General features: G+C 40.5%; 3 protein-coding genes and 1 long non-coding RNA gene across 16 annotated transcripts; 1 reads left to right on the top strand and 3 right to left on the bottom strand.

Moving 5' to 3' along the window:
- Nucleotides 1-1,294: 1,294 nt before the first annotated feature.
- egln2 (egl-9 family hypoxia-inducible factor 2) lies at nucleotides 1,295-21,276 on the bottom strand. Of its 2 annotated transcripts, none has more exons than XM_008425726.3 (6): nucleotides 20,955-21,276; nucleotides 17,660-19,060; nucleotides 5,477-5,596; nucleotides 5,221-5,357; nucleotides 3,486-3,553; nucleotides 1,295-3,406 (listed from the first exon to the last, which is right to left on the bottom strand). In XM_008425726.3, exons 2-6 carry the CDS (start codon nucleotides 18,857-18,859, stop codon nucleotides 3,354-3,356), a joined length of 1,578 nt encoding a protein of 525 aa, XP_008423948.1. In that variant the 5' UTR covers nucleotides 18,860-19,060; nucleotides 20,955-21,276; the 3' UTR covers nucleotides 1,295-3,353. The 2 variants fall into 2 exon arrangements, with proteins under 2 accessions (XP_008423948.1, XP_017163863.1); XM_017308374.2 differs by having other exon boundaries at nucleotides 20,960-21,276.
- A 1,604-nt stretch (nucleotides 21,277-22,880) lies between these two features.
- On the bottom strand, nucleotides 22,881-27,929 carry LOC103474619 (uncharacterized). The gene is made up of 2 exons (XR_535207.3): nucleotides 26,906-27,929; nucleotides 22,881-25,670 (listed from the first exon to the last, which is right to left on the bottom strand). It is a non-coding gene; the product is annotated as an uncharacterized LOC103474619 (long non-coding RNA).
- Nucleotides 27,930-32,060: 4,131 nt separating this feature from the next.
- Nucleotides 32,061-36,901, top strand: tmem160 (transmembrane protein 160). Its single transcript, XM_008425727.3, has 4 exons — nucleotides 32,061-32,423; nucleotides 32,535-32,559; nucleotides 34,174-34,266; nucleotides 35,690-36,901. Exons 1-4 carry the CDS (start codon nucleotides 32,187-32,189, stop codon nucleotides 36,013-36,015), a joined length of 681 nt encoding a protein of 226 aa, XP_008423949.1. The 5' UTR covers nucleotides 32,061-32,186; the 3' UTR covers nucleotides 36,016-36,901.
- A 5,088-nt stretch (nucleotides 36,902-41,989) lies between these two features.
- npas1 (neuronal PAS domain protein 1) lies at nucleotides 41,990-135,407 on the bottom strand. Of its 12 annotated transcripts, none has more exons than XM_008425737.3 (14): nucleotides 69,816-70,021; nucleotides 69,327-69,489; nucleotides 69,088-69,220; nucleotides 68,459-68,565; nucleotides 68,267-68,365; nucleotides 66,685-66,752; nucleotides 63,905-63,994; nucleotides 52,902-53,076; nucleotides 52,641-52,756; nucleotides 50,546-50,742; nucleotides 50,183-50,289; nucleotides 49,895-50,042; nucleotides 47,413-47,525; nucleotides 41,990-46,579 (listed from the first exon to the last, which is right to left on the bottom strand). In XM_008425737.3, exons 4-14 carry the CDS (start codon nucleotides 68,484-68,486, stop codon nucleotides 45,510-45,512), a joined length of 2,211 nt encoding a protein of 736 aa, XP_008423959.1. In that variant the 5' UTR covers nucleotides 68,487-68,565; nucleotides 69,088-69,220; nucleotides 69,327-69,489; nucleotides 69,816-70,021; the 3' UTR covers nucleotides 41,990-45,509. The 12 variants fall into 12 exon arrangements, with proteins under 12 accessions (XP_008423959.1, XP_081470519.1, XP_008423952.1 ...); XM_081614393.1 differs by having other exon boundaries at nucleotides 68,505-68,565; nucleotides 69,816-70,019; XM_008425730.3 differs by lacking the exons at nucleotides 68,267-68,365; nucleotides 68,459-68,565; nucleotides 69,088-69,220; nucleotides 69,327-69,489; nucleotides 69,816-70,021 and adding exons at nucleotides 83,037-83,272; nucleotides 87,205-87,374; nucleotides 133,184-133,279; nucleotides 134,969-135,407.
- Nucleotides 135,408-144,179: the final 8,772 nt, after the last annotated feature.

Genomic DNA, 144,179 nt, shown 5'->3' with positions numbered 1-144,179 from the left:
AATATCCCAACTTCAGAATATGAGCTTTAACCTAACAGAGCTCTGTGGTTCCTCCTGAGTCAGGGTGAGGAGGCGCCATGTTAGGAAGAGAAGTGGAAGCTGCAGGATCTTCAGAACAAACAGGTCATGTTGGAATATACCTCTGTCTGGACAGAGGATCAATAGAACAAGTTTAAAAGATAATTGAATGGTTATATGCCAGACATGGAAAGTTAGGATCACTCCATGCAATGATGTTCAGAGTTTAGGTCTCATGGCAACTCAAGGTGTCAACATTGCAGCCAGTGAACTGAAGGAAATACAGCTTTATTTTGTAGCAATTCAAGAGCTACCAGCTTTTATTGCTTTGCAAAAAATTATCAGCACAGAAACTCCACAGCACATAGAAGTAATATGTATATATATATTTCTTTGAATTTAAAACTACTTTCACCCCTGTATGTATGTATGTATATATATATATATATATATATATATATATATATATATATATATATATATATATATATATATATATATATACACATACATACACACACACACATATACTGGCATTTGCTGCCACCCCTGAAAATATCCCTGCCACCCTCTTGCCACCCCATAAATATTTTTTTTCGATCCGCCCCTGCGCGCAAATGTAAAGTAGCATTTGAGTCAACTGCTGTTGTGTTCTTGACATTTTTGAGCTGAATTGAGAAGGTAGAAAGAGTTTGTCCATAATCTCAGACTTCAGAGAGCAACCTTGTTTATTTGCTGACTGAAAATGAACAAATAAAAAAAAAACAATCTAACTTCCCCTCACCCCGCCTCTTAGTACAGAACGAAAACACAAAAAAAATGCAGAACCAGGATTTATGAAAATAAGTCCACATCAAAAAGTAAGTACTATTCCATCTTTGTAAGGCCCATTTTTGAGGTGTATCTTAATGCTTGTTGCATTATGGCTAAAAATGTATTCTTCGTAAAACTTATTTTATGTACTAAAACCCTAAAATACATAGTCAATTGTTGGTTAGTTTATAAATAATTCTAAAAGATTATTTTGCAAACTAAAAATGGTCATATTTCCAGATAAATTTCACTAGTATTCCAACTCTATAGATAAAATATCTGTATACCATACAGGTGTCATAGCAACCTGCATTGGTAGCTATGACACAATATTAGATGATTAAGTATTTAATCTAAAATAAATTAGCTTATTTATTGTCACATTAAACTTTTAAGCTTGTCCGATTTCCCTCTTCTAGCAAATCAACAGCAGTTTAAGTAGAAAAAACAAAACAAAACACGCTTTACTTCAAAACAAGGCAAAACATTTATTTGAACTCACTGTTGAAGTTTGTATTGCATTCGAATACCATATCATCCACAGCATTAAAAGGCATTAACCTAAATCTTTACACTATTTCTATCATTCACACATGGCATTTATTTAAACAATAAAGTGCTTTTCTTTTTTTTTTTTCAAATAACCTTCTGTTCAACCAATCAAGCAAAAAACAAACAAAAAAAACCCACTTGAGACAATACCTCTTCGGGGCCAGTGGAAATCGTCACACACACATACACTCAGAAATACTCAGTCCCACATGTGAGCGGGCAAATATTTCACCCACAGTGTTTAGTTGTAAAAAAAAAATATATATCTGTGCTTTAAACTCCAATTGTCTTAAGTTTAGAGACCATCAGATTTTCAGTCATAAGAGTAAAGTCACGTTGTCCTTTTTCTCTGGGGGGAATTTCTCGGGCAGATTTGTTCCACTCTGGTCCATCTTGGTATGAACACATAGAAAGGCAACATAAACACACTCAGCCGACTTGTTCAAATTCCCCCCTCCCCCCCCATCTCATTTACCGTTAGCAGAACAGCCTCTTGTCTCAGGTGTGAGCTGTGCAGAGATCAACACGCTAATCAACAACAAATCCTCCAAGTTATATTATTCACTCTGGATTCCTGGGCGTTACGTCCAGCTGCATTTATGAGTCTGGATGGAAAAATTAATTCTGAGCTACGAAAAGCAAAACGTCCTGGAAAAGTTTGTCTACTTGATGTGTTCTGCAGGTGCATCTCAGTTAATTAGGAAACACATTGAAAGGTTTTCTTCTTTCAGTAATTCAATTCAAGAAGCGATATTCATTTTATACAGATTCCTTGCACACGTTGGTACATTTTTACCGTGTCTCAGTTCATTTAGATGATTGTGGCGAAAGAAAACTTGCAATTCAGGTTCTCAGAAAATTGAAATATAACATCACTTGTCAAAGCATATTTCTGGAAAGTTGAGTGGAAGGTAAAACTTTGGTAGAATCAAGTGCACAAAAGAAACTGCTGACTTGACAGTAGTTTTTCAGCAAACAGCCATCGACACTCACAATAAAAAAACAGTAAAGTCACTTTTTATTTAAGGCGACTTTAAATAAAAAGTGACTTTAGCAGTGACTTAGTGACTTTTTACTTAAAGTCACTGCTAAAGGAGTTGGCTGTTCATACTGTGCCGTTTCAAACCATATAAAGTTGAATGGAAGCAATTTTGCACAAGCATCAGGAAGAACTGCAGACTTGAGAGAACTGTGAAGCTAAGGCCCTTTAGAAGTCCGTATGCACTATTTAAACCATATTAATGGAAAGTTGAGTGGAAGGAAAATGTTTCACAAGCCACAGGGACAACTGCAGCCTGGAGAGGACTATGAAATAAATACATTAAGAAATCTGCAAAATGGGGTTCAAGTTCTGAATCTAATTATTTTAACTGATTGAGATGCACTTGTGGAGAATAAAACTGCTGTCCTCATGCACCAATCTGAAATGTTGAGTCTGACGTCAATATTCAGCCTTAATTTCTTGTTACACACACACGCACGCACGCACACACACACACTCTGCCGAGAGGCAAGAGGCCACCGTCGCACACAACTGAGATAAAGGAACTTAGGACTTAGATTTCAATGCTCTTTCATCGATATGTCAAAAAATCACAACATCTCTGATAACTGAAGAAGCAGAACTGCAACGAAAAAACAACAGAGTCAGTCATTTTGTTTTGTAGTGGGGGCGCCTTTCGAGATGTCCAAGTCTTTCTTTCTTTGTTTTTTTTTTTGTCGTCCAGTCTCATATCTTCTGAACCCACCATTGGCGTACGAGCCGGTCCTCTGTGTTCCTGTTGTTTCTGCCAGGTGTTTGATCAGCAGCCCGATCCTCACCCTGCGGCTCGCCGTGTGACTCAAGCAGCTGGACGCCTGCTGAAAGTTTTACCGAGCCTCCCTTTGTGATCGTAGTGTCCGTTAGCGGTAGAGGAAGGCACGTAATACTTTGAGAGCGGTCTCTGGACACTTGGGAGAGTTTTTTTTTTTTATGACCTGCTGTTTTGAGTGACAGGCACTTGAATGCCCTTCTGTCCTGTTGCTGTGAATAAATAATAAAAAAGTGAAATATTAGTAAATAGCAACATTATATTTTACCAAACTGATATGAGGAAGCTTACCCAGTTTGTACTTCTCTTTAGCCTCTGACCTCTCTTTGGCATCAAAGTACCAGACTGTGATAGCATACCTGGTTACGAAATAAATTTATGTGTAAATAAATGCTAAAACACATTGAGTTCACATTAAAACGTCATATTGGTTTATTTATCCTAATTCATTGTTGTATATTTTGAGACATTTATATTAAAAATCATAGTTTGTTTTAAGAGGGTTGTGTGGAGTAGTGTTCTGGAGTTAGTATCTAACCTGCAATAATAGACAGCAATCACAGCATCGTTTATTTGTAAAATCAAACCAACATTTTAATAAAAGAGCTAAAACAACCACGACCCATTTAATGCAAATTATTACCATCCAAGAGCATTGAAAATTTTACTGGTAGAAAACTTTACATAAGTCAAATTAAGACCTAATTAATACTTAATTTCCCTTTGACCTTTCATTTGACATTTAGAATTGGAGTTGTTAAAATATTGGGCAGTGAAGTGCTACATAACTTTATAGAAAGTCAAAATGACATCTAGTATTGTAGATTTACTTTTATTTAAATGCATGCAAAATGTATTTCCAGGAACTACTTTCTTCAACGTGATTAGGTTTCATTCAACGAGAGAGAGCAAAAGTTTCAGCAGACATCATCAGATCTGCTTTATCCTTTTCATCTGTTAATCTCTGCCAATTATGAAAGTGTTAGCTGCTTTTTGTAAACCTCAGAGTTAAGGTACAGATCTATTCATTATCTAGAATATAAGTACATGGGGAGACTGATGTTTTGCTATTCATGCTAATCGCCAACAAAAGACGGAACAAACAGTTTGAAATCCCAACATTGTAATCATTTTCTTTTCGTTTCAAATATTAGTGAAATTCTGTTTTGAAATTCCAGATTCGATGTGTTTGATAAACAATCTGGTCCAACTCAGAAATACGATGTGAAGAAACAGTTCACGTTCAGCACATTTCCCTTTACATGAACTTTATCTCAAAACCGTCTTCTACAAGAAAAATCCACTAAAACAACAATAAAACGTAATAAAACAAAAAAAAAACAACAACATTGTGAACATTGCTAAAAACAAGTTCAATTATCACAAAGACAACAAACTCAAACCACTTTGGAGCGACCGTCCTGGCAAAAGGACGTCTCAGGCAGCACAAGGTTAATTTCTACGGTTTCTCATCTCTCCTGTGGGGCTTTGTTGTTTATTCCTGTCTCTCATGTGTGCGCCTCTTCAGCACGAGTCCTGCCATCGAACCTTCCTCTCCTCTCCCTCCCACCGACCTTCTCAGGAAACATATACTTCCTGCCTCTGGCCCCACCTCGCTGCCCCCCCCCCCCCACCCCCCAGCCGAACCGGCTGGAGAGGAGGTTTCACGTGATCTCCAAGGACAAAACTAATTTATGCAACGATGTAAATAAACCCCCTGTTGACACTGGCGTGTTTATGCGCAGAGCGGGTCTATCGCATGTCAGTATCGGCGCAAAGTAAACGGTTGCTAACTCTAATCTCACAACGCAATTATGAGGTTTATTTTACAGCCGTCACGTTTTGACAAATTGAAACGACAACAATTGAAGGGTGATTGGCAAAACCCAGGAGCTCAGAGGGTCAACGACAGAAAACTGAGCTAAAGATTCTGTTTTAGATTTAATTAAATTAGAATTTACACAGCAGGATCAATGTGAAAAAAATAAATTCACTTTTTTTTCCCCGCATATTTGCTGTCACTAACCGAGTGGCGTAAGATGGCTTGACTTCATGTGGGTTTCTGCGGTCAGACCAGAAGATGAGCAGCCGGTCGAACAAAGGCTCGATATTAGCCACCACGTTTTTGCCCTCGGGGTAGATCTGCAACAAACCGCCGTGTGTCTACAAAGACAAATGTGCACAGATTAGTCACATGTCTGCAGGGGACATGTGCAAGTCAAGAATATAAGATTTCAAGTAAGTGAGAAAAATGTTAGAAAAAAAGATAATAATCAAAGCACCTTAACGTCCCAGTTCTTGTTTAGATAGTAGATGCATGTGAGGCAGCGTCCATCGCCGTTCGGGTTATCAACATGGCGGACATATCCAGCCCCATTCCCTGGATAACAAGCAACCATGGCCTAAGACAAAAAGAAAAAAAACAACAAAAAATAATTAAATCTTATGCATTTCGGTACAATAACAACAGCTTCATCATCACATACAAACATGCCAAGAGTTTTAGCAGAATATGCAAAAGACAAAGCCCTTATTAATCAACGCTGGACATGACAGGTTGACCACAAAAATCTAAAATCCTTCCTGTTCCTGATCATTGAACCCACATGTGCAACATGTTTAAACTAACAGCACCACTCTTCGGTGTGGGAGTTGCTATTGTCATTGTCTGTAAGATTGTGAGGACTGAGAAAACACGAGACCTGAGTGGCCGTTCAAACTATTTTCCTTGACATGCCAATACATTTCTGCAGTCCTGTGAGAGAGTGAGTGAGAGCAAAACGTTCAGCAGGTAACAGGAAGGGAGAACATGTTTTATGTGTTTGAGCTTCCAACCTTTGTCACTATGGATAGTGGATTTGGGAATGTTTATATTATTTTTATTTTATTTTTTTAATCTCAGCATTAGATAAAAGATGTACGTCCCCTGAAATGATGCTTTTGAAAGTCTAGTTGTGCTAATCACCTGGAGATGCTAAAGCCAATTGAAAACGAGAACTCAACACTTATGTGGCCTCGGACTGAAAATACTAAAACCCTATTTTCCACAGACAAGAATGCAAGTTTAGAATGCATATTGTGACGTCTCAGCTTCTAACATTAAAAGATTAATGTGTGAAAATGTGCTGCAATCTGTGTCAGCAAGACAAGCTTCATAAATGGTTATTGGCCACAAAACTGAACGAAAAAAATCTCTACTTTTAGTTAAAAAAAAAAACCTACTCAACTGTGAATATTTTACCACCTCAACAACAATCATAATCTCCCTTTTTGTACATGTAATTGTGTTTTTGTTCAATATCAGTTTCCTCACAAGCAAAGAAATACTTTATTTCTTGCATTTTACTGCAAGAACTGAAACTCAAAACACATCATAAGGTCTAGTTCTATATGTGTTGAGTTAATTGTGTCACACTTTTTTTTTCTAAGTATAAAAAAAAATAACTCGCTCACACAATGAATATTAACTCTGTTTTCATTTGATTTTCATTCCTAAAGGAGCGCTCAATTTCTCGTGTGAATACTTGAACTCAAACCTGAGTCAAATACTGAAGGACAGGCGGCGTAGACGAATAGGTATCACCAATTAACTTCACTTGAACAAAACGATGCAGCTTCCTGACATAAAGGCGACACCTGACACATCAGTCAACGATGAGAGGACGTCGCCCGCAATGTAGTCGCTCTTAAAAGCAACCGTTTCAAGTCTTCAAAAGTTTGGGCGTTCGTTTTCGGCCTGCTCCCGACGTTCCTCTTGCCGGTTGAAGCAGTGAAAACCTGCAGAGGTTAATGAGCTCTGGCTGCGGGCGTGAGCTGCTAATGAGGGCCGACAATGGGCGGCTAAGTAGAGCACAACCCAAACTCGCTTGGCTGTGAATGAGAGGAAGGCGACACACACACACGCTCACTGAAAACGCCTCAGAAGCCATCGCCTTTATCTGAGCGGTGGAAAAACAAACGGGGACAAGTGCAACTGTCTTACCTAACGGCTAAATCAATACCGCAGCGGTGCAGAACCGGCTGGTCAAGACTGATGGCGAATCGGTCAAGCTGAGGTGATGCACCGACTCCACGCTTTCCTTGGGAACATAATATTTCAGTCTCACTCTAGTTGTTCCAAGAACCTAGAGGCTTCTTTCAGTCCGAGGAAACAGCTTGCACAGTATTTACCGAGGGCCTGAAACACGAGCATGTTCCATTAGATCACACAGCCGTGGCGCGCACGCACCGCCGTCACTTGACTTCCACTACATTTACAGACTCGAGTCTCGTGGTGACTCTTGTCTGGAATGCGCATCGACCCCAAACAAGCTTTTCACGCAAGTCTCAGTTCCTCTCCGGGTCCCCAGAGAAAGCGGTGCGCTCCGGCCCCCCGACGGCCTCCCAACGCCGGGACGTCAAGAGGGGGGGAAATACCAGCGTGAAGCCATTGTTTGAGAGAATGCATTCTGTATCTGCAGATCGTTTCTGAGCTGGGAAAGCAGCTGAATGAACCCTGACATATTTCTCATCTTGCAAAATGCCACTCGTGAAAGATATGTAAACTGTCTCAGAAATTCAGGATAGTTTTTACGAGAGCACCGGTGGCAAACAGGTGTTTCTTTCATGTTTCTCTGATGGGCAAAAATTTGTATTTGCTCATCTGTAGCGACCTATAATAAGGAGAGATGGACGGATCAGAATTTTTCAGCTGATTCTTTACAATCACTGCATATTCATGCGAGGAGCTGATTATTGCCACCCAGAGTATGAATTCATGGCACCTGAAATACACATGAACATCTCTGTAAATTGAAGACGTTCTCTGATGAGGCTTGTCTTCTTAAACGCAGGTTGTGAAAATAACCTTTAAGCAGGTATTAAATATATGATTAATTTGCCCCTCATTTCTTTGTTAGGAAATTAGCTGCAAACAGAAAATTGTCATAATTAACAGCGACACAGGCTTGAATACATAATATGCTTAACTTTGTAAAATTAAAAAACAACTTCTCAATAAATTTGAATATATTTTAAATCTGCCTGTATCAGCCTACCAAATTCAATTCAATTAAAATTCAGAAATACTTCTTTGATCCCAAAAGAGACATTCAATAATAATACCAAAATTAAATATTGCATCCAAGGAGTACTTTGCACTTATTGTGCTATGACTATTTCAATTCAATGCATTGTCTAGTCTAAATCTACTTATCTGCAACAGGAAACCTCACGTCGTTCTTGTGCGTACATCACATTTCACTAAAATGTAAATCGTTCTAACTTTTTGTCTCTTTTCAGCCTCCTACCTCTCTTCAGGAACTCTAACTCATGTAATTTCGCTGCCTATTTGGACTTGCAGTGTCAGTTAGTTGCCGCATTTGTCAACTTTCAGTTTATTATTGTTTTTAAGCAGTTTACTTAAAAAAATAATCTAAATGACCTACGTTACATCAGCGAGGAATCCAAGAACTTTGAATTCAAAGATGGAGGGGCCGCACTTATGTTGCTTTTGTAAATTATGTCAATTACAGCCGCCTTAGAGTGACCCTTTGGGACTTTTGGCTAATGATAATGACATTATGGAGAGATGTTTAGAAATGGCTGTTCCTGTTTTTGCTGGCAGCTTACATAACAGTCACTGGAAAATGTCTTTAAATGCATTTTCTCTACAGATTGTGTATATTTCAGCACTTGTAATCAAACCGTTGGTGCTTATAGATTAAAAATGCAGACAACATCGGGAGTTGTCTTTTAAAAAAAAAAAATTATTACAGCAATTACTGAAGAAATCTGTCAGCACACCCTCATACCGGCGTTGCAACAGAAAGACAAGTAGTGGCAAGAAAATTAAGGGGTTTGACTTTAGACAGTGCTGCCACTTTCAAGTTCAGATGTCACTTTTTCCCCACGATCCAACGTACAAAACTGATACGGAGCCGCTATCAAGTGGGGAAACGTGCCCTTCTGTGCAAACATGAACCCGTTCAGTTTGTGTGCTCCACAGAGATAATTAAAATCTACCGAAGACGTGCTGAGAAACCAGTTGGTGTCCAGAATTGGAGGATTTCTTTTTCTGTAGCTTGACAGACTTAACTGAGTTGTGACCGACTTGGTTTTTAAACTACGTGTTGGAGATCGTAACTGAGTGAAGGAGACAGTGGGCTGTTTAAAAACTAAGTCAGGGGAAGCAAAGAGACGTAAGAAGCCATTTCAAATAAGAAAACCTTATTTTCTTGTACAGGCTGTGAAAGAGCGAGAGAGAGCAAGACTTTTTCATCAGATACCAGGAAGCTTGTGGTTTGTCCTTTCAGCTCTCAATCTCTGACTGTTAAAGGGAGGAATAAATCATCTGTTGTAATAGTTATGAATTTTCTTTTCAACACTCTCTAACCTGCTATGAAACATGATAGATTTGGAAATGCTTGATCTTTTTCTAAAATCTCAGCGTTATGGTGCATTTAGTAAGTGTTTCATTACTGCCAGCTGCACTAGTCACTGATAAAAGATGCTAAAAAAACAGAGCCAAGTTAGCAGCAATGTGGTCTTTGTTTTTAAAATAGTAAATGGTTTCATGCCTAATATAAATAATTAGTGACCAGGAAGGCAAGAAAGAATTTGGAGCTTCTTCCTTTATCTTCTGATGATATGTGCTTCAAATATCAGCCAGAAAATTCTGATACAAATACTCAGAGTGTGTTTTGTTCTGTGATAGATATGTTGGCACAATTGAGATTCTCTCAGTTTATTATAATATTTTTTGTCCAACCATTTACTGAGAATGACCACAATCTACGTTTTGTTTAGCAAACAACAAACAATGTGGTGTATTTTTCTAGAACATGTACATTTAAGTCAATCTATTTCTGCCAACAAGTATTTAATTGCAAATGGAACAGCTGGAGTTCCCTTCAACAATAAATACACCACAGACAACTCAGCCAAAACCTTTCAGTGAATCTAAAACACACTGTAAACAATAAAAAAAAGGAAGCTTTATGCATTTCTTTTTTTATCTTGTCTTTTCTGTCAAATAACCATTCACAGAGCCTGAAATAGTGCATCCTGTCTGCCCTTTGCTGCTGCTGCTGCTGCTTCCTTCCTGACTTATGTCTGCTGAGAGCTGTGCCCACGTCAAGTTTGAGCATAAATTACCACCTGTCTTGGCAGGTACAACCTTTTAACGCCAACACCAGAGCTCCCGTCCGTTGGCACGACAGGAAAAGGAAAAACAAAAAAAAAACAACAACAATACTAAACGTAGTGTCGGCAAAGCAGGCAGAACCTGCTGTGCTGGAAGAGAGTGGCCAGTGGTGAGTGCTTATCCAGATAAGACGAATGACGGCAGAGAGAGCCGAGAGGGGCTTGATAAGGCTGAACAAATACAGGCCTGAGCTACGATTGCGTGAGAGAGGTTGAGCACAGATTGGGATAACTTGGAAGCTTAAAACATTTCAGGGTGACTGCAGGTAACCGTGCGTTTGGCGTTTTTAACCTGCACCACGCTGCGTCCGACGCTCCACAAATGCTACTGTGGAAAGGTTGCGACACGTCGGCGCATTAGGCGCTGAATGCGCTGCACCGCATGGCGACTCGTTATCTTTACAGTCACCTCCGTTGCCGTACTGTACAGCACCGAGCGTCGCTTCAAATCTCCTTTATCTGACTTTTCAAGTGCATCGTTACCATTTACTGTGCACAGCGCAAATGAAGCACAAGGAAACTTTACCTGAGCTAAAGCTAAATCCTGGCAGAAAAAACAGCTGTGTGTTCTGCCTCTTAGAAGAAGTAACGTCTTTCATCAGCAGAATTGGGCATGAGTCAGTCAGCAGTATGAAGGGATATTTAGTAGGAGACTTATTAAAAAAATAAAATGCATGTTTTCGCACGCTGTTCCAAAACTTCAAAGCCCATTTAAGCAAAATGCCAGAGTGGCCAGATTTTTCTCCAGCTGGAGCAAAAGTAAGCATCTTTTACAATCTAAGGAGCCCTTCCTCTTTTGTTCAAACTAAACTGAATTTGCCTGGAGCTGCAAAACCTTGATGGTTTTGGTATTAACTCAGCATGACAAAGGCTTTCTCCAGGGAAAACTCATAAATGATGCCTTAAGTGTGTTTAATTACTTAATTGAGATGAAAAGAAAGTAAGATATGAATAAAACAGCTTGCCTATCAGATTCTGTTTTAAATTGTCCTTTCAATTATAATCAACAAGACATCGACTCCTCTAAAACAAGGGTCTTGGCTCACGGGGTTCCATAATTGTTGAGCTATGCTAATTTAGGAAAGTCAGAAAATATTGCAGTGGGATCACAGTATGTCACAGGATCTTTGCTGTGAAATGTGCTGTGAAAGCAGCGAGACAAAATATGAAGGCAGAGGGATTTGTCACTGAGAACTGGAGAAGCACCAGTCCGGCCTTAGCTGGGCTGTTACCGATTTCTGGTTTACTTATTAGCGTTTTCTACCAACGCGTTTCGGAGCCTCCGCCAGCTCCCAAAGACGTTTTCAAACCGTGTTTTCACATGTAAAAAAAAAGCTCCACCGCGCAAATGTGGTTTGACTTCGGCACCACTGAATAGCCGGTTTTTCTGCGCGAACCGTAACATCCCTCGTCCGGTCCGGTCGACAGCTGGAGAAAAAGGCCAGTCAACTGAACAAAGAGACAATAAACAAGCATGGCAGCGAAGAATGTGCAGTGCCTGACATTAGTCTCTCTGTTACGTGCAGTAAGAGCAAACAGTGTACTGGTGTTCTCAGAAATTCTCAGTTGAAAAGTCTGAGGATTGTTAAATTAGGCCCCGTTTACACGACAACAGTTTCTGGTGAAAACAGAAAAGTTTTGTTGTGTTTGTAGTGTACATTTACATGAAACCACTGAATGTTTTCTCTGACAACGGCACAGTTTGAGAACGGGTTCCAGAAGGCAATGTTTCTGAAACGTACAGGTGTCCGTTGTCTTGTAAACAGAATAAATGGATCTTTTCTGTCAGGGAATCCCCAGCTCATGCGTAGTATGACGCCAAACATAGCTGCTTCCTATAATCCACAGAAGAAGAAACTACTGACAATGCTGGTGTTACTACAATTTGTGTTTCCCCATCAGATCTGGTTCCCCCAGCGACTCTTCACCACTCCGCTCCGCCAAGGTTCAGCGCTCTCATCTAGAGAACTACGGAAACGGTGAAAGCTCAAACAACGCGTTTCAGCGATGTTGAACTTTTTTCCAACTGCTCCCTTCACAGTCACACAGTTTCCCCCCAGTATCTGGAGAACGGCACGCGAAAGCACGCGAATCAACGTGCTTTCAACTTTTTTTTTTTTTAAACACATGCGCACTTAGTTTCAAAGAACCTGGCACCAACTAGTGGCGTGGCGAGGGCATTACACCTTCTCGATGCGTACACTTACTGTGTAAACAAAGATTGTAATTAGAACGTCTTCATGAAATTTGAAAAACTAGTGAACTAATGTACCTGTGATGCGACACAAATGAAACATATGCCCTAAAACGTGAAATCTGGAGTCATAACCTGCTCCAAAAATACAGAATTAAAATCCTCAGAGTCACTGCTCAAGTTTAATCAGTTCAAATTCCCCTCCCCAGGTTTACATCAGCTGAGCTAACACCTGCCAGCTTCGTCTCTGAGGGCGTCAGGCCTCAGCCGAAACACATCGCCAGTCACAAGTTGTCACTTACGCCTGCCATCACATTTCGACTTTGTCTGCATATTTATCATGAGATAAACAGGAAACGGATTTCAATCAACATCGATACCGCTCTGTGGTTATCTTAGCACAAAGAGGTGTGAAAATGCACCGTGCCCGTGAGTCAGTGTCACTATGGCCGCAGCAGCGCTCATTACGTGTGAGTCGCATTAAGATGGAGCAGGATAGAAGAGACTGTGGTGTTCGAGAGGGCAGAACTGGAGTTGGATCATAGCAGATGGTTATGAAAAAATATGGATTATATTGCTTTTTTTTTTTTTAGTTAACAGTTCAACTAAGGCCGACACAATAAGCAATAAATATATTAATCCTATGATAAATTAAATGAGCCTGATCATTTTAATTTGAAGGGCAATTTTTTTTATTGTAATCCGTATTATTTATGCTTCCGGTTGTGTGTGGTTTTACTCCCGTTTTATCTACTGGTTGTTGTCACGTCTTATTTTGGATATTTGAAATACCTACCAGTTTCACTGCTAAGTGCTTTTTACAAAAAAAAAGTTCATTGGTATTATAGAGGGCCGACTTGCATTATTATTCCACCATGATCAATATATTTCTTGAAAACAGCTTCAAAACAACAATCATATAGTTCATCACAATACTTACTTTACTGCCCAGTAGAATTTGTCATTGTGACAGTCCTGACTTCAACCCAGCAGAGAGGACTGTATAAAAAGCTAATATATGCATAACATATAAGGTACCATGCAATCAACCTCCCACTGTTAGAACATCGCAGCTCAGGACGAGCAACTGATGTAAAACCTTTTACCCACTGGCATTATAAACTGAATTTTGCAGCCCTGCATCAAACTAAATTTGATTTTTTTTTCTTTATAATTGGTTTGATCTGACTCTAGATTTCGTTATTAAACTCTAGAAATATAAACTAAAGCACTGCTGGCACGACCACGTTTTACATCTGTCCAGTCCAGAAAAGCACTCTAAATATACAAAGCCTATCGCCATCCGCACATCCAGAGGAACTGTGATTGACATACTAGCCATGATTACAGCATTTTTCTCAAAGCTGTGTCCTTCTACTCTACAAATAATCGGTCTACCCAGCCAAGCTCCAGCTAGCTTGCCGCTGTGTGGTTGCAGCACCACATCTAGCTGCCGCCTGTAGGCGAACCCGCCGAGCGTTAGAGAGGGACCATCTATGTGCGCAGTGCAGTAGCTGACATAATGCCGAAGCTTCCACTGCATCGCCTTCCTCCCTCTCACCCCCCCGCTCTACTTGCTAAACTCTTTTACTCACTATTCCCCCTTTGCCTCTCACTTCCAGTCCATCCCCACCCACTGCTTAGAAAACGACTCGCTGTGCCACGGTTTTCCACTCCATCACAACACAAGAGTCTGAGTTGCCTGGCTGCCTCATCGGTCCTTAGGTTGACCTTACAGTCAGTTACACGTATGTGTTTACATCCCACGGTCCTGAATCAGAAACGCAACTCGCTCCCTGGCAAGGCCGTATTCAGGCCACCGCTAGCCAGTCCATTTTTCCCCCCCCCTCTCCGTCTCTCTTTCATACACAACATACCGCTCCACTCTACTCTGTATGGGCCTGTTACCAAGGCAACGGCAGGCAAATATTTTGTGCGTGAAGCAAGCGGGGTTGATAAGATAGGGGAGGAAGAGAGTGAAGTAAATGGCAGAGTGAAGGAAATGGGAGGTACCAAATAAAAAAAAAAGAAAGAAAGAAGAAGACGGCTAGCTCGATGGAAAAGCTGCCATGACCTTTTACTTAACTGCACTCCAGCCAGATCCTCCTCCTCTCCTTTCCAACAACTTCCTGTCGTGTACATGCCACCGCTGCACCTATCATCTCAGCGTTGTGTTGTGTACTCGTCCGAAGCGCCAAGCTGGAACAGTTTGTACCACACACACCCCGTAACCTTATTAACAGACCAACGTTTTTAATCAAGGGAATCCTTTGTTATTTCTCCCAAACAAGCCAGAAGGAATACATTACGAAGAAAGCAGCTATGTGTATATAAACAACATGACATGACAGTAGAAATTTGTAATCCAAATTAACGAAGCCAGAGGCCGATGAAGCCGTATGAGTCTCCATCGTCTGCATAGTACACACAGTTTTACCAAGTATGTCCATTTCAGTCAGGAAGGAATTTAAGTGCTTAATCTACCAAACAATGAAGAAAGAACTGATATTAAGCCATACCAAAGATCTATAAAGTTACAGCCTCAAAGTCACAAGAACATTTTCGGTCATGCTGTAGCTACAGTTTTTAAGGCGCGACCATCAAGCGTTATCTCCAGCTTTATGGGGCACAGAAATAAAACGGCGCTGAAAGACGAGCTTTCGCTTCAGTCGGCCTTGTCGGATAGATTTAGTGAAAACAAGAAAGAACATTTCAGCCTCTCTCTATTAAATATGCCTGTGTAGCTGCCGACTGCGTGCTGGCTAACAAATCTAATGTCTCAACAAGTCAACCTCCTTATTTCAACCCGTTTCAGAATCAGAAATTATTCCAACCCCATTTTCCCCCTCACTCCTCCCATAAAGGAATATAATACATAAAAAAATGTTCTGTAGTTATTTGATAAAGATTTAATCAAAAGGAAAAAAAATTAAAGATTATTTCAATTTATTTGATTGTATTGAACCAAAAAAATGTAACAAAGAAGTTTTGATGATAAACTTAAATATTGTAAACCGACGGAGTCGTTAGTCTTAATCCTAATTGGTTTATTGAAGCATCTTAAGCAGATGAAAAATCTGTCCCTGGCAAGAAAAAAACTAAAGTAACAAATAAATGTTGCTAAATATAACTGAATTATATATTATTGTAGCAGCAGCAGAAATAAATGCCACTTTTCGGTTTTAAGAAAAGGCAATAAGATCATGTTGTGCTTTAAAGTAATCTTCCTCAAAAGGCTTCCTCACACCCGCCATTTAGCAACTATGACTCAGGTCCGAAAACAGCAAAGTCATCCCACGTCCAAGGAAGTAAAGGCCGCCAACTTGCCCTTGTCTCGTGCTTATGTAAATAGCAGCGTGCATGTACTGAGGGCAAAGTCCGATGGTAAGCATGGGATGAACAAGGTTATAGATCAAATACTGTAGAAGTACAGACAAGCATAAGATAGGAAGGCCAGAAAGAAAACACACTTAGCACTGTAGATAGGTGAAGAAATTACTTTGCTCCATACCCTTTTCACCTCATTATCTTAAACATCTCATTTGTAGCCCTGTTGATTAGGCAAAAGCTGTGGGAATGGGCCTCTGGCTGCACGCATTCAGGTGTCACCTTTTCCTAATTTCTCCCCAGGGAGCAGTAATGTGCCTACTTGCCAGACCGCATGTGCCAGTAGGTCTTCTGGATCCATTTCCTAATGGGACATAACAGTTTACATGGTTCACTGCGAGGAGAATAATCTAAGGCCAAGACTTGACATCAGCAGGTTTTGATCTTTCTGCCAGGCTTTTACGAAAACAATTTTGATTCGCATTGTCTGGAGGTGTTACAATGTGAATCCTGCCGAGACAGCGAGCGCCGCGCAGCTGGGAGCAGGCGAGTCTCTCGCTTGCAGCACGACAGCAGATCCTGGAAAGCAGTCGGCACTAAAAACTGAAGTTACAAGAGAGGCTGATGCACGAGTAGAAAGTCTGACTGAGACATTTCTAAAGGGGGGTTTTCACTCGAGCTTTTTCGTGCAGCTCACATGGAGTAAGAGATCAGATAAGGGGAAGGAAAATAAACAAGAACGTTTTCCTTCTACCATGCAAGCATCACGTTTGTGTGGTCAAAGTGATGGTAGAAAATGCTGTCAGAGATAAAGTGATGGCAGAGGAGATAAGCTTTTTTTTAAAAACTTTCTTCTAGGTAGCTGCGGAATGAAGACAAAAACGGGGACAGTGACTTATCCGTCTCCATGTGCTGGAAAATCACATGGCTCACCCTGACACGCTACCTGTGGAGTAAGTGTGTTCGTTTGTGTGCGTATGCCCACATGCCAGCGCTACAAAGGCGGAGATAACGCGGAGCAGAAAAGGCGTCCAACCAATAAACAACAACGTCAAAAGACGTCACGCAAACACTAGGGGTTATTTTGTTGCCAGTATTTATCCTGAGATGCAGGGGAATAATATTCGCCCTGGGTGCCAGTGGAACTGCTCTCGTCCAGGCCAGACTTTTGAGGGTTTGCTCAACCTCAGCAAGCTGAAACATTTGTGGCCGTGAAAAACATGCCAGTTATGTTATGGAAACTAAAGACGATAGTCTGACCAATAGCAGGAAGAAGATAAATCAGAGCTTGCTCTACATGTAATGCCAAGGCAAAATGAAAGCCTCCATACTTTCAGAATGAAGATTCTATACATATATATTTGAACAAATTTATGAACGTTCAAATTTACTAACACCGCCTGATACTTTCTGTCTGGCTGTGAAGGTGGCTGCTATGCGCCGTTCTGCTCTCAGGAGTGAAGGAAAACTAGAGATGGCAATCCAAAGTAGAGGGAGAGAAAAGGCAAAAGAAAGGTACCTAAAGAAATTAAATGCATTTCTAGTTTGTATGCTGCATCTGAATGACAGTAATGTTGTTAATTAATATAGTTTCTGATGTTTATGGTATGTAATCATCAGTGTTGGGTAACTTCCCCCCACCCAGTTTTCTTTTTCTTCCAAGATTTGTTTTTAGAAAACCTTTTTTATTTTTTATTTTAGAAATCCTGTGATTATTAAACTTGCTCCAGAGTCCACACCCTCCTAAAAACCCGTCTCTCACCTTAGTGCGTCCATTGATGACACAGTTCCCCAGCTGCCCTTTGGCAGCGCTGTACAAGATGGCCTCATCAATGTGAGCCATCAGCGTCCCAATGCTTTGGCACTCTCGCTCCTGCCCCTTCACCCAGGCGATCTGGTCGCCTCGGATGTTCCGGGAGGGAATGTCCGCCTGGCTCACCAGCTGTCCACCCCGGAACTTCCCACTCTGGTTCAGCGCCTCCACCTCCTTTAGGACGCAATCTCCCAGTTGCCTGCCGAGGAAGTTATCCTTCACACAAATACCGTAGTACTTCATGCAGGGGATGATGTACTGCTTGGCGATGCGCTCCGCTGACCAGGCGGTCCCGGCAGGAGGCAGCAGGCCAGGGATGGAGGGCAGGCTTGGTACAGCCGCAGGGTCTGGGGATGCTACGTAATGTCCATTTCGCATGTTGGCATTTTCAGGAGAGCAGTTTGGATGGTTGTGAGAGCTGCTGCTGTTGACGGCGACTCTAAGCGGGGCGACTGTTCGGGCCACTCTGCGCGGTTCGGATGACTTGCTAGCCACAGTTCCATCAGCCAACTTCCGCTGCTTTAAATCCGACTCCCCTGCTCCACAATCCGGGTCTGCTGAGCATCCTAACCCCGGCGTCCCTGTGACATGGCCATTGAGGATTTCTAATCCAACGTCCCAATTCTCTCCATTCCTCCTCTTCTGCTGCTGCTGAGCTTGCCTGACTTTCAGGTCCTCGTTGATTTTCCTCGTTCCTAAAGAGCATATGTCATGAGCAGTTCTGTCCCCGTCCTCCATCATGAGGCCTCTGCTGTTAAAAGTGCAGACGGAGCCACCCGTCTTTGCGCCCATCCCTTCCACTTGAGCCGGGTAACTATGGGGCGTGTGGGCCAAAGCCTCGGCCTGGCTGGCCTCCACGGTGGCCGACGGAGACACCACCCCGCCGTTGTAGAGCGGGACGCCGCTTTTGGACTGCTTTGTGGGGCTGGTGATGCCCGGGGAGTTCGTCTGCGAGGCCATGTCGGCGAGCAGCTCAGCGGCCGTCTGAGTCCCAGTGGGCCCTGCGCAGAAACCGTTCAGACCCATGTCTGGCTGGTAGGAGCTGTAGATCTCTGTCTGCTGGCTTCTTCTCTCCTGCGACTCTGAAAAAACGGTTGGTCCGAGGCGAGAGTTTGTCTTCAAGAGCTCCTTCAGCCCAAAACTCTCCATTTGATCTCGTCGTCCGCTGGGTGCACACGTACCTCACGTCCTCCCTTCATTTTAAAACTGAGCCGCTGCTTCCTCTTTCGGAGAGGCGCGCTGCAAGTATCATGTCCCCAATCCTTCGTCTGCTCTGATTTCAGCGGTCACTCTGCAGCTCTGCGTTTGTTTCGGTGCGCCTTTCAAACATATTCAGGCAGCGTCGGAAACCTGCGGACAGTAAAACGATACGTTTTTAGGTCTATATATAGGCGTAGTGCAGACCATCTGTTATGGAGAGCACTAGTAAAATAAAACTCCATGTTTCTGTGATGCAACATGCATGTTGCTGTGTGGTCTGAACCGTTAAAGGTGCCACAGTTCAAGACATCAACAAGGAATTTATTTCAGATTTGTAAATGTTTACATAGTAACTATTTAGGATCATAATTTTAAGTCAAGTAAGAATTTAATTACATTAACTGATTAAAAACATTCAACTAAAAATGTGTTGTTGTTTTTTTAATTGAGTTGCGCAATCTGATGTTGGGGTCTGTCAGATGACCTTAAATTATTTGATGTACAGAACCACATAAAGTGTAAAATAAGGGATTCTAAATACATACTGAAACAAAGCTTGACAATTATTTACTTGTGTTTCTTATAACTTCAATTTTGTTTCAATTTAAAATTTGTAAAGGCTTATATTAGGCTTTAGTTTAGATTACAAATTCAGTACATCAGTAAGTTAAATAAATACCCATTATATATTAAATTTACACAAAACTGTACATTCATACATTAAACAAATAAACATCCTCATCATTTCAATTACTTAATACTTCTATAAGCATAAATATTTGCTATAATTATAAGCTAACTTAATTAAGTATTATTGTATTTCGTTATTTATCTTTCATGGTTCATAATATGGATTTGTCATCTGTTTGTTGTATTAAAGTAAGAGCAGGGAAATGCTGCTATTGTTATCAATTGTAATGCATCATTTGCAAAATGTAACACAACTACAATTATTTGAGTCGAATTGTCTTATTTAGGTTTTTCAAATATTTGTTAGTAATTTATTTAAACCATAACCTGCATAGGAAGTTTAATAAGCAAATTATTACAGTTGTACGTCAAAATAGATTTTCATGCAAAAGAAATAAAATAACTTTTTAACAATAACAACAATCAGAAATACAACAAAATAACAGAAATGTTTCAAATTTTTAAAGATACTGCAATAAAACTTAAAAACAAATCTTAGGAAAATGTTCTACATTTGTTGGTGTTACGGTAAAAGTAAGTTAGCTTGCTTGTAATATCCCCTTTATTCCTTCGTTCTATAACGTAAAATGTGATATTTTCGCCATTAAAAAGTGCACAAAACAATTTTATGCTTTGAAACAAGGAGGCATTTTTGAATGGAATACAGGAAAGATTTTAGGGGACAGACAACAGCGAGTGCAGAGCAGAGGACGAGAGAAAAATAACTGAGAGAAAAATAACTTGTATGGGGTTAGGAATGGTGGCTGGTGGGTGTGGTCTCAACAGGACCCCAAACATTCTTGATTCGGCTCTGACAGTGAGCCATGGTGGGAAACCTTGAGCCCTTACTGGTGCCACAAAAAGGCCTGTATTCTTGGATATCTTTTGATTTTATCTGAACAGTTTAAAAACAAAATGCCAAGCGTGGTAGTGGTTATACAGGGTACACGGTCGTACCCTGTATAAGTCTTATTTTGTATATTAATCATAAAAAATATGACTAAAGGCAAAAAAAAAAATCATTATTCTACTTTGATTATACAACATCAGAATAAAAACAACTGACACTACTGCTGTTCTCAAAAAGTAAAGAGTTTACGAATAAAATTTAAAACGATTTTCGATGACGCCACCGTAAAAATGATTTATTTCGTCTTTGTCTGGTTTTAATCACCAACTTAACAGCTCCATACATGATTGTAATAAATTTCGCAGAATATTAAATGAATATTTTAAAATTTGGGGGGGGGGGGTTATTAAAGAAGTGTATTTTAAATTTCTAAACAAAGAAGTAATAACGTGGGGAAAAAAAGCATGTGAAATCTCTCGCTGGCAGAGAAAACCGTACACTTACCTTACCTACGGCAGCCATACAGCAATGCAAATCCTCAGCGAGCCTACGTGACAGGCTGAGAGTACGCATGTTATTTCCGGGAGTGTCTCTGCTCGGCTCCGCGGTACGTCCCATACGATTTTTACGTCGGTTATAAATAATGCCCAGGTGGCGACGGCAATCAAACGCCGCTCTGACACATGAAACCGCCACCGGGAGACGGAGGGGGATGCTCCGAGCCGGACGAGCTTCCCTCCGACAGCCACAACCAGCGCTCCCCGTTGTGTCGAGGAGCTCCCCGAGTTTCTGTCTGCCTCCCTCCCCCGTCCTCCTCGTACTCTTCCCCCCTCCTACCACGGCTCTATGTCTACCCCCGCCTGCCATTTGCATGCATACAGACCATGTGACCTGCATCTGCCGCCGATGTTCAGTTGCTCAAGCATTATCCGCTATTGTTGCAGAATGTAAAAAGTAAGTAAAAGTAAAAAAAATAAAATAAAAAAATTAAAGACACATTGCGACAACTTGAAATGAATTATGATGCATTAAGAGCATTTTTTGAAATAAGAGTGTTAAATAATGAACTCATCCGTAGAGTGAAAAAACAGATTAATAGTAGGTTTGATTGGGGAATAAATAAATAAAAGTCCAGATAGAACTGTAAAGTCAGTGGCGGGTGTTACATGATTGGGTTCCCGGGAAAGACCATACATTTACCCCATCTGCCTCTTGCCACCAGTGGTGGGAAGTAACGAAGTACGTGTACTTCGTTACTGTACTTAAGTACAATTTTCGTGTATCTGTACTTTACTTAAGTAGATTTAATAATGGATACTTTCTACTTTTACTCCACTACATTTTACAGTATCTGTACTTTCTACTTCACTACATTTCTACAAAAGTGTCGCGTTACTCGTTACGCGACACCAAATCGCGTTGTGCTTTTTTCCGTTAAAATTTTAAATTCAGGGACTTAAGGTGGCGCCGTAAAATCCAAGCAATAACATGACTTAGTGTCTGTTGTCACCCATCGGCTCCACCTTTACTCGCACACGGAGCTCCAAGACATGCGCAGTGGTTTCCTCTGAGCGTCAGTAATATAATAGCGCTGCATAAATCATACAATACAATCAGCAGCTCTTCGCTTTTCACAGACGGTGGGACTTTGTCCAATTTTTAACGTCACTTGGAAGGAAACCTTAAAGAAAGGTAAGCTCCGTGGACGTGATCCATCAAAGCTAGCTGTATTGACTGAGACGTGTTGCATCTGCGATGAAAAAAAGTTGTCACTCATGCGCTGAATTACTGTGTGGTGTTGACTGACATGTCGCAGATATGGGACAACGCTGTGACCAAAGTGCAATATAGTAATATGACATTCATGGACGATCCGATTCTTCTGGACGGATCTTGACTAAGTCCTATAGTACTGAAGCCTCACTGAGAGCCGCTCTTTGTTCTTGTAATGCTCTGCGTACACTGCAGTAGCTATTTTATTTCATTAAAATATCTTTATATTTAATTGGCGAATAAATAAAACAAGAAGTAGCAACGCAGAGCATGCTCATTGCTCTTTGTTTTCGTCACCCGTCATGGTGGCAGACATTGCAGCAGGAGGGAGGATGAGAACAGTCACGGTGCTCCTCCTGCTTGGTTACTTCTTGCTTATTGGGCCTTGGACAGTGTTCATAGTTGAGCGTTGTTAATTGCTATATTTAATGGTACAGACAATTATTATTTCTGACATTGGCAATATGGGCAACCGCCGAGGGTGTTATTTTTTTAGGGATGGCAGGAGACCTCTGTGTATTGTGGCACAGAGATGAAAGCAAAACAGAATGAAGAAGAGTTTGAATTGATACTGGTTAAATTTATTTCAGCTCTAAGTGTTTAATATCTAGGTGTTTTTATGGGAAAGTGAATCTTTCAGATCAATTTGAGAAGCAGTTTTGATAGGTGGACTTAATTTTATTGTCATGTAGCATGGGGTGCTGGTTTTGATTTGGTCTTGGGTTCAGTGGTCCAGACTACAACTCTGCTACGAGGCTCCTTGGTTCCACGTCCTCCTCTGCCAGTTGGATTTCTTTCTAAATAAATGTGTGGCAAAAAAAGTGAAGTTCATGCTGTTAGGACAGGAGACCAGATGTTTCGATCCCTGAAATTATGATGCATAGAATCACATATCTAAGTCTAAACTATGTTACAGAGTAAACTCAATAAAAACATGCTTTATCTGTGGCTTTGTTCATTAAAATGGCACATTACTGTCGTATTAAAATTAAATACGATTGGTACACTTAATGATATTAGTGATTAGGCAATGCATTAGCAAGTACTTTTACTTTTAATACTTAAGTATTTTTAAAAGCCAGTACTTTTTTACTTTTACTTAAGTAAAATGTTAATCTGGTACTTTGACTTTTACTTAAGTACATTTTTGTCTGTGTATTTGTACTTTTACTTAAGTAAATTTTTTTGAGTACTTTCTCCACCACTGCTTGCCACCTATACATCCAAAGAGATATTTCCCACAAGACCAGGTTAGACGTAAGTAACAGTGTTACTTAGGAGAAACATTTCAGAGGCTATAATTTAATGCCGTTTGCTCTTGGAGACAGCTCGTTTTCATGACTAGCAAAAGCTACCCTGGCTTTTACCTTCCATTCCTACAACTCAACTCAGTTCCAATCTGTCTGGGGTTTCTTCCATTGAAGTGGATTTTTTTCAGTGTATTTTCAATTGGGCCAATCAGGAAACAGGAGAAGTTCTGAAAGATGACGTACATTTTCTGCGCTCTTTTAGAATTGTAGTCTTCCACCGCTGCCATTGCTAAAACTACGGCAGTGTCCAAAACAGCTAAAAAAGAAAAAAACATTTATAACAAGATGAAGGCTTGAGTTTCATTTGGAATGTCCTCCTTCTTTAGCATAATACATAATAGATGTTTACAAATAAATTTAACCAATAAGTGCCATTTTTAACCCGTTATTCAACTTTCACTCCTTTTCTTTTTCTTTTCTTGCATTGGCTGTGAAAATAATAGGCCTAGGTCACAGTCAGATATTTAAAAAATCTGCCCCATTATAGGGGCAAAGGATTATTCAGACTAAATTTTAAACGTCATTCCCATAAGGTAATATGATAACGTGATAGTTAGATATGTAGTTATTTTTCTGATATGAAAACTAAGACATGAAATAAAAAAATATGAAAATAGTTGGGAAAGAATTGTTCGTAAACATCGAAACTGACTTGTGCTTGAAGAAAAATGGGAATAATTATTTTTAAGTAGCTAAAATAGCAAGTTCTGAGTTTCCAATGAAGCTACAATTATTATTTAAACAATTTAAAATGGTGTGCTCTGCAACATAGGTTTCCTGCATTTTAATTTTTGACCCCGTAATAACAATATTGTGATTTTAGACAATAATCTGAAAATAATAATAATAATTTAAAAAAATGTTAGCATAAGTGCCATGAGAATTTGTTTTCATCTAAGCCCATGTTTTTTCAGAGCCTGTTTAGGACACTGAATCCAAACAATCTACTCTGAGAGTTTTTTTGTTGTTGTTTTTATTTAACTATTTTGTTTACTTCGTGTAATTTCTATTTTTGTGAATATCTGTAGATTTAAAGATAGGTTATCTAAATAGTAAATGTAAATTACTTAACCAAACAACTCCACGTTTTGTTGTTTCCCCCACAAAGCTGAACTGTCTCTGACCTCAGGGCTATAAATCTTTGCCATTTTCTTGCTCACTTCTAAATTTGCTTTGCTGGAGGAAATGAGGTAACGTGTTGCTATGCAGCCAGGCCAGGGGTTAAGGCCTGGGATTAATGCCTCGCCGTGGAGGATTAGGGACACAGGGTGATGACACAGAACTAGCAGGCCCACGTCTCACATCTCTCATTTCAGTGTAACCTTAGCATAAAAGCGTATTCAAGGTTCTGTTCTGGATCCCACAATAGGAACACATGCAAGTATGAAAACACATAACTTTAATATGTAAATATCCTACAATACAGAAATGTTTATGACTCTATAATCTTACATATCCCCCCTTATTTCTGTCCTGGTCATTTATTCCTATATGACCCTTAACCCTGATTGGATGTCAGTGAAGTCATTTCCTCACAATTTTTTGACCTGATCAACTAGACTTCAGTTTACTGATTGATGTGAAATCCCCAGGAGGAAATTCAAAGGATGTGCCACATGAATGTTTCAGTTAAAATAGTTATTGACATAAACTTGATTTCAAAAGAAAAAAAAGATGCCTTCGCAGTTTTGCATATGCACTTCTAGTCCCATCATGTCACATGTCTTTGTATATAAAAAGGTGTTTTTAGACCAAAGTTATAACAGAAAGTAAGAAGATTTGTGCTCGGCCAGTTAATTGTTTTGACAGGAAAAAACTCCCAGGTGGTGCCACATTTTTAAGAAAAGTACATTTGTTGAATTTTGTGGCAGAGTTGAGCGTGTGGAGAAATGGCTTATCCTGCTGTCGACTCTTGCTTTGAGCTGCTTGTAGCCACGATGGAGACCTCCAGGCGTATCTGTGAGAAGGACTCTGCTATTGCGCTCAGGTGTTGTTCAAAGCCTGCCAGATTCAACAACGTGTCAGAAGCAGTACTCGAAGAATTTGCTCCACATTGACACACTAACATCAGGCTGCAGATCTGTCAGCTGTAGATCCCGGTCCACTGCATCTCAAAGCAGCTCTACCGGCTTGAGATCTGAAAACCAAATTTAACATTTTTAGTAATACACCATAAAACAGAATAAATTAGAGGTGATTTCTCCTTGCTCCTCCTCCTCTTCAGTTTGAACTAAACCATACTAAAGCTCTCATGTTTGCCATGAAAACAAAGAAATAGAGTTGGCGTCAACATTTTGAAAGAATGGTAATTGGAGTATTTCTCTAATCTTACAAAAAAAAAATTGGCTACAAAGGGGTCTGAGGATAACACTGTGAGTGTTTTGGAGAGGTCATCTCAGAATTTAGATCCACTAAAAAATGTGGGCAGAGCTGAAAAGGTGCAGAGTGCTAAATGTGTGACTGTAAAGTTTTATTGAAAGCTTGCTGACGCTGACATGTGATGCATGTAATGGGTATAAACTTAAAAACAGGGGTGAAAGTAGTTTTAAATTCTTGGGGGTACTATGAGAAAAAAAAAACAAAAAAAAAAACGTACATTGGAGTTTCTGTACTGATGGAATTTTTGCGAAGTGATAAAAGCTGGTTAGCTCTTGCATTGTTACAAAATAAAGCTATATTTCCCTCAGCCCATGGCTGCAATGTTGACACCTTGAGATGCCATGAGACCTAAACTCTGAACATCATGACATGGAGTACATCCCAGTTTTCCATGTCTGGCATATAACCATTAATTTATCTTTTAATCTGGTAATAATGATCCTGTGTCCAGACAGAGGGATAATCAGTAGCCTAGCATCACGACCTGTTTGTTCTGAAGATCCTGCAGCTTCCACTTCTCTTCCTAACATGGCGCCTCCTCACCCTGACTCTCATACTGATAGGAGGAACCACAGAGCTCTGTTAGGTTAAAGCTCATCTTCTGAAGTTGGGATATTTTTCCTCCAACAGGTTCCAGAGGAATCACCTCAAACCAGATGTTGGACAGGATTTTATTTCACTGTCATTTGTGAATGTTAGAGCCTCATTTTCAACAGTGGAGCTATAAAGGTTGGAAAAGGCTATCAAGTCTCATCAACATCAATATTTCCACTAAATAAGAGGCAAAAAACAAAAATTTGTTTGCTAGAGGAAAAGCCTCTCAGACTCTGAGCCCGACAGCACCAAACTATTTTTTTTATTTTAGGCAATTAATTTAATTTCACATAATTATCGCGGAAGAAGCCATTTGTTTGTTAAATACTTAATGAAAAATATATACCGTGAATGAAAAATATATACCGTGTTTGATGTTTGTTGTAAACGTATACTCACAAAGAACGAGATAATTAGTCCAAGTTTGTCGAGCGAGTGAGCGTCGCTCCTTCAACCAGACATTTGACATTCCTTCCAGGGTGGGTGGGGGGCGCCGATTTATGTTTTCGCATCCACCTAAATAACGTGTAGTTGCGCCACTGCCCTTAAGCAAGATATGACAGGAATGTCAGACTCATGATGCTGGCCAAAGGTAACTTTCATTATGGGCAGATAGTAGGTTCATTTTTAAGTCCCGGGTTTTATCAGATCAAAAACAACCCGAGCCTTCGGCTATTACTCTTAGCAAGATGCATTTATCTCAACAGCAGTGAGAGACGGATAATCACTTATTGTTCGGATGTGATTGCGAGGAGGGGAAGCAAGTTTCTTCACCTCTCCTGCCCGACGTGCTGAAACGGCACACGCAGCCTCCACCAGAACCTCGTCTTGATTTCACTCCTGCAGAAAGAGACGGTTACACAACGAATCCAACAAATCTCTCTGCAACCCAAAGCCACATCAGTGTAACGAGTTTGGCAGTAAACGCTTTCGCCTGAAAACGGATCAAAAAAACGCCATCCTCTCCCATCACGCGCGACGTGTAATTCGTAGTAATTGCAGAGCAGCACGCTTTCTTGTTAAAAGTGCAAGTCTTTCCGGCTTCATTAATGCGAGTCAATCATTTATCTGCTGACCGGTCGACGCTTGAATCTTAACACTTGTTTGTTCCAGGGGCTGATAAACTGCGTGCTCTTTGCCAAGGTCAGCGCTCCCCTGTGCAGCTGGCTGGAATCCCCCAGACCGTGTGTCGCGGTTTAGTGCAGCTCTGCACGTACACACATCTCGTCCTGTGTCCCTCTCCCTATCTGTCTCTCCCGCTGCTTCCTCCGTTCTGTTGACGCAACAAGACTCGAGCGCAGATAACAAAGAGTTAACGTGAGGTAGAGGCCTACAGCTGCTTGCTAGCTTTATTATTTTTTCCCGCTTGATTTTTCTCGATAGGTTAGCTCACCTTGTTGTTAATCGAAATTTGGCTAAAACGTCAAATGCCAATCTTTTTTTTTTTTTTTTCCCTAATTAATGTTTACAATATGTCAATTAAATCAACACATCTAGATGACTTGTTGTTTGTTAATCCATGCAACTTTTAGCTTTGTTTGCTATTTATGGCAACTGGCAAAACTGAGAAATCATCCAGATGATGGGAGGTCAAGTCAGAAGGCCCCCCCCCCACTTTAAAAATAGATGGGAGCACTCGGGTGTCATGGACAGTTTGTTTTTATTTAGATAGCGAGGAAGCGAGGAAAACCTGACATCAGAGATACTAATGAGACAGTGTGCTTAGGAAAATGACATTGAGCTGGATGACAACATCCTGAAAACATATGCTGACCATGCATATGCTTTGCATGGGTTTTCCAAGCACTGACTGCGTGGAAAATCTAAATGCGGACGTGTGGGACGCATGAGAAAACATCTTGCCGGATGAATCTAAAGGATTTGTGCCCTTTTCGAGGAACGAGAGTGACAGAATTTGAGATTTTATATTTTTATCAGGTGAATTTGAGATTTTATATTTTTATCCGGTGAATTTGAGATTTTATATTTTTATCCGGTGTGAAATCAAGTGGCAGAGAATCTGTAGCCAGAAGACTGGTCTTACCTTGATTAGGCTTCATTTAAAACGAGCCACTGTGTTTCCATTGATCCGTTCTGGAATCATGCCACTCACGCATGTTGGAGTTGCTCTCTTATGCTGGTTCTGATTTGTTCTTTTTATTTGGTTGGGACGTTGTTGTTTTTTTTTTGACAATTACTCCTTCTGGTTTTTAGACGTGAGTAGCTGGAAGGATTTTTGCTGTTATGTTTTTAATTTCAGACAGCGGTTGTGATGCGTATTTGCAACAACCAGGAGTAATTGGCGATACTCAAATAGTGCCTGACCTATGACCCCCCGCCCCCAATCCCAGAGTTCTTGAAAAGAGGGCTTCATGGATGCAAAGCAGGATCAAAGAGCAGGAGGAAGTTCATCTCTTCCATTGATCAAATCGGTCATCTCCAACATCGCCCTGCCCTGCTTTTTAACCAAATGGCCAGACAGAGATTTAAAAGCAAAAGCAAATAAGGTGGATTAGCCACGTTTGCCAATGACTGATGTTGTCATTCAGGACTTGTTACTATGAAATATTTTCTCTACTGCCTGTATTTTGAGCTGTTAGCATGTCATGACAGCAAACAGCTCTTCAGTCAGAGGCTTCTTCAGAGTTGTTGCGAGACTGCTACTGGAGATCCGTCCTGCCTACAGCATCAACATCCACAACAACTCCTTAAAGATACTTGGGTGATTTGAGGTACAATAACATCCAGTTTCACTTTGAGATAAAAGTATTTTTTGAATTGAATTGAATCAAAGTGATGTTTTAAGCCAGGTTTCTACAAACTGCTGTCCCAGAACCACATACATGTGTCAGGATTGAGCTGGTATAGATTGTAAACCCAACTTGGCATTTTGTCAAGGGTTTGTTCAAATACTTTAGAATACGTGATATTTAACAACACATAACGTTTGACATCAAATCAGAACAAACTTTTTATTTTTCTTTTAGGTCAAACAGGATTCACAAATTGTGTCTATTTGCTAAATGTTGGCCTTTATTGGATAAATGAGGTTATGTTTCTCTTTGAACAGTGTGAGCAAATGTCTAGTTTCAACTATAAGTCCATCAGTTCCAGTGAAAACTGTTACCCTGTGTGAATCTGTTTTTTTTTTTTTTTTTTTCCTAAGTATGGGCGTACACCTACATTAGTTCCCCATTGTGTTGGGAACTGTAGCGTGAGAGTGGACAGTAGGTCAGCTGCAATATTACATCAAACACTTGGCTGTCTTTAAAGACCATACAGCACACACACTGTAAAAAAAAAAATAGAAAAAGCACACAGGAACACAAATACAAACTCCCAGCTGTGCGGCTCACTTTGCTCCTCACCCTGAAACAATCTGATGTGATGATAGGTGGAGTGTTTCTGAGTCCCAGTGGACCCGAGAAGACAAAAGAGGGTCCGGAAGAGGCCGCTCGCTCATCCTCGGCGAGTGCACGTCGGAACACTGATCCTTCCGCAAACACACACACACACACGCACACACACACACACACACGCACACACACACACACACACACACATACACTCGAAGGCACATTTTCACAGAGTGTGGAGACGCGATGTTTATGCGTATCTGTTTCTGTTGTCTTTAGATTTTTTTTTTTTTTTGCATGTGTTTTGTTTTCTGGAATAAACTCTGTCAGATCCCGATATGAAGGCGAAACCGTAATTTCTGAGGAACTTTTTGAGATAAGTGGGGAAAGAGGAAAGTTATTGGAGAAATAGGGGTTACCATACAAAAATAACAGTATTTTATGTGTATTTTTAAAATCTTAAATAAAACAACACTACTCAGTAAAGCTTCTTCACAATCTGAATTAAGTTTAATTTTCTGAACATCTATAATGAGTTATTAAAGATCCTTGAATTTACGGCAGTATAACGTATGACATTAAATAAATACCAGATGTATAAGTGATACAATGGTAAATTTGACTTATTTATAAGTGACGTTTATTGGGTTCAGTTTGTAACTCATTTAACTAACATTAGCTCGAGTAAGCAGGTGTATATATATATATATATATATATATATGGTAATGGCGAACCAACCGGACATTGTGGTGGTGGATAAAGAACAGAGGAAAGCCGTTGTGGTGGATGTAGCAATACCAAGTGACTACAACATCAGGAAAAAGGAGCATGAGAAATTGGAGAAATACCAGGGCCTCAGGGAGGAACTGGAAAAGACCTGGAAGGTGAAGACCACAGTGGTGCCTGTGGTCATCGGGGCCCTCGGGGCAGTCACCCCCAAACTGGAGCAGGGGCTCAAACAGATCCCAGGAACAACATCAGACATCTCAGTCCAGAAATGTGCAGTTCTAGGCACAGCCAAGATACTGCGCAGAACCCTCAAGCTCCCAGGCCTCTGGTAGAGGACCCGAGCTCAGAGGATGAAACAGACCACCCGCGGAGGGTGAGAAGGGAATTTTTTTTTTTTTTATATATATATATAGCACCCATTTTATTTAATATCTGTGGCATGTTTACAGCTAAAAATTAATTTAAAAAAATTATTATAGCTAGAAGTTTTCGCAAGCACATAAAATTGCTAATGTCAGATAACAACCAAGTACTTACAATTTTGATGATTTAATTTTATGTAGAGAGGAAATTGCTATTTATCATCTATCCATATTAATAGTGAATGTATAACAGACTATATTTTGACTGGCCTGTTTTCTCACTTGAGTTTTTTATTAATAGCTTAATGGCAGTACATGTTTCTGCATTTCATAAAGTTATTTTGTTATTAAACAGAGCAATAGTCTTGCATGATTAGTTCACTTGTCACTTGTTTTAAAGGCATGTGGAGGGCCACGATTCCTGTTCACACTACTAATGAAATAAATGGCAAAATATAAATTGGAAAAGGGAAATTTATTTCTTTGAGTTGCCCATTTTGTCTGGCAGCCGTGTTCACTGCAATCTCAGGGAAGAGCTGAGAGGGATGTCATTTGTTGTCATTTGTTTATTAATTAGTTGCAGTTTCATGACCGTTAAATTGGACTTTTATCACAGGCACAAGCAACAGAAATGATTGAACTAATTTTAAGATATGACAATTAACTCAATGAAACATCATGTTTTCCTTGGTGTGATCTGGGCCTCATGCTAACATCCAAGTTACATAAATATGACGCTACATATAAATGGACGTCACAGTGGAGCTGAAAATGTGGAGGTAAATATAAATAGATAGACATTTGACTAGATCAGGGGTTAGGACTATGGAGGCTGACACTAGCTGAGACCCTTGCTAGGTTATGATGTTTTATCCTGTACTCTGGTGCCCTCGTGTGGCTTACTCCTGCAATTGCAATTTGTCCAGACATCGATTTCCCACAATTCTGAGACCAAGAAGATAAGCATCAGCTCAAATTAAGGTAAAATATTAATTTGAAATATGTTTGGTCAAAAACAGTCCTTAAATGCGACCTCCATATGATATATTTAAGTTTTTCTCCAGCATATCACCAGATGGCGCTGTGGTGATTCCTCACCACGCTTACCAGAAGTGGTTCCGGGGTTGAGTGTGACCACGTGACAGTTCAAAGGGCATGCAGAGGTCGTGTTGTGCTTTTCCTTCTTCCTTACATGTTTGTTTGTTTTTAAGCCAGCCGGTTCTGGTGATGTGATGGCTTTCCTGACTCTCTTCGTGAGAAGGCAGCTGCCGCAGGCCGTCAGCTACTTCGCTCGCGTAGTGGAGCTGGGCCGGCCCGGCTGCGGCGGCGGCGGAGCCCCGCTGCGGAGGCTGCATGGCTCGGCGCGGCAGCGGGTGGGGGACAAGGGGCCGTGGGGCAAGAGCCAGCGGGGTCCGGAGCAGCCACTGCAGCAGTACCACCTCACAGACCTCGACAAGGCGGACGCTTTGGTAGGATTTTTAATTCAGAAGGAGAAATGGGAGTTTTCCAAATCTTCTATTTGGATTCTTTTGCTTCTAGCTTCAATGTGTCGATATGTTGTGTTTTCTTATGTTTTGCAGATGCTGAGGAAGTCGCATGAAACAGGTATCTCATTCTTCTACACCCACACGCTGTTGCAGAGGTTGAGTTTTTCCCAGAAGCTGCCTAAAATAAATACATCTAGAAGCTAGAACCTGAAGCATTTTTCAGGTTCTAGCTTTTAACGATGCAGTTTCAGTTAGAAGTTCACTTTCACTTACCGGGTTCACACATACCTCCTTAATTTAGGCCTTTTAACTATCTGATAATCAGTTCTTCTACCACGATTATTTGTATGGAACTTCTTTAGCAAAGTTGCTGAAACATTTTTTTGTTTGTTTTGTCGTCATGAATGAGGTCTGGGTGTAATTCTGGCTAAATATTCTGATATCTGAGCCACGCTTCTTGACAGAATCGTTAGGGTTTGTTCAAACTGATGGGTTTCTGAGCGAAGTCTACCCATTTTTAATACGACTGAGGTTGTATGTATCCAAACCCCATGTTGATGTGTGTGTTGCCCTGTTGGAACACCCTATTGTGTCAAAATGTCTCCCAGCTAGCTCTTTTTGTTTAGGTGAAACGCAGTAATGTGGAGGGACTCGTTACTTCACCCACTTGGGTGAAATGGAAAACTGCCACTGGAGGCCCAATGCACCTCCAGCATGATGCCGCCACCACCATGCTCGATGGTTGAAAGCGTACTCCTACATTTGAAAGCCTCACCTCGTACATCTTGTCATTGCGTCCAACCTGTCTGATCTCTGTGCGCTTTGTGCGTTTCTCCTCTGTCTCAGGACGGCAGTGTTGCTCGGATGTTTAAAACGCAGACACATTTGGGTGTTTAAACGAAACAATTGCGTAAAACGCACAACAAGACCGGTGTTTTGGCCTCACTTAAACTGCCGACTCCAATCCTGTCGAAATGATATGGAAAGTGCTTAATAGCCGTCTCATGGCTCATCATTAAGTTCAGATATTCAGCAGGAATCACACTAGCATCTGATCTCCTGGTTTCTTTGCATCTTTGCCAATTGTCCAGTATTAGCGGGAGTGTATGTGTTCAATTTTAAACGCGTGACAATTATGGAAATTTCACAATAAATTAAAACTTCTGTCTACAAAACCTTGCAGTTTATGTCATATAATTATTCCTAAATGTATAAAGAGTGGTTGAAATGCACCATTAAAACATAAATCAGGTGTCAATGAACAGGACATCATCTGATCTGCTGAATGTATTTAAAACATTCAAACCCATATTTTAACACCATGATTAGTTGAATCATGAAAAATTAATTCATGATTTCTTTTTTGGCTGTATTGTTTACGTCATCTTTTTGTGTTTTTATGCGCATTTATTAATCTTTCAAATATATTTCTGCCTTGCTTTTTTTTTGACTGTTGTCACTTTCCATTTATTTTTCTGGAAGGATCAGGAAGATCTGAGTCTTTTTCTTTATCTGTCTCTTACTTTGGTTGCTGAGCATCTGCAGTTTAGTCAGAAATTCACCTTAACTTGATGTGGAACTGGCTTGGCTGTTGGTGTTCACATGTGTCGGGTTTCTACGCAGTCCGACAAGCTCAGGAAGAGCTGAATGAGTAGCGGGGTGGGGTGGAAGCTTCCAGACTTTATTCTGTTTGTTTTCTGTCGGTCTGTAACGTCTCTTCGTGGTTTCGCAGGGTTCCTGTCGTGGTTCAGGAACGGCTTGCTGGCGACTGGGATTGGAGTCATCGCTTTTGTCCAGAGTGAAGTGGGACGGGAAGCAGGATACGGTACGAGTTTGCTCAAGCTTAAATCGCAGCGTATTGAGGGAGTAGAAAGGAGAATAAAAAAGAAAGAGAAAAGCCTCTTTCCTCCCTGCGGAGGCTGAACTGAACCACCATGGCTGACGGTCCAAACGGTGTGCTGGAAGGTTTAAACTCCCGTAACAGGAGGGAGATCCAGAGAAGAGACTTTGCAACCCTAATTAGAGGAAAATGCAAGGCGAACGTGTTGTGTGGAGGCATTTTGCCCCGACGCTGCCCGCTGTGCCACGAAACGGGAGACATCAAGAGTCTTACTGCAAAGTACTTTTAAAAGACCAACACATTTATCAGAGATTTAAAAATGGCCTGTAAAACTTATGTATAGCCAAAGGTGACATATTTAACCCTCTAAATGACCTAAATTAGGCATAATTTTGACCACCAGAAGGCAGCAAAGTCCTTCTGACATGTTTTATATATGTTAAAATCGCATCACAAGCTCTAGTGGTAGCCTGTACGTCCGCCATCTTGGCTGTGTGGTGCTTTTGTTTGAATTTCATTATCTGTAAGGCCGTAAAATGTTAATGTAAGGTGATAACTGTTTGGAGCAGTGAAGGGAACAAAGGAAGGGAAGGTAGGAAGGACACAAAGGAGGACAGAATGAAACAGCAGAAAGGAATCAAGGAAAGAAAGCAAGACGGGAGAGAAGAAAGGACCTAAAGAAGACGTATGTAGACGACGCGAAGGCTGGAAATGCTTTCATTCAGACCTGCATCACATTGTTGACTTTTCCAGATTGTGTGGAAACATTCATTTTCTATTCCAGGAGAGGTAGTAATTAATTGTATTTATTGTATCTTTGTCTTAAGTTAAAATACGTGGCATAAATGATTTACTTGTCATTACATTCATTTCTATTTAATGTTTTGCACAGTCTCTAAATCAGGCTGATGGGAACTGAAGGTTGCTGTAGTGTTAAATTCTTCAAAACTAGTAGATCTAACTGGGCTGCGGTTTATTAAAAATAAATAATTCCCTTCGAAAATTGTTGTTAATGAGAGAAAAAAAAAAACCTCACAGCTTTTCTCTCTCTGCTGTAAAATCGATGGTGTTCAGATGAAACATTGTGTCAGATATTTGATGCAGCAGCAGCAGCAGGAGTTTTTGGTCTTCACGATCTCAAGGATTTCTGACTGAAATCATCCAGAGTGAAATGGAGTCAAGGCCTCGTGTTTTTTTTTTAGTATTAATCACTGATGTGCGTTTCTGGGATTCAATATTACTCGCAGATCTTTTTTTTATTTTTTATTTTTATTTTAAATCATTCAACTGTTTTTGATTATTCCTCATCATCGGTTTCAACAACAAACAAACAAACAAAACAAAAAAAACCTTTGCAGACACTTCCTGACTGACTCCAGTAACAGCATGCCGATGTGTTTCCGCGCAGCCTTCTTCATCCTGGGAGGCGTCTGCGTGTCGTTTGGCGGCGCGTCCTACGTTGGCAGCCTCTTCGCCCTGCGGAGGCTGATGCTGCTGTCTGTGCCAGCTCTGCTGCTCCAGGGCACCGTGGTGGGCACCGTCGCCCTCTTCTGGCTCTGCGCCGTATCGCTGTACATCGGCCGCCTGGAGGTGGAGATCATCCACGAGGACGAGGAGGGGGACGGCGGGGAGGACGACGGAGAGTGCCGGGAGTGCCGCGAGAGGCGGGAGCAGCGAGGTCACAGAGGCTCCCAGGACAGTGAGGACAGTGGCAGCAAGGGCCAAAACAAATAGCGATCTTCCAGGAATGCTCAGTGTGTGTGTGTGTGTGTGTGTGTGTGTGTGTTTTTTTTTCTTGATGCTCTGATTCAGGATTTCTCTTATTTGTATGTCTGTGAAAAATGCATACATGTTCATGTGCAGACTGTGAGCTTAAAAAATGCAAACCTGTCATCTATTGTTATAAAAAATTATTCAGGTGAAGAAAAACTTTTAACTTTTTTTTAAAAAAACATTTAAAGATGCTGAAAATTGTGTAAAATCTGTTTATTTGCTGAATAAACATGTTTTTTTTTCTAAAAACTCCTTTAGTTCATCTAAAAATGCTCACCTATTTTTTGATTTTATGCTTATGATTTAGTTTTTTTGTGCTACTGTAGTCTGTCAGTCTCCTCTCTGCAGACTGTCTTATCAATCTGATCACTAGACTCCATGCTGACCGTTCACTTCAAGTCTTCAAAATAACAGGGAATGACGGTTGCTTTGTCTCAAAAGTTTTTTTTTTATTAATCTGAGAAAATGACACAGGGCTTAAGTTTTTTTTTAATTATTTTACTGCAACAGCACTTTTGTCAAGCTTTGATTTTTGTCACTATATTTCCTTAAAACTGTTTGGAAACGGGATATTTTTCACAGTTCTCTCTCTGTTTATGTATTTTGTTCTGTATTTTATGTAATTTTTTTAAATCATGTATAGTACCAAACTATATCCAAAAATTACTTTACAGTGAATCTTCTGTTTTCAGGTTATGTCTATAAGTTCAGTTTTAATGGATGCAAGGAGTTGATGCTGGCAATTATATTGAATTTGTTTGTGGAGAACGGGGTTTGCTATCGTTTACTTATGTGCACCACAGTGCATACAATAATAAAACCAGAGGAAATCTGCAGTGACACCCAGCATCGGTGTTGGATGTTTTTTCATGATAATAAATCCTCAGTGGGATATTCACATTTGCTCTTCTTTTGAAACATGGTTGATTTCTTAGGTGATCATAACCACACACTATGGCGGATCTCGCATTTTGTATCAGCTATCTTGTCAAATATAAACCCTGATGTTAGTATGTCCAGCCTGGTCTATTGTAGCATTAGCTAATGCTACATTAGCTAGTGTAGCATTGAGCTGCATTAGCTAATGTAGCATTGAGCTGCATTAGCTAATGTATTCATAATACTATAAAATAATTTGTACAGCTGCTGTGACAAAAAAAGAAAACAAAGATTGGTGTAAAGCTTTATACCAATCAATCCATGCTCTATTCTTTACTCAAAACAGTAAAAATAACTTTTCACAAGTGGAAAACTTTGTTGAATTACTGTTAGCTTAGCGTTAGCGGTTTTACTTGAAGTGTCTAATAAGTTAGCTCCTGGGTAGACTGTAAAACTGCATACTGTTGCTGAGATAAGAACAAGTGTCACAAATGCTTTAAATTACTTTAGTCAGTGGAGTTCAAGACGAGTAGAAATTATGAAAAGACGTAGCTAGCTTTAGCGACTACATTGTCAAATAAGAATAGGATCTAAATTTATTAAAGTGAGGTATTTTGTGCCAAATTAATCTAATCATATAAGTGATATATTAAAGAATAGAGAATAGATTTCCAATTGACCAAATATTTTTTGGATTACACTTTTATATGTTTTTTTCCCCCCTACATCTTCTAATTTGATATTCCTCCTGATTTTTTTTTTTTTTTTTTTTACAATCCAGAAACCTGACTGACAAAACTGATGGCAGATTAGTCTATTACTAAAACAATTATACTGCTTTATATTTAATTAGTATAATTATTTAATTAACCTTCTTGATCACTGCACTCACATTTTGCTGCAGGGAAGCGGAGTGAATGCATTAGCGCAGCCCTCCTCCCCAGCACCGGCTTAATCCAGCCATTAACTCCACCAACAGACTCCTCTAAGCCTCTCTGAGAGTCTCGAGCATTCAGTCATTTCATCTTCTGTTTATTCAGGTAACTGCTTTTCTCATCCTTAAAAATAGGCATTTCCCAAGGTATTAAGGGCTGTTTGAAAACCCCCCGTCTCGCAGCCAGTTGAAGATTGCTGCTAAAATTCCAGTTTTTCTTTCTTTCTTTTTTCTCGATTTAATTGCTTTTCTTTTTAGTTGCCCACGGTGAATCTAAATCAAACTTCTAAAAAGCCCACAACTTTCGCATGCTTAGGTAATCGCAATTTAATAAAGGTTAACTTTAGCTTTACCATTTGGGAACAGCAGGCACATGATATGATGGATCTAAATATCGTGCACATCCTTACTAAGGTGATAATATTTAGGTTTAGACTTTGAATAGGCCATTGCAAAACTTAAATTTTCCTTCATTGAAGCATTATTAGTCCAAAGCGTGGTCCTGCCGTCAGGATGTTCATATTTTTTATTTGGAAGAGAAACTCCCCGTAAAAGAAAACAATACAACAGGGAATTATTGTTACAATTACACCAGTAACTCCTGCCAAACCTAAAAAAAACCCATATCACCTAATCATGTGCATCTAATCTGATGACATATGATGTGATTGTGTATTTTAAACCATTTTAAGTGAGAATAAATGTTGGAATATCCTGATTTATTCCTCAGCAGAAACAGCGTTGGCATTATATTCACATTATTTAATCACTGAAAATGAAAGCTTCGCCAAAGACACGTAAACTTCTCGAGATGCGGTTTTTAAAAAGTTCTGTACGTCACGAGAAATAAAAAAATAAAACGTATTGAATTGCACACACTGCTTAAAATCAATGCATCGTAAGGGGCTTGTCGTGTTTTTGTTTTTTTTCTTTTTGTTTTTTTAATTTTGCAAATGAGGCTGAAGATAATGGGTAAATGCAGAGTCAGTAGATGCTCCTGCTGCAGTGGGAGTCAAAAGATGTACAAACTGTGTTTTCTGTACATGCATAATTCTTATAATGAGCTCCTCATCTGCGCGCATGTATATGAGACGAAATGAGCAGCATGTGGCTGTGTGTATGCATGTGTGTATGCATGTGTGTGTGCATGTGTGTATGCATGTGTGTGTGTGGGAGAGTGCTGGACTTGGGCAAGGGTGGGCTTTGTGATAACCATCTCTGACTGGGTTAGGGCAAAGGTTTGTGAAATCTCCCAGCCATCGACACACAGCGTTGCTGTTTAGACTCGCCCCACCCGCTCCCTGTCTTCCTCTCCTTCCTCTCATCTATTCCCACCTCTGCTAAGTGTTTCCAGTGTTGCTGGATTTCACATTCGAGGTCCGACTGAAGGCTGTGCTGTGGTGTGACCACCACCCTGATTCCCCTGCCGGCCTCTCCTCCTCAGATCCCTCCTCCATACCCTTTTCGCCCTGGACTTGTCTCTCCTCACGTCCGATCGCCCATCCCTCCCCCCCCTCCTCCTCCTCCTCCTCTCCCCTCTGCGGCTGCATCTGACTGCACAGGTCTGTTTGGCATGCAGGAGGCTCCTGAGGCCTGGCGCGTCTAAAGGGCAGGGTGCCCAGAGGCAGGAGACGCGGCCTCACTGACAAACACCGTCTATCCGAGACCCTGAACAGCCGAACACAGCCGGCCGTGAGTCCCGGCCTCCTCATGCAATTTCCACAAACCTCAATTTCACATTAACGGCCCCTCAGCCCTGAAAAGTTGGGTTCACCACCTTTGCTTTATTTCGAAGGAGCGGCCGGCTCATCCGCTCTCAGGTGTTAAATATCATACACACGGATCAAAGGATCTGGCTTCAGACGGAGTGAAGTTTAAACTCGTCTGAGGAGGAGAGGCTGGTTGGGTGACAAAGAGTTTACGAGTTCATATATATATATATATATATATATATATATATATATATATATATATATATATATATATATATATATAGGAAGAATGAAGGACAAAGAGTGTAACTCCCATGCAAGGCAGAAACTGTCTCCCCGCAATGCCTCACTTTATTATTCCCTCTCATATTTTTACTTTTTCAAATGCATTTACATGTGCTGAGGTATTTCCCCCGGGAGCACGACTCTAATTCAGGGGGTAAGATAAGCCATCAAAGTTAGTGACAGAGAGGGCGTACGGGTGACTCAATGACAGCCTGAGCTGAAGACGAGTCGGGGGGGGAAAGGCTGTCATGACTTACGCTGGCGCGCGCACACGCACACACACACACACACACACACACGCACACACACGCACACACACACACGCACACACACACACACACACACCTACGCACGCAAATGGCACGCAATGGTTTCAGTTGCACAAACCACACCTTTTCCTCACTTTATAAAGACGCCACAAGACAAAGGGGAAAAGTTTTTTTGCCACCCCCCCCTCACACACACATACAGTGCATACACTTCTGCACGTACAATGGCATTTTCTCCCCAACAACTGCTCTTGTTTAGTATGCGCTTCCTTTGGTCTTGAGGAGGAATGATCCTCACTCTAATGAACTAGGGCCTGCCACTTGAATGTAAAACAGGATTTAACCCGTCTTCAATGTCAGAGCCCCTCCCTGGGGCTGCTTCAGACAACACACACATAACGCATTCAGCAAGACGCATGCAAAGCGTGCGCGCGGCCGCACGCGCACGCATGCATACATTGCGACGCGTGCCTGCATATATAGTTTCTCATAAGTGAGACGCCTTTGTGTTCATTTCCAAACCAATTTGCGGCCGAGTGTTTCCTGAATCCGGAGCTCTCGGGCGATGCCCTGCCAGGGGGGCTGCTCCCACCTGCTCCACATGCTGCCCGTTTATTAAGGATTTATATTGTTTTGTCCACTTTAGGGAAATAAAAAGATTGTCCACTTGGTCTTTTGATAATACACGGACATGCATATGGAGGAACACAGATATTCTTCGTATATACTTTTCTTGCTCCCTCCTGTTTGTTTGCATATGTTGTTTTGTTGGCACTTTCTCACATTTTGTTAACTAACTAAAAACCTCAGAGGGGATTTTATGAACTCAACGTCAAGCATAACTGGAGATGTCAGGAAAATGATAGATGGGTTTTTATGAATAGCAATGAGAAAAGTTTGGCGTGGATTTATGTTCAGCTCCCCCTTTACTCTGGTACCTTAAAGTAAAATCTATTAAATAATCACCTTGAGAAGTCGGTTAATTAGTAAAGAGAGTCGGTGTGTAATTACTCCCCGTATAAAAGCTGTTGTTCTGTGAAGGCCTTCATGATAAACTTTACTCTGATTGCAAACACATTGTTGCTTTTCTGTGAATTGAAAGAAAACATCAGTTCCTCACAAACTCTGTAGGAGATGCAGCAACCAGGTGAACTGAGAGACTTAAATTAAACTTTCTGGTCTAAATTTAAATTGGTAAACTTCACTAAGTTATAGAAGATGGCAGCATCATGCTTTGGCAGAAACAGGATGTCTTAGACCTTAATCAAATTAAGAATTATTGGCAAGACTTGGAAACCAAACTTCATAAATGCTCTAAGCTTGAACTGCTGTAAGAGGAAGAACTGATGAAAAAATATAAAAAGACTGTAGATGCTGAAAGCAAAAAGAAAATCACCCCAAAATACTCGCAGCTGTAATTTTGAGAATGGTTGTTCTACAAAATATAGTAAAAACGTGGTGAATGTCAGTGCACACTACTTTATGTTTGATTTGTAATAGAAAAAAATCAACAATTTAAAAACCATGGGAAAAAATTCCCCTGCTCTTCATAATTATAAAATGTGTATCATCACTTTGATTTGCCAACATCAAATCAAAGTGTAATATGGTCAAGAGTGATACATAAAATGTGACAAATCTGAAAGAAAATAAATATTTTAAGGGAGTGTAAATGTGCTAAAAAGCTGCGTCATATATTCATAAAGATGTGTGTAGAAAAATGACACATTTTCAAAATGCGAGTATGAATGAGGATGAGCGTGCTCATCTTTAAAGTGTCTGCCAGGCTTTAATATATTTCAGACTCTAATTAGGTTGAAATATGTGCAGGAGTGAAGAAAATACGACAAAATCTATACTTGTGCTCCTCTACTGGAATATTTTATTGTTATCGTCATCTGCATCATTTTTATTTTATTTTTTTTGCTCTTTACATTTGTTCATTTTCTTCGATGGTTGGCGGCTGACATATTCACAAACATGTGAGAAGGATGATGTTAGATTCACAGTGATGGGCATAGGGGTTAGCTTCTTTTTTTTTTCTCTTTTTTTTTAAAATTCGGCAACAACGAGAACAAAAGACCGAAACAAAAAGACACCCACACACACACACACACACACACTCAGAACCGCATCCACACTCGCAGTTTTACACTGGTAAACATCCGAGAACAAGTGCGCTCCCACACTCGGCGTTTGTGGCGGCTACAACATATGCGTGTATTGCACACAGCAGATTGAACGGTTTCTCCCTCCCCAAACATTGGACATCAGGTTTGTGTGTGAACTAAATCCTCAGCGGAGACTAAACTATAATCTCATTGTGAAGGCAAAAGAAGAAAAAAAAAAAAAACAGCCCCCCAATATTCCAAGCTTTTGACATTTTTTTCTCCTGTGTTTTAGGTGCAAAAAGACCTCATTCCAAAGTGCTAAGAAACAATCGTTTAGTTCTTTTTTTAAAATATAATTTACGGAGTACTTAATGCGTTAAGCACTGGATGCATTATTGCAGAGATTCTTTTTGTGAAAAATGTCAAACTTTAGGATTTTAACGTTTTCAAATTGCACACTCTTCGATCTCGAGCGTCTCGTTTGGCACGAGCACAAATCGAAAAGTAGAAAATGCCTTTTTCTCGACCTTGAAAAGCCTTTTAATTAGTATAAAGCAAACTTTTTTCTTTTTTTTTTGCACTTTGAGCCACCCGCAACATTAATTGGCATCCTTGATAAAGATGTTTAAAGAGGTTTAAAATGATTTCATCTTTCATTGCAGAAATGAAAAACTGCAAGTTATCCTTTAGCATCCTGCTAACTGTACATGGTGGCAAGATGAGCTGAGGGACGTTTCCAGCTTAGTTTTGTTTCAGGTAAACGTTTTAATCCTTGCTCTGACTGTGGGAAAGTTTAGCTGAGAAGCTTTTCTTTTTTTGTCCATTTCCTGCTTTTCTCCTGTCTTTTCCCTTTTAGAAAGTAGTAAAGAGAAATTGGGTCTGAATGTTGCCTTGTATGTTTAACCCAGGAATAGATCATAGATTATTGTTTAAAATGACTTAATCAGCATGGGCCAGTATGTAACTCTGACAGGTTTTAAACCACATTGTTCTTTTTTAAACTTTCTTTTTCCATCTTGATGATCCAGCATTTACATGTCTTTTTATAGCAGATCTACCTGATTAGCTCTTCTCTGGAGTTATGTTTAAATCTCCAAATCCCTTTCAGTAAAAGAAGAAAACTAACACTACGGCGTCATAATTTACCTAATTATTTACGTAAATCCCTTGCATATGTGGGTTGGTATGAGAATACATAAAACACTGATTAATTGCCTAACCCTTTTAATTTTATGTAATCCACTGATACTTCAATTCTAGCAATGGTATCCGCAACATGTATTGTTTTACTCCAATTTTGATACGTAAACTAAAGCAAACTGACAGAATAAACACCAGCTAAATTTAGTATTCAAGTGCTTACTGCATAGGATATTTAACCATTTTTTCTCACTATAAAGCATTTATTCAACCTTTTTGTGACTCCAATTTCAGTATTTTAATATTAGTCATGAGTGACGATCGTTTAGTTTATGCAGAATGATGATTGTCCATTTTTCTCCACTTGTATTATTATATTTTATGCTGCAACTCAATCTTGGCATTCCATCTGAGCGATAATGACAATAAGTACATCTTTCCTTACTTTATGAATAACTGTGAACAGCTGAATTTGTCATCCCTATAATGGTGAGCAAAGTGTAGCAGGATACTTTTCAGCCAGCTGATCAGCAGTGTGCAGCAACAGGAGCGTTCTTCTATCGAGTGCCCCAAACCCAACAGTCGCTTTGTGATCTTACAAATTTCAAAAAAGGGGAGAACGCGTTTTTTGTTTGCTGCCTTTGTCGCATTTATTTCAGGGGATCACTAATTGTGGCGACCGATTACTTCACAACGTCGGGCGTTTTGTATTTAATACTCTCTGAATATTAAATTAAATCTGAACATTCAAATTAAAAGCAGGTATTTACTGCGGCTTTATGCCGCTGCAATAAAAGATGACTTCACATCTTTACCAGAGATGCTAATTAACGCTGAGAGCCCCGTTTCTCTACTTTAATTTAAAACCCTATACCGAGTTGACAGTTTTGTTTTATCGACCCCAAATGGTCATATTTTAATGACCACAAGGGTCTATTTATCGACCTGTCTTTTTTTTTTTTTTTACACAAATACCGCCGCCCCTCTCCCCCCTTCAGTGCTCTGTAGTCAGTCTATATTATTAACGACCACTTCTGTTGTTTTTCTGTTTTAACAGGATCAAACATCCGAGTCACCAAGTGCATTGAGTTCACACCAGAACAAATTTCAGTAAGTGCTCATAAAAAACACAAGAGGTCCAGGTGACAAAAACACTTCTGTCCTGAACCACGTCCTCCTCTAAACATTCTCAGAAATATACTTTTTCAAAAAAAAAAAAAAAAAAGAAAAGAAAAATGGATGACATTTCACATCCAATAAAACTATGTTAATTTGTCTGTTTGGAAACAAAGAACCTACGTCAATGAATTCATGTTTTAAAAAAAATTAAAATAAACGGTATGGCTTTCATACACAAACACAACCTCGGCTTCATAAAGGATATACTATAATTAACACTTAGTCAAACAAATTACCATCTTATATTCAAACGACAACTGTCTGTGATGCAGTTTTCCACTCTTTATATAATACTGGAATGTCTGGGACCACGTTACTCACGGCTTTGTCCCAACACTGTGCTTTAAGTATGGCTGACTGATGAACGCTCCTGTAATATCTTTCAGAGATCCGATATAAAACATCAAAAGGTCATCTCTATCTATATTAAGGGAAACCCAGTGGAAGAGATACTTTTATAATACTGCAATGATAAAAACATTTTACTCCAAACGCCTCTTTTTGTCCTCTCACTGGCAAGAGTCCTCCTCCTCCTCCTCCTACTGGTTTAACTGGAGTAAAAGTGACATGGATGTAAGCTGAGGGTCTTCGTGGTTTCGTTCGTAGCTATGTACAGTATGGCTTCTCCAAAGTGGAAGAGACACAGAAAGCAACGCGGTCGTCTAGAGAAGGACAGAGCAGAGTTCTGTACTGTTGCGGAGATGAGACGTCTTCAGGGACAGCCAATCAAAAGTGTCCGTGTTCGGTTTTCTCTGAGAGCTGCTGTCACTGGTTCGCCGTAGATTTTTGTATCGCGTTCTTCAAGACTGCAGTTACTCAGCTCATTGTCCAATTAGTAACGTCCTCAGAGGCCATTTCTGTCTTTCATGCCCTTTCGCAGTGTCTCTCGGTCTGTCATGTCACTTCATTTTTGATTTTCTCCTCTCTCCTTCTCCCCCGGTGAGGCTCAGTCTTCCTCCGTGCCCGCGGCCCCCCTCAGTCCGTTCATACAGAAAGGCAGGCCGGAGGAGAAAGGGCTGTCAGACGGTGAGAAACCGCTGAAGGGTGGCAGCCCGGCCAGCCGCTGTAAGTGCGGGAAGAAGGTCGGCGGGGGTCCCTTGTGGTGGTCCGAGCGTAGCTGCAGGCTGTCGCCGTGGCCCCCGCCGTGGTGGTGGGTGGGGGGCAGCTCCGGTGGAGCGTAGCGGATGGTGCTGGGGGCGTAGAGGCTCTGAGGGCCCTGCGGGCCGAGGGCGAGGGGGTGGAAGAGGACCCGTCCCGCCGCGCCGCCCGCCAGTCTTTGGAGCAGCTCGAAGTCGGGTCCGTTTCCGGTGCCGCCGCCCGCAGCGCCGCGGCTCACTATCCCGGAGACGGCCCTGTCCTCGCGGGGCTGTGGGGAAGACACGGACATGGCGGGGGACAGGGCGGGGGACGGAGGGGTGAACAGGCCCTTTGGCGGCGCCTCGCTGCTGGACGAGGAGTCCGGGATCGGGGTGGTGGGGCTATCGCCGTTTAGGCTGCTGGACGGCGTGTGCGCGTGCGTCGGCTGGGGCTGAGAGGCGTGCGTGTGGGACCCCCAGCGCCCTCCGGTGGACAGGACTTCGTGTTCAGTCTTGATGGTGGGACTTTGCGGCACCGTGGACGGCGCCACCACGCTCTTCAGCTGCTGGATGACGGCCCGGCCGTTGTGCACCCGGCCCGCTCTGTCACCTCCGGTCGGGGCGTCCCCTCCTCTGCCCTGTTTGCCCCCTCCCCCGCTGTCTTCCTGCTTCAGTCTGTCGCTGTCGCCCCCCTGCTCCCACTCCGGCTCTTCCTCCTCCTCGCCCTCGCTTTCGCTTGCGAGGTCTGAGGAAGCCGACACCACTTCCTCCGTGTGCCGTAGCTCCTCCAGGCGACGGCGGCTCTCCGGAGGCGCTCCCTCGTAGTCGGACCTCAGCAGGCGCTTCCTCCTTTCCTCTGTTTGGACGGCGGGGGCAGCAAATTTCTCTCTACCTTTGCTGTCAGGGTCGCTCTTTCCGACATTCTTCACCGGTGGTTGACCTGAGCAGGAAAAGAAATTTCGATGAGGAGAGGAGGCACTTCACAGAGTCAAATGGGTTGAAGCTGGCATCAGATATGTCCAGAATTTCCCTGCACACATCATTCCTGTCCCTGCTGAAGAAATAGATCCCCACATCATGACGCTGCCACTTCCATGCGCCAAGCTGACTACGCTTATTAAAGTGTTGAGCTCATCGTTCAAACTACTTTTGAGTGCAACGCTGCTGACAATGTTGTCAAAGGCTTAACTGAGAAATGTTATCATGCTGAAGGCGGAGTGTCAGAAAGAGCAGGAGCCTCTTAAAGAGACAGAGGCCCAATTTCAAAAATGCTAAATTGCAAAGTCAAATGTTTGGCAGCATTTTTTATAACAATTGAAGATAAGATGGTTAACTGATTGTGCGCTTTGAAATGCCTTCTTGCTGAAAATGTGCTATATAAATAAAATTGCCTTAAATAAATAAATAAAATGACCTATAAAATGGCACTATGTGCCTGGGAAATGTATAATACATCTGAAGAAGAATTTTCTTCTTCACATTATGTAAACAAACAAGGTGTTGCATCAAATTTTAGCAGTTCCTGGATTCTGGATTTGATTTCCAGTGGTATAAAACGGAGGCTGAATACAAATGCATGCCGTCTTTTCAGACTTATTTCCTTCCCACGTCACAAATTTGTACTATTTATCTGCTTCTCTATCACATAAAATACCATTAAAACCCCTTGACATTTGTGGCTGTAACGTGACAAATAGCTAGAACGCTCAAAAGTGTGAATACTTTTGAAAGAAACTAGTATTTTCCACACGCATGACAAGTCATGTGCACTACCTCGGGCCTGCGGGGAGCCGTCGGTGGGGGACGAGCTGACTCGGAGTCTCTCCGCTCTTATGCTCTCCGGTAGCTGCAGCAGATCCAAGGGAGTGTCGGGCATCTCAGTTCGACTGGATGGAAAGAGAGGAGAGAGAGATGAACAAATGATCAACCACTTAAATCCACTTATGTAAAAAAAAAAAAAAAGCAGCAGCACTAGTTTGAGTGAATACTTAGAGACAGGAACAACATATAATCAGGCAAATAACTGCCTCCGATAGCCAAACTACCTCAGCTGCTTCTAACCTCTGTCTAACACACCCCCGGCCCCTTAAACAGTCCTTAATAAACAAACATACGCATCGCCACGCACACAAAAACGCACACGGCGTCCCATTTAGCAGCCCACCTATACAAAGTTAAGCTCCGACAAGTAGGGGAGGCTGTTCGAGAAGTTAATGAGCTCTTGTAATTACAACACTAATTAACTAAAACACCATTCAGACCTAAAATTCTGACATCCATTTGTACTAATTATATAGCTTTAGTCTAATTAGCATTGAAATTCAGCCTACTCCTCTTGTTTTTGTCTGACTGCCTCGCTGTAGAGCCAGCATTTAGCTACTCTGGATGCGCTTGTGTGTATGTATGAAATACATTAAGACATAACCAAGAGTAATACAACATTTAAAAGGTAATTTATATTTAAAAACAAGGTGAAGACATTTGAAATGTTGCATTTCAGCCTAAAAGCTTTTCAATAGGATCATATCTGCTAATTCAGAGCAACAGAGCTGAATAACAAGAAGGCATTGTTATATTGCTGCATACTAATAATGTTGGATCACACCACAGAAACTACTAGGACTTTCAAACACCGTACTGACTGATTCAAAGTAACTTTTAAAATAATCTTTTCTGTATTTTTTAAAACATAGTTTTTGAAAGAAGAAAAAGGTGTGACGATGAAGATAAAATGAGATTCCGATCTGCAGTTCCTTTGCAAAAATCCCCCATACCTTTACTCTAGACAACCTCCACAAAGTAACAAACATTGCTTTTGTCATTCAGACAAGAATGAAGTAAACACAGTTTTCAAACGATGATTTGATTAATTCATTAGGTGGAAATCCAAAGCCACCTGGCCCCGTGTGAAAGTTAAAATGCCCCCTTTATTAAATGATTACAATCAGACGTGAAGAATCCATAAATTACAGAAAAAGAACCTGTCTTGACAGCATGAAGTTGGCTAAAAGCTCTCAAAATGCAATGCAACGTGCACCAGTCTAAAGGAAATGGAACGATGAAGAACAGTGCCGATGACATGTGTTGGTTTAGGAAGTGTTGCAAAACCTTCTCCAATGTTTTGAGCATTCGGTAGCCCACTTTATCCATACATGAAGAAAACATGAAACAGTGATGAAACTTCCCTGGACAGAAATCACCAAAAACGGTAGCAAATCTGTGACAAAAGGAACAACATATAAAGAGTAAAGTTTAGACTGGGACAAAAAAAAAATCCAGCCTGACTTGGCCTGAGCCTGTAGGCATTGTATCAGAACCTGATCCCATAAATTTAATTACAGGCCAGAGCCCCAAGTAGACCCGACATTTTATTTTAATTATATTTTAGTTTTTAGAGCATAGTCTTAGTAAGCAGTATAACTTCTCCTGTTTTTAGATTTATTTAAAATCTTCCTGCTCCATTTTTCCACTTGTTGTAGCCACAGGGTGAGTCAAGTGCAAATCATCTGGGATGTGTGATTGATAGGAGCGCAGCTGCGTACGCATCACACATTACAGTCTAATGAACTTCTGCACCCGTCTTTTGTTTATTCAACACGGTAAGCTGCCTACTCCTCTATATAAAATACAACAAGTAGATTAACAAAGTTGCATATTGTGCATTCTCGTTTAGTTTTCTCTGTGATGTATGTACTGCAGACTTTTTAAAGGCGGCACAGATGCAAGCACACCCAACGATCAAGCAAATAATTTTAGTCTGACCAGGCCTGAATTTTGTGTCAGTATCACAATTAAACAATAATAAAAAGACTGATGTAAAGGGCTATCTCACATTTGCTAGAAAACATCTTCATAATTAACAAGACTTTTGGGAAAATATTCTGTGGACTGAAGAAACAAAAGGGAGAACTTAGAAGAAAAAAACCCCAGTAAATTTCTGGTTTCTCCAACACTTTGCTTTTTCTCTCTCTCGTTGTCAGGTATCTTTAAAAATAATGAAAGCACTTATATTTCTAAGTCGTGCTTCATTTCAACAGTTTGTGTTAAGGCTGTCAGACTTAACAAGCTCAAAAATAATATGCTTTGAAGTCAGTACTTTCTGAGTAACCTCCAAATCTCCACCGATAATCCCTGCATGTTTCATCACCTATTCTCCTCCACTGAAAGGATTTCTTCACACAGGCAGAATATTGTCCGCATGTAACAAACAGCTTTATTTGATAAGAGCCTGCGAATGTGCAGCTGCTGGACCAACCTCAGGACGTAGTTCACCCAGATGACGTTGCGCTCATGGGGGGCTTTGTGATTGATGGAGACGGTGGCAGTGGACTGGATCCACAGGTAACCTCCTCTCCTCTGAAGCCAGCGGTAATAGCCTGTCACCACCTGGCCTTTCCTCAGCACTGACGGTGAGAAAGAAGAAGTTGGTTAGTTCAGAAATGTGGCAGCAGAGGGCGCCTTGCACAACCAGACAACACACACCTATGGCATCCCGATATCACTAGTCAGAGAAGCTGCATGTGGAAATGTGTGTGAGACTCACGGTCCTCGTGGCTCTGCCGGATATTTTCCAGATCTTCCACATGGACGAAATGATAACAGGTATTTCCCACCACTTCCGCTGGGGTCAGATCCATATACTCTGAGATCCTGTGGAGCAATGGATAAAAAAAAAACTAACCAAACAAAAAAAAAAAAAAACTAATTTGTCAACTAAACAGAAGCAGATGTATTTTCTAAAAACCACCAGCTGGCTGGGGATTCTGCCAGGCGCTCATGAAAAAACATGAATGTGGGCGCACTCCAGAAAGGAAAAAAACTACATAAAACAAACATTCACACGTTGGGCAAACGTGCGGTGGCACTTATTGTCCGCACAAAAATTCATGATAATAAAATAAGCTACCTGTTTTCACAATATGTGACCTGCAAGTCCATGTTCACTCGGAAGACGAACATGTTGCTCTCCATGCGGACCTCGTTGAGCGTGGAGGGCGGGAGCGTGTGCGCGAGAGCCACCAGGCCCATCGGGCGACGGACCGAGCGCGTGGAACCCGGGACGAGTGCGGGCCGGCAGCGGATCCGGCCGGTCACGTGGATGACCTGACAAGCAGAGAGCGCGGCCCTTAAAAACAGAGCCAGGTAGGAGCACACACTAACGCATCGACACATCCAAGTGGAGATCGAACTGAATAATTGGACGGGGTGAATGCTGTAAACAAAATACCAAAACAAGAACGGAGCTGGTGTCTGACATTACAGCTGCGGGAGCGGTGGACTCCGCGAGGTGAGTTGGTTTAGTGTGTGATAAGGTCAGAGCCATGAAACGAGACTGCTGTGAAACTCTGGGCAGCAAGAAACACAATCTAGAGACTTTGATCCAACCAAAAATAGGTAAACATAATATTGGTGGAAATAAATCTGTGACCAAGTAAACATTCTGTACAATATTTTAACATCAAATGTCAATGGGACCAGTTTTATCTGCTGCTTGAGGTTGTAATTTGTATTGGCTAAGTTAACTTTTATTTAAATGAAACTTTTACGAGGTAAAAATTTTATGAAAGTAACTGTACTTTTGCTTCACAACAATAATTTTATACTCTTTCGATCTCTGCTGTTTATTCTCTGGATTCTCTGAGACTGCCTGAGGTAAAATTTTCATAGATTTTGTAGCGTCAGAGTATCAAAAAAATGTTTTGTGAAAACGTACAAGATTATTTTACTGTTTCTATTTAAAACTGAAAAATGTTTTCCTATTTTTGTTAAGATAAATTGACTTAATAATAATCATAATTCTAAGAAAAGTTGTCCATAACATTTGTCTGAACATTAATTAGTTGAATAAATAAACAGAAATGATGCTCATCACACTGTAAACTAAAAAGTGTGATGGGCAATGCTTTTTTAATTTTTTTTACAACTTGGCTGTTTTTGGATGTTTGGCACCAAGTTTGGCACCAGCCTTCTGTAATTATCTCGTAGTTATGGGACGGTAGGACAAAAAATATATCTGTCATCAGGAAGTCGTCTTTTCCTTAATCAGGGGACACAAGCTGTCATATTTCATAAAACTCAAAAGGTCAAACGAAGATAAGAGCCAAATAAATGCAACTAGTGTGTTCCACATTTTATCTGTAAGATACTTTTCTGGCTGATTTTGTCACCCGAACAAAATAAATGCAACTAGCCTGAAAATAATAAACGACTAAGTTAAATTATGCATACTGTGTGAGCATTTTATGACTGTCAATGCATTTTTTCCACAACTGAGTAATCTGGGTGTGAAATTATTGTAGGTACAAAATGCAATTAGGAAGGGACAAAATGGCAACTCATGGGTAAAAATGAGAGCACAAATTGTTGAGGGGGCAAAGTTACCCAGAGGCCTCTATGCTCCGTACAGCTGAAGAAAATGCTACAGATGCTGAAAAAAAAAACAAAAAACAAACAAAAAAAACACATGCATTGCCAGAGACTGGCTCTGATCTGCAGGTTGAACAATGAAATATCTAAATTCATCTCCCGAGTTATAGAAAGCATAAAAACTAAGATCTCCGACTATTTCCAATATAAAACCACATCGACCGACAGGATGCACTTCGATGCACATCAAGTTTATTTAAAAAAAGAGATAAAGGTTATGGGCATGTCCTTTAATCTATGATAGGCTTTAATGCAAAAATGTGGCTACTTGCAATTTAATCTTGAATACAATACTATTACATCTATCAGATAACCTGCAGCATTTGCTTTTGTTTTTTACTTGTTATAATACTCGAAAATATCAGAATTGGTAAAACGGCAGATGGCAAATCAAACAAAATAAAAAATAAAACTGGAAATCTGTAACCAGTCAAGAAAATCCAGATTGTTCAAAAACTGGCAATAACAGCACTTCCTCTATTTCAGCCAACAGGCATATTGTGATCTGTATGAAACTGTACCCTCTACCTACTGAATAAATATCTTGAGATTACGGTGAATTCCTCTGTAGCTACCTTGTATCCAGAGGATTTGACATGCAGGCCTCTTTTGGTGAGTGTGGACTTCATCCGGATGAAAAAGCCACGTTCTGGAGGCTCGTCAGCAGCAGAATGAGGACTGGAGGGACCTGCTGTCAGAGATAAAAAATACCATTATAACGACTGATAAACAAAGACAGAAAAAAAATACCACCGCTCTATTACGTGGAGAGAGACTTTGCTTAGGGAAACCGCAAAAATCTAAATTTAGCTGCTTATTACGGGGACAAAAAGTACCAGGCTCAGGGGTACCGGCTAGTGAAGAGGTGGAGGCGGCGCTGGAGGCGCTGTCGGGGGCCATGTGGCAGCCGGCTTCGGCCCGCAGATGCGGCTTGATTCCCAGCCGCTCGGCCATCTCCACGTGGTCCGCAGGGTGGATGTAGTCGAACACGCTGCTGCCGGTCAGCTCCACCTGAACGGAGGCACAGCCACCCATCAGAGTCCAACGCTTAGAGCACAAACACCTACGCGTGTGCAGGTACAGCTCACACACATGGGTAGGGGGAAAAAAAAATCAATATATGTTATGACAGGAAAATGAAAGCACCGCTCTGGGTTACTACTCAACAAGGAATGAGGAGGTTGTAAGACATCCCCCCACCCATCTTACACACACGCACACGCATGCACACACACACACACACACACACACACACACACACACACACACACACACACACACACACACACACACACACACACACACACACACACACACACACATAACACAATCCAGCCTCAGAGGGCTATGTCACTACAGTGGTACACAAATAAAACCCGGAGAGATAAAAATCAATTGTATTTGTTGATTAAATACAGGTGAACTCCCAACTATCTCAAAAGGTCACATTACTATTCTTCCTATTGTGTCCCTCACTGCTCCCTCTTTCAGTTACAGTCTTCGCCAGCCGGCATAAAGAGTGGTGCAACAGCTCCACACGATGCTATCATCATAATACATCACAGTCGCATCTCTAATCATTTAAAGGTAATAATGGTGCTGCTGTTGCATGGCATCCATAAAAGCTGCACAATCTAAGACGCTGTGATTCCATCTGAAGGTGTATAAATGAGTGTGCATGTGTGTGTGTGTGAGAGAGAGAGAGAAGGAAACAATATCGGGGTGTAAAGGCCTTCTATTATGGTATGCAGCTTCTGTTACATCTGTGAATGTTTGTGTGTTTCCGCATCGTGTGTGTCTGTGTGGCAAAACCATTCCATCTGATAAAACCCACGGCCACAGCAGCCTCACACCCTTGTCTGTAGGACACAGCCATTTATTACCGGATTAGAGCCATTTACTGCAGGCTTTATGGGAGCTTCAGCTGGTCCTCAAGGACATCACAGCCAGGGAAGAGCGGAAGAAGAGTAAAGAAGGAGGGAGCGGAGGAACGAGGGCGAAGGAGGGCGAGAAGGAAACCCCATCAGAGAGAGCGGGGATGGGAGAAAAAAAAATCCCAAATAGAAGAGCTGCCAAAGTTCCCATGGAACTTCACAGAATCCAATCTGTGAATTTGTGCTTTTGTGGAAAATGGTGTGACTGTGTCTAAATCTGAATGTGGAGGCTAAGTTGCTGAAGTTGGTCAAAACATATGTTTTCATTAGGGGGGGGGGGAATTTATCACCTGCATGACTACAGGAGCATCAACACAGATACTGCTTCTTTTCTCTCTAAAGAAACATCTGCAATCACAGAGTAACTGGATCTATCCTCCGCTAAAAGGAAGAGAAGTTTGACGAGACGGCCAGAATCTTTTATAAAATCAAAAGAACAAGTTCTTTTGATTACATCTGTCAGAGATGTGGAGATGAAGAACATAAATTGATCTAAAACTGTTGCCAAACACGCATACCTTTTTCCACAAAACTCGTCTACTTTGTTCCTTGGTCTGATTGTTCTATAATGCAGTGGCCGATCTCTGAGATCGTCACCAAATGGCAGGATTTCTACAGAGATCAATAATAAATTACACGCAGGTGGAGGGAAATTTGTGGTTGCAATCAACGAAATGTTAAAGTGTTCATGGAGCATTAATACTTCTGCAAGCCACACTTTGCTTTTTTTCTGGAAGATGCAATAAAAACAGGATGTAATTTAATAACTGATCAGATTACTTGTTTATATTTTTTGCTGTTGGACTGCATACTGATTTCAACTTGTTTATTTCTACTGTCTATGCTTACACATGTAGAACAGATATTAACATAAATCATTACGACTACCTGGGAAGTCTTATCCGACATCCTCAGCAGACTTTAAACAAAACACTCACTTTCCCTTATGATGCATCCTGCTGCATCTTCAACATGCTCTCCTCTGGCGCCAATTCAAGCATTTCCACTAGTGACAACACATGCATACAACATGGAGAATATTTTCTTTTTCACTGTCTGATGGACAAAAGCACAAAATATTTATTTCTCAGAGGTTTTTGTGATCTTGTTTTATAGGGTTTTTTTTATTTATTTCTATATATTTTTACTGCAAAAATTAGGTATTTTAGACTTTTGGCCTCAGTTTGCATGAAAATACATTTGATTTATTCTGCTTGCTTAAATGCAATATTCAGTTGACATACATTTATTGATTTGTATGCTGTGTCAATTAAGCTGTATGGCGCCAAATATTGAGAGAGCTTATGTATTCCTTATGTGAACTTTGACTAGGTCAATCTAAAACATGGATATGTTTTGATCTTCAGCTTTGTCTGTATCTATAGTTTAAAATCTTCTTCAGCCTCTAAAAGTTTTTTTTTCTTCCCAGGATTGCTCTATATTCAGTTCCCCTTAACTCCCAGTCTGTCCCACTTGAAGAAAAGCCATTCCACATCATAATGCTGCTACCACCGTGTGTCACTGTGGACATGATGTGTTCAGAGTGAGGACCAGTGTTAATTTCCCATTTTGCCTACTGGTCAAATTATCAGTTGATCTTCTATTGCCAAAGCACCTTCTTCCGCATGTTTTGGTGTCCCCTACCAGCTTACAAGCTGCAAGAAAAACCTTTTTCTTGCAGCTTTATTCTAAAAGTCAGATTTTCAGAGTGCGTGACTAAAGTATGTCTTGTCGACAGATTCCTCCACTTGATCTATGAATCTCTGTAGTATCTACTTCTCTGGTTAATGCCCTTGTTATCTAGTTTCTTTAATATTACTTTGTATGTAAGTTTGCAGGTGATGCTCAAAGACTTTTCTTTATAAACCAATCCTGGTTAAACTTCTCTACAACTCTCTGACCTTTCCAGTGTGCTCCTTGATCTTCACGTCGGGGTTAAATTACACACTGGTGGGTTTTAGTTACTAACTAGGTGACTTCTGAAAGCAACATGATTCCATTTATTTAGGGGTACAGATAAAACACATTGGACTTTGTGGTTCTAGCAGAACAAAATGTGAAAATGTTTCTGAAGGTGAACACCTTTACAAGGTGCTGCAGTAGCATTTTTAGCATCACATCAGTGCTTCCTTTAAACTCTGCACATGAACATTTCAACAAACCCAACCGATAACTTGCTCCTTCCTGCTACCTTGCATGCTACTTTCACACATGTAGCACAGACATTAGCATAAATCATTATGACTGTCTGGGTAGTCACATCCAGCATCCTCACAGGGCTTTAAATAAAACACTCCCATTCCCTCAGCATACTGTTTGCATCATGTTGGGTCTTCTGCACGCTATTCTCTGGCACCGCTCAAGTATTTCCAGCTGTGACTGTACATCTCACATGGAGAATATTGTCTTTACTGTGACAGACAAAACCACTTCTAATATTCCAGAGAGTTTCAGCAGACATTTAAGGGTGGTTCAAGAAACAGGATTATCAATGTAGTAATTCTATTTTATCTCATTTAACGAGGAGGATGGATTTTTTTCTTTGTTTTTTTTTTATCTTCATATTGTAGTTCCTATGCTGTATCGTTGGCACTTTATTTTCAACACTATGCATCTATGTTAAACTACTTGATTAGGGTTAAAAAAAATATTTTGCTTCTTTGAAAATAGATGTTCTTCTAAAATTCATTGCAGCTTTGAAATGCCCCAGAAAAAAGATGATGAGTCTTGTCCATTTTGCAAATTGCAAAACATACAGTGTAAGCAAAAACAGAATATGCGGAGTAATGCACATTAGGAAAAAAGCAGCTTGAAATACCAATACAACCTTCTCAGCATTGATTGTGAAAAAAATGCTAAAGTTATGTCCGCCTTCATAAATAAAAAAAAATGGCTTTAAGTTCATATTTGTTTGCATACAGAGTAATAAACATTGCAGGATTTGGTACATCTAAAAAAATATATAGGTATTGTGAAAAAAAGTAATATTTTTGTTACATTTTAGATAGTGAAACTTATACATCATGTAGATAGTTTAAAAGTTAAATATTGGAAGCTAATGGTGTCACAACCTAATCAACTAATTAACTCAAAAATATGCAGGGGTCTCACAGTCTGGCTCAGTAAGCTGTACAATCATGAGGAGGGTTGCTGAACTGACAGATATCAAGTCACTGACTTTTTTTTACATTGTTACGATGTGAAAACCTTCAAGCTGTCTTGTTGCTGAATTGTGCTGTACAAATAAACTTGATTGAATGATTGAAGGTTAAGCCACAATATATCATTGCTTAAGAAGCTAGCTGTCCAGACCGTGATAAATCCAAGCATTTTCATAGAAAGTTCAGTGGAAGGAAAACATGCACCAGAAATAGGGCTAATCGCATTTCTGTTAATATGCTTGGATACAGAACTCTGTGAACAACCAGCTTCTTCAGCAATGACCTTTTGTGGCTTACCCTCTTCTTAGTGAATGGAGTCGATGACCGTCTTCTGGACACCTGTCCAGTCGTCTGTCTTCTCCATGACTGTGTGTCCTACTGACCCAGAGTGAGAGGCCATTTAAAGGCTGCGGAAACCTGTGCAGGTGTTTTGATTGAGCTGATTAGAGTGCATCAACATGAGTTTTCATTAATGAGCTGTTTCACAGTATTCAAATGATATGAAACACAGAATTTTGGATTTTGGATTCCTGGGAGCCATAATTGTCAAAAGGCAGGAAGCAAAAGCTTGGGGTGTGTGATGATTCTAAAAATGTTGCACTTTTACACAAAATATATATTTTTTGAGAGTACAAGTTTCACCTTTTGAAATGAGCAACAAAAAAATTTTTAACTTTTTTTTTTTTTTTAGATGTACCTGTACTGTCACAAAAGATTGATTTCATTTATTTTCCTTTTTAAAATTGATAACTGATAAACAGAAAGAATCCAGCTTTTGTAGAAAACAGATGTTATTCTAGGTCTGCCTCCCTTTTTCATCTGTACAATAAAAAGCTCTATTCTACGTAGAGTATTGTTCTCTACTCTAAACATTTCTCCTTTTTTCAGAAAAGGTTTCTGCAGCTCTGATTATGGTTTGAAAGTTTCAGACTGATGAGTCGTTTTTAAAACAATCACGCTAATGGTGAGTGGAAAAACATCTTAAGGAAACAAGGAAATAACTCTAAAACTAAAAACATTTGGTTGACTTTCTTTTCTTGCGTATCAGTGAATTAAGTAAGTTGCCTTCACATCTATCTGTACAATGTGCAGTTTTGGGTCTTTAGTGGACAAATTTCATTGCTCAAACATTACTGTCCAAATTGAATGTATTCAATTTGCTCCTTGATTAGAGAATTTAGATGATCTAAATAAGAGAAAGTTTGAAGTGAGTTTGGTTCCAGGTTCTGCTGCCTTTAGAATACAGATAATATTCTTCATGCTAAAAATGTAAATGAAATAAATATTTTCTGCATGTTAACATGGTTACAATAAAGTGTTTATTTTTTCTGATTCCTTTTCTCCTCTGCATGTATACAAACTTTAATTATTTTTCTGCGACAACTCTTTTTTGTTCTGAGATTAAGTTTATTTGTTCTCCTCCTGTTTCATCTCCATTTAATGCCTTTATATCAGCATTAATACTTTAAAACAATTATTGTTCGGTCTCTCCTTGGATTAAGCTCAGGTGGAGCTTTTTTTCCCATTTAATTAAATCAAGATCTATTCCGATTCAAAGACAAATTTAACAAACCCTGAGTCCGAATGGACAAACAATATGAAAGAGACGGAGTTTCCCCGCCTTGTGGCATTGGAAAACAAGGTAGCGAGACAAACAGGTCCTTATGGGCTTTACTGGGGCTTAAGACCTATCCGAATAATATCACTCCATCACAGGCAGGAGGGAGGGATTGAAAAACGATCAAGCAGAAATTAGAAGATGAGAAAAAGACGGTGCAATCGAGGGGATGAGTCGGGCTCAGACACGAAAACAGGTATGGGATGGAGAGCGAGAGACACGAGGAGACGCCGAGATCATTCAAATTTCTCTGAGTGTGAGTGTGTGTGTGTGTGGGACGCGTATGCGAGCCCACAGCGCGCATACGCCTGTTTCGCTGCGTATGTGACCAGACTGTCTGTTTTTTTTTTTCTGTCATTGTGTGTGTGTCTGTCAGAACATCTGTGTGTGTGTGTGCGCGTGTGTGTGTGTGCAGACTGAGATCCACGTGCATGTATGTATGGCGGTGTGGAGGGGCATGGAGCAAGGTGGGGGGAGGAGGAGAGACATGATATAAATAATAGCAGGGGGCTTTAATATGTATGAGGCATCCGGGCAGTGGTCCACAACACACTAGAAGCCTTCACTGACTGATGGGAGAGGGAAGAAGGAAGGAGGGGGCCGTCGGGGGAGGGGGGCTGCATACTAACCATTCGCAGATCAATTCTCTCCTCCCTCCATCTCCCATTCTTCCTCCTTTCTCTTTAGCCTATTTATCCTTTTTTTCCCCTTCCACTGGACAGTACTCTTACTTCTCCATCCTTTTTTTCTCCTTTTCTTGCCTCCTCCTCCTCCTGTTTCATCCCCATTCTTTGTCCCGCTGTGAGATGTTATATGAGGATTGCTGGGAAATAAAACAAATAAATAAATACCTGTAGAGGCGTCCGGGGGGTGGGTGGTGAGACGGGGCTGTGCCCTTGGTCAAGGTGCCTGACCTAAGCTAAGTCGGCTAAGCAACCCCACTGTCAGGGGAGCGGCCCGGGGTGTAAGCCGGGGCAGAGGGGTCAGGTCGGAAGGGGTGGGGAGGGAAAAGGGGGATGCGAGACGCAGAGCGGGAGGGTCGATCCACGGGGGCTACATGCCCTCTAAAACAAACCACCAGTTCTACTTTTCCACTCAGAGCCTCGTTTGTTTGTCTGTCCTTCCCCTTTCCCCGGCGACCGCCTTCCACTCGCCAACAAAGCATACCAAAATGGTTTTGTCCTTTCCCTCCTTCCCTCAATTCTTTCTCCCTTTCTTTTCTGTATATATGTTTTTTTTTTCATTCCGTCTTCGTTGTTCGCGCCCGTTAGCACTCCGCACGCTCCCTCTCGCGCCTTCCCTCGCACCCTCTTTCTCCGATCATGAACCTCCTGCTATCTCCGCCCGCTCACGTCTTTTTAGGCAGGTAGTTGTGGCGTTGTGTGTTCAAGGTTTCGAATGTAATCTTCGATCATAAATAATTTCATTAGAATGCTGATGGCTTAGGCCCTGTTTGAGTAGATGTGATGGGTTAGGCCATCTGCTCAGCTGATAAGAACAGCTCTGTTTTATTAGCGTCTCCACAGAAGCCTCGGCTGCCTTGTTTACCTAGGCAATCCCAGGGCGAATTTCATTCCTACTGCACGTTTAAGCTCTATTTACACACTCACTGTCTCACTCTTTTCCTCCCTTATTCCCTCGCTTTATTTTCTCTGTCTCTTAATTGTCTGTCTGCTTCTCTCTTTTTCCTTCTTTCTTTCTCTCTTCTCTCCTGTCACTGCTCCACCTGTTAGCCGATCATCTTTCTGGTCTAACATTGTAAACATTTTTTTTTTTTTACAAGTGAGCATGCAGATGTTTGTTTTAACATCTGTTTGAAAAGGGGAAAGGTTGAAAAGGCTCCGCAGCAGGTTTAAATGACCTAGACATTGTGTAAAAGAATGCAGTGTAACCATCTTTTCCACACTTTAAATCTGACTAAGCGTTTGTTAGGATTTCAGAGTAAATATAGAAAGATTTTTTTATTCCTTTCCTCAAATTTAAAGGCTTACCTAAACCATGATTAGTTTTCCTTTAAGCTCAGATGATGATATTATGGCTTTGTAGGCTTTTAAGTTAATTTATTGAGTTATTTACATTTGATTTATTTTAAGACACTTAAAAGGAGATAAAAGGAGTCTTGTCATCCTTCAGTACGGTTTTCTTTCACATTCATTGTATTATTCATCTAATTATTACATCAAAGTATAAACAGCATGAGGATGTTTGCCCATCAGACTGTTCTGGTAGAAAAGACAGGTTCTGTATAAGAGGGGTGAAAGTGTTTTCAGATGTAAAAAAAAAAAGATCTTTTAAAGAAGCACATACATTTCAATGTGTGAAAAGTTTATGATATTGGCAATAAGGCAGAAAGTAAAAAAATCAAGAAATACCTGTTAGTCTTAACTTAAAATGATTTATTTTGTTGTTTAATTGTATTTCATACTTGTCCAGTCAGGAGCATATGGTCAAACAACGCACCGAGATAGTGTCCAAGATTAGAGCAACAACCCCAGATTTCTATTCTGAACAAAATTAAAGGACTGATTCACAGTTTTTAGGATATCAGGACGACATTTGATGATTTTTAGTATAAAGCATAAATATTCAGATGGGCCAAAACTTAACTAGATTAGATTTACACAATATATTGAATCACAATATCATGGCAATATTGTGTGCACTATTGCAGTTACAAAGGACTGTCTGGATTGAATATTTCTTATTTGACATATTTTAACCTTTTGTAAACTTCTACATGCTAGTGACATATTCAGCCCGTCAGAGACGGGCTGAATATGTCAGAGATAAACTTGGTTTATCTTTTCAGAGGCTGAACAGCTGAAGCTCACAAAATGCGATTTGGGTTTTGCTAAAAAAAAAAACAAGAAAATTATGAAGAGTCCAAGAATTACCTCCAATCTATATATTCATCAAAAACGTCAGCAATAGAATCACAATTAAATGTTTTCTTGATTTTGAACAGCCCTAAAATGGATTCAGTCTGAGATACATGAAAATTTTAAATCAAACTGTGAAACACAGGAAGCATTTATTTTCTTTGCTTAGCATCAAGAGGATCTAAAGCAGGCTTGAAAACCTAAATGTAAAGATACTGCAGTTTTTCTGAAACACACATTTGAACAGTGAACCAGGGGTTTTGGTGCCTTGGACCAGGATGCCAATAAGTGCACAGAGGCTTGTCTTCTAAAACCAGATGCAATACAAAGTTAGCCCCATCCTGGGAAACACTTGAACTGTCTGCCTTGGCTTAAGTATTTCATGCAGGTTGCGAGTTTCGCCTGCATCTCCTGTAGGTTATAAAGGCTTTACTGTAGAGTCACAACAGACAAAAGAATGATTAACACTGATCAATTGCTTTTCATTGTGTAGTTGCCATGTGAATGTTAAACTCTGGGATAGGACAGCGTTATGGTCTGGACTCCAACATTATTCTTTTTATTGCCATCAATAACACTAAATCACTGCAAGTTTTCATGTAAAAATACACTCAATTACTCCTGTAATTGTACTTTTCTTTCCCCTCCTCTCTCGTGCTGTAGCCATCCCTCTTCATCTTTCTCTTATCACACCTCCTCTCCTTTCCTACCCCTCTCTTTCTCTCGCTTGTTGTCTCTATCTATCTTCCCATCCCCCTTGGTGTTTTTCCCCCCTCCCTACAATCAATGTGGCTTTTAAGATGCCTATCGATTTGTTCCCCTAGACAGGCCCAGCGCACTGGGGCGACACTTTGATTGCTGGGCCAGTAATTACTGTTATTATTTATGCATCTGGGCAAAATGGCAGGACTTAACATTCACAGTACAAGAGGCCACAGGCAATCAACAGAGGTGAACACCTGGAGCAGTTGGGAGGGAGTAAAAGAAGGAGAGCCACCCCGGGAATGAGCTCGAGTCAGACAAACACACACACACTCCTGGGGACACAACATAAAAGCAAATGAGGTAGAATATAGGGAAAAGTGTGAAAGTTAAATTAAATATGCAGTAGAGAGAAACGAGCAGGTAAACAGCTTGACTGGCCCTGACCTCTGACCTGCCGGTCAGAACCTAAAACAATCTTTTTCATATCAGTTAGCGCACCGTGCTAACACTAACAGGTCACGCTAAAACAACACTCTTAAATATCAACAATGGAGTAAAAAAAATTATACTTTCAGTGTAAGTTAGGTGTTGTCATATGAACAGGGTAGGTGGCAAACCACTCCCCGAACAATATATTTCCAAGTATGTTTTGAAAAACAAACGTCTGACTATTGTTGAGCCCACCACATTGATAACAGAGGTGCTATATTGAACAGCTTTTATTTTGATAAATTAAATCAAAGATGTAATCCTGGAGGACAAGCTTGAATACCTTTGAGCACACCACTGTTACTTCAGTAAATAAATATGTAAAATAAATATTTAAAATACAAAACTCTACATTTTGAATCATTTTCTCTTTTTTTATCATGAGCTAACATTCTTAGATAAATCCTGTTGCTTTAATGTGTGAGGCACAAAAGTAGATATGCAGCTACTGAGTCCAGGACACAAAAAGTCTCATCTTCAAAATAAAACCAGGTTTTTCCGAATCAAAGCTGGTAATGTGGATTTGCATGCAGAATTAACACATACGTTTGATTTGCAGTTTTCATGCAGGTCAGTGAAGGACATCTGAAGGGCACCAAAGTGACCCACAGTCACTTTGGTGACTTTTTCATGGGTTGGACCTCAGTGCTCTCTGCAAAGACCCGGGAGGGTTTTTTTTACATGAGGCTAGATGAACTGCAGTCACAGCAGAAAGTAGTTCATACTTTTAGCACATGTGTGAATGAAACATCAATAGCAGCAGCAAAATGTTTACAGAAATGTAAGCAATAACATAGTTAGAAGTCGGGGGGTCGTTGTTGTATATTTGTTCTCTGAAGTTGGGCGAGCTCTTTTTGAAAATCTCTTTTATATACCGTGGCTCTCGAAGAATAAGGGAAATAGCTAACATCACTATTTCGAGGTGAAGATTGACAAAAATTGAGGTTGGAAACCTGAGATTTTGATGGGTACATCTGTGGTACAAGACTGCGTGTGTGTGTGTGTGCGTGCGTGCGTGTGTGTGCGTGTGAGAGGAGAATGAGGTAACCTTACCTGTGAGAGCCCCAGGTAGATGGAAACTGTCTCTGAGATGTAGAGGAAGCGTCCCTCCTGACTGACCACAAACACAAAGCCATCCAGAGACTGCACACACACACATCCACACACACAGACATAAAAAGGTAAACAGAAACAAGACAGACAAATTAGAGCAATTAGCATGTATCGAACAAATTGCAAGGAGCTAGAGAACAAACAACACGTCACCCTTCGGCCTCTTCTCTCAATTTACAATTGCACACACACACACACCTTTATGCAGCTACACACAACAGCTGTAAGCAAGACCTGCATTATCAAACACAGCTAAACACACACGCACGCGCGCACACACACACACACACACACACGCACACACACACACACACACACACACACACACACACACACCCACACACACACACACACACACACACACACACACACACACACACACACACACACACACACACACACACACACACACACACACACACACACAAACAAATTTAGAACAGAGAAACTGAGCTTATAGACCAGAGCTTATAGACCATCAGCTGTAATAAAGTCAGAGACAAAGCTTCATCCTTGATCTCCAGCCACAAACACACACACACGCACCTAAGCCCAAAGCAGACACAGACAGAACCAGAGTCATTATAGGCTGCCGTGACTCTAATGAGAAGTGAAAGGTATACAGCTAGCCCATTAGAGGTTACTGCTTCAGAGAATAATATTAATCGTCATAACAGGCATCCAGGAATGAGCCGACGCAGCCTCACAGACACACACAACAGACCTGGGCCACTTGGAGACGGGAGGATTAAAAAAAAAAAAAAAGATTGCTTGTTTTGGCGGACAAGCGCTTAAAGTGGCAGCGGTAATTTATGCACAACTGACACATCCAGTATGCAAATGACTGGCCAGGGTGTGGGGCGTCATGTGTCGCAGCGAGGAGAAACCAGCCGTCTGAATGTCGGAGAACTAAAGTGCAATTATCAAGCTATTACGGGAGGGAGGACGGCTGGGAGGAGGAAAGAGAGAAGAGGAAAAAAAAATCATACAGTTTTTCTGGAGCGTTAATTTGATTTCTATCAGCACCGTTCCCTGAGCCTCTTTAAAATGCCAGAGGAGGGGAGACGCATGCGATCTTTCTTTGTTTTAACACGGCCTCCTCACTTCTAAATTCCCAATTTCAGTTCTTTATCTGTTCCCACTTACTCCCCGGCCCCGCCTTCCCCCAATCCCCCTCCGAGTCCAAAGCAAAAAGCTGCAGGACCACCTTCTTTGCACTTCCTCTGAGTCTTTGTACATTCTGCATTTCATCACTCCTGCAACTCCCCCCTGCCCCAAAATGCCCCTCAGGCTCCATTCATCAGTCGATCCAATAGAGAGGCAGACAACAACAGTGTCCGAGTGCCTGAGCTTTATCAGATGTTTGTGTCTGTGTATACAAATTCACTTGGGAGTCTGCCTGGAAATATTAAATTGAGGAACACACTAAAACCTGCCATTTAAATAAACTCCGCTTCGGCGCCTTGCAAATTTTTCCCGCATTTTGTCACGTTTCATCTATAAACCTGCAAGTATTTTAGTGGGATTTTAGGTGAGAAACCAACAAAAACGTAATGCAGAACTCTAAAGGGGAAGACGTATTTCGTGGTGAAAAATAAAAAAATCTGAAAAGTGAAGCATGTGTTATAAAATAGATAAATAGAACCACCGTTCTCTGCTGTCACAGCAGCATTTCTATTGGAGTTCGTCTCCTCCAGCTTTGCACATCTGAAGAATGAAACTTTTGCTTATTCATCTTTGCAGGCGGTTTAAGCTCAGTCCTTTTCGGATGGAGAGCGTCATTCAGCATTACATTTCGAGTCTCGACACGGATGATCTGTGAATCCCACTCTGACCTTTGAATGGGTCATTCTGGCATAAAACTGCTTTGATCTTTCATATGTGCATGTATGCTTTTGTATTTTTCAAGACCTCTAACGGGTTTCCTTCAGGGATTGTCTTGAATTTAGCTCCATTTATCTCCCATCAACTCTTGCACCAAGCATCCCCACAGCATGATGCTGCCACCGCCTCAGCTGTAGACCGCTGCGACTCCTCCAGAGTTACCAAACAGCTGAAGCTCAGTTGGACTGGGTGAACAGAGCAGCTGCTTTGCCAATACATTTTCTCTGTTATTTTGTCTAGGTTCATTTATTAGCAGGTTTGCTTCTGCGCCATGTTTTCTGTTTTCAGTTCCCTGTGAGACGTTCAAAAGTTGAAATATTATTTAACAACCCAGCCCTGCTTTAAACCTCTCTATTACCTGTCTGCTGTGTTCCTTGATCTTTATGGCTCTCACTGTTCACTCATTCGGCCTTTTAGAGGCTTTGTATTTATACCGATACTGAATCACACAAGTTTATTAACTAGGTCACAGGCAGAGGATCACACTGGAAGAGCGTCACAGTAATGGGGGTTAAATAAAAATTCATGGAAATCTTTACAATCTTTTATGTTTAACCATACGTATTTATTTGTCCCTCCACTACACAAACATATGTGATGCTTTATGTTTCAATAAATTCAATAAATCTGTGAGTGTAGCACCAAAATAAAACTTAGGAAGGTTCAAATATTGTACTTTCGGAACTGTAAATTATGCAATATAGGGACTGTAAGATAAATATTTTTTTTAAAATATGGACTAAGTGATTTCTGTTTTTCTTTTTTATTTTACATGCCATGACATTTTGATGGCTGCAGTTGAAACAAAAACGATTTGACTTTGTCTTGCTTGTTACCTGCAGGAGGTGAGCCCCAAGGTGCTGCTCAAACATATCAGTGGCCAGAGAATGGGATGATCGTCTAACTGCAAGAGAAAAAGACAAACATGCATCAATGTAAATGTTGACATTTTGACTATGAAGAAGAGATTTTTTGTTAATATTTGATGTTCAGCTGCGTTTTCACTGCTGTGCAAGATGAAACAAATCCCAGCTTTACTGAATAAAGCACAAAAAAATATATATATTTAAATTACGACAAATTCTACCACACTGTCATTTGGATATCGTTTGTATTCTTAATATGAGCTATTACACTGTAGTAAAATAAACAGTTTGCTGCCTTTAATGGGCTGACAGCTGCAGCTGCACTATAGTGTTTGTCCTACAGTCCAGAAACCTCCTGACTGTCGAGCCATTTCAGCCTGTTCAGTTTTGATCCTGGGAACACAAAGTAACCTCTATGACTTCAGGAAGTCCAAAGGCTACAGAGACTTTAACACTTGGATATATTTACTTCAAAGTCTGGATTTAGCTACAGGAATAACTTCATAGTCACTTTAATGTTTATTCTGTTGTAAATTAAAAAACGAGAGAGATTTGCAAATTGTTGTCTGATAGCAAGATGAAACACAAGCAAAACCCCATGTATTTTGTGCCTCAAACATTGCTGGGGGCTTTCTCTAACATAAGCTGTGCACTACGTGACAGATCTGATGAGACAGATATTTTCTGAAGTGCAAATAAACATTTTGTTACAAGAGCTCTTTATCCGCATTGGTTGATGAGAAACCTTTAACTTTTAAAACAGAAAATGTGACATTTGGGGTGCCCAAATGTCACATTTGGGCACCCCAAATGTGCCAAGTTGTATATATATATTGTATATATATATATATATATATATATATATATATATATATATATATATATATATATATATATATATATATATATACAACTTGAAAATACAAACTCCTGAGTAAAAATGACAGGCAACATGAACCCTAAGGTGACTGTAAGAAGACAATTAAATTGTATTTAATTGTAAATAATGCTGTATATCCAAACGCTGTGGCCCGTGGTTTAAAAATATAAACCACAGACATAGAGCAATATCAAAGAGGTAATGTGGCTGAATATGCTTGGACACATCATGTTGTTTAATGAAGCAGGCCTGGAAAATGATTTTTTCATGATGACCGTTTTATATCTGTCTTGCTTTCTGTGGTATATGAAGATGCACAGCTTTGAGCAAATCACTTCATCAGCATCACCATTTAATCTTGAAGAATACGGATTGTTGTCTCTGACAAAACGAACCTTCCTGAAAGTTTCTATACATGTCAACATATAACAACTGTGCAGCACTGCTTTAAAAGTTACTTAAGACCAATGCGAAAATATTGCAGCAATTTGCTACACAATAAAAACCCTCTCTCTGCGCTGATGGAGATTCACTCACATCTGCATGCTTGACGCTTGAAGTGGCAAACACTTATACACCGATACACAGGTTGGTGCATGAATGTGTGTGCAGTAGTCAGTGTTAATGGGTGAATGTGGCTCTAGTGTGATTAGTTAGAGTGAAGTTAGCTACCTGCAGTGCACCTCTGAACTCTGGCATGACCATCTACACAACAGCAACGCAATGGATATGTTCTCTTTTCCAACCATTCCTTCTTAGACACCAGATTATCTGCAGAGAGATGACACTGTGTGGAAATCCTGGACGATCAGCAGTATTTAAAAATACTCTGTCCAGGCTGTCAGGCCCCAACAACCACCTTACATTCAAAGTCACTTAAATCTCCTTTCATCCTTAATTTTATGCTCACTTTGAACTTCGGCAAAGTCGTCTTCACCACGTAGACTGTGGATCGGGTTGCATGTGAGTGACTATGTTAACAAACAAATGGATATGTGACCGGTCAGTGTAAAAAACAAAATACATGTTAATGATAAGAATCGGTTCACAAATGCCTGAGAATCATCTCGTCATGTTTGGACTGTTGTAAACAGTATTTTAAAACGTGATGCTGACAGATAAAAACATTGGCAAGTTTCTGTTTTATCACAAAAAGCGAGTGATGGTTAACTTTACTGAGTCAATAAAGTTACGCGATTTATAAACTTCTTTTATAATCGTCAAGAACTCTAGTGAACTTCTGATCAAAACAGCAGAAAGTCCAACAACTACTTTCATCCCTTTTCTTTTGCCAGAGATCCGTTACCCGTTATGATCACAAATTTAGTCTAAGCGAGTGAAAAGCTGTGAATAAAACGAAGTTCAAACCACATGATTCCACTGCAGAGACTTTCATGTATTCTGTTAAAATATCAGTAAAACCAAAAAAGCCAGAACTGTGCTTTAATGCCTTAACCTAACTGAATATTTTATAAATAACTCTCAAGTCAGACCTTTTCTTAGTTGTTTTCTGGGAATCTGAATAGTGATATCTTTAAAATTTCCCAGCAGCATACTCTCTAGTTCAGGGGTGCCCAAACTTTTTGAGACCAAGATCTACTTTTTCTCTCACCCGCCGCCTGAGATCTACCTCATGACACAAAGACATAAAAATTGCAAATTAAACTCTATAGACTTATTTTATATGCGAATATACATCAGTTATAGCAGAAATAATAAAGTGACAGAAAACCTAATCCAGTTTCTTCCTCAGTGAGATTCTGACACTGGGAGCAGGTTACTGGTTTCTGGTCACTGGTCAATGGTTTCTGGTTACTGGTCTCTGGTTACTGGTTTCTCAGTCAGAAGCTGGTTGCAAACCTGATGCCAGCAGGTGTCAGTCAGTCATGGTAGATCTGAAATTAGATTTTTCTCAATATGAGAAACTACAGACTGATAGGAGGAACCAAAGAGCCCAGTAAGGGTAAAGGCAAATCTTCTGAAGTCGGGATATAATTAATTTAATCACATAATTATCGCAGTAGAATTTGTTAAAACTTAATGAAATATATTTGTCCTATTTGATGTTTGTTATGACGTATGATCACAAACGAATGAGGTAATTAGTCCAATTTTGTCGTTTATTGAATGTTCAGAAACTACAGCAGGTGTAATGAGCCACAGCAAAGGTAAAAAAAGGTAAAACAACCCGAACAGACTATCAACTGGAAACATCTCCTACCTTTTTACTCTCGGTCTCTTTGTCGGTTAAGCACACCCGTTGCCGTGGCAACCGCCTGCGCCCCGCAAGCCGAGCAAAGATTACATTAAAAACACAACATTCAGTCCGTTACGATATCAGGTTTCCAGGCTTGATATTTATTTCTCGATTATTAATAAGCCTCTCATGAACACAGTGGTGGTTGAGTAGCTAATTTAAACTCCTGCTCTGTTCGTCAGTCGGTCTTTGAGTCGCTTTTTTTTTGTTGTTGTTAATGGAACCAAAACGCACAGAATTGAGCAACACCTTGTTGAAACAATAATTACTGAGATTATTAATTTTAACATGTTTCGTTGACTTTTTATAATTATTCTTTTTTAATGAAGCTACAAACGTTTAGGATCTTAGTGAATATTTTTGATAAGCCTATCAGAAGAGGAAGTGCTGGACTCAGCGTCCTGATGGCGTTCAGTTTGTCACCTGCCGAGATCGACTCAAAACCTTTCCGCGATCGACTGGTCGATCGCGATCGACGTATTGAGCACCCCTGCTCTAGTTGGTCTTCTGTCAGAACGCATGAAATCCTTGTGAATTTGTTAGACGTTACACATGATGTATGTGTAAAAGCAAATAAAAAACAAACATTTATTTTTATATCCAAGCAAACACATCTCAACTTAAAGTTTTCTCTTACAGTTGAATGTAAGAATTGGTTCACCTGCAATTGTAAAAACCTGCAATTTGTAAAAATAATTTCCATCTGATTAGAGAGGAATCAACCCTGAAAAAAAGGTGGCGAAAGTGGTGTGTGAGGCACACCACTCGATCTCTGCCAGACACACACACACGCACACATATATAGTGTCTGCATCACAACCCTTAATGCATCCCAAATACAAGCTATCAGAGCTGCTTCAGTGCCAAAGTGGTGCTGTTTACCAAGGCAATTACAATACAAATAGAGTTGGAGGTGGTTAGGTGGAGGAGCGGAGTGGGGGGGGGGATAGGTGCAAGAAGAGCAGTGAGAGGGGAGGGAAAATGAGAAAACACTAAATAAGGCGAGAGTGATCACTTTCTCCAAAGCAAACGTGGCGACGGGGAAGGCTGTGGTGACGTGGAAGATTAATTTAGCAATCAGGCATCTTTATTGTTTTATGTCAGAAAGAGTGTGTGGCAGGAGGATCTGGTGTGTGAGCACCTGCGACTGTGCACACACACACTCACATTCTCACATGGTGGGGACCATATGTGAAAACTAATCTCACTCCAACAGGGATGCTTTAGAACACAACATTCCCTACGTAGCAGAGACAAACTGTGAATGTGAGTGTGCATATGATTGTGTACATGTGAGTCTGCATGTGTGCATGTGTGTGTGAGAGTGTATGTATGCATGGCTTTAAGGATCATCGGATAACTGTATGCGTGAGTGCGTGTGTGTGTGTGTGTGTGTGCGTGTGTGTGTTGCTGCAAGGCTGAGAGAAATCAATAAGCGTTATGACAGGAAAATGAAAGCACTGCTCTGGGTTACAACTGAACACAGAGGGAGACTCAGAACACATAAACACACAGATATGCAGCAGAAACACACACAACCACTAACACACACACATTTAAGGAATACACACAGCATGACCTGCGATTAAACAACACAAATAGCCCCCTACACACACACACACACACACGCACGCAAACTCTCTCACACACATAAATACAGAGTTGCTGGACAAAGCCACTGTGGCATTGTGAGATTGGGGTCCCCTCTGTGTAACAGAGTGTGAATATAAATAAGGCAAGTCCATTCAGGACTGTGAAAGGGGGTCTGGGTGCTGGGACCCTTCAGCCTAGTCAGTTGCTTTGCGGACAGAGAGGGGGTGTTTGGAGGAGCCCATCGAGCCTCTCCTCCCCGCCTGTCCGGCTCCCATCTGGGGCAGAGCTGGAGCTGCAGCGCTGGGTTATTCGTGACTACATAAGAATAGATTCAAACAATGCATCACACAGACACACGCTTCCTGATCTGAGTCGGTGCATAAAATGCCCGGAATGGTGCGAGTGTGTCGACTTTGAGGCCACAGATCCCTGAAGGGGTGAAGGTGATGGTGGGTGATCAGTTGCGCTGAGTAGCGTCAGCGGGGAGAAGGAAACGTTGGAAGTGACAAGAGGCCGGCAGGGCTGACAGATGAGTTACACCCATACACACACGCGCACGCACACACTCACGCTTGCGGACAAATACACAGAGGACCATTTATTACAGACTGCCATGGCACAATAGGGCTGGCCAGGAAACCAAAACACTGGACCTGGTGTGTGTGTGTTCTTGCACACATGTGTGAACTCACAGCAGTGTTGGTATCTCACCCCGAGAACAAAGATCCTTCTGTAGTGGTGCTGTGAACCTATACGTCTGTGCGCAGGGGATTTGTCCGACTCTCTGTGTATTCTTACAAATAAAAGCCCCTTGTCGATAGACGGTCTCCTTCCCCCAATAAAAACTTCCGCACTAAAGGGTGTTGGCTGTCATTAGCTCAACCAGACAGTGGTAAATTATGGGCGTGTTCACTGATTGAAAAAAGATTTGCTCTTCGAGTTTCTGACTGTCATCACTCAGGTTGGTTCAAGCTGAGAATTGGCGGAGTTCAGTTGCCAGGTGCACAGAGCTGCAGTCAGGTATGAGCTGATACATGTTTCATACAAAATATTCCTCAGCAGACTTATTCTTGTTATTCCCAAAAAGCCAGATACAAATGTGGAAAAAGTACAAAACGGTGAAATGGTAAAACACCAACTCCAGCTTGTTTTTTTTACAATTATATTTTTTACTGTTCATATTCTCAGTTAATGAGTAGATAGTCCTTATAGTATTTATTGATCCATTTTCTTATCTCCTCGCATCAGGTCAGGAGCGAAGACATGCTTGTTTGTTTGCACTGTATTTTATCATAGAGCTAGAAGTCAATGAAAAACGTCTGACCTTGAACTCAAATATCAAACCAGCAGGAATTAAAATTGAGAAAAACCCAATACATGAAGAAAATATGTAGTCTAAGTCTGTAGTAAGTTAAACTTTTTTTATCCTTTGCATGCCACCAACATGTTGACTGGAACCCTTGAACATGAACCCATTTGAACAGATGTATTACTGAGTTATACAGTAATAACTCAGTAATTACACAGTAACTACTGAGTTATTACACAGTAAAAATTACTGGGCTCCTTTTCATAAGAAGTTTCAAACTGATTTTTTACTATTAAACTCTAAAATGTAGTCTTAGAGAACAGCTGTGAACAAGCAATCAAACTCTGATGCAGACCAAACAAGCAAACTCTGGTCCTCCTAAAAACATAGGTTGGGTGCAATTCGAATGCATATGTGAACGCCAAGTGGACCAGAGACCGCTCCAAAAGTAAGAAGCGGACTATAACGCCGGATATTCTGCGTAAATACAAACAACAAATGCGTGAGTTCAGCACTAGCAGGAGAAATGGCTCCTGGTCTGATACCAAAGACAGAAGAGAAATCCTACAACCACTGAAATCTCACACCACTTCATTTTTGTTTACATTTGGTGAAGAAGGAAGTTGCTCTCAGTGTCTTCTTCAGATGTTTTCTTGCCATTTCCTTCAGTGGTTCTTGATACAGCACCACCACACAGATGAAGAGGTGAACAGGTGTTTCAAAGGGTTTTGTCTGTTTGACTGCAGTGTGAAAGCGAACTGTACCAGCTGAAAATGTAGTAGCTGGTCGTTTGAAATCGAAACGAGTCTACCAAATTATCAGGTGCGAAAACAACCTTAGCCTACCTTCATTCAGCAGGCCGTGATGCTCAACTTCAATTTTTTGTTGAGATCAGATTTTTTGGCGTGGTCATTCATACTACAAACTAAACGTGACTTCAATCAGACTTCTGTGTGAAAAGTTATGGCCACGTTTATGATTGTCTAGGAACAAAATTAGCTCAAACTCAAACAGATAAGATGAATTTACCAGTAAAACTAGTAAACTAAAGTATCTTTTTGGAGGTTTGTTATGTGGATACCATTCAGGCCTCTACCGTCATTTACCGTAGAGGAAATGTTCAATAATTTCAGTAACTTGTTCAATAAATGAAACATGCTAAGTACATACAGACTGATTTTTTCAAGTCTATTTTTGTTAATTATGATGATTTTCCGCTTACAGGCAGATGAAAACACAACATTTAATATTATAGAATACTACATAAAGTCACTGAAAAATATATTCAATATCAAAATGTGGGCTTAATAAAAACTATGTTTAAAGTTTGTTATTTTTGAAGGGTACTTTTAATGCTCCGTGGAGTTTTGCATGTGTGTATATGTGGGTTCTCTTCAGGTACTGAATGAGAATCTCATCTCATCAACCAGTGACAAAGGTTAGACATTCTCCCACAGCGAAGCTCACATTTTTATTCAGGGTTCACCTCAACAGTTGCACCTGCTTAGCAGGGCTGTTTTCAAGGCAGATTTCTATCTGCTTATGTGTGATTTAGTCCGGGATTCAGTCGTGGAAAAGGTTCCCACAGCTGAAATGCAGAAACCGATGTCTTAAGAAAATTTTTTGTCCAACTCTGTCCAAGCAATCAAAGGAATTGGTATAATGGTCAAATTACTTTTAGAAATGAGAGCTTAAATCATAATAAATGTCTTAAGGTGGCCCCCTTTTATATGTTTTGTACTTCTGGCTATGTAAATCTACAGGAAACACCTTTGTGTGCAGACCTGGACGTAGACCGGCGAGAACAGGCGGGATCTTTGATCGTTCTGTCACACTCCCCTTTCATTAGCTCCCCAGGACTCGGCTCTGAGGTTTAATTTCATTGTGGGAATAGGAGACAGAAAGGGTCGGGGTGTGATTGGACACGTTAATTATAGTCTGACTCGCAGGTCAATTCTCGGGGTCTCCCCGGTGCTCCACGAGAAGAAGATTTGAATGACTGAATGAAAAATTTGAAGGATTTTCATTAGATCGCTGTCTAATACATAATTTAGTCCCAGTTAAGTCCACGAGGATCGGCAGCGCATGCGCCTGAACACACACTCGACCAACGTGAACACATGTACACACCTTTTTTTTCTTCCTTCTGTCGTAGCGTAAACCGTTTCCAACCAGGTTAGGAAGTTACTACTGGAACAAAGCATATAATAATCTAATCGTTCATTTTCTCTCCGTCCCCTTACTCGTCTTTTTCTCCGGAGGCGAATAGTTCTGATCACATGTCTCGCTGTTTACCGCAACCCAAATGTGACGTTCCGGGCCGCCTGACAGAGCGAGTGAGAGAAAGTGACCCTAATCGTGGCGTCTTTCTCTGGCACAATTATCTTCTCACTCCGCCATCCATTCCTCCCTCCTTCCCCTCTATCTCTCGGTCCCTTCTCAATCACTCCCTCGCTCCGTTTGCGGTCGAACATAATTTGAGTGCAATTAACTTCCCTTAAAAGCCCCGGCTGCTTTAAACACTGTGAATTAGGGGGGAGGCAGACGCAGGGACATCTTGAAGAGGCTGGGGGAGACGCAGGGAGGTAAGAGGAGACGGCATGAAAGTCAATGTCGTCAGTGTGGGCAGCAACAGAGAGGTGTGTTTGACCTCACTGGTGGAGACAGTAAAGCACTTCAGCCAGCCCTGTTGCTGCCAGTGAGTTGTCACTGTACTGTACCTTGTAAAGACGAGGGGATTCTCCAGCTGCTGCGCTGTTGTTTTCTTTTTCTGCTTCATTTAAGACGTGCAAACTGTGAAAACCTGTGCTTTACTCTCGAGTTTTCACCACGTTGTCCTTCTACGGATATCATTGAATGCCTTTATTTGCCCAGCATCAATGCATCGGTATCAGCGTTTATGGGTCAGACTATATAAGAATTATTTTACACACAAATTTACACAATATTAAGGCTGAAACGATGTATAGAGCAATAATTAAGTCAAAACTGTATATAAAAAAAATACATACATTTTGCAATTAAGATGAAGAATCTTTGTAAATATTTTCAACCTAAAACTTCTCAAATGGGATTTTTTTTATCTTCACTTGATTCAAATTCTATTAATTGAAACGTCTCCTATTAAGTACCTTTTGCTATTCATTTATTAATCAAAAAATAATCGACAGATTAGTAAGCAGATGCATCCTTTGCTAAGGGAAACACTAAAGGGCCCTACAAGAAAGCTATATTATAACATTTTTATTTTCTTATTTAAAAGAATAATTTAATTATTTGCTCATTTGCATCTGTGAGTGCCTTTCTAGTAAAAAATGGCTTAAGTGGCCAATTTCTTTATCCTACAAATCGATTAATCGTCAGAATAATCAACTATTAGTTGCAGACTAACTAGTATATCTTTTTCAATCACCACATTTGGGTGATTTGCACTGAATCACATCTGTTTCTAGTTTGTCATTTCAGTTTTTTTATATAATAGTAACACTATTATGAGTCAATATAAAAGAGTATCTGTTTGTGAGTTTAGGGAGAAATCAAACGAATTAACCATGTGATTCAGCTTCTGAACCTCACATCTCATCTTTTATAACCATGTTTGAATGCTTAAATGTCTAAATTGCTTAAAAGGAGAAAAAAGTAAACTGAATGAGTTGCAACACTGTGCAACCTTGTACATCTGGTGTCAAAACAAGACATCCAGTTTTACTTTTATTCATCTCCATTTTTTTAATGCTGTGGGTGGTCCTTTATTTCAGTCTGATTTGGGCTTATTATGCAACTTGTTATGAATCCGTTCTCTTAAAAATGTTATGTCGGTAAAGTAAAAGGGACAAATGGTCCTAAAAGTAGAATATTTTTCTTTTAATTTGCCTGGGAAGCTTCTTAATGAGACATGTCACACAGATGGAAATATGTAGCCTGAAGCTGAAGTTTGATTTCTCCAAAGAATTTTTACTTTTAATTGAAGATTTCAATCCAACGCCAAATTATTTCATCATGCACACAAACACACACTAAACTGCTTCAAATTATGCAGTTATATATATAAGTTATGTTCAAATCAACATTTATCTAATAAGCTGTTTGAAACCATTAAAATTACTGGACAACTTAAACCGTTTCACTTACTGTATAAAAAAGACACAAAACGTCTGCTCACATTCTAGATTCAGCTTCACTTCAGTTTATTTATATTGGGAAAATCAACAAATGGCGTTTCAATGATTTTTTGAGAACCAACAGATCTGATTTATAAATGGAAATATATAATTTGTCTAGTCACATAGACATGTTCATTTTTCAACTAGAACTGCTAAGAGGTTTCCAAAGCATCTTAAAGAAGTTGTTTTGCCTTCACTTTCTTCTACGTCAGAAATTCACATCACGATTTGGCAGAAATGCCTCTAAGCCACACGATGTGGTTCAAATGTTTTGGATACCTTTCTATAAAGCTCTCACAATAAATTGGGAATTATTGTAAATTGTCAACAATAATTAATTATTATTAATTGTTATTTAATACTTAGTCAGTCCTCCAAATTTAACAGCGGCCGTCACAGCCAAACACAGAAATTTTGATTTCTGTGTTTGACACTTCTCCAGAAATTACGTTCCTTTACAAACTCCAATCGGGCTTTTTATGTTCATTTTGGATTAATCGTCAGCATAATCAATTACTAAAATAATCTATCCCCATTTTCCTCCTGAACATGATAATGATGCGACATCCTCACGCTGTTTATTATGAACTTTGCACCTTCAGGTACCTAGACATTGTGTCGCAGGATTTGCAACATCTGGAGATTACCAATCCTCTTTCAGATTTCTTGGATGATTTTTTAAGATTTCTCCGTGACATCACAATGGGAAGCAGTGTGTTTAAGATGTTTTCCTTCAGATACACCACGAAGTATACCACATTAACCATAGAAAGTTATTACAATATCATAAAATTGTTTGAACACAGTCATCTTAGTCCATGTAACTTACTGAATTCGAAGAAATTATTTAAAAATATCTTAGAAGCCGTTTTTCTTTCCAGATTGTTTCTCTTTTAGAAAACGTTTTTTCTGAACATAAAGTCAAAGGGGAAAATGGATAAAAATGAAACTTTAATTTTAATCTTAGATCTCTGTAGGAACCACTAATGGGTTATTGATGCTGATGCTTTTCTGTGCTCTCAATAACCCCAGAAATATTAGAAAAGGTTTTGGTTGAAATAAATCTGGCTTACGTTACAATGGGACATTTATAAAAAGCAGGAAATAGAGGAAAAGTGTCCCCCAAAGCAAAATTTATTCAATAAAGTGTTATTGAAATATAAATTATTTCAACAAGTCCTTGAATGCGCACGCAGACATGCACACAGAGTCACAAACACACACAACAGGAATGTACATCAAGGGTCATTTTACTCTTCCTGCCTTTAGCCTTTCCTTTTTGTTTACTCCTTCCATACTCTGCTTCTCCTCCATCTTTCTTCCTCCGTCGCTCTCTCAATCTCTCCTTCTGTCTTTCCTCTCTGTGAAGGTCATGCAATTGATTTTCCTCTGTCTATTCATTTTTCAAGACTGGCTTTGAAACGTGGGAAGCAGACAAAAGCCACTCTGGCCCCTCCTCTCCTGCCCACTCCATCCCTCTTCTCTCCTCCAGCCTTCCACCTTACTTCCCTCTCCGCTGGCCCTCGTCCATCCAGAATCCGTCCAAAAGGGAATGTGGAGGAATGCGACCCCCCTCCTGCGCCACCTCCCTTCTCACAATCCCCACCGCCGCCCTCCGCCCCTCTTTCCTCCAGCCTCTTTCTGTCTTTATTCCCTCCACATTTGTCCCTTCCCCTCCTCTCCGGCCTCGCTTCCCTTTCAGCCACATCTCCGACCACATTCCACTAACGGAATTAAAGTCATGCATCACACTTAAAACCCTGCCAATGCATCCTGGGTAGACTTGTTGGAACTGATGTCCAAATTAGCTTTCCATTTTTAGTGCCGACCTCATGGCACGGCAGCCTGCTTGAAATACTCCTTAAACATTAAAAAATCATACTTCCGATATCAGATCCTGGCTGCGTAGACAACAGATCTTAGAGAAACTCGGGAGTGGGAATCTTGTTTGCAGAAGTAACCAGTAATTTTCATGTGGTAGATGCAATATGCAGTATTTACTCTAAAAACAATTGTTCAACTTTGTTTAAGGAGTTTCTTTCTCCTTTTTTGAACAGCAGTTTATGAACAAAGACATAGAGCAGAGTCCTGAGGCTGCAGCTAAAGTGTGCTGCATATGGAAATAAAGCAAACATTGCACACAGCATGGATGACTAAGCATAAATAAATCCCTCCAGATCCATCAGCTGTTGCCCAAATACTCTAGACATAGACATGGTCTCACTTTATGTCTGTTAGGTGAAAAAACATACTGTAAAATACTATAAACGAGTAGTAAATTTCCCTCTTGGTAACAGAATAAAGGCCTTTAAAAAAAAAAACCCTTCGCAGATTGCCTGTGGCTAGAACGCTTACATACAAAACGACGGCCGCTTTGTCCTTAGCAAGTAACGCTGTCTGACGTACTGTCCTTGATTTGAAAACATCCAACGATGTAGCGATAAAGTTAGTAAAATAAATTGTATTTTTGCTTGTATTTAAATGTACTAACTGGATCTATACGTGTTAAATTATATTTCAAACTGTCTTTTTTTTTTTTGCAGGGACAGGTTATTAATGCCACTTATTGATGTTACCATGTTGAAAGTCTATAAAGAAAAGAAAAAACAAATCAAGAAAAATATTTTTTTTTCCCCAACAGTTTTGACTCGATTCAGATTTGACCTTCACAGTAAATACTGACACGCTCGCGCACTTGGCTCTAACTGACTTTCACTTCGTTGCCATTTTATGCACAATAGCAGCACAGAGATCTGCAGAGCAGTGGGCAACGTGGTGCTAATTGCCTTGCCCAGGGGCACAGAGACATATGGCAGAGGAGGAAGCTGGAATCAGACCATCAACTTTGTGATTGTAAGGCAACGATTCTTCCCACAGCCCCTCCTAAAACGTGATTAACAAATTAAACACATTTTTCAGACATGAGCTACATGTGGATGTGGAACATTTGACAGTAAACGTACACGTGACAATTATCATAAATGTATTTTTTATTACGACAAGATGCAAGTAGTGGCCCTTGCATGAATGATGCCTTGGGTAATAATAACAATAATAGTAAATTTTATTTATTATTTACATCTTGAGATGTCAAAGAGGTAAACGACGCCTGGTGCACTCCCACTCACAAACCCACAAACTCACAAACTTACAAAGCCGGCAAAAGCTAACAAGAATACCTGTTGTGGCATAGCAATAATTATTAACATCAAAATAAAATGTTGCTAAACATCAGAGCTTGTTAGTTATTGCTCTGTATTTTTGCTGTAAATAGTTGTGATGGAGATTGTTCAATGGCACAATGACAGGATTTATCCCTCAGGCTGATTTTTGAAAGATTATGAGGCTCATTTGTCTATGTTAATATATTTATTTATTTTAAAATAGAATATCAATGCATCAGTAGGTTGGTTTGTCCTTCAGCAAGGACAAGTCCAGAGAGTTAAGGCATATTTTAAAAAGACGCAACTTTACGCAAAGTCCCATACATGCATAGGGTAAATAAAAAACTAAATCAAGAAATTAAAGATAAAATGGTCACAATAGATGAGGTTTGCAGCAGCAGCCACTTTCTGCTCTACTGCCCATTAACTGGGTGTAGATGAAGTGGACGAGGGTCCAACGAAGAACCTGATTAGTCTTAATCCAAATCTAGAAAACTGCACTATGTGGAAACTGCCTCAGGCATGTCTGGTCAAACGTCCGACGAACAAAGGAGAAGCACAAATTAAGAACATTTACTCTTTTATATTTGAGCAGAAAATTTTTTTTTCTTTTTCAAAATGTTAGTGCAGATACAGTGAATTTGTACATACTTGTTTTGTACATATTCATTTTTTAAAAAGAATTAATTGAATTATGTTAAAAATCTGTGATTTCTACAAGCTGCTCCAGGACGTGAAGCAACTACTGTCCTGGTTGTTATTGTTCTACCTACTTTGCTCAAAAAATTGCAGTACATATTGCCGTACGACATCCTACATGCCTCTACAAAAAAAGTCTTACACCAACATGGATAGCGTTTGTTCAAATACTCCAATTAATTTTGATCAGGCGAGGACGCACATTCAAACACACACAAACACACATTTCTAATTGTATTGTAGCTACATCGTTTCCCCTCAGTAATGGCAGCAATTAAATGGGCTGTATAATTACACTGTCCTCGTTATGTAGTTAATTTCTGTAATTACAATTTGCACCAATCGTATCCTCCCTTTCTGTGTGTCATCTGCTTCTCTCTTTTTTCCCCTTTCAAACACGCAACCCATAAATTAGATTGATACTCATGCACTGCTTTGAAAAGTATGCATTTTCATATGCACATGTGGTGCATTTAAAGCCATGCAAAGCAGCATGTTTGTGTGCTCTAATACATCCAATGTAATTAAAATGACTAAACTGAGTAAATGACCAGCTGACCAAGAGAGAGACTCAAGCCAAAGAAAACATACTCCAAAGGGTTTGCATTCTTTGTTAGCACAATTATCTCTGCTTTATTATTTTAGGAAAAAAACTGTGTAAACTTTCACAATTATGGAAGAAAAATTAACAACTGCTCACTGATAAATTAATTTATTCATCTCATTACCCCCCGCCCCCCCCCAAAAAAAACACTTGCAAATTATTTAATTTCTTTGGTTGGAACCAAGGAGAATTCATCCAAGGTTCAAAGTCTCCACAGGTTGCACATCTGGAAGGTCAGACTGCTGTTTTCATTATTGATTATTGCTCTGCTTATAACTGATTTAATTCTGATGAGAAAGTTCTTACAAGGAACTTAGCAAAAAAAATAAGCAATCAGATCTGATCACAGCAAGTTCACAACAGTCACAAACAAATTAACTAACAGATTTTCACTAATTCAGTATGGTAAGAAAAACGGTAAAAGTCTAGACTCGATTCCAAGCATCTTCTTAGGGGGTCTAGTCAAAACATGCTTAAATGACCGGTACCAGGAAACTTTGACCTCTTCTGTAAACAGAGGAGTCTCCTTCCTAACAGCAAGAGTTGCAGCAACACGATTGCTGGTTGGAGCGTCTCTGGCTTACACACAAGCAAAAGCCACTTTGACCTTTTTACTGCCTTGACTGCAACACATCAACTTTGACTCATCTTTATCCCTACACAAAGAATACATCAAATCTGAAACAAAGGAATATGATTGCATGTTTTGTTCTTGAGTTTGTGTTTTCTGGGCCAGGGGTCTGCAACTCGAACCTTCGTGTGCCTTTCAGTTTTGTTTCCATCAGATTGTCCATCCATCCATCCATGCATCCATTTTCTTTACACCCTTGTCCCTTAGTGGGGTCGGGAGGGTTGCTGGTGCCTATCTCCAGCTAACGATCCGGGCGAGAGGCGGGGTCACCCTGGACAGGTCGCCAGTCTGTCGCAGCTGACAGATTGTCATGCAAACTTTTGAAATGTCACAAAATAGAACAAAAAGGAAAGTGCGAATAAGTCGTCCTTCCATTTACTGGTTAGGAGCGAATCAGCCAGGTTAAGCAAAACATAAATTTCTGTCAGAGGTTGATGATATGGATAGGTGTAATGAACAAGATGCACAAGTTGTAAACTATGACGAATTTAGAAAACACTAAGTGACTTATCACTTGGGGACTTAGAAATTTCTCACAGTTTTTTTTGTCTCTAAGGGGCACAAACCTACCAGTTGATGGTAAAGTTTGCTACGTCAGAACTTAACCGGTATATGTGCTTCCATTTTCCCTTTTGCACATTACCTTTTTATGAAAAAGCCAAAAACCACCTCAAGCAGCCAAGAAAATATTTTTTGCGAAATTGAGGAAGATATTTAAAATTTTGCCAGGACCATCAACTGTTCCTGAAATGCACATAAAATAAATACTGATGGAAACTCAAAGTGTCCTGTAACTTTTCCTGCTCTAAGCATGGATCACAGGGCTGAACTGCAGCATGTCAGCAAGCTTTGCAAAGGTCCTGGTCACCAACCATTCATTTGATTCAGGTGTGTTGGAGACGCATCCAAAAGTTGCTGGATGGTGGCACTTGCTGAACTCATAAATCCTTTCAGTTTCAAAACTTACAACTGTAACACAACTGAGTCTGGGATTAATCTAGGTTTCTTGGTTTCTAACTTACCTTTGCTGCAGTTGTCTCCCTCCAGCAGAGGGCTCCACGGTGGGTCTCCTTGGCTTGCAAAGGTGCGCATGTGTAGATAGCTGATAGTCAGCCGAATGACTGACGCTTTGTCGAGCTGACTCGTGATGGCCCCTGGCAAAGGCAGCATCTTAGCCAGCTCAAAGAACTCAAAGTTCTCCTTCCCCCGTCGAGAACGAGCTGCATTGCGAGATTTCTCTTTACGCAGGTTCTGGAGACTGAGAAACAAACACAAGTGTATTACAAGTAGATTGAGCAAGAGACTAAAGGAAACTTTATGGACAAATAAATGCATCAAGAGAGAAAAAAAAACCCATAAAAATTTATAAACTGATGTTCAAAATCAGAGCAACTAGCGTGGATGTCTCTTTTTGGCCATTTATATGGTTTTCCAACTACATGGTTTGAGTTCTAGATCTGGTAGCATAAGGTTTTTCAACTCGTAGTCCATTATTTAGTATGATAACACTTAGTTTGGTTTCATTGTACACAAAAGCTAATAAGTGTGGTATGCATTTTGTCAGGTTCTCAAAGTCAATAATTTAGAAAACTCCCTTTTTCTGCAAATACAGCTGCAAGTGTTTAGCGATATGTCTACACCATCTGCACACATACTGTAGCGAGACTGAAATTATTACCAATTCTTCTTTGGAAAATAGCCTAAGCTCAGTAGAGTATCTGCAGAGTATCTGTGAACAAGTCTTCCTGCAGAATCCCACTTGGTTTTAGGTCAGGACTTTGGGCAGGCATTCTAACACGCACGTTTGCTTTAATCTGTCGTGTGTCTAGGGTTGTTCTCCAGCAGGAAAATGAACTTCAACCTCAATCTGTTTGACCACTTTCAAAGTCTTTCTTCAAGAATTGTCTTGTATTTAGCTTCCCATTAGCTCTGACTGGCTTCTGTGTCCCTGATGAAGAAAAGCATCTCTCCAGCATAATGCGGCTACAGCAATCTTTCACCAACAGTGTGGGCCGTTCAGACCACTTTATGCTATTGTTTTCATCACATATAGTGCTTTACACTTAATCTGGAGACGTTCAAAACTTCTTCCACCTGTTTGCAGATTCATATAAGGATTATGGGAGTTGTTATTTTTGGATGATGGTCTTAACAGTAGCCTGGTAATGACCTGTGCCCTTGTACTACACTTTGCTTTGTCCAGAGGGTCTGAGAAATGATTGCTTCCTCATGACGTGGATTGTGTAGAGGTGTTAAATTTTACCCAATCACTAATGTTTGCCTGTGACGTAGCTAATGCGCTTGAGGCCAAGAAGCTCACTGTTAATGTAAATTCAATATCAAGTGAACGGTTTTGTTCACTTCTTCCACTGCTATTGCTGAAACTACAGTCGGACTACAGTTCTAAAACAGCGCAGGAAATTGATGTCAAATTGATATAAATTGACAATCAAGCCACAATGATTAGAAAACAAAGAGGTATTGTATGAAATTAACTTTTAGCTCAATGTCATTATGGATCAGATATTGCGATATCAAAACTGGGTTTGTGAAAGCTACGATTTAGCTGATAGACAAAAGGAGGATGAACTTTTACTTTGTCAAAGATTGACTAACATTTGGTGCTGGACGGCTCAGCTGATAGTGTGTGTGCACCATGTTGAGGGGCTGTAGTCCTGGACACGGTTGTCCTGGGTCTGATTCCTGGTCTCAACCCATTAGCTGCATGTCTTACCCTTCTCTCTCTCCTATCTATGAAGTGTTCTATACAAGCCTAAAAAAAGTGAGTCATTTGGTGGAAAGTGATTTGTTTAACTTTGTGAAATAGCTTTTCTTCTAATCTCTGTGCTGCTATTTTTTAGTCAGTCTTTGATTTCTATTCCATTGAAGCTGTGGGTTACCTTGTACAGAATTTATTTTAAACCTAAAAGGCTTTCAGTAACAAAACGTAGCAACAAATGAAAAAGTTTTTTGTTTTTTTTGCAGGATTTCTTTTGTGTGTGTGATGTCTTCCAGTCTGTGTCAGTGTTTATTTAGAGCAGTTGTTTTATGGCACATAATGTGATTAATATGAATCATTCATCAACACTTGTACGATTGTACAGTATTCATTTTAAACCTGAAATAGTTCCCTGCAAAAAGAGTTTTAGCTAACAAAACACATTGGATTTTTTAAAAGGATGTGATGAATCAGATTTTTACAACATTAGCTGTAAAATTTTTTTTGAAAAATCTTCAAAAGTACAAAGACTTTTCCAAATAAACTGTAAAGTAGCATCGGTTTCGGTTTCGTACTGTCACAAGTTTGATGAATGAATGAATCTGTATAACGAATGTCCGCATTTGTACTCATAAAAAAAAAATGAATACATAGTTTTATTGGATCCAGTTGCTGCAGAGAAACAATCACCTGAAGACGAGCCTGATAATTACAAACTCTCCTCTTCTTTTATCCACTCGACCAGAGTCCTAATAATACTATTTGCTCTAAAATCCATATGTGAACCTGTGCACACAATTTCTCCCCTGCCTATCGCTCCTTTCCCTTCCCTCCCTCCGTCTAAAGCCTCTGCTTCTCCCTCATCTGGTCCCGGGCTAGTGAGCTGTAGCTGTGATTGAGGGATCAATAGTGGAGGGAGGGGCAGAGTGACAGAGAGCGGGGGGCTGGGTGGAGGGAGCCGGGGCTCAGGTAGCCTGTCTCTGTGATTGGGTATTGACTCTCCTCAATGGGGCCTGAGTGGTGGAATTATGTTGTCACAGCCACTTCACAATTTGTGTCAGTGCAGCGCTGGAATAAAGTGTTTGTGTGTACACGGGCGTGATATTCTCTCTTGTGTCTATGGGGTTTTTGCGCCGAGATTTCCAGCGTGCGCGTGCAATAAAAGGTGTGTTAAATTCGTGTGTGCAGATATGGTTATATCTTAATCAGGTGGCACAGCTGCTGTATTTCTCCCCCCCCCCAACAAGTGAAATCGGTGCGTCTCCCTGCGAGTGTGTGTGGACTCATGCTGCCAGCCCGTGTAACATCTCATTATTATACTGCCTCGACCCCAGCCACCGAGAACAATCAATACGCACACATTGATTCTGCTTAGTTTTTATATCCGCCTGTAAATGACTGCCCATTAATAATTCCTGCCAAATTTACTTAATCTCCTTTAAGGGGAAGGTGCAGGGGGTCCCGTGTCTGACAGAACTGGCAGGTGAGCACCGGCGCAGGTGAAATGTAGTGCTGAGCAAAACAGACTTACGTCTTCTGTATTGTGTTTCACTGAAGGGGAACTCTTTATCAGGCTGTCAGTATGTGCAAGGGTGTCAACCCATGGATTTCACCTTGTGGAGATTAATTCATGGGCATGCTCCCAGGCTTATATTGGTCTGTGTGTGTGTGTGTGTGTGTGTGTGTGTGTGTGTGTGTGTGTGTGTGTGTGTGTGTGTGTGTGTGTGTGTGTGTGTGTGTGCGTGTGTGTGTGTGTGTTGTGTGTGTGTGTGTGTGTGTGCGTGTGTGTGTGTGTGTGTGTGTGTGTGTGTGTGTGTTAGCATTTCTCATCTTGCAAAGCCCATTTGTCCGACAAATACTTACATTGTGAGGTGCTGGTTTTGGGTTGGGGGTTAGGTTTATGACTCGGGTGCAAATTAAGTTTAGGTGATGTTTAGAGTTAGACATGTACTTGTAATTGTTGGGTTTGGGGCCAGGGCCAGGGTTGGGCTACAGAAATTAATTAAAAATTAGTGGAAGTCAATGCAAAGTCCTTCACTGCAAAAACACAAAATCTCACTGAGTACTTTTGATCCAGTTTCTGGTGGGCAAATATCTTAGGACACTTAAAATAAGACAAAACTAACTTACAAGTAACTTTTCAGCAAAACATAGGAGCTTGATTTTAGTCAATAATTCCTTAATAAAGATGAAAAAGTACTAGTTATGAGTCAGTGGAACATATAACTGTATACTTTTTCATCTATATTAAAAAATATTGACTTAAAGCAAGCTCCCATAAACCTGAAAAGTGACTTCTAAATTAGTTTTGTCTTATTTTAAATGGACAAAGATAACTGCACTAGAAACTAAAACACTTGGTAAGATGTTGTGCTTTTGCAGAGTGAAGATAGAAATATATAGATAGATATACTGTGTTTGTGTGTGTGTGTGTGCGTGCGTGCGTGTGTGTGTGGGTTGGAGGGTCTTACCAGGGTAGTGTAGGAGGTTTGGCGAGAAGTCCTTGAAGGAAATCCCACTCCACACTCACACATTTCCCCTCGCTGACAAACGGCATGCTTGCCATGCTTGCTCCAATACAGCGCCGGGCGCTGCTCCTTAACGAAGGCTGCGGTCGGTTCGGATTGCGACAGACTCAGACCTGGAAATTCACGAGAAACAGGTAAAGTGTAAGAAGTAAATTAACCAAGTGACCTTGGTTCAGTCATCAATATTTGCCATAAAATCCTCATGATCTACTTAAAGTTTATGAGCAGAGAGCACACATTCGAGTTTGAGGATCTGAAATTTATTACGTACTGTAAGCTTTCGTGATTTTGTCTAAAATGCGTTTGATGTTTTTGCATAGTACGAGAAGAACTGACACTTTACTTGGATCTTTTGGCACGTTACTATTAACAAAAACTTACATTTTGTCCTAATTTTTATTGCTGACTCTATAGAAATTCCCCAAATAACAGTTTGACAGACATGGAGGTTGGATTTTTGCACCTACAAGGTGATTCCCAAAGGACTCTTTGCTGGAAACTTGGCATACAGTAGATGGATGAAGTGAAGGGCCAGGTGCATCTCTAAGGTCCTGTCTCAGGTCTTCACTATATTTTTTCCCAGGTATTCCTTAGGGAAATCTCTTTAAAATACAGTTCGTCTGCTGCAGACAGTCTTTTCTAGGCCTGATATTTTTCCCTTTTTCTTTTCTTTTCTTTGGTTATTTTTCCAGGGAGTTAATGCAAGATCTCCCAAGATTCGTCATGTTTGCAGTAATTATTTTAAAGGGGACCTATTATGCAAAATGTTCATTTTTGCATGTTTTTGTACTTTCATTTGGGTCTTTACTGCTTCTCAAAAAGCACCGTGGCTACAACTACATGAAGCGACACATTCTTTATCTACACATGCTTGTGACTTATCTGCTAATAAACACCTCAAGGTTATGGACAGCTGGTCGACAAAACGTATTACAGTTTGTAATAAGATGCACCAATCAATTGATCTGTGATTAGCGATGGGTTTTACTCTCATCAGTTCTAGCTGTTGTTCTGGAAGTGGAATAATAAAATAAACATTTATTTTCCACATTTTCATCAAATGCGGTTGGAAAAGTGCTACGTACTTTATTTGATCTGTGTTTGGATCTTCATGCAGAATGTTCTTGTGTTTTGAATTTCAGAAACATCGAATAAAGGGTATGGTCATATGATGGAAATGGTAGATGGGGCTGATCTTGGAGAAGAAAGAGAGAACGAGAGACAAAAAGAAAGAAGAGAGAGAGAGAAATAAGTGTCACGGTTGTACATTGCATCAACTATTTACGATGTTCCTGTCTATGCTCCAGAAAACTTATCTCTACCCTAGGACGCCATGTTTCCCAACATTATGGTGCGTTCAGGGTAAAGTGTGCTGTTGGTTTTCTGCTACACGTAGCATTTTGCATGTAGGCCAAAACACTCTTATCTGACCAGAGCACCTTCTTCCATGTGTTTGCTGTTTTTCCTGGCTTATGACAAAGTGAAAATTGGACTTATTGTCTTTCTTTCAACAATGGATTTTGTCTTCAACCCTTTTCCAGAGTTTTAATTGTAAAAAAAACTTCGCCAACAAAGCATAATTTTCCTTCCACCTCACATTTACGCACTACTTTTTTGTTGATTTATCAACTCTAAAGTAAAATAGAATATGTATACATTTCCAAAAGGACAAAAGCGTTCGCAAATATGCACAGAATGACCTCACTAAATGCCCCATTCACGGGAAAAAAAGTTTCCAAACTAGTGACTGTGGTTTCAACCAAATATCTCTGCGGACAAAACACATTGTCCACTTCCTCTGTTTGCTGTATTGTGCCAACGTTCAAAACTCCTGTCATAAAATCTGCCAGTTTTCTCCGTGGTCCTCAAACGCCGCTCTGCTCCTCAACAGTTTGCCTCCCCTCTGTGCTGTGTTGACATTTAAAGGGCTGCTGTGGCCCCCAGCACCTCGGTGTCATGCCCTTGGGCCTCACATGCCCCCTCTCTCTCTCACTCTCTGCCTTTCTGTCTCTATCTCCCTCTTCCTTCAGGCTGGCTGGGTCAGCACAATCAGTCAGTAGAGCTTTGCCAGGGCAAAGGAAAATGGATTATGTCTCGAGTTCGAGCATGGCTATGCTGACCTCGGCTAAGAGGGGTCAGCAGAAGCCGGGCAGGTTTGGCAGATATCATTTCGCAAATCTGACCTTAAACAGCCAACATTAAATGCAAGCGAGAAATCTTCTTGGACAGATTTCAAAGGCAGACAAGTCAATAATCAGTTTCACAAAGAAAGAGAGAGATCGGGTCATCTTTTATTGTTTTATTCTGTCTTTAAGCAGCTAAAGGGAAGAGCAGAAAAGTAGGATGTCTATTTCTGACATGATCCGAGGTCAGCCATGTAAAAGCTGGCCTTTGTGGGCACAGATGTTGTATGCATTCGCATAAATATTTAAAACTTCAGCTGTATGACATACAGTAACAGAGCTTAATAATCCACAAAATACAGACAGAAGTTGACTACCTGAGCGAGGTGGTCAGGTTTTTCTGACTTTAGTTTGGTTATTTTACAATGGACTATGGTTGATCGAGCATTTGCTGTGGCTGCTCCTCGTCTATGGAACTCTCTCCCGGACTATTTGAGAGCCCCGCAATTATTGTCCGATTTTAAAACTGGCTTGAAAACCTTTCTTTTTAGACAAGCCTACTCCACCCTTAAGTGACTGTCTTTTTTTTATTGTTTTTGATTGCTGATTTTATTTGTTTTTGGCTGCACCGTGTTGCACTTTGAGATTTTTATTAATGAAAAGTGCGTTATAAATTAAATTGATTATTATTATTATTATTTATTATTATTATTATTATTATTATTATTATTAATGGAGAGAACTGCTGAGTCATTCACAATCAAACCTGGATCTCTATGGCACACGACTACATGTAAGAAAAAAGAAGTGGCAGCGTCTCTCGTGTGAGATAACGGAGAAAGTTCTGGAGTTCACCTGGGTGGCACTTGTTGCTGTGCACTGGCACTCAGCTGGCAGAAACAACAATCTTACACTTTTAGCTCCTTGCAAGAAAGAAAAATTTAGTTGTTTCTGGCTCCACCATCAATCACTCCAACTGGTTAGTGGAGTGATTGTAGGCTGACTGCCACAGCACATAGCGCAACCAATTAACCAGCTAATTGTAGCTAAGTTACTCTGTGAAGAGCAGAATTTCTAAAAGGTAAATTAAGCTGGTCAGTATTCTACATTTTCGCTTTTTTTGTAAATAGTATGAAACTTTTAATTTCACCATCAGCATCCAGAGAAAATCTCATAACGGTTTGTAATTTAAATTTTTTTTTTAGATATTATTTGGCTCTAGTGGCCTTTATTTGATAGTTAATTGACAGGAAAGTGGGTAATGAGAGAAGAAGACATGCAGCAAAGGTCGCCAAGGCCGGGAATCAAACCTGCGACAACTGCATCAAGGACTGAGGTCTCCATATGTGGGTTGTGCTTAACCCTTTTGCCACCACAGCACACACCGTAATTTAAACTTTTACAATTAATCCTAGTTTTGAAAATGATGAAAAAGCTGCAACGTAATCGCAATATTCTTCAGAAATTTTTAAAGTTGAATAATAAATTATTTGTGTTTGTGCTGCTTCTCTTTGAAATTACATTTAATATCTTGTGAAAAAAAAAATTCAATCGTGTCAGTTTCAGAACCGAGGTTTATTAAGGTTTTAAAAAGTTGACTTAAATGCCTTTCAATGAGTTGCCAAACGGAGAGCCAGACCGACCAGATCAAGTTTTCTACAGCTTAGAGTGAGGAAGCTGCTGATGGGTCCTGCCAGTGCTTCACTATTTCCTCGCTTACAAGAAAAACTAAATTTTTCTGTTTGGAAAAAAATGTGACAATGATAAAACAGAGGTAGACATGGTCTGGAAACTAAATCAGTGAAACCAATCACTCCTATTAGAACAACTGTTTCAGCAAACGGACTCCAGACGGGCTAAACGGGCAGATATCTCAATGAATATCACCTTGGTATACTTGCAGAGCTTTAGAAAATAAAATGAAACATTCTGCACAATAAACACTGTAAATTAACTACTCAATTTATTTGGGGTTGATCCTACATTTTAGATTTTTCCTAAGGCATAACAAGTAGTATAAACCAATTCTATTGTACAGAACAATTTCACAACGGCCCGTGTCATGTTGGTACCACTGTTGGATAAACGTGGTTAATTTTCCGGCCTTACATTAAGCTCTTTCTAAAGTATTCCCACTGCCATCATATTCATTCACCTACAGCGAGCCTATATATTTTAATCCCATAAGAGGGACGCCGACAGATCCCTTTCCTTGGGAATCTGGGCAAGTCGACAGGGTCAAGCGGAGGGCAGAGCACCTCTGTAACAACTTCACCTTTGTCACCTTTTCTGCCTCACCTGGATAAATGCTCTTCATGCCAAATTAGGCTGTGTGGGGCTGGATGGAGGGATCAAAAGGAGACACAGACAGGAAACCGTTTTCACAGCCTCACGCTCACACACACGCATACACACGCACGCACACACACACAATACACAGCCAGCCTCCAGCCCATACCTGTGTGTTTATCTCTTAATTGACCCTATCTGTGCTTATCTAATCTGCCCTCCCCATCTTTCTGTCTCAAACTATCTCTGCATCTCTCACTGAGTCTGCCTCTATCTGAGCGGGCACGGGGCCGTAATGGACAGGAGCCTCCACAGTAATTATTCAATCAGCCTCATAACCTTGTCGCAGGTTGGGCGGCCCATTAATGCACTCGCTCAAATGGACCCCGCCACATTGACTGCTAATGCTCGGGCTAGCCGTTGCAGCACAACAGGCTGAATGTAGACATGTCATCCAGCTAGACGGAGTGTGAGACACCCCCAATCCCTCCAATCGAGCCGGGCTGCTTTATTCTGCTGCTGCGCAGCGGGAAACATATAGGACAAGCAAGGTGCGATTCCTGTAAGCACCAGGAGTAAAAAAATATACTGCGTTCACAGCTGTGGAGATCGACTCCCATCAAGTGTGACCGCAGGTGCTCGAAATGTGTTGCGGCTGCGCTATATACTCGTTAGTGTTGCGTATGTGTGTGTATGTGAGGGTGCCTTTGAGACTCCCGCCCTATAAAGTCATGCTCTCTTGGCAATGTGTCAACAGCAACAGAGAGGAGGGCACCGCGAGCGAACGCTCGTTCGCAAGCCACTCTTTGCTGCCCGCTTGGCTCCGGCTCTGTTTATTTTCAGCGGGGACGTTTAATTAGGGCCTCCAGCTGTCAGAGGTTCGTTAGCGCGCCCCTCCTCCTCCCCAAGCTGCCCCTCCCCGTAGGGAGTCAGGAGTTAAGGCAAATGAACACATTTAAGTCAAACAGCACGCCGACAGACAACAGCCCCGCCGCCTTGCCACCAGCTCCCCTAGGTAGGGGCATGGTTGTTTTATGCCTCATCTCCACAACCCCTGGGGCCCAATACAGAGTCTGGCCAAGACTGCGAATGCAGAGGCACAGGAGCTCTCATTGCCCACTAGAGATTACATGCACACTGCAGTCATGCGAAGGTGAAGAGCAGAAACAAGTCTGTGCAAGCCAGTAGTTTGCAGAAAACAACAAGGACTTCGCTTCTGAAGGTTTTTTGTTTCTAATTTTTTGTCAAAATTCTGCAGAATTATTCATAAAAAATATTTTATTCAACTTTTTTTATCCATTTATTGCATGCTGTATAGGTATGGGTGATATGAACTTCAGTTTTCTTTTCAAAACAGTAGGTTATTGTTGATATAGTGGTAAACTTTCCAAAAAAACACATGAGAAATAGTCAATCTTTTCGGCACTGTATAGAGTTAGACCTCAAATGAAAAAAAAAACACAAACACCTGTTTCTTATTTCTGTTTCTTTGCTTTTCTGTATCTCAAAATTAAGAATTTAGATTCTTACTTTCTGGTGAAGTGAAAACAGAAAACAAGTTAGCAGCTGAAGTAATAAGGTCTAGGAGAGGAAAATTGTGTCGTAAATGTCCAGGAATTTATCACTTACTCTCAACAACTGGTAATTATGTTTGGTTTTTATGTCCATTGAGCAGAATATTATATCTGTACGTGAGCAACTTGTTCTATTTTTATTGATTCTAATAGTTATGTGGTAGTTTGTTTCATCTACAAATTTAACAAAAATTTAATAAATAGAACAAATGTTAAAAGTTGTTGCAAATGTTTTTTGCCCAGTACTTCTGTTAGTACTGGGCAATGCGGTTTATATTTTTATGGTTATTTATTGCAGTGATGATAAATTTGTCTTTTTGTCAGTAAAAGTTATAACACCGTTTACATTAAGTGCAGTTGTACTGCTCAGAAGCCCACAATAAATTAGTTTATTGTTTAAAATAAACAGAAACACCTTAATTATCATCACTGCAGCCTGAAGTGACCAGCCTGAAGTGACCCAATTCAGATTTTTTGGCAATTAAGATTTTTTTGCCGGGGCCGTTCACACTGCCAGTAAATGCGATGCGTTCTGCAGTGTGAACGGGCAAACGACCTGAAAGTGTCCCGCATGCGCATTGGAGGGCGCAATAACGTCAGCGTTCTAAGTGTGCTGCCAACCGCCATAAAAAGAAGAAGTGCTCAGCGTTTGCGGCTTAGCCTGTGAACCAGGACGTCTCAGAAGTCATTGGAGTTCTCCCAGTGTGACCAGCAGACTGAAGTCCTGCCTGTGACCAGTGTTCCCAGTATAATAAATAAATGTTTTATTCTTTCACTTTTTGTTTATTTTTAAATATCTCAATCTGAAGTATTAGTGTAATAATGTAGCTTTTGTAATGAAATAAAAATTATTTTCTCTATTAGAATTATTTTCAGTCTTTGCTGTCAATAGCAGAGTTGCCATACTGTAATAAATATTTATTCTCTGGAAAAAAGTAAGAAAAATATGTAGTTTAATGTTTGACAATGATTGATTTATAAATCAAAAGTCATTTCTCAATACCGTATAAAAATAAATACAGGAAAATTATTTGTTTCTTGTCTTGAAATGTGAAAAGTACATTAAATTATGGAATTATGTAAATATATTCTTTAATAAAACACTAAAAGTGTGTCTGTTCATCAATTTCAATATAAAAATGATCAGAATCATTTCTATCAAATAAAACATTGTGTTCTTTATTCAGAAATGCCCCAAAACAATTAAGTAATCACATCAAAGGTTGGAAACGCTCTCTTTAGTAATTTCTTTGATTGCCATTTACTTGTATTAGCTTACTGGCATATATTCCACATTCAATATGGCCGACCCGCTCCATGAGGGGTCTACGTATTAATGTCTATTGTTTGCGGAAATAAACATGGAGTCTAGCGATGGAGCTTAGCTTACATATTTGAAGTTGTTGTCCGGCCAGAGCAGCATATTAACAACTTAATCCTCATATAGTCCGTCATGGTTGTTGTTTTTCTTCCCGCTTGCGCGTATCAGGACACAGAATAGTGAGATTTGTTGAGAATCAGTGACGTTCAGTTCGGATGAACGCGACCTGAACGTTAAGTCGCATTTGAATCGGATACGTGTCGGATATGGGTCACATTCGAAAAAGAATCTGACCTGTGCTGTTCACACTGCCATGAAAAGATCGGATACAGGTCGCATTACCTCAAAAAAATCAGAATTGGGTCACTTCAGGCTGCAGTGTGAACTTAGTGTTCTCCTAGTGCCAGCAGTAGATTAAGTTCTTTAAATAGGAAAAAATGACGATGAAAACCATACTTACAGTTTTGGGGTTTTGCAAACAACATCAATCCCAGTTTAATCAATGTGAATATTGATGTTTCCCTGAAACTTTACTTATTAAAATGAGGTATGTTGTTTGTTTTGTTCTTTTTAAGGCTGTTTTATGCGATGCTGAGCACCTTTGAATTGGCTCCATTTCACCAAATGCGTAACACTGCAGTTGCAATTCCAGGTAGTCATCCACAAATTTTATAAAAATTATTCATATTGCTTTCATGTCAACATTTATTTCTAAGGCAGATTTAAAACAATGGTTGACCAAAGTGAAGCATAAACTACAAAATAGCCAGAAATTCACAAAAATAACAAGACAACCATGAAAAGTTGCACAATAAGTAAACATGAAGCTGCATTTTAAGAGTCTCAAAAAAACTCTTAAAATGTGTAAAATTTGTAACATATTGTTCAAATCCTGAACCCTAATTCCTTCAACTTTTCACTTTTTTTTCTATTTCTGCACCAGCATAAATAAGTTAAAAAAAATTGCATTGTTCAAATTCTCATCATTATAGAAACATTTCACTGCTAAGGATCTGCAGACAGCTCTCCCCTCGTTCTCTGCAGACCATTCCTCTTTAATTACATCAAACGTAAAAGGTAGAAAAAAACGGCACATGCATGCAACAGCAGTGTGAGATATTCCTTTGAATAATTTCTTATCAAATACAGAGCGCTCAATATCATGGAAGATGTTGAAAACATGGTTGGCTGTAACATGAGCAGAATATTTGATGTACTTAGTTTTCTATCTTTGCCTTTCATGTTGTTGAGTGCTTGTAAATGAGTGTCTGGAGCGTCCGGGGAGATGAAGTTTGGTATTCTGGTTGGAGGGCTTGAAAACTACTTATCATGCATTACGGCCGCGGTTGGACCTGAGGATTTGGAAGTCAAAACACTTTTTAATGTACAATTTTTCAGCCGCTGATCAATCGACAGCTGCTGGACATGAAGATCTACCCCCCCCCTCCACCTTCCCTCCCGCGATTCCGACTCGCTCGGCATTCCGCTTCCGTAGTGAAGCTACGGCTGCTCTTGACCTTGACAGTTCTGGTTGATTCCCAACCCAAGGTTCTCTTAAACTCTCAGGGGCCCTGGCGTCCGCCACCCCCTCCCCAGAAGAACGTCTCGCACTCGCATCATCTACAATCCACATCCCCGCCCCACACCATCCTTTGCACTCAACCCGCCCCCCCCTTTTTTTTGCTCCTCCGCGGCCCTTGCTTGGGTCATTAATTATCTAATGGAATCAATACGCCGTTAGATTTGACCAGCGTGACCCCGCCCGCCCCCAGGTATCTCTGCAGTGATGAGCAAAGGAGGAGCTGCTCTGGGCTGGGTGTGAAGGAATGATGATAACAGCCAGCACAGGGAGCAGCATCCCTAAAACTGAAGGAGCGCAAAATAAAGAGATCAGCAAATAAATAAATGATTAAAGAGGGATAGAGGGGTGGACGGAGAGCACACAGGGGACGGGGGAAGCATAAGCACAAAAAAGAAACACAGGAAAGGAAACGATGAACAGATGAGGACGCTGGCAAATAAGAAGAGAGAAGGAGATTTGCTAATGTTCACCTTCTGTAATCAATATCTAGTCCCGCCTCTTCTTTTATTACGGAGAGCTTTGATGTGCGTGCTTTGATGTCCGCTCCTCGCAGGCGTGCGGCAACACAGAATGTCATAATTATCGTCCTCTACAGCCCAGGACACACATAAGAAATCCCTGGCTGTACCTGCACACATAAACTACGATGCTGAAACCATAAGTGTGCAGAATAGTTTTTTTTTTTTGTCTTGATTAATCTCAAAAAATGCCTCACGTGTTTCAAAACTTCAAAAGAGGCGGACTAAAAGAGGGTGGACTTTGTCTCACGATGGATGTTTGAGGGAAATAAGAGTTGTCCAGTTATTAATAATGGTGCGACTATATTTCATGAGTCAGACTGTTTGTTTACAGTGCTTTCAGTGGGTAAAAGAGAAACTAACAGAGACAAAAGTTTTCTTTGGTGGTATGAAGGAATGCAGTGCTGCCTTTCCCCCCACCTGTTGCCATACACTGCCAGTCAGCTGGCTGCAAAAACGTCTTAAGCATTCAACTTACAAAAACATGAATTAGGCTGTTTGTCAATATTTAATGATTAAGGGTTTGATACAGTTAAGGGATTCTGCAGGTTTTACCAACTCAAATTTAAGACTTTTTTGAATGAAATTTAATACCTCTCCACAGAAATGTACAAATTTCATCCAGCCAACTGGAGATAAATTTGCACTTAACCAATACAGACACAAAAAAATCTAACCAGCTAGAAAAAAGGTATGTTAGCAATGAGTTACCGGTAGCCTCAAGTCAGAGAAAGCAATGAAGATGTGTGTTTGCAATTCAAACATTTGCATGACAGAAAAGCCCTGCCAGAAAAAAAATATATATATAGAAAATATGAGACTGAATTGTTCTGTCAAGATAAAATTTAAGATCTGTCACTAACATATTTAAAGCGAATGTTTTTAGGGGCTTCATTTTAGACACATTAATGTAAGACTTTTTAAGGATGTGCATACGCTCTGTTTAAACTTTATGAAGAGCTGCACAGTTAAATATTTCATCATGAGTTCAAGTAGCCTCCAGAGCTCTTTGCTTACTAATGAAGAAGCTGCATTGTTAAAGGAGAACACATGTAAAAGATGACATCAACCCAGAAGTGTAATTCACAAATGTTTCATTGCATAGACATAAAAATAATCATTTTACTCTGAAACACGAAAAGAGTGCTCCATAAAGATATCCACTGACATCTGCAAGTAAATTTAAGGAGGTTAGGGATGACTTTGTAGGTTTATTAAAGTTGGTCATTCATTGTCTTTGTTTAAGACACATTTGGATAGGACTGATAAAATTTTTTTTTTTTAATCCAATTTTTTTTTCTGGGCAACAAAAATGATGATGTCTGACCGAACTGACTCAGCCATAAAAGAAAATATCCATGGACGTCCAGCATGTGGAGCTTGTCATGACAAGTGACAATAAAGAGGTGAAGAACATTTTAGAGGTTCTGTAAAAGCAAACAAACATGGAAAAAATAAGAAAGTTGACAGAAAAGCCTCCTTTCTGACTGTGGAGAAGTCAGCCAAATGGATTCAACCCTCTATCCAGGGCAGCAGATTGTAAATCCACTCTTGCAAGGCTTCACTATATCAGTGCTGACCTCTAAATAACCACAGGCCAAAGAACGGCACACAGGGCCACTGACTCAGGACTAAAAGTACACACTGAAGAAGCACACATGCTTAAGCGAACATGCTGATGAGTGTGGTAAACATGTCAGAAAGCCTGATAATAGTTGCACAAGCTGAGTGGGTGTTCTTCACTTTTGGAAAGCAAAACTGTCTTTGAAAGAAAAGTGTTTGAAACTTGTTGCTTTGTTTGAATATTTTAATTTCTGCTTTAAGCTGCGGAATCGCGGAAATGTTGAAAACTCAACAAGCCGCAAAAAACTGATATTGGACTTTAAAGGGGGGGGATCTGCATGCCGTTACATTTCCTGTAATCTCCAAATGCATGCGTGTGTTTGAGCGTGCACAGATCTCTTTGGGCGTCTGTGTGAATGACAGCGGGGGTTATGTAAGGAGCCACAGCGGGGCCGGAGCGGACAGTCCAACCGGAGATCAGGTCAGCAGAGTGTGACACTAAACACATCTCCCTGACACCGCGCTGACACCCTCTGTCACAGACCCACACACTGTCTGTCAGCGCTCTTCACACTCACACACACACACACACACACACGCACACACGCACACACACACACGTACACAATCGCTTGCACGGCAAGAGCAAAGAAGTGTGCAAGCGACTGTCTGTCAACACACTGACCACCTTAGAGTGTGTGTTTCTAAGAGAGCAGCAGAGAGAGGAGAAAAAATCAAGAGATAAAAGAAACAGGAGAGCAGGAGACGGGGTGTTTACCTGCCGAGCTGAAGACGGTCATTATATGTCACAAAAAGCGAGTGTTTGAAAAAATTAGGCTAGAAAAGAAAGAAACGAGCTCACAAATGACATTAAATCCCATTTCGTCTCGTAACGGCCGCAGCAGGTAACCGCTGAAGACCAATTACCACAAACAAAAAAAGTTACTTTTCTAAAACAGCTACAATCTTCCATCATACCCCTTTCCCTTCTTCTGGTTAAAGTCCTTTTAATCGAATGCCAGAAAAAGTTGGTGGAGAACAGTCCTGCCCCTCCTTCACCTGTTGCTGCACACTGCTGGTTAGCTGGGTAAAAGAATACTTTTACACATTTCTCTTGTTTACAAGAATAACAGTCATGATATTGACTCACTCTGGATAATGTAATGGATAGTATTATTGTACCTATGACAAAGCAGCAGGAACACATCATGTCAAACATCCTGGTTTTTCCAGTTTTGCACCATCAGGCCTTGGTGTTTTTATTCAAGGGCATCATCCCATGTGATTCTCATACTCCATGCGTAGTCAGGATATATTTTATCTTTCGTGAACTTAACCCGAGTTCACTTCTTCTGCCTTTGGCACAAACCTGCACCTCCTTAAATGCAAAAGAAAAAAAAGAAAAGCTAAGGAAATAAACTTGTGTCTGGCTCTCATAAAAAGGGCCTAAAGAGAGGTCGCAAGCAAAACATCCTGCACATGCAGTTTCTGAAACGGATGGAGAGGCTCAGCGGCTCAGGAGGCTGGGGTATAAACCGTACCGTGCTATGATTCGCTTTGGACTCTGGCTCCTTTTGGAGCCAATCTGTGCTCAAGCAATTACAATCCTTAAAGCGGAAACATTCATGGTGTAATGAATTTTAAAGTACATATTTTTACGATGGGGTTAGGTTCTACAGGAAAAAAAGGAAACTTGTTCTGAAATTCCTTTTTATTTTTCCAAACATTTTTTTGACACCTCATCCACATACATCGGAGCGAGTTCGTGTTGTGGTGGAATGTATCTGCAAGGCACCTGCATCCTCAGCAGGTGTGGATGCAAATGAACTTGTCGGCGGCGCTTGAAACAGACCACAATTTACACAAAAACCCACAACATAAATTTTCGAATGGGCGTGCACATATTTACATTTAGATCGACGCACAGGCTTATAAACAGAATCGGACTGAAAACGTCACCTAAATGTAATCGAGTTTGACTTTTGCTTCACTTGTCAAAGAGAAATAATATTAAAAAAGACATAGAGACGGGTGGGGGGTTGGGGGAAAATGAAAACATGGGTTTTCTATGTGATGGTTTGATGCTGTTATTTACTTTACAGCAGCAGTGAAATGCTGCCTGTTTGTCACAGTCATTCTGCCAATTTGGACCACCTGCTGCAAAACACCCCGAAGGCAGCGAATGCTACCGAGCCAGTAAGCTGTGACCAATTCAGCCTCTGCAGGTGGAGACGGGCACACATGCCGTTCACTCTCTGCCTTCCTATCTCCAAACAGCAGACGCATTCAAACAAGCACGCCGAACATAAACGTACACGATTATTTGGCTTATCTGGACAGCAATGAATTTGGTTTGCTAGTTTAAACTTATGAAACACACAAAGAAGTTTATGTAAAAAAATAAAATTAAATAAAAATAGAGTAAAGAAAGAAAAATGGATGTTGTGCCTCCAAGGGACGACGGTTTGGTTTAATTTCATCAAATGATGCGTTAATGTTAATTTAATAGTTTATATTTACATGTTTTTTTCTGATTACACGTGTACCCAATAAGTGCCATCCTCTCACTCAGTTATATGGAGAGAATATCAAACCTTTTAACATGAAGGTCATAGTTGTTAAAATTTCTACATTTTATTCATAAATAAAAAAGTTCTGTGCTCACAAGTTTTTCTCATTTGAGAAGAAAAACGAACTTTGTTGACGCTCAAAAGTTTTCATGAACCTTTATCCAGTTGCATGAAACAACAAATCAGTCGATCAAAACACATTTCTGACTGAAACTGAAAGTTTAAGGATGAGAATAACTTTGCAAGTGTGTGTCCAACTGCGCTCATCCGGCAACGGTGTGCGCACAGCCGCACGCCTGCCTGCATACGTGTGTGTGTGTGTGTGTGTGTGTATGTGTGGACTGTAAGTTGTTAGATCTATTATCTACTCACCTGACGGGCATTTCCATCCGCGTGCGGTTGATCTGATCCACTTTGTTGTCTTCCTCTTTCTCCTCCTCCTCCCCCTCCTCCTCTCCTCTAAGGTGCCCCCTTCTCTGCCCTGGCAGTGCCCACCCCACCTCCGACACCACCACCACCGCCACCGCCTCCTCCTCCTCCAGCAGCAGCAGAAGCAGCAGCGCCCCGAGCTCAGACACAGCAAACAGACGCGGTGTGTGTGAGCCAAAGGGGGGCCGGCTGGGACAGTCAGGAAGGGGTGGGCACCGTCAATCCCCTCACTTTCACAAAAGCCGTGGCCGCGCAGCCGGACGCATCCTGTTGCAAGAGTGTGTGCCTGTGACAGCGGAGGAAGGAGACTGTGTGGATGCGTGTGTGCGTGTGTGTGTGTGTGACGAGCTGATGCGGCTCTCCCCGAGTCTCGGAATCACTTCACTAACACTCTGCTCCGCTGCGTCTTGGAGATGGACTCGGATTAGGACACAGCCAGTGTGAGAATCTCTTTCTCTCTGTCTAACTCCCTCCCACCCTCCCTTCTTCCAGCCGGCGCGCTCCCTCCCACCCTTCCTCTCCGCCGCTCAGTCATTCACTCTCCTCGCTGAGCTTCTTTCTTTTCATTTCCTCTTGGGAAAGCCGTGCACACCAGTTGTCTCTGCCTTCAGCTGCTCCATGCCTCCCTCCCTCTCAGTCACTAGTAAATATAAAAGGCATGCTTGTACAGCCCCTCGCCTCGGCTTCCCTCTGACTCTCCCTCCCTAACTCGCTGTGTCTCATGCTTTCGTTTACCCCCACCTCCACGAGCCCCCCCCCCCCCCCCCACTCCTTTTCCCCTTTCTCAGTTTCTTTCTCACTGTCAAAGCTCCCTTTCAAATGCTGATTAGCAGCAAAAAAAAAGAGAGAGAGAGACACACACACAAGGAAGGAGAAAGGATGCCTGAAACAAGTGGGAGATTCCATCACATTCAAACAGATTGCACAATGTGACTGGCGTTCTGTAAACACTTGTTTTTGTCACTGTAGGGGGGCTTCCACACCGACTGGACACTTGCTAGAGCATCAAAATGAATTACGAAGACATTTTACTCTGAAAATGTAAGATTCTCTCTCTTTGGAAACTTATCTGTATCCAACATTTCAATCAAACATCGAAAAGATTCTGAATTAAAACGACTTTATTTTATTTCAACATTTTCCAGTGTAAAAATCTTCTCGTCTAAAACTTTGGCTTAGGGTCTGCTATCGGTTTTAACCACCTTAAAATTCAAGAAATGAGAATGGATCATTTGTTTTCTGATTTTTGATCCCAGTTCAAACTTTACGTGAACAAAAAAATTCAATCAAAGTAACGATTACCAATAACAGAGTAAGTTATATCCAAATACACTGACTTGAAAAATGTTCATACGTTCTTCAAATTTTTCCACATCTTATGGGAAAACTACAGCCAAAACTAAATGATTAGCAGTTTTTAGGTAGGGAATGGTTCAAATACAAATCTGAAAAAGTATGTAAGGCTTATGAGACAAAAATAAAACATTTTAGAGCAAAAACCTAAGAGTGAGGGAAAACTTACTCTGCAGTGTCCCCTGAACACAACATCCCGACTGTGAAACATGGTGGTGGTAGTATCATGATGTGGGGATGACTTGATGGGATAATGAATGGAAATAAATCTCAAAAGAAAATCGGTCAGAGGCTGCAAAAGTCTTAGGACTGGGACAAAGGTTAGCCACACAAAGTAAACAGCTTAGATAAAAATATCTCCATGTGTTACAATGGCACAGTCGAATGTGAAGCAAGGCCTGAAACTAAATGTACACTTTCCATCCAATCTGACTGAAGCTAAACAGATTGTTTTGTTTTTTTTACACTTCACAATTATGTTCTACTTTGTGTTGTTCTATCACATAAAATCCCAATCAAAATACTTCAGAGTTTACGGCTAATCACTGTGAAAATGTTCAATGGGAACTTTGCAGGGCTCTGTATATTTCGTCTTAGTGTTAAACCCTTACGTTGAAAATCTAAGTAATTTTGTTACCTTCAGGGACAGAAAGGTAGCATCCCTATCAAACTGTTTCATTATGTGGCCAACTTTTTAACTGCTGTTGATTGGTTCTGCTGTTTGTAATTCACCGTGCTCCTCCGCTGCCAATCACATTAATGCCCATAGCTCTGAGCAATCTGTGTCCGCAAAGTCTGCGACCAGCCAATCATGCCCAGACAGGGGACTGTGGCCAAAATGGATATTCATGCGGTCAGACAAGAACACTGTTCAGAGCTGAACTAACTTAGGTTACCAGAAATTTTAAATTATAAAATGTCATGTCTGAGGGAACCTGTACAGCCTGTAGAGCACACCACTGCCAGGTGTAATGTGAGTTTAACGGAAACGTTCAAAAAGTAATCAACTTTAACAAGTAGAAGAAAAAAAAAAACTTAAGATCAGTGCTTTAAATAGCTGAATTATTCATTACATTCAAATAGGATTTGGGATCTCTTTTGCCAAAACGAATCTCAGTCGTATGGTACACAGTGAGAAGTTTCTAGTGAACAAATGTATGGAAAGCAATGCAGCAAACAAATTGTTTATGTATTTTCACCTAATACCATTTTATAGCACAGTCAAGTAACGATGTTACCTTCAGTTGTTATAAAAATGCTGAATATTAAACATGACTTAAAATATATTAGACTTTGTAATTTAAGGTCTGGGTACTGGCATTAAATGACTCCTACTCTTTCTGACACGCCGCCTCAGAAAGTCATCACAACAATGCTTCTCATTAAACAGTTCTTAGGAAGAACGCTGGACTGAGAAGTAGTTTGCATGGTAAGCTCAGCAGACGTGCAGTTTCACATTTTGATGTTAGTTCATGTGCTAATAGGACGCAACCAAGGGCATTCAATAACATTTTCATGGTCAAAGAGAGTACTTTTTTGTGAAATTTGAAGCAAGAACAGCATTGCCCTGCTAATCTACAGTGAAGATGTTCTGATATACTTTGATTAAACTGAAGCACATTACACACACACACATATATATATATATATATATATATATATATATATATATATATATATATATATATATATATATATATATATATATTATATATATTTATTAAAACTTACATTTCAATTAGGTAAGATAAAAAAAAACTTATCAGCAAATTTGGTCCTTATTTGGTTGATGATTTGTGTGTTTCTGATAGCAAAATTACTGTGAATAATCTTTCCAGAGAAAAGGTCTAGAGCAGTGGTCCCCAAACTACGGCCCGCGGGCCGGATCCGGCCCGCCTCCACATTTGGCACGGCCCCCTGAACAATACCAGAGAGCATTCAGATTTTTTTTCATATATCTTATTTTCCGGTTTATATGTGGATTTTTCTTCAACCGCCAGGGGACTCTTTAGCAAGAAGTGTGTCCTGTAAACTGTGGGTGTTTTGTTTTGCATGGGAACTGCTTGAATTTTATGTTATTGTTTGCTAGCGGTAGAGCAGATGAACACACGTGTTTGTTATGAACGCCGCATTCCAGGTCGAATTCTTCGAAGCAATGCCTGTAAGTAGCAGCTTATACTTCAAAACAAGCATTTATGTTAACATATGAGGAATTTATATGTTAAAGTTACTTTCCCTCAATGGAATATATACTAGCAGTCCCAGTGACCGTTTCACTAACGGTTTTTGCCCATGTGCTTTCTGGGTAAAAATCAAACGAGAAACGCCACCCCCCCCCAAAAAATAATTTTCCAGCAACCCAGGTGATAAACGTGTAACACTTTTTCTGTTACAAACTGACTCCGGCCCCCCACCGGAGAAGGGAAAAGTTATGTGGCCGTCACAGGAAAAAGTTTGGGGACCACTGGTCTAGAGGCTCCTGAGGTAGCCTGAGCTACATTATCTATTTTTCTACGTTTAAAAGAGATCATAAAAGTCTGAATTAGATTAATTAGTTTGAATACTTGTGAGACCTACAGAAATTATTGTCTTTTCCTTCTTAATACTGTTAAAGCATTCTATTTTTTGATTGCTTTCCAATACAGGTTGCATGCAGCTGAAAAGCAGAATTGTTTGTCTCGTAGAAAAAAACGCACTTTATTTGCGTCTCCTCCTTCTTATCTTTTAATTCATGTGTTTCTGTTTTAATAGACAGTAAAATTCATTTCTTCCTGTTTATAAGTGTAGCTGTTACGTCAATGCACAGATGTAATTTAGGTTATAGACGGAGTTATGAGGCTGATCGAGTTATGAACAGTAATATCATTTGAAGCAGTTGATATCTGCTACATCATGTACAGGACGACGTTTCACTTCGCTCTCTGACACCAGTACAGAAGTGACTGAAGTGTGCATTTTGTCCACCAGCCACCAGAGGGATTGCAACTGAGAGGCTCTCACTGAGAGGGCCTGCACCTGCCATTCAGGCACATAATCCAGCAGTCGCTTTTTACTGGTTTAATGCTGAATTTGAAGGTTTTGAAAAAGAATCTGCAACCAAACAGATTTATAATGGGGAAAAAAATAGTTTAAAAAGAAAAAAAAAAAGCACTGAACACACCATTAGTCTACGGTGAAACGTGAGCAAAACAGAGTTTTCCTTTTAGGTGTGTCTGGCTTCTGGAAACAACAAAATGGTTTTATTCCTGTTAACGAGGTGATTCAATTTATGGCGCAGCTTTTTAAGACGAAATGACTTCTGCTGGAGACCCTTCAGGAGCTGCAGCCTTCCCACTTTAAATTGGTTTTAAAGGCGCTCTGGTTGTGCATGAACTTAAATAAATGCGCTTTGGCATTTTCCACAGCCAAAAGTATGAAATGTAACGCATGGACGGGATCAAGGATGCACACACATGCTGGCTTATACGTGAACAAATAATCACACTCAGAGACTCACTCAAGTACTCTCACCCTCCCTCCATCCCCCCTCTCCTCTATTCGTTCCCCTTGCCCTCAAACACTACTCAGAATATTGATACATCACCCCCTCCTCCTTTTTCTCTCCTGTCTCCGTCTCTCTCTCCCTCCATCACTCACTTTCTCTACTGAATACTGATAGGCTGTCTACTTCGTGGTCTGAGTTTCAAATCTCTCCCTCCCTCTTTGCTCCCTGTGACGCTACACTCGCTATACACACAGAAAAAAAAAAGCCCCAGCAACATAAAGGAAGAAATAGCAGAAGTTAATGCACTGAGGTAGACATAAATTCACTTAAGTACCATTTCAGATTATGTCAAGCTAAAAATGGGCTTAACATTGTGGAAAGGAGGGAACAGAGTACAGAGGGGGCGACAGAGTAGGGAGGAGGGAAAAGTCTTGCCAGCGGAAACTGGCCGAAGTGCTTGTAGCGCTGTGGTGAACTGGCAGCCAGCGACAAAAAGGGAAACGATGTGTGAAAAGTGGAGGCAAATGAAGACACAGTCACTGTTTTTTTTTTTCCTTCTTTTTTTTTTTTGGGTCCGATTTCCACCCTCCCCGCCCCATTGTTAGCCATTGGCACGGATGGGGGTGGGGTTGGGGGTGAGAAGGAAGTGAATGAGGTTGTCAAAGAATCCCAGTGAGCCCCCTTTTACTTTACACACACTTACGCATGCACACACACACACACACACACACACTGAATAAACCCCGCAATGTTTGAGAGCAGGAGTGAGCGGAAACGAGAGAAACGACACAAGCAAAAAAAACAAAAAAAACGCCTCACTTTCCTCACACAGATGGAAAGGTGGCGGGGCCTTTTTTTTGTTGTTTGTGTATTTAAGTGTGAGTAAGTGTGTGTGACTATAGTCTCTTTGGAGGAGGCTTTCTGCCTACAATAGAAGTGCAGCACGTCTGAGACGCTGGGAGAGGGAGTGTGTGATTTTGTCCTCCAAGTCTTCCCCAGGCGTCCTTGAAGGAGACTTACGGAGAATATTTGACTCCGCGTGTGCTTCTTTGCGTGTGTGTGTGAGACATTGTTTGAGCTCTCGCAGGCTCAGTTCAGTACCCGAGGCTTGCCTCGCGGAGCTGTACTACAGGTGTTCCCTTCACAAGCCACGGCGCTCCTCAAGTAACAAAAAACCACAGAGCTGGAAAAAAAAAAATCACCCAGCTTAATGAATAAGTAATGTAATTAAATCCAATGGTTAGATAAAATCATGAGTCAGTTTATTTCTACGCACGCGCGTGTGTTTGTGTGCATACACACGCTCCTGAAGTTGCTCGTAACTGTCTGTTGCAGTCAGCAGGATAGTCACACCCATGTCTGACCTTGTTTCTCCGCCTGTCTACACATGCTATCGACTGTGGTCAGTCCGGTGTCGTGACAGGACGCTGCGCTCCTCGAGGAGCGATGCAAACACACCGGAGGAAGAAGAAACATCCTCATCCTTAAGCAGCAAGCGTACTTTAGGGCCGTAAAACCTATAGAAATTCAAAGTGTAAATCATAATTGACCTTAGCGTTGTTTGTCAAAGCAGATCAGCTGCCTGCTACAAAACGTGATTTGTCGCGAGACACAGGCTCCTGACGAGTCACGTTAGTGGTATTTCTAACATGCAGAACAGCTTTACTGTCAACGGTCCAGATATTCGAGGTGCTCTACCTCAAGGACACCTGGTGCAGTTAATGAAGCCCTGGATCGGTTACATCAGGTTTGCGTAAGACCACACCTAATTTGCAAATGTCTTCTCTTAAGAAATCTATTCAGAAGGTTGAATACGTTTGAGACTGCATAAGTCTTGGAACATAAGGCTTATCTGGATTTGAACACCGTCCCTGAAATATTCGCTATGACTATTTGAAATCTTGTGCAATTTATCACAAACCCCTACAATTTTTAGACTTTTTTTAAACAGATGTTTTGCTACTTACTGCAGTAAGTAGCAAAGACACCAAAGTTATACGGTAGAAGAGTTTTGTGATGACGATCTGGACGACTTGCAGTAATTGATGGAAACATGAATTTTATTCTGTAGCAGGAAATCCTGACGGCGTCATGATTTCAGGAATTTTCTTGACCCGCATGCGGAGTAAAAGTTGGAGGCACTTCTTAAAAGGTAAAAGGGTTTATTTACAGAGCAAAACAAAAATGTCCAAATGACAAAGAGACTGGGATTCTAATTATTTCAGCATTCTCTGGAGGGGAAGACAGAAACAATTAGAAATGGTAATATTATGAAGGAGATGCAGAACTTTGGATGAGTGGTATGGTCTCACACTTCGACAGTGAGACTTTGGTGTGGATCAGGTAAGTGGCTGGAGTGGGTTGATAGGTGTGTGATTCTTTTCTTTCCTGAACAGTCAATGTCAGAGAGCAGATAGGTGGAAGATAGCTCAAGGCAGCGAAGGTGAGGAGAACAATCGAGGAACACAGAGAATCCAGAGGAAATCCAGAAAGAGGTAAGGCTTGGAGGTCTGGACCCAGTGTGGTGCAGAAACCACCAAAATCCAACCTGAGAGGCACCGAGAGCAAGAGACAAGTTCATGAACAAAGCAGATGTAAATTCAATAAAACTCTCAAGAGAGTATGCTCAAGATTTGGCTTGACTCGACCCGAGATAGCTCCGAGATAGCTAAAACTAATGCTATGAGCTAAGTGATGTTGTGGCCTTAAACTGGGTGTTTGTGCTCGAAAATGCTCCAAAGGGTCTGAGGTCCAGCAATTCTGCAAGGAAGAGCAGGTCAAAATTCCTCCACAGTTATGCTAAAGACTGATTGACAGCGATCACAAATGTCTGATGCCTTTCTTAAAAGAAAATCTAAAACTAGATGCTTATAGCTACTTACTGCATCAAGACATTACAGGACGTAGTGAGCATCCACTGGCCTTTAGCATAGGGGATATCTGTGCAACAACAGTTTGAGAGTTGAAAGAGTGCACCTCTTAGCCGCCAAAAACAGTACTATCTGTTCAAAACACTACCATATGAAACAAGTCTTATGCAAAGTCTTGGCATCAAGGCAAGGAGAAACACATGGCTGACAGACGGAGCGTACCTCACAGTTCATGCACCAGTCGCAACAGAAATGCCGAGCGAGAGATCAACAGCCGGACCTGCATGCATTTGAAGTTAAGTTCACTCTGAGATCACAGGGGACGACTATTTACTCAAAGACAAAAAAGCTGAGAATTTATAGGAGCCGTTTTAGGCACAAGTCACTGAGCAAAGGGGAAAGCATCTGGCAGTTTTATGTTCAAGACTGATTCAATTTATAATGTGTCCTCTGACCCAACACATCTTGTGTGGGAAGTAAACACAATGAAAATGCCAGAATTTTTACAGTTAAAACCAACAGTGTTTGTGCAGTGAATGAAAATTAAGTTGCTCTGTTAACTATAGAAAGACATCACGTCTACATGGGAAGCATAGTGCTGTGAAATAGTATTTGCTTCCTGGCAAATTTCTTCAGTTAGTTTTTTTTTTTTTGTCAGTCTTAAATGTTATCCACAACTGGAGAAAACATGGAACAGTGGTGAACCTTCCCAAGAGTGACTGTCTATTGCAATTATCCCAAAAGTGCATTGAGGACACATCTGGATGGTCACTGTCAGATCTACATCTAAAACCATACTGGCCTCACTTTAGTTAAGGTTAGTGCTCTGGAAAAAGAACACAAAGGGCCTTATCACATTTAACAAAAATAAATAAAACATTAAGGTGATCCCCAAGACTTTTCAGGAAATATTCAATGGATCAAAAAGACAATAGTGGACATTTTTTTGGAAAGTGCACATCAAGTTACATGAAGCATAAAGCTAAAACCTGAGGTGAGAAAAACACAAATGTTGTTCTACATCAGAAAATCCTAAAAGAGAAAATCCTTCAATAGCTTGTGATCTTAAGCTCAAATGCACATGGATTATACAGCAGGACAATGAACCTACGCAGTGCAGTAACTCCACTGCTAAAAAAAATAGATTTTAAAGTGCTATATACAAGTCTGGACTTAAATCCAGCTGTGATGCCATGACATGTCCTTAAACTGGGCATTTGAGCTGGAAATTCCTCAAATGGGACTGAATTCCTGCAATTATGAAAGGAAGAGCAGGCCAAAATTCCTCCACAGGCCTGAAAAAGACTAACAGACAGTGATCACGAATGCCTGGTGTGAGTTTTCTTTTGCCAAAAGAGGCACAACCAGAGGCACAGGAGCGGCAATTGCTTTTTGCAGTGTGGATTGCTTATTTTCTCTTAATAAATTAAAGCATCATTTGAAAACTGCTTTTTGTATTTACCCGGACTATAACCCATTGGAAAACATCAGCAAAACCGTAGGAGAATACCGCAAATTAACATAAATAGTTCACAACTGGGAAGGTTAATTGAATGCGAGTCAGAAGCAAAAAGGAAAAAAAAAAACAGAGCATCTGAGAGTCCAGAGGCAAAATTACAGATTAAAGTTGATCTCTGTTTGATACGCCTCTGAGCCAGCAACACAAGCATACACGGAGCCGAACTGGCATCAGTGTGTGAACAGAGAGGAGCGGGGTCCCAAGCAATTCCAACCAGCACAGCTGTTGTCTTTTTATTGCCTTCTCTACACAGGGTTGCTGTGTGTAAGCACACACCAATGCGGTAATGAGTCGCCTTTATTCAGCCTGTGCGTATAGCTGAGGGTGAAAGGCTGCAGCTTCATGAGGATGTCATTTTTGAAGCAACTTTGGCCAACATACTTGGAGCTTTTCTTAAATAGTTCAAGAGGTTAAAAGAATGAAATAAAGAAATAATTCAAATTGCTACGCAAAAGGAAATGCTGAAAACCAGCGCTGGATGCTTGATTTCCAGGTCTCTGGGTGGCAGGACGTAAAAAAATGTCTCCACAGGCTCCAACACACCTGCTATTGAGCCGTTGCCATTTAAACGGGAAGCGACGTTGGGAGGGTTTAAGATGATGCAGATGCACCAAATAAGCTACTGAAAGTACTGCAGCAGTAGATTTTAAAAACAACAAGCTGACTTTGAGGGATGATGGTATGTTGTAGAAATGTGGGATTTAAACAGAGGTGGGTAGCCAAAACGCACCCTCAATTAAAAGCAGCACAACTTCAACATATTTTTACGCCAAGAAAAAAAAAGAAGGTTCTTAAACACAGAGTAACTTTTGCCAGAACAACTAATTTAATATTTAAAAATGACTTAAACAGATAAAAAAATATCTGGTATTTAAAGGATTTAAAAATATATATTTAAATAACAAAAGTACAAAATAAATCGAGGCAAAACATATTTTCGGGTACTTGCAGGAGGTTAAAACAGAGTAAAGTACTTTGAGGAACAATATATACGTTGCTCTATATACACTTGATCTTTGAATGGCAAAGCAGGCAAAGAAGATACACCATAAGAGCAATGAAGCTTTCCTTAAAAATGAGAAATGTTACTTTAACATCAACATCAATTTTGCTGCATTTTCAGCTAAAACATGTTTGCTCCTTAATGAATGACACTACTTTCAGTAGAGAAATTTTACTCAATTAGAGCATAATATCACATAAGTAAAAAAAGTCAAATGTATGGTTCAGTAAAACCACTCCTTGAAGTCCTTTTTTTTTCTTTCAAAATGTTACTCAAGAAAATGTAACTAGTTATTATCCAGCTCCAGATTAAAGGATTAACATTTTTCAAAATAGTCTGTTCTCCTGAATATCCAAACATTCAGGCACTCTTACCTAAAGTAGATATGTGTGAAGCTTTTTAAATCCTTCAGCGGAGAAACTGGATGGAGATAAATGCAAAGCAATGCAGGAGTTTGAACTCTAACCTTTTCATGTAGAAGGACATACAGCCATAGAGGTGCTTCTATTCTCAATTACATGCTTTAGTTGGTGTACCACCAACACGTCCAATAAAACGCATTGAGCTTTTTGGCTGTAATGTGACTCAAGGTAACAAGCTATGAATATTTTTGCAAGACGGCTTAATCAGGAGGCTTTTTTTTTTTTTTTGATAACTGGTCCTTGTTGCAGTAAATCTCTGTCTGTTCTGCTTATGAAGACCCGAGCACTGCTGTTGAAAAGCATTTGTTGGGACCTGAAAGACATGATCAACTTGCGTTTTCTGCATCCAGCCCTACAGTGGCTCACATGAACGATAAGCATAAAAGGTTGTTTAAAGATAACTGCCAGGGGTGGCAGATAATATTCCAAAATCTATCAGACAATAACTCTTTGAGGACATGTGGCCATTATGGAGCCATTTCCCCTTTTGTTGAGTGTGCTCCTCCATATTTCATTGAGATGCATATCTGTCTCTCACACTGTCTGCCTGCGCTGCTATTCTCCATTCAACAGTGACCCATTGCTCCCTGCCATGCAATCCCTCACCTTTCCGGGCTTAAAAGTAATTACCACTTTAATTTGCTGTCCGCTTTTGTGCCTCAGTGTATCTGACTGGAGTGCTGGCAACATGCGTGGGTCCTTGTATGCATAGTGGAGATAATAATGCGGACGCCTTCGCATAATTAATTGCGGCTAATTAACTAATTGTTAATTTATTAACCAGAAATAAACATACAGACCTGGATTCTTGCATGTCGAATGTGATTATTTGCTCCATGTCTTTGTTCTTATCTGAATGTGTCTGGACAAGAGAGAGAGAAAAAAAAACTAGAGCACAATGATTTGTGACATTTCTAACGTGAAAAATGTTAATTTTCTCATTAAAGGAATAATTAATCACCATTTGCAGCTCCAAAACACAAACACAGGGGTGTATCTGCAGGTATTAATGGTGCGCTGAAAAGCTTGCTGTGTGCATGCAAATAGGTGAATTTTTGTTTTAAATATAAATGAAACAAAGTGGACATGTGTGTTTTTGTGCTTTTAATTTACGTGTGTGTGTTTATGGTTTCTCTCCCATTGGCCCAATTACTCCAGAACCGAAAGCCCACAGCTCCCCATCTCTCTGCTAAAATCCCTCACCCCTTTCACCTCACGGTCCCAGCGGTGGACCGTACAAACAGCCCCCTCTCCCCGCGCCTCCCCAGCAGCTCTGCGCACTGCCAGATTGTCCATCACAATCGCCCCGACCCCTCTCCCGGACCTCCGCTGTACCTTCTGCTCCCCTCATCTTCAAATGTCCTCCTCAATTATCACCATCGCTTCCACTTTGTCCCTCCTCTGCAGTGATCTTGTCGTTCCCCTCCTTCATTTACCCCTTTGACTTTTTTTTTCACCCTCACCTTTACCTTCGCCTCTAACATCTGCCCCCCCCAACCCCACCTCCTCTTTTTCCCCCCTTTTTTTTCAAATCCATTCTTCCCCCTCTGCCCTCCTCAGTCCCAGGTGAGCTGACGACACAAGGAGAGCAAAAACACACCGTGAATATTAATGGTTTGGGTTGAATATTAATAAACTGTGCATCTTAATGATGTATTAAAAGAGAAAGAGAGTGAGAGAGAGAGAGAAAAAAAAAAACAAAGAGCCACCTCCAGGACTATACTGCCTTGATACACACATACTTTTGCAGAAATGCACACATCCACAGAGCTGGACTATCTGTCCTGCACTGTGTAGATTAGTTAAAACAGGGCCTTATCCTCCAACCTGCTGTTTAAATGCTGAACGTCACGTCCAAGACAAATGTGTTGTCTGTTTTTTTTTCCTCCTGGTAAATGAAGACTCCTCTTCTTTCCCACGTCCTTCTCCTCTATCTCCTCCTGTTGCTTTCTTCATTTTCTTTTTATCTCCCTCTACTCGTTTAGTTCTCGTTGCCCCATTTCACCCTCCCTCACTCTATCACTTTAGATTACCCCCTTCTCTCCCATTGCCTCCCCCCTTCTCCTCTCCCAGCCTCACCTACTCGATATTCCAGCCTTGTTCTCCTGCAGTCTCCAACACAACTTTCTGACCCACTTCCTCTCTCCTCCCTGGCCCCCTGATCAAAGCCTGCAGGACGGCATCGCCTTGGGCAGAGAAGAGGGAGAGCGCGGGAAGGTGGTGGGGGTGGATGGGAGGGATGAAGGGATCTGAGCTGAGAGAAGAGAGGAAGAGATGGATAGAGAAAGGATAGAGCGGCATGAGAGAGAGGGGAACAGAGAGATCACAAGGACAGGAAGAGGAGCCAGGTGCCCTCTCAGCCCAAGGACAAAAGCTCTTCCTCGCTGATCTCTCTCGATGCGAGTTCTGTCAGCGGCGTCATTCCCGGTCATGTACGATATGTGTGACAACCGAACTGACGTTAAGGTGGCGTGATAAGAAATAAAATATATTTTCTCCTGCAACTGGAAAACAAGCCTTTGTCATAAGTGATGGGCATTAAAATTCAGCAGTATGTTGAATAAATCACACCCTTAGATTACATGTTGTCCCATCCTGTTAACTTTAGGCGCCGTGTTCCAGCACAGCCGTAAGTGGGAGAGCTGGGTCTCAGCAGATGCGGTCATTTAGTTGCATTTTCTTCAAACAAGTGTGTCGAAATACCTCTACTTGAACAGTTTTTAATTTGTTTTTGTTTTTTTAGAAAACCCAATTTATTTATAAACTAGTCACACCTCGCAGTGCCTTGCCAAGTATTTATAACTCTTGATTTTAGTTTCACACTGTAATGACCAAAAACTTACAATGTCTTTTTCTCTGAAGTTTATGTATAGATAAACACAAGGTAGATGATGGTTGTGAAACGGATTTAAAAATGTTTAAAAGTAAAAATCTGAAAAGTGTGGTGTGGAGTCTGAGTGTCTTCTGGTGTATTGTCTCAAACAAGCTTCACACTTCTACAGACTGAAATTGTTGCCACGCCATCTTTACTAAATAATGAAGTTACTGCAGATTATCAATTGGATTCAGGTCTGGGCTTTGACTAGGCCAATTTTTGTTGTTATTTTTTTAGATAAAATAGCAGAGAACAAAAATATACAAAGCAGGTAAAAATCATAAAAACAGGTTACATGATATAATGTTATGCTGACCTTTACACTGTGAGTGAGTGGGTAAAATGTGTAAACCTCAGCTAGTAAAAAGGTTTCCGTTGATAGGGTAATTCTAACACATGGATATCAAAACCATTCCAGCGTGATTGTGTGTGGAGTCGTCGGCCGGCTGGAGGGTGAACTTCACTATACGTTTGAGGTCTTTTGTTTCCTCCAACAGGTCTTTCCAGTATCATCATGTATTTAATTTGTTCCCATCCACTCTGACTTGCTTCCCTGTGCCCGTTAATGAAAAGCGTCCCCCATCGCACGCTGCTGCAGATATATGTTCAGGATTGTGTGTGTTACATGTCACACATTTTTCTTGCATAAAAACAATATTTGTGGACTGCAGTTGTCCTGCAAACACATTCTTCCACCTGAGCTGTAGATCAGTGTTGGTTCCCCATGTATACCATGAGCCCTTTGCCATTTCTCTGATTACTTCCCTCCTCTCGTCTCTCTATGGGTTTAGGTAGAAGACATTCTATGAAAATTTACATCTGACGGTATCCACTAACCAATAACAAAACGTCTGAGGGCTTCATAGCTGTGTTCATCCTCTGAATAAATAAAACACAGGTAGATTATTTTTAAATAGATGAGAGCGATTGGTTATGCAAGATTTTATGCAGCTGTAGCAGATTAAAGGGGGCTAAATACAAAGCATGTCACACTTTTTAGATTGTTATGTTGTAGAAAAATTTGAAATACACATAATCTTTTCCTTCCACTTCATAATTATGCCTCGCTTTGTGCTGGCCTGTCTCATAAAACCTCAACAAAATTTACTGAAATGTTGGGTTGTAGTTGCACAACACGTAAAGCAAGCCAATTACAGTGCATGCCTTTGCAAAGAACTGTAAGCAAATTGTTTAACAGAAATTATTATTTTTTTCAATTTCCAGGCTCTTTCTTTATCGAGTCATTTTTCATTTCTGGAGTTTGAGATGTAAGGTCCGACCATCCCAGCGGCCGTGTCGTCCGGGCAGCAGGGGCACGCGGGAAGGATGAAGGAACACCAGCCCATTTGTACCCAGAGCGAGATGGCGTGTACTTTAACATTCCCTGCGCATCCTGACAAAGAGCACTAATTATAAATAAATTAGGGACACGACACGGTGTGCCACTTGGGGAGGGGGCAGTCAGCGCAGTAACAGAATAGAGAGGCTGATACAGAGAAGAGGAAGCGTGAAAGAAATAGGGGAGAAGGCAAGGGGAAAAAAAAGAAGCAGACAGGAGAGATTTGGCAATGACATGGAGGAGCAAGCAGGAGAAGAAAGAAGATAAGAAAATAGAGAAATGGTGCAAGGGGAGGCCTGGGGATATAGAAGGAGAGAAGTTGAGTGTAAACGAGTGTGTATACAAGGCCTGAATCCTCCCAAAAAATATAGCTTCAGAATACATCTGCTGCCAAAAAGCTGATGAGATTCCCACTCGATGACAGAGCTGGTGCAATATATTTGAGCCGAGATAGAAAACGGTGGCAGGAAAATTAACAACTGAGACGAAATGGAGGATAGAGGTGTCTTATAAGAAGATCTGAAAATAAATGATCTTAAAAGAAAGAGCAACACAGAAAAACAGAGTTTCTCCAAAGCTGTTAGGAATCAATTCAGGGTTTATCCTTTAAAAAAAAAAAAAGAATACAAATCCGATTAAAAATATATGACACAATAATCATAAAGTGGTGATATCCGGGAGAATCTTCCACACACTAGTAGTCAACGCTCCCTACCTGCCACTCAGGCTTATCTGAGATGACTTGTCAACCAAGTAAGTGTGCACCAACAGACGGAGCTTCATATGTGTGTGTGTGTGTGTGTGTGTGTGTGTGTGTGTGTGTGTGTGTGTGTGTGTGTGTGTGTGTGTGTGTGTGTGTGTGCGTGTGTGTGTGGAGAGGAAAGAGCGATCCGTTTCCGTCTCCTGGTGGCGACGAGCACGCTTTCGTGTCTGCGCGAGCGCACGTAGAGTCCCGTCTGCATCTGTTTGTTGCGTCAGGCTCAGGGCGCACAAACGTGTAGCAGGAGCAGAGCAAACCCTCGCTGCTATCTAAATGGATCGCAGCTCAGGAGTGTGCAGCGATTTCTCAGAGGCTGACATGTGCACGCAGACAGACAGACAAACAAGCAGTTGGATTGCATGTTTTTGTCGTTCAAGGTTGTGTCAGGGCTACCTGAAGCTCTGGAGCAATGAGCAGTGTGGCAAGCAGGAAGAATAGTCGTTGTCTTTACCCGCTGGCATTTCTGCATTTGATGCTCCTGTATAATGGAGGAGCGGCCTGACTGGACTTTAAAGTCAGGAGACATTTATCAACTCAGAACAAGTGTGGTTTTTATTTTTTTGTCTCGCTTTGGCCGAGGCTTTGAGTCTGAGGTCAGGAGTCGGTCCACTCCGACACAGACAGAGTGAGGTCGGCTGACTGACCCGCAATTGGCATCTGATGCAACTGAGCTACAAACAGGCTCAATGTCAGGGCAAAGGCTGGAGGGGAGCAGGGGAGAGGGCAGAAAATAAAATTCAGATTCTGCTAAACATACACTCATATCCGCACGCAGCTGATCTCCAGAATTGTATGTTTTTTTTGTTTTGTTTTTTTTTTTAAATCGGCCGACGAGAATACCCTCAATTTACAGAACAGCACAAAGTGCAAATAACATGAAAGAGTCAGGGTCTCTATTATCAAAGTCTATGCAGTCTCTAAACTTTTCTGCACAGAGGAGATTTAAGAAGAAGAAAGGTACAGAAGGGCGGGAAGACAAGAGAGGAGCAGCTTGTTGCATTAGCATTCCGCCAGCAGAGAGGCTGTCTGTTTGCCTCTGGCAGCAGCCGAGAAGAGGGGGACACTCTCTGCATCCTCACACAGCTCGTCTATCTCTCCCTCTGTCACTGTCTATCTCTCCCTCTGTCTGTCTCCGCCTGTCTCGCTCTCTCCGACGCCTCTCCCCAAGTCTGTCTGTTACATTTCTAACTCCACGCCGCTCCTCGCCTGTCACTGTTTCTTCTCCTTTCTGAACAATTTCCTCCGCAATCTTCTCGTATCTCTCTATCGCTCCGTCTCCCGCCTGTCATCTTTCTGTTTATCTTTCTCCCCCCGCTAATTTCTATTTTGCCCCCTTTCTGTTCACCTTTGTTTCCCATGTGTCTACAATTCTGCCCGTCTAGAAATTAGGTTATCACAGCCAATTCAGGGCCACCGGTTAAACTGATGTAAAGTTTGGAGTCACGGAGTCAAAAGCCTGATTCAAATCAATCAGTTGCAAGTAAAGAATGTTGTATGAGTCAAGAAACAACTTTAAATAGAAGCACAATCCTCAGATTAATACAAACTGTTTATCAGTGAAAGCACAAATAATCTTAACTGGCTGTAAGTGTTTTTTATAGTCATGCAGTAAACAAGCTTTCTGCACTTGGTTCCTAACAATTCTGTCTACTTTTATGTCTCTTAAATACAAAAATGTAACAATTTAAAACCCCTTTAAATTTCTACATGGCTTTTTTGTTTAGTTTTGGAAATCGACTGTACCGTTGTCCTATGGATAACTTCCATGTTGAGACTTCCTAAATGAAAATGTTCAAATTGATCTCGTCACATTTGGGCCATTTCGAAAATTAGAACGCCAAATTAAGAACAAGCAATATTTCTATTAATTGTATGGACTTTGTGTCTCATCTGTTATTGAATGATGTTATATCAGGACATGATGCGTCACTTTTTGAGACATTTCAGCCTACTTAATGTTGTCAGAAAAGTTTTATTTGACAAAAACTATGTCTAACAAGTGGGCAAGTATTTTTATTTTTTTTTTACATTGGTTCAGGTTGTTTTGGATACCAAATAATCCAATTTGCTTATATTTAGGCTGCAGGAGGAAATCAGAGTAACTGCCGAAAATCCATGCAATGAAATGCTGTTTTCAAACAGAGACCTCACAGATTTAAACCTCTGTGCTCCTCTAGACATCTGAGAAGTAAACAATAGTTAACTTTAACCAGCTTAGTTTAACACGAAGGGAAAAAAAACCAATGAGACAGCCGAGCTGGGTCTGTCTAAAATAATTTTTGTCATGCAAAAACAAACACATTCATCAACTTCGGGTCAATTACTTAAGTTAGTAATTGCAAATGGTGCAAACTTCCTGGTGCAGAAATGAGAACTGCAAATACTTTGAGCCTGAAGAGACTCAGACTGCTTCAAGTAAGCTTGTAGCCTTTTTTCCCCTTCTTTTTAAAATCGGTACCACGATTCAAAATAGTCTCTTCCCATTTCATCCAACCGTCAACTCCATAGTTGTTTATTCCTGTCCTTGTTTTGAGGGTTGGGTCCCTGCCCCAACACATTTGAGTCAAATCCCGAAATTACCTGTTGTACATTGCTACTTTAACTTTTTACCGATTGATTTAATTCTCAATATTTTACAAGAAGTATTACTTTTTCACTACATTGCTGAGATTCATAAATGTTGAAATCTCAAATTTCATACAAAATCAGTTACATTCACAAATAAATGTTACTGAAAATCTAAGCGAAACAATGCAATTTGAATGCGATTTGGCGCACAATGTTATGAGCATCATGTCATCTCGCACCTCTGTGGCTTTTGCAGTAAGTTACAGGGGCCTAAGTTTTCTAACACAAGTCTATATTACAGTTAAGCTTTTGCACTCTCTCCTCATGGTAATTTCAATACACCTTGACCGTTCCCTGCATGCAGATGCATAAAAAGGCAACTCTCTAAATCGTATCATATTCATTCTCAATTATTCATTGAATGTATTAAAGGTTGCATTTTTGCATCAATTATTAATCCTAATTCATGCTGTAAATGAATAGAGGAAGGGAAATGCAGGCGCACAGCAAACCTCTAACTTTTATGTGAGTGGAAAGAAAAGATGTTCATTCTCTGTCTTATCTTTACTGGAAGATGACAGACGGTGGACAAATGTACTGTGCAGGCCATAAGCAATCAGACAGTGACTACATTGGTTTGGATCTGTTCTGTAAATTGGATTTTAAATGAGGTCCAAGTGTTGACCTTCAGCTCTGAGCTTTCAAGGGTGTTTGAAATAAACAGGTTATGATTTTAAGAAATGTTTTGTTTTCAGAGAACCTTATTCTATAATTGTTTTCCCCAGTGCTTCCCTTGTGTTTGGTTGAGTTTTACATTTAGCAGATCATTTTGAGCTCAATCTACTTAGCTTCCCTTCTACCCCTGTATTCACTTAGTGTCATTATGTGTCCTGCTCCTTTACGCTAAGCTGCAGCCAGTTAGTTGCTCCTTATTAGGTAATGATGGCTCCTTCTTAAATACCTCTCAGTTTAGTCAGCTCTTTGCCAGATCCAAGTTAGTTCAAGAAGAAGAGGGATTGCTGCAAAGTCCGTGACGCTATGCACTTCATTTAAAAATCAAGGTCTTAGAATCAGGAGGAAGTACAGAGAGCCGGAATGAATTTCACTGTTTGATGTTCAGTGATGAGTTTTCACCGTCAGTGATGATTTGTTGGATCAGGTCATTTACTGGCGTTTTATGAAGTCCAAAGCCATCTACAAGGTGCACACTGCTAAAACATAATACGTGAAAATGAGGCGACATACAGAGAAGAGGAGTAGAAACTGCCAGGGTGGAGCACCAAGAACAATCTTGAGCTGGACACATCGAAGACCAAAAGGATGGTCACTGATTTCAGAAGGGAACCGGGCTTCACTGAACATTTATGAGGCATGTAAGGTGCAAATGCTTCCTTCAAGTTCCTGGGGACACATATAACAAAGGACCTCACCTGGATGACCAATACAACAGAGTTGGTGAAAAAGGCTTGGCAGAGACTCAGCTTCCTCTGGGTGCTGTGGAGGAACAATCTACGAGAGAAACCGCTGGGGTTCGTTTCACTATTCGCCGTTTCACCGTGTGGTTTGCTGCTTGTTCAGCAGCTGACAGGAAGGCTCTGCAGAGGGTAACGGGGACTGCAGAGAAGATCATCAGCTGCCCAGAGCTCTGCACAGACACCTCCCACCCTGCCCAGCTGCTTTGGAACCCACTACCATCAGGGAAGAGGCTCAGGTCTCTGAGAAGCAGGACTAACCGTCTAAAGCAGTTTCTACCCTGAGGCCATCAGAACATCGAACACGGCCCTGACTGCTATTGGAATACCTAAGTGTGTTTTTTTTAATCATGTATTAAATATTAAAATGGCCTGCTTATATTAATTTGTTGAGCTCCCAGTACAACAGAAAGGTGACAAAAAGGCAATAATGTTATGTGTAACAAACACGTTTACTTAAAAAACTTTCTAAATTTAGCAGATGTTTGCTATATAATTTGATTTAGATTACAACCCCTGTGTTCATCTGATAAAAAAATCACAACAGAGTATATTAGGGCAATGCTAAGAAAAAAAAACAATAATAAACTTACGAGAATAAAGTCATAGTAGATCTTGTACGAGAATAAACTCGCAAGAGAATAAAGTGAAACTAATATGAGAATAAAATCATATTACTACCATAACATCACCACATAATATTGCAACTTTATTCAGATAATATTATGACTTTATTTTTGTAATTTTACAAGTTTATTCTTGTCATACTATGACTTTATCCTCATATTATTTCAACTTTATTCTAGTAGGAGTTTAATCTTACAATATTTTAACTTTATTCACTTAATTGTTTGACCTTATTCTCATAATTTTATTACTTTGCTGTCACAATTTTGCTTTTCATTTTCATAACACTCCATAGTAGTTTTTTTTTGTCTTTTTTAAACCCATTTCAAATTTACGTCACTGCTTTTGAATGAAGTTAATTCTTGAATCTTCTAAATGTCTTCATCATTGTGTCACAGTTATTTAACAATAAAGACTAAAGAGGGAATTGTTGGAAGAGCAGGACGTTTAGCAAAGGCAGTGTAGCAGAGGAACCAGTGGAGAAAAAATGAAAACCACTGAGAGAAAAGTGGAGAAGGACGTTGGATTGAGGTGAGCTGATCAGGAGATTAGGAACAGCTGTGGTGGACAGCAAACACAGAGGGAACTAAACTAGACACAAAGGAAAGTACGATCCAATGGGTACATCTGATATAAGAGAATAAACTAAGGATTGAACTAATAGAGCAACATCTTTCTAGCAATAATGAACACAGAGAAGTAAAATGATTACAGTAAGATCTTAAAGCAATAATAAAAAAAAGTCATACAAAATCAAAACAAAAACAAATCAACACGTAACACACATCATGAGTAGATGAAACAGCTGATTCTCACTTTAAACAGTAACTATCAATATGTTTTATTAATGTTTTTTAGATGACCTTATAATAATAATACAATAATCAATATGTTAAGTTATTCTAACTGAAAAAAAACACATTTACTGGGTCTTGTGTGGCTTAAATAAAAACATTTAAATTGGGTTCAACCAATTCGTTTAAAATGTGTGTAAATACACACATATGTGGTTTTCCTTTTCTTTTCTGTGATGTTCTGTTGAATGTGTAAACAGAAAGAGAGGAAAGCAGAGTCTGCCTGCAAACACTCCCCATTGCTAAAGCTCTAAAACCAAGGGGAAACACCAAAAACTATAGCAATTACAAGAACATAATTGAACTTCTTCAATTAAAAAACAAACTGCAAAAATGTGGTTTTAATTATCTTTCTTCTCCTTCTGTCTCTCAATATGTAAGTATGTAGGCTTGCATTTGTAATAATTGTTATAATTGTCAGACGGTTTATATATTACGAATGTAAACACTTAAATTAAACTTGAAAGCAGGTTTTAATCAGATCATAATTGTTCTTGTTTAGAGTCTACTTTGCTCAATCAAATACGTTTAATTTAGCCCTTCTCAATCCAGACATCAGAAGGTGCTTTACAATGAAAGCAAGGAAGAGACGTGCAAAAAAAAAAAAGCAAGTTGCCAAAACAGCGCCGTTTCAAAGGGAGAGCTCACCCATATCAATTGAGCTATAAAAAGAGGAAAAGGCGCTTTTTGTCTCTACCGTCTGTCTTCTCTTCCATGAAAGAAGTGAAACGTTTAAGGAGTCAAACTATTGTCAGCAGTTTCCACCTGCATGTGTGAGATGTGACATCCCGTGAAAGCCTGATGCAGTTTACTTTCTTCCAGGAAAAAAATACTAACTCTAGAATTGCTACCAAACACACCAAAGCAACAAAGTGAATAAAACTGTTCACAAAAAGAAAGAAAAAAACTAACAAAAAAAACCATTCCAAATAAAGCAGCATATCAATCCAATGAGTACGTCCCTTAATACCCAGATGAGTGCTTGGCTTTATCAAATTTAATTAGATTGTTAATGATTATCTTCCAAAACTGTAATAATAATAATAATAATAATAATAATAATAATTTTAAAAAAGACATGTAGTCCCAGAGCTGAGGTGGAGCCACAACAAAGCTCTACTGTAGCTTCAAAGGGAGCAAATGCATTCAAACAAATTAATAGTCCATTAAATAAAGGCAAACCTCAGCCAGCTGATAGAGCCTTAAAAGCATGTTAGCATTAGAGCAGCTTAGACACCCATTTATCTCGCAGGGAAGCGTTTTAACAGTAAGAAACTAGAGGATGACTTAGCAGCATCATGTTATAATTTCTGCTGGTGGTCTTTATTCCCACAGTGCTGTAAGGGATGGTCCGACCTAACCCGGACATGATCAATTCTTTTGCTTTCCCCCTCCCCGTTTTCTTTTTTTTCCAACATTGTCACTGAAATTCATTCTTCTCATTTAAAAGGTACTGCATCTCGCTTCTCTCAATTAATCTCACTTTCTCCCTCCATTCGCCCTTCCTGCTTTTCCTTCTCCTTGCTTCCCTGCATCCATCTTGTTCCTGGCTGCCCTCCCCTCCCCCCCTTACTTTCCCCTCAGGTCCCGGCCCTCACTATGGTATTCCCAAAGTCATCTGCAATCAGACATCTTCAATGGATTAATTACACCGTCCTCACACAGCTTGATTGAGCATGTAACACCGACGCCCCACCTCCTCGGACCCAGACACTCCCTGCTCACCTCCACTCACTTCAAGGCCCCGGCTTCTCTCCCTCTGTGCCATCTTTTCATCTTTCATCTCTGTTATTCAGATTCCATCTGTTGCTCTAAATCTTTAACACTTAATACAGGAAATAAAGGTGTAACAATTAAAAATGCAACTTTCTTAATGGATTCTTTCGTCAAAAAACTAAGACACTGCTATTTTCATTTTCATATATTTCATATGCCAGACTTTCGCTGAACAAAAATATTTAGCATTGTAAAAAAAAATTTTAAAATTGTATAGTAAAACGTCTTTTAGGACTACAGCTTCATTTAAATTTTTCCAGAGAATGTGTTGAATATACATTCTTGTGAAAAATATTTGCCTTGTTGCCTGTGTTTCAGTTTTCTGTCACATTTAAATGTTTCAAATTGTCAAGCTGATTTTGCAATCAATCATACTGTTGAAATATTACAACAGGCAACATTTAAATGATGATTTCATTTATTAAAGGAAAAGTGATAATCAAATCAAACTGGCCTGTGGAAAAAGAAGTTTTGCTAAATGTTCACTTAAACATTTTTTACAATTTCTAATGCTGTTTTCGAACAAACCACAATAACATGGATGAAACAGAACAGTGGTGAACCAAGGCAACGCTCTGACAATATTCAATGTACTGAGATTGAATATTAAAACATTTTCATTTAAAACAGATGGACGGATGGACCATCATTTCATGACCTTGAGCCCACACATCCCGATCAAAACAGTTTTCTTCTTTCTCATACAGACAAGTCTTAGATCAGGCATTTACGTTTTGCAGTCTTTATTTTGTAACATAATAAGTTGGAGGACAAATTTTGAAAAACTTTTTTTTTTTTTTTCATAAAACTTCCTTTAACTAATCAAAAAGTAGGACTTGAAAATCTATGAAAACATTGCTTCTTAGAAGGTGTATGAGGCCATCTTTCATGATGAATGAATTTGGCATCGGCTTCATGTTGCACTTTGATCCTACGGCGCACGGCAGAGGACAAGTATAGGATTTGATGTACTTTAGCCAAGTGCTAGCTTTGTTAAAGAGCTAGAGTTCTGAGAAATGTTCTCATTGCAACAGCAATCCTTGATTGTAAATGGCTCCTCTGTGAGCTTTCATGAGTACTTAGTGGAAACAGCAAGCTGAACTAAACAAAATGGATGCATGCAGTCACTTGTGAGAAATCTAGGTTTAAAGATAAACAAGTACAAACATCCAGCCCCATGCAAAACCCACAAACACTGGTCAGTAATGCCAAGTGGACTTTAATCTGCAGATTGTTCATTAGCTTCCGCAAGGAAGGAGGATCAGAGGGAAAATTAAGCAAACTTTTCCAGAGGACGAGTCTTCACTGCAGGCCGATCATTACTTATTTTCAGCCAAGAAGCGCACAGGCTGTCTCCTTTTCACTCCTCCCTCCCAACACACACAACAAGCCACATGCATCAATCAAAGATCCCAGACCATAACCCCAAATGCAGAGCGCTGCTTAGAGTCATTCTAAAAATCATGATGGATGACAACTTCCCAAAGCAATCCCTCTGCGTGCCAGCATCATTTAACTAAAGGCAGCAGCCTGCCCCAGCCAATACGGCTCCCCTGCCTCTCCGGCCTGAGAGCGTCGGACTTCTCCTGACTCTGACACATTAAAGAATGGTCCAAATGAAACATATGAAGGCTGCCGGAGAAGAATTTCCTTTACCAAACTTTCTGATCATGATTCTTCCCCTCCGCCGCTCCCATCCCTTCCTCCCAGTGCTCTACAGAGAATGAGAGAGGAGGTTAAGTTGACCTCAGGCGCCGGCGCTTTGGAGCAGCTTACCCTGGAGTGTGAGATGACAAAACATTTAGTCCGATCTCACTTTGCAGCTCACTGACAGCCCGAAACAAAAGAACAGCCTCAGAGGAATTTAAAAATCATTGAATGAATGTCAATTAATTTCACGGGACGGAGTTGAATTTATTAGAATATAAAACAATCTTTCTTGAAAGCAAAGGGGAATTGATGTCCAAGGCCTTCAAACAGAGAGAGCAGGAAGACAGAGACGACAAAATGAAAGAAAGACGGCTGATGCGGGTGTGTGTGTGTGTGTGTGCACGCGTGGGTGTGTGTGTGTGTGCGCAGGAGGATGAGTGAGTGAGTGAGTGAGTGAGTGAGCTCAGCGGTTGTGTTGCACGCTTGGCTGGCAGGGTGTGTGTAAAGTAATTAACATGATAGCCTCCCTCTCAGCCTGATAGCCTGTTCCCTGCAGCGAGGTCGTTTCAGCAGACACCTGAGCTGCGTCTCAGACACAGCCCTGCAACGCATCGCTAATGCAAACACAAACACGAGGCGTGTTCAACTCACATATGTCTGGTACCGACAAGTGCAAAGAAGGCGCAGGTATCAGTAGAAATGACACGGTACACGTATGCCTGTCAGCGACGTGTTGGGTGAAAGCTGACAAACATTTTGTGGAGGAAAAACTGACATTTATTAATTCGACCTGACAATCATATAGACACAATGTAAATGACGTGTTTAGGAATCAGAGGAAAAGAATGAAATATAATGAAGTCAGGCAGTGTACCGCTGCGCTGCTGGATTTAAAGAAATGTCCAGCGAGAGAACTTCAGATGTGCATGGTTCCTAAAATATTTTGCAAGTGATAATTTGAAAGTGGGTTGTTTGCTTGCGTTCAGCCCCCTTTACCCTGGCACCCCTAAAAAAATCTTAGGTTAGGAATAAAACCTACAGGGGCACTGTTCAATTCATGCTCTAAAACAAGAAAGAGTAGCAGAACTTTATTGAGTAATGGCAAGAAAAAAGATACTCTTGAAAAGAAAAATCATAAGCAGTCTCTTCCGTAGAGCAAATAAGGACCACAGTGCTCTGATCAAAATAGATAACAATGAAACCTTTGGCCTACATTTAAAATACAGTGGGACAAAAAAAAAATCCTTGCAAAGGTGAAACATGGTAGTGGCAGAATCATGCTGTGGGAGTATTTGTGTTTTACAAGGACAGGAAAGATGGTCTGTGTTAACGGAGAGATTGATGGATGGAGCTACATACAGAGTGATCTTGGAAGAAAACCTATTAAACGCCACAAGAAACTTGAGATGTGGGCAGAGCTTCATCTTCAAGCAAGAACACAACCCTAAACACTCGGTCAGAGCTACAATAGACTGATTTAGATCAAAGCATATTCATGTTAGAAAGACCCTGTTAATGTCATGACTTAAATCTAATTGAGAATCTGTAGCAGGATTTCAAACTTGGGGTTCTATACATTCTCCATGCAGACTTTTGGAACGTAAGCTAGTATGCAAACAATAATCTTGAAACTTAGTAGAGACATACAATAAAATACCTGCAGCAGTAATTGTATGAAGTTTGAAGTTGTACGGTGATATAATGTGGGAAAATGCAAAGAGTTTGACTGTTTCTACAAAGACAATGTACAAGGCAAAATGCAAACTTTCCGCATATTGTGGTCAGTACGCACATTTTGATCCTGCAAAGTAAAAGTAAGACAAAGCGGCAGACAAGATAACCTCCTTTGCTGAAGTAATGAGACCACTGGTGACCCACACAATGCTGACAATATCCCTCCGTTCCCTCGCCTACAATCCATTGTTTGCCTCCTCTTCATCCCTCATAACCCCTGGACCTCCACTACGTCCCTCTAATCCTAAAACTGCGGCTTGGCGCAGACCCCCAAACACCACCTTTTCAGCCCCACACAGCCCTCATTTGCTGAAGGATTAGAGAGAGGGCACCAAGGTCAAAGTTGGCCCACCACCTGGGAGTCTAGCAAAAAGAAGAAGAAAAAAAAGACTTAGAAATACACACAATCACACAGCCATTAGCATTGTGTGAAGGTAGGATGCAGCTTTGGTGTCGGAACAGAATTATGTATTCACACACTGTAGGTGCGTAGACAGGACCCGAACCCCCAGACACCTACCGGAACAGAGACACAAATTTGCATGAGCATGTGCAGAACTAAATAAATTGACCTTAACGCTCGAACTAAAAGTATACAAAAACATGAATGTGCGGCTTTAAAAACAATACCAGAGGAAAAAAAGAAAAAGGGTCAAAACCTGTTTCAGGGGAGAGGGAGGTTGCCGATAAAACAAGGCGCACACCTTCGAAAAGGAGTCAAAGTAGGAAAGAAAGTTAGCGGGAGAAGAATAGTGATTGTCAGCGAGAGAAGAAACATCACTCTGAAAACTTCTAAAGGAGACCCTGCTCTGGGTTTTAAACGCTCTCGTCCCTCCATCACTCCCTCTCTCTTCCCACTTTGCTCTCATCCCTTTCATGAATTAAAAGCACGGCCGGTCTGCTGGGGGAAGCATAGTTAATTCTGATCAGATCTCCTCCGCCCGCCCCCACGCCACCCTCTTACCATCTCCCACCATCGTCCTCCCCCCCTCCCTGGGCGACGGTTGCAGTGCAGCCTGACAGACAGAGATGGGATCTGACAGTAAACAGGCGCGCGGATGCCCGGCGCGTGATTGACACGTAGGCAGGTCGGAGGGGGCCCGCCCCCCTCCTAATCCTGCCCTGTCAGCTCTAATTGGGGAGGTGGGGCTCTATGTCACCAAGGTGACTGATTGACAGGACCCCAGCTTTGCATAGATATGAGGGAAAGGTGGAGAAGTTCACGCATGGCATAACACTGTTAACACTGCTATACTGCTAATAGAGATGTGTGTGTGTGTATGTTTCTGGAGATGTGTGGCTGCTGAGGGCTTATGCACATTCACAAACACCTAGCTGCAGGTGAACACGCTCGAGAACATGGCCGAGCACTCAAATAAACCCACAACAACAGAGAGCAAAATTGACATGCATGCGAGATGTCTTAACGCAGAGCGCATCTGCAAACACACCCAATCACTCGACGTGCTATGATGAAGAGCAGGGGTTGTAAACACTACAAGTGCAGAGATTTGGGATGCATAACAGAGCAGTGCAAAGGTCTTCGCAGGGATTAGACACCTAACACAGGTGCAGAACTCTGCACCTTTTGGATATGCATGTACAGCATATTCCGTCACGGCAAATGCAACATTCCTGTGAGTAGAATATAAGCAGATCACTCGTAGCATCATGACCACATGCCTGACATTATGGGGGCGACCCTTTTGCTGCCTAAACAGCCCTCCCCTGACCCCTGAAGGTGTGCTGTGGTATCTGGCCCAAAGGTGTCAGCAATAGATCCTAGAAGTCACAGAGTCTCAAACTCCAGTCCCTGACAGCTGGTTTCCTGCGACCGAGCTTCAAGACTCCCGAATCATATAATCACGTCATCAGAATGATGCTGTAGAACATGAGCCATTTGTTCTACAGCTAAATAAACCAGAAGACTTTGGCAACAATTTCCACTAGAAAGAATAATCGACAGAGAAATATTTGATCGTTTGTCCATGTTTTTTCAGGTCAGGAATATGCAAATAAACTGCAGTAATGTTGGAAAAAGAGTGTTTGTTTCAAAATGTCACAAATGTATATGAAGACAATAACTATCAAAAGTCCTAAATTAAAAAGGTTATTATAAAGTCCTTAATCGTTGGCTTGACCCTCGAGAATTGATGTTTGGACCCGTTTTTACATCCTAAGAGTAGATATGTGGAACGTCCATGTATCGGATGTGTTCGTCGAACACACCCTACAAATGCTCAACTGGACTGATGTCTGGGAAATTGGAGGTCAAGTCAATACTTCAAAGTCATTGTTGTGCTCCTCAAACCACTCCAGAGCTGTTTTGCCTCCTGGCAGAAAGGATTATCCTGCTGGACGAGGCCGCGCTCTGAAATGAACACGGTTTCCATGAAAGGATGTACATGTTCAACAATAGTCAAGTAGGTGATAGGTCAAGACTACATTTACATGAATAAAAAGATTATAGGTTTTTCTGCAATTCTGTGTTAAATTACTCTTTGTACAGATGAACATCTCTGAGTTCCTGCTGCCATTAAGAAACTACGCCCAGTAATTAATTGACAGGCCGCTAGACAAATCAACAATAGAAGAAAAAACACGGCTATGCGTAGTATAGAGGCCGCTAGTGCCAGAAATACTTTTTTGAAAAGCTTGAGATAGGTGGGATCATCACCTGACTGAGGCAGTTCATACCACTCTGAGGAAAATGAACAGTGACCAGTTTTATAAAATCTGCACAGAGGAAGGTCATTTTAACTGCAACAGCTGCCAGGGCAATTACCACTAAAGTAGATCCTGTCATTGACAATTTTGCAGATCTTGGAATCAGAGGATTTTACTGCTTAGAAAGGGGCAGAATGCGTACCAAATTATGCAAATTAAGAAATAGCATAAATTGCATCTATAGGTGTAGCATTGCAATTGACTTCCTATGCAATTCTGCTCGTTTCTCATCTCCCTTTAGTGCTCCATCTGGGATTCCACACACTGAGCTCAATTTGTCCGGTTGAATTTCAACCGGGCCAATCAGCAAACAGGAGGAGGACTTGTGAGCAATGACGTCAAGTTTCTGCACTATTTTAAAATTGTAGTAGCCTATGATTGTAGTCTGGAAGGGCAGCAGAGGAAGTGAACAAAGACATTTAGTCCATGTTGGCCACACTTTCAAATATTGAGCAATTAAAGTCAGAGCAGCAGAAATGCATAGGACATTTTATTGTTGGCAAAGAAATCACAGCCCTATGTTTACGGTGCACATGATTTCTGGTAAGTCTCGTCAATCTGGCGCTTTATATACATCGTAACCAAATGTTAGTAAAATCAAATGATCAATTATGTCTCAGTAATCGAGTGTCCAAACCCTCTATACAAATCAAAGTAAAGAACAAGGAGCTAATTTTTACCTGTCTACTGTTTCTGTGGAATCACGTCAAACAGAGAACAAGGGCAGGTGTTTGTCAAAAAGACATATGAAAACGTTCACAGTGCGGCTTTTGGTGCATCCGGAAAATATGCAAAACACAGAAAGAAACAGCTTAGATCATGAAGGGCTTTCAAGCCAACTTCATGAGCTGCCTGGGGAACAATGGCATTCGCCAAACAGAGGGTATAAGGTTGAAGGGGATGTGAGGGCTGCATGCCTTTATTCAAAAAGCACTTCGACCTTGTCTTCAACTTAGTTATGCTGCAGAAAATCAAGGAAATTAGATCAGTTTTCCTCTAAAAGATGAAAGATTTTGATTTTCTCCGTGACCTTACAGTGTTGTCATACACTCACTGACTCGTGCAGAGCAGAAGCAAATCGGCCTTAACAGTTTAGAAAAGAATGAACTGGACCAAAACCAAGGTTATGACCCTCAATGTAAAACACCTAGAACCATTTACTCTGGAGGGAGAGGAATAACGGGCTCCACACAGCTCAGTTGCACAGTCTGTGTCTGGGCAGCGTGGTTCACTGCCAGCACAGGCTCAACAAAGCAGAGATTGTCTCTGGCACCATGAAGAATCTCTGGGTGTTTATCGCAGCACAGCTCAGTGTACACCCAATCTTTTCTGTCAGTTTGCACAAATTTCACACAAAAGTCCCCAAAGAACCCAGCTCTTCAAGAACTGTCCAAGAGTAAACTCCAATCCTGTTGTAGAAAAAAAAAGAAAAAAAAGAGCATACATGTAGCCTGAGAAAATAATCGAGTAACAGTTTAGAGACTCTCTGCAACTTGAGGTAAACAGGCAAGCTCAGAGTAAAATGTGTTCATTGCACTTTTGGGAAGTCAGTAATGTTGTTGTTTTTATGAACTTCACCTAGATCAAGGTCAGACCTTAGGAGATGAAGATATTCCTGTTTATAGGTGCAAATAAAAGTTTAACTGCTGCTTGTCTTAGTTATACGATTAGGTCATGAAACATAGTTGAAAGCAGAAGATTTCTGTCAGGCGATTTGAAATGAATAATCTCACAGTCAAGAAAGGTAAGTGCAGCTGGATTTAGTTTCAGGATTGTATGTTTCAGAATACAATAAAATTGATTTGCTCTTCCATATCTTTTAAAGTTATTTAAATATAACAAAGTAGACAGAAAGCAATACAACTGTACTTTTACATGTTTGTAAAAGAAAAAGAAAAACCTTGCAAGACAACTTGCTTTAGATTTATGCGGGAAAGTAGTAATTACATATCATGTGTGTTATGGATATGAACATTCGTAGACGTGATATAGATATACTTCATACAGGTTTAGAAATTAATGCTAATGCTACCTGGTCTAAAACTTATAGTTAAAAATGTATAAATTCCTCAAAAGTTTGTAAATGTTGCAAATCATGTTAGAAAGCTTAAACCTAGGAATTTCCACTTCTACTCGCTGGTGATTTAACATGATCTATTTTTGTTAAGTTGAGAGCCAAAAATCGAGAGAACAGCAGTAAATATAATGAGAAGTGATTTGTATTTTACTGCACTGGTGAATAGAAATACAGCATTTTAATCTGAGGAGTTGTTAAACATGTGAACGTGCAAACAGAACTTCGCTCGCATATAGAAGCAGTTCCTCTGAGACTGAATTTATTCGTAAGGCAGAGATGATATAGCACAGAGAATAATAAAAACAGCTCTTCTATCTTTACACGAGTGGATGTCCTATCAAATTCAGCCCACAGTAAGAATATAAAATGCTCGGAAAAAATCCTAGAAAACAAACAAGAGCTCAATTTCTATTTCCACAGACTCAAGTTTGGGTGTTATAAATTACAGCGGTGTGGCTTCTTTTAGGGGCTGCAAAGTTTAAGTTCACAATATGAAATCTAAATAAACCAGAAGACTTTGGCAACAATTTCCACTAGAAAGAATAATCGACAGAGAAATATTTGATCGTTTGTCCATGTTTTTTCAGGTCAGGAATATGCAAATAAACTGCAGTAATGTTGGAAAAAGAGTGTTTGTTTCAAAATGTCACAAATGTATATGAAGACAATAACTATCAAAAGTCCTAAATTAAAAAGGTTATTATAAAGTCCTTAATCGTTGCTCTGTTTTATTTTAAGTGTTTGTTTAGCAGGTGTGTGGAGGTGTGTAAGTGAATGTATTTGGTCGTGTGTGTGTGTGTGTGTGAGTGAGCGAGTGTGTTTTGATTGACAGCTGCCACTGACCTGTGCCAGTCAGAGTGCCATGCTGCGGGGCGGTGGGGTCGATCGCAACGGAGGCGACCTATGCCCTCATCTGCATCCTGCCTTCATTAGCAGAGCCTGGCAAGGAGAATAACAACCCAATAAATTAATAAAGAGAAAGAGGGAGGGCAGAGAGAAAGAGAAGAGGGAAGGAGCAGACAAGAGAAGAGAAAGTTAAAAAAAGCAAGGAAAGGAAGGAAAAGGGCAGAAAGGATAATGTACGAGAAGAACGAGCGATGCACTGAAGGATGGAGGGCAGAGAGTGAGGAAATGGAAAAGCAGCAAAAATTCATATGTGTGTAAAAACTGAGAGAGTGTGACGAACTGATCCCAAAAAAACAAAAAAAAACTATGAATGAACCTTAAGACGAGGGTTAAAAGACCAAGGTAAATTATCATCAATGATAAAATCTAGTTGCAGATTAAAGATGCATCTGCACAATCATGTGAATACGGGGCAAAAAAAAAAAATCACAATAACTTCAAATTATTTTTTTCCAAAGAAAAAACCCCAACCAAACGGCGCCAAATAAGTCTCTGGAGCAGATTCACAAATGTGGCAGCGAGCCTTATCTAAACAATATCGCTACATTACCATCTGTCCTTGCTGCAAATGCCAACATAGACTCAGATTCTACAACTACATTCCGACGAGCCCAAATGTCCGCTTTTCCCCCCCATCTCATTTACGATCGGAACGGAGTTAAGAAGGCAGCCACATGGAAAGCTTGTTAATAAAGTATGAGGTTTAATCATCCGCTGTTTTACTGGATACACAGCCGTGCTGCTCTTGCTCACAGGCAGACAGAAATAGAGGAAAATGCCTCTTGAAAACCTCCACGCTTGCAGTAAAAGACACACAGCAGAGTCCGAGCGAAAGCTCGCCGTGTAAATAAATCATGAACAAGCATGTTGTGCAGAACGCACTGGTGTTAGGGTAGCTTTCTCGTGAGAGCTGCAGTAATGATCCTTTCTCATCTTCCAGCAGAGCCGTGTTGCATTTATTGCATTCCATCACTTCATTTTCATCTCCAGAGGAAAGCATGACCTGTCCTCATGCTTTAGATGTCTTATCATGTTTCATTTTGTAGTGCTTAACACATATTTCCAACTTATCTAGAGCAGTGGCTCTGAAACTGTGTTTTTTTTTTTTTTGCTGCTGCCTTCCATCTGTACTGAGCTGATGTAACATCGCCTGTCATTGTTATTTTCTCGTTAAAATAAAAAAAGAATCCAAAAGGTTTGTCATCGTACAACCATGTTGCAAACAGATGAATGGGGCATTCACTCAAGTACTTGGATGTTTTCTGTAATTTCGTTAAAGTATGCTGGAGAAAAGTCTAGTGATTCTGGTTTTGGGTGATACTGTCTGTTTTTTGAAAATGCTAACTTTCTGGCTATTTTTGACTGCAAAATACCCGATTCCACTTCACAGCTGTAGTTGTAAAACAAATAGACACAGATTTAACTTTCACTTTTTCACTTAGATGGTTGATTACAACAAAGTTACAAGTTGATATTTTTTAGAATCCAATGTCGACTTTTTAAAAGTCTAAGAAATCCCAGCTGATTGATCGAAAGTACGTAAAGATACTTTTTTGCCATTTCAGGGCCAACCCTAGACATCGTGGTGACCAGCGCGAGATTTTATGTTAGGCCTTCGCATCCCAAATGGCAAATATTGAGACACAATATAAATAGCATACGCACTGAAAGAATTTAAATTCTAAAAGCAATTGTAAACAAACAAACTAACTATGTTCTGACCTGATCTGTTAGAGGATATGGATAGTCAGCCGGATCAACTGGTGCAGCCTTTATTTGTGGTGCGTGAGTCAGCTCCTGCGAGGTGGAGACAACAGCAAGAGGACTTTGAGGAGCTGCAGAAGGCCCAGGGGTGGGATTTAAATATCTCAATATTGAATCTGAGGAAAAAACAGGAGCATGATTCCAGAAATATGAGTAAGAAAACATAAGAGATGTGTTATGTTCACTATACCATACATGTAAATTGCACATAAAATTTTATGAGGTGCAAAATAAATTTGATTAAAATGATCACAGTGAGGTGCAATTAACTCAATGGAGCAATAAACTTCAATGGTATATGGAAACACAATGAGCTGTTTACAAAAGCTGCACTTTAACTGTTACTTGAGTTTGTTTTCAGTTACTTATTTTACTCATTTACATTTGAAATCATATCTGATCATGAGTAAAAATAAAAAAAATAAGGCATATTATCTGTTTCACACTGTACAGTCACAACAAAGAGACAGTTTCAACAAATTTGTTTTAAAAAATGTTATAACATGTACTTACTGCAGCTTTAAAACTAAGCAAAATATCTCTCAAATATCTATCATGTGCTAACATGTTTTTGTATTTAACTTTCATTTATAAATGTGATCCTTTAATTCAAAACAGTTTGAGCTTAATATGTCATCTTTTCCTTTGTGAAATCCATAATAATCTTCTACTTAAAACTTTAATGAGGTACTTAATTTACTTTCGCTTGAGTAACCGTGACTTATATTTAAGATGTTATCAAAATAGCGGTCCATTATGTGTGTACTCTTTCTACCTTTGTTGTACACACACATTTATAAGCGTTTAACACCAAAACATAGGCTAACAACATAAACGTATGACAAGTTGTTGTAGTTGTAACATCCAATGAACAACAAAGAAATAAGCAACTAAATCGATTAGCACCGTGCTTGGCTAGCTAGCCTAGCTGCTAGCCGCAGTAAGTTAACACTACACTCTGCTAACTAGGACATTATAAGGTCATTTCATCACATTAGTTTTACTGAACCTCAGCCTTTGTCACACTTTCCTTTTTACAATTTTTTTCTTATTTTGCTTCCTTGGCACATTTGTACGTTTTGAAATGGTGCTTTCACGATACAAAACTCACCTCACCTACTCCCCCACATTCGCTAAAACGGCGCTGTCTTCTTCTTCTATGGTATTTTATTGGCGGATGGCACACCAACTTCAGGTGCGTAACGTCACTGTCGAGCGACACCTGAGCAGTGAGGGCAGGTCAGGGGGCGCGTTGGATGCAGGAACAAACCAACTAGTAAGGATGAGGGGCCGAGCTAAATATCACTATTTTTAGATGTAGTATTTAATATAATTTGCTATGCAGAGATACCATGCTATCTTTCATAGAAGGAAATTATATAAAATATAAGTCTTAAAAAGAAAAATAAAAGTAACTTTTTTCTTGCCCCTTTTTACTGCGTGCACCGCTGGCGACCTTAGCTTGCCTACAATACACCATTTCCATGTGTTTTGCTAAAAGGATGCTCTTACGACTTTCCAGGCACATAGTGCCATTTTGTAGCACAATCTAATAACTATGTTAACTCCAGTTGTTATAAAAATCAAACATTGAATAAATTTGACTTTGCAAATTTGACACCTTAAAATTGGCCTCTGTCTCTTTAGGAAGCTCCTGCTCAGCACTTTATCACTACAATGCCTTCCCATTATGCCATTTACAACTTTTCTTAGGAGTTTTAGACAGAGAAATAGCTTGTTTGATAAGTTCAGCAGTCATAGTTCAACCAGGTGTTTTCTAGTAAAACACAAGTCTACAGGAGGAATGGCAGCAAAAGTATTGTTAGTAGCTCCAGCTAACAAGGAGACATTGTTAAAATGCTGGTAGATGTAGCTTTAATAGTGGAGAAAAAACAAAAAGAGTATCAAAGGTAAATGCAGCAACAACTTGTTGATTCTGTCTGGAAAAGAGAGGTAGGATTTGCCAAAAACTGCTATTTTTTGACAAGGCATTTTTGCACACAGAAAGATTGGGATACTTCCCAACCCACATTTACCGTTGAGGAAGACAATGTCAATGAATTAGTAAGGTATTAGTTTTAAAAGTTCTACTAAGGTCCATTGATTTGACACCATTTTCTTTTTGCATGTTTTCTGTTACATATTTAAACAGGTTACAAAATACCCTATGAAAACATTTACGTGTTTCCGTAGGGTAATTGCTTAAAAAGGGGGTCTCTTTTTTAACTGCTTCGTGCAAGTTTTTAAAATAAAAAAATGAAGAAACTACACCGCAGTGTTTCTAAATGTTCGTTCGCCGAAGCACCAACCGCGTCAGTAGGTGAACATTACTCTGGCAGAAATTAATCTATTTATTCTGAATTCTCCCGTTAGTCGGAAAAGAGAATGAATTGGGAAAAGCAGGAACACGACAGGTCTCGGGAGATTTCTGCCGGCTGCCTTCAGCACCTAATAACAAACACCGCATTAGCCAGACCCATCTGTTGAGGGGGATGCAGGTAATGTTCCTGCGCCTGTGTTTCGCTGTAACTGAAAGCCAGGCGCTGGCTGCTCAGGGTCGAGCAGCGTGAGGCATCGGGGGAGCTGGGCCTGCTGTGCCGGGGAGAAAAATCTCAGGACGATCGATGAAGAGGATTAGGACCGGCTTTGGGGGCTCAGAGGCCTGGATCTGAGCAGTATTCTCAGCGGGGCCTCTGGGAGAGTTGGAGAGGAACGCTGGAGGGAAGGGAAGAGGGGAAAAGAGAGCTAACCTGAAGCTGTCAAGAGGCTGAGAGAGGGGCCGGCCAGGCTGGGAATAGAGGAGCAGCCAGGGTCCCAGTTCACATTATGAATGGCACTGAGTCTGTGCCACCCACTCAGCTAAAGCGGTCGAAGGGGACAGGATGGGATTTTGTAACAAGACGGAAAATAAAAGCAGATCAACCAACAAGCTGAAGTTGACTGTTTACGTCTCCCTGTACTCAATCTTTTAATTTTCTTCAGGGCAAATTGGTGGTTGTCCTCTAACTTGATGAGCGCCACGCGCAACAAAAGGCTGCCTCCGTCTGCGCGTCTGCCTCTGATGCTCATGATTGGGCAGCCCATTCGCCGGCTCTCCGCTTTCCCCCCCGGGTGCGGGCGATTGGATCCACGATTCATTTTGCAAAGAGGGGGGGGGGGAGAAAAAGTAGAGAGCCCATATGAGAGAAGAAACAGCCAAAACCACTGGGAAATTATACGGCGGAGCAGCGTGGTGGATCTAGAATTAAACGGCATAATTAATCAAGCAAAGAAGAAAAAGAAAAAAGAAAAAAAAAACAAGCACGTTGCTCATACGTTTATTATTTGCATTTTTTTCCACTTCAGGAGATGTAATCAGCATGTACACACTGAGAGACTTGCGATACTTGTCACATAGACCTGAAGGCCGGGCGTCCATTTAGATTGCTGACCCAACATTTGTAAAGTGATGTCATTTCTCCTGTGCGTGTAGTGTTTTTTTTTCTTTTCTAACTTCACAATGCCTTCAGCCTCTGAAGTAATCTTTGCGACAAACAGAAAACAAGTCCAGAGAATCACATTGTTGCATGCCCCTCTTTTAAATCGAGGCGTCTGTAAAAATTGGGTTCACAACTCGGAGTCTCTGCGGAGTTGTTCTGCATTATACAGCGGGCGCATTAGACTCAAAGAATGGAAAAACTGGCTTCCTCTTAGACAGGTGCTGTATAAATATCCTAAAAGCACAGATTACAAAGCAGGGAGAGCTGTCTTAAGCAAAGTTGAAGGATTACATTTTCACCTCGGAAAGGAATTTCACAACAACAGCAAAGTAATCATTGCAAACATGTAGGGAGTTTAAACAAACGTCAAAGACGGAACACACTTTCAGCTGAAACTAGATGTTTTTTTTATAATAATAATAATAATAATAATAATAATAATAATAATAATAATAATAATAATAATAATAATAATAATGTAAAAAAAAAAAAAAAGATACACATTGCCATGTCAGGATTACCAAAATTGTTTCTACCTGTAAAATGCTGGATTAATTATTTTCATTACTTTCTTTACATACTGGAAGTTACACACAAACACAAATACACTTTGCAAGCGTACTTTGTCTTTCCAAACTGAGATTGAAAATGAACCAAGCTGCCAAACTTGAAATGTTCTTGTTAAATCGGTGAGTGACAGTAACAACAACAACAACAAAAAAAGACATCTGCTCTTATCTCAAAACTTCACAACATATGAGTTAGGCTACACTTATGGATATATTTTAAGGCAACACCTCAACACACAGTGCTCTGCCTCAGGGATGAATGTGTGTTGGTGTGAAATGTAAATATCAACCACCCCTGCAGAACAAAAACAAAAGACTTTGTGAAGATGCTGATTGAATATGCTGTAAGAATACAACAGGTCCAAAACCACAGTAAGCTGCGAGGTCACTCAGTTAGGAAGAAGCCACGAGGACCAGAGGATTAAATCTTGCACATGCCTTTTACTGCATATTTTAAGAGTGTGTAAACAAAAACTGTGAAATGATAAAAAAAAAATCAGAGTCAAAAACCAAAGCATTCTTCATCAACTCGACACAAGACATCATTAATGTTACACTTGCATACAAAAACGTCTATGTTGTTTGTCGACTTGGAAAAACTTCACACGAATTTGGGCAACTTTCTACGTTTCTGAAGTAAAAAAAAAAACCCCAAAAAACTAGCGTCTTCTGTGTGAAGCTCCTTGAGCTTGTTCTTCCTTAGTATCCATATTGCAAATTTTGCAGAGACATTTAAGAGTGACTTACTAATGCAGTACAGTGGACCACAAATAAAAAATACAATTGCAAAGCTTTATACCAAATCCACCAAACAAATTATGTAAAAGAACAAAAAGAGGATTAAGTCTGGAAAATTCAATATTTATATTTTACGGTGTTTTCTCCTGGGAACAATAAGACCAGGTAAAACTAATTTCATAAATCAAGTGATCCAATACCTGTTTGTGACTGCGGCTGCATGTACTGTATTTCGCCCTCCTGTTTCTCAATGGGAGGTTAGTACAGGGACCGCCGAGAGTCTCTTGGGTTGCAACTAGTGTCAAAAAACTCAGTTCACCTCCACACCCTTAAATCTACCAGGGAGCATAAATTCAGAACCTTGGCACTGTTATTCTCTCTGAGAAACAGACTCCTACCAAAGATAGGATTGTTTAATCAGAATATAATCAATCCAGCTTGTGACGCCAGATCTGTTTTGTTTTGTCAAATAATAGTGCTCAGACACCAACAGATATTTATTTGGAAAAAAAATAATTGTATGTGCAGTTTTAGAGACATCAGTTTAGCTTTGCTGTTCAAAGTGTTGATGTAAATAAACCCATGAAGAATACTCAAACATGTTGGGTTGTTACCAAGATCTTTTAAATCTTGATCTCTCACTTCTTCATTTTTCTGATTCCACATTGTTTGTGCAATTTTCTGAACACTTGAAATTGTAATTTTAGTTAGTTTTTTTATTCTTCTAAAATCCAGTTTTTCGGCTGGATGTGGATCTACGTAGATTTCCCTTTAGCATCTCATTTAGGAGAACCTTTAATGACAACTTGAATAATCTCCAAAATATAATCCGTGTCATGCTAGCCTTTCTTTCTGTCTTATTTCTGTAATATTTAAGTTGAAATATCCATATAACGGACACCCATTTATAAAAAAGTATCTGCAATTCTCTTATTAATGTTTTATTAAATAATTACAAGGTGAACTACTTATTTGCCTATAAATGAGTCGGTTGAACCTAAGAAAATTAAGCAAATCCTGTCTAGTCACATTAAATAGATAACATACAGTTCAGTCTAAAATAATTCAAACTCCCGTGTCTGCTTTGAAGTAATACGTTTCTTTTACTATCATGCTTCTTCTTTTTCTAAACAATCTGAACATTTCGGAGTAACCTGTCTAGAATCCCAACTTGAGTTTTGTAAAAAAAAAAAAAAAAAAAAAAAATCTGAGAAAGGAGCAAAAAAATTAGGGCGATGGCAAGGAGGGCTTCCCACTTCAAAAAGTCAAAAATGACCAGAGGAAACACGCAAAAGGCTGGTCAGCAGTTGCAAGAGGAGTTTGATTGCTGTAAAGTCGATAAAGATTTTTCCATTGATTATTGAGAAGGGTCTGAATAATTTTCAACATGCAATTTGTTATTAATATGTAAATTACACCAGGAAAATTATTCAATATTGATACTCCTTTTATTATGCTTTGAAGGATGCCTGTCAATTTCTTACCAGACGTACCCTTTTTGGTTGCTGTATGAATTATTTAGGCTTAATTGTACATATCTTTGGAGGTCACATGTTGGTGGCACATTTTGCTTGGGTATGTGCAATATTAAAGTTTGAACAATTTCTTAACCTAGTGCTGCGGATGCAGGGGGCTGGGAGGAAATTGAAAATACTGGGTTTTTTTTATTATATATGAAATTATAATTTGAAAACAGCATTTTGTATTTACACAAGTTACGTTTCTCCAAAGTAAAACTAGTCTGGAGATCTGCCACAGTTAGGTGTGACAAAAAAGTAAAACAAAAAGAGAAGAAGAAACTGAACACTTACAAACCTAGAAACCAGACATCAGCCAATCCAAGAGAGCAAAAAGAGCATTTTGTACTTAATAACTTTGCACCAAAACAAATAAATCCTATATTACCTAGAAAGTGTTCACGGGTCTATGCGAGGTAAAAAATACAACCACCATCAAGCCTTTAAAAAGATATTCCGCATGTGGTGTTTACCTACATCACCTGCAATCAACCAAGTCCTTTGGAGGGAAGATTTGAAAATTAAAAAGGACCATTTAGTTCAATTTATGTATCTAGTCTCTGGTAGGAGTCAGTCAGAAACGTGTCTTAAACTGGTAATGTCTCACCACTTACATTAATGTTAGTTCGTTAGTTGTGTGCCCAATAAAAAACTAATTCCTCGAATCACATCACAAGTGTTTGTTGAAGAGTTTTCACGGGGAGCGTAGCTGTCTTTGGTTTTGGCAGGTTTAGTATTTAGCTCTGCCACTACGTGTTGGTGTGTCCTTGGGCAAGACACTTCAACTCAAAGTGTGTATCGGTGTATTTATATGCGAGTGTCGTGAATGCGGTTCGGTTAATGAAGTAGTCGGTATGGCAATACAATCGTCAATGAACCAGATTGATAACACCTGGTGTAAACGCCTTGAGAAGTCAGACTAGATAAGCTATATACAAATTCAGTCCATTTACCATTTAGTTGGTGATCTGTAAAATCTTTAATTGTAAAAAATAAAAAGGGGACATGGATTGCTTCGCCCGGGGCATCATTCATGATAGAACCACAACTATTGGAGGACTTTATTTCTAGCAACGCCTCTAGAAGAATCTTGAGACACTTCATGAAGGTTTTCCCCACATTTTGTTGCACACAAATCTAAACCCAGTTCTGTTATTCTAATCCCTATCTCTGTGAGCCATTATTCCAAACTGCATCCCACAAATAGCTTGAAACGTGTCACTTTCCAGCAGGTCAATAAAGGCTCCGCGCTGAAGCGCCTTCATCAATCGAGGTATCAATATGAAAATACCACTGTGACCCAGACATGAATCAATCAGGGCTCCTCTGGGAGGAGACGGAGAAGGGGAGGGGAGGCCAGGAGCGCCTAAAATCATCAATGAGCCGGATCAGGCCGGAGTCAGGCTCGGACAGTCTGTATTGATAAGAGCATTTCCACCTGTAGCGGCCGGAGCGGAGCGGAGAGACAGGTCGCATCTGAATTCAATACCCGCCGCCGCAGCTGCGAGCTTGGAGCGCAGAAAGGAGACACGGTTGAGCGGAGATACGTGCCTCGACTCATCATCAGACTAGTCTCTCTCTCTCTCTCTCTCTCTCTTTTTTCCCCCCACTCCTTATATATATGTTCCCTTCCTTCTTCCCCTTCCTCCTCCTCTTTGTTGTTTCGCAGAACTTTAAGACCTAAACATTACACTTTTAATACTGAGCAGACACGTCTCGCAATTAAGTTCTTTTGTCTTTATTCCGCAGCTTTCCGTACTTCCTCGCCCACATTATCTCTGGAGTTTAGTCAAGCCCCCTTTCCTCCTCTAACTTCAAACTGAGAGGGGAAGCGGAGATCAGGATCGGGAGGGAAAGTCTTCAGAAGCTGCTTTCTCGTATTCCCCTCACTGAGAGCGCCGGATTAAGGTGTCATCCCGGCCTGACATCCAAGACTTGACCTGATCAATTAGGTCCATGCTCTGAGAATATCCAGCACGGCTGCAGGGGGATCAGCGCGAGACAAAGCCGCCCCCTAGCGGCGAGTCGGTGTATACGCAAAAAAAAAGAAGAAAAAAAAAAAAGCAAAGAGTCGAGAGGTTTTTACTTGAAATAAAAACTGCTAAACGGGTGTGGCTCAGTTTAGTTTGAACTTTTCTTGTTTGCATTTCATCACGTTACAACTGCAAACTTCATCCTCTTTTGTTGGGATTGTAGGTGAGAGATCAACACAATGTAGCACGCCAAAAATTTTGTTAAAATTTTTACTTTAACAAATAAAAATCTGAAACTACGATGCCATACTTTGTAGAGCCACCAACCAAATTACAGTTGGTGGTCTTTAAGAATATTTCTCTAATTTTGCACATGTAGGGACTGACATTTTTTCTCTTCATTATCCTTTTCAATCGCTATGCTCAGTGCATAGCGATTTTCAAGTGTTGTCTCTTGTTTTGGGCTTTGATTTTCAAAAAAAAAAAAAAAGAAGAATATTATTCTATGTAAATCAGGGGTTTGAAGTCCGGGTATCAAGGACACTGGAACTTTTAGGTGCTTAGCTGCTCCAACAGATCTGTATCAAATAGCTAAATTAGCCAACTGTTTTCAGATTTCAGTATCTAAAATATATATATATATAGGAAAGTATGTTTACCTACAAATTATGATGTAGGAAAACATATATTTTAATCCTCATCACTTATGCCCCACTCAGTCTTATAAAATGCCAATACAATTAAAATTTGTGGTTGCACTGTGACATAATATGACCAGACTGGCCTGCTAAACACTGTTGAAATTCCCCGTATTTGATTTGCGATCAACCCCCAGGCTGTGCTCTCTCCACTACGTCGCTCTAAAGGTTAGAGTTCAAGGGTCGCGTTCCTGT

Source organism: Poecilia reticulata, chromosome 13 (genome assembly GCF_904066995.2).
Source record: "Poecilia reticulata chromosome 13, P_reticulata-male-v2, whole genome shotgun sequence".
Classification (NCBI taxonomy): domain Eukaryota; kingdom Metazoa; phylum Chordata; class Actinopteri; order Cyprinodontiformes; family Poeciliidae; genus Poecilia; species Poecilia reticulata.
This window is presented reverse-complemented; position numbering and strand designations above follow the sequence as displayed.

Coding starts and splice junctions, on each gene's coding strand:
- egln2 (XM_008425726.3), bottom strand. CDS start 18,859: ATGGAGAGTTTTGGGCTGAAGGAGCTCTTGAAGACAAACTCTCGCCTC. Junction 5,358..5,476: donor ACAAGAACTGGGACGTTAAG/GTGCTTTGATTA, acceptor TTGTCTTTGTAG/ACACACGGCGGTTTGTTGCA. Junction 3,554..5,220: donor AAGCCATCTTACGCCACTCG/GTTAGTGACAGC, acceptor TTTCGTAACCAG/GTATGCTATCACAGTCTGGT.
- tmem160 (XM_008425727.3), top strand. CDS start 32,187: ATGGCTTTCCTGACTCTCTTCGTGAGAAGGCAGCTGCCGCAGGCCGTC. Junction 32,560..34,173: donor GAGGAAGTCGCATGAAACAG/GTATCTCATTCT, acceptor GTGGTTTCGCAG/GGTTCCTGTCGTGGTTCAGG. Junction 34,267..35,689: donor GGGACGGGAAGCAGGATACG/GTACGAGTTTGC, acceptor GTTTCCGCGCAG/CCTTCTTCATCCTGGGAGGC.
- npas1 (XM_008425730.3), bottom strand. CDS start 87,299: ATGGCAAGCATGCCGTTTGTCAGCGAGGGGAAATGTGTGAGTGTGGAG. Junction 50,290..50,545: donor GTCACATATTGTGAAAACAG/GTAGCTTATTTT, acceptor ATTGCTCCACAG/GATCTCAGAGTATATGGATC. Junction 46,580..47,412: donor CGGCTCCCCGCAGGCCCGAG/GTAGTGCACATG, acceptor TTTCCTGCTCAG/GTCAACCACCGGTGAAGAAT.